The 139,622-nt window shown below is 53.8% G+C and overlaps 4 protein-coding genes and 1 long non-coding RNA gene across 7 annotated transcripts in view; 1 reads left to right on the top strand and 4 right to left on the bottom strand.

Moving 5' to 3' along the window:
* Window positions 1-13,907, top strand: part of LOC116527676 (cholesterol side-chain cleavage enzyme, mitochondrial) — a 17,915-nt gene extending 4,008 nt beyond the window's left edge. The window contains exons 2-9 of one of the 3 annotated variants that reach the window (XM_032244816.1): window positions 3,403-3,558; window positions 6,718-6,917; window positions 7,958-8,161; window positions 8,804-8,964; window positions 12,070-12,236; window positions 12,481-12,559; window positions 13,027-13,224; window positions 13,651-13,907. In XM_032244816.1, coding sequence (XP_032100707.1) covers window positions 3,403-3,558; window positions 6,718-6,917; window positions 7,958-8,161; window positions 8,804-8,964; window positions 12,070-12,236; window positions 12,481-12,559; window positions 13,027-13,224; window positions 13,651-13,782 — 1,297 coding nt within the window. In that variant the 3' untranslated portion in view covers window positions 13,783-13,907. The remainder of the gene's footprint in view (window positions 1-3,402; window positions 3,559-6,717; window positions 6,918-7,957; window positions 8,162-8,803; window positions 8,965-12,069; window positions 12,237-12,480; window positions 12,560-13,026; window positions 13,225-13,650) is intronic. The other 2 variants (XM_032244817.1, XM_032244818.1) reach the window with 2 other exon arrangements.
* A 1,635-nt stretch (window positions 13,908-15,542) lies between these two features.
* Window positions 15,543-32,658, bottom strand: LOC116527674 (coiled-coil domain-containing protein 33-like). The gene is made up of 8 exons (XM_032244815.1): window positions 32,576-32,658; window positions 21,297-21,459; window positions 20,897-20,985; window positions 20,372-20,687; window positions 18,867-19,033; window positions 18,386-18,487; window positions 17,773-17,859; window positions 15,543-16,671 (listed from the first exon to the last, which is right to left on the bottom strand). Exons 1-8 carry the CDS (start codon window positions 32,642-32,644, stop codon window positions 16,474-16,476), a joined length of 1,191 nt encoding a protein of 396 aa, XP_032100706.1. The 5' UTR covers window positions 32,645-32,658; the 3' UTR covers window positions 15,543-16,473.
* A 27,293-nt stretch (window positions 32,659-59,951) lies between these two features.
* Window positions 59,952-114,651, bottom strand: LOC116527673 (coiled-coil domain-containing protein 33-like). The gene is made up of 11 exons (XM_032244814.1): window positions 114,631-114,651; window positions 107,309-107,472; window positions 89,311-89,444; window positions 85,135-85,244; window positions 83,455-83,571; window positions 79,414-79,505; window positions 77,942-78,062; window positions 70,068-70,197; window positions 69,363-69,496; window positions 68,303-68,374; window positions 59,952-60,032 (listed from the first exon to the last, which is right to left on the bottom strand). The coding sequence occupies exons 1-11, from the start codon at window positions 114,649-114,651 to the stop codon at window positions 59,952-59,954; spliced, it is 1,176 nt and encodes a 391-aa protein (XP_032100705.1).
* Window positions 114,652-130,754: 16,103 nt separating this feature from the next.
* Window positions 130,755-133,049, bottom strand: LOC116527675. Its single transcript, XR_004258666.1, has 2 exons — window positions 132,942-133,049; window positions 130,755-131,083 (listed from the first exon to the last, which is right to left on the bottom strand). It is a non-coding gene; the product is annotated as an uncharacterized LOC116527675 (long non-coding RNA).
* Window positions 133,050-133,178: 129 nt separating this feature from the next.
* LOC116527709 (coiled-coil domain-containing protein 33-like) lies at window positions 133,179-135,042 on the bottom strand. The gene is made up of 2 exons (XM_032244847.1): window positions 134,681-135,042; window positions 133,179-133,723 (listed from the first exon to the last, which is right to left on the bottom strand). Exons 1-2 carry the CDS (start codon window positions 134,988-134,990, stop codon window positions 133,179-133,181), a joined length of 855 nt encoding a protein of 284 aa, XP_032100738.1. The 5' UTR covers window positions 134,991-135,042.
* Window positions 135,043-139,622: the final 4,580 nt, after the last annotated feature.

Genomic DNA, 139,622 nt, shown 5'->3' with positions numbered 1-139,622 from the left:
ATCGGCCTGACCAACATGGAGAAACCACATCTCTACTAAAAATACAAAATTAGCTGGGCGTGGTGGCTCATGCCTGTAATCCCAGCTACTAGGGAGGCTGAGGCAGGAGAATTGCTTGAACTCGGGTGGCTGAGGTTGCGGTGAGCTGAGATTGTGCCATGGCACTCCAGCCTGGGCAATAAGAGCGAAACTCTGTCTCAAAAAAATAAAGAAAGAAAGAAAAAGAATATGAAAATACTATATACGCTACCTGTGTTGTGTTGTCCCACAATAATATATCAAGGACTTCTTTCCTCATTTCTCTCTCTAATATAAAATTATTTTTCTTAATTTAAGAGGAAGTGCTGTTTAGTGGTCCTCAGACTTTTCTGGGGATAGATCCCATTTCATTTATTTGTATCGTCTTCCTTTTTCTTGATCTATCTTGTATTTATTTTTTTTTTTTGAAACAGGGTCTTGCTCGGTCTCCCAGGCTGGAGTACAGCTGTGCCATCATAGCTCACTGTAGCCTTGAACTCCAGGGCTCAAACGATCCTCCCCCTCTTTCCTCAGCTTCCCAAAGCACTGGGATTGCAGGTGTGAGCCACTATGCCTGGCCTGGAATATAATTATAAAAAACAGCATGGTAGTCCACAGTATAGATTTTTTTTCCCACCAGTTCTTTAAAGTGAATGTACAACCTACTTTAGACTTTTTTCTGTTAGACGTGATGCTGCAATGGACATCCTCATCCATCAGACATCGTTGTTGATGTCAGATCATTGCCTTGGGCTAGATTCCCAGAAGTGGAATTGATCATGATAACAGCAGTTCAAGGGCTTGGCTGAGCTGGGGATATGGAGCTAGTTAGTGCAAAGACACGTGGTAGCTGGAAAAACACTGAGGGGATTTTTTTTGGGAGGCCACAGAACAAGTGAAGGCCTGAGACTCATCAAAGTAGGTCCAGGCTTTCTGGCTCAGTGGTTAAGGCAGCACAATGAGAGGAGAGAGAGAGAGAACACGCGCACACACGAGTGCCCTTGGCTTGTATCTGTATGTTTTTATACTTTGCCTAAAAATATATCTTAAATTAACTTTCTTAGACAAAAGGGAGAGGCAAGCAAGAAGTTATTGGCAAGACCAGCTCCTAATACCTCAACGTGGGTTTAAGATCTCTCAAAGTCATTGAGTGGTCGGTGAAAAAGAAAGAGAGACAAGGAAAAAGTTTTCCTTAAAGCTGGGCCCAGGGAAGACACCACGTAATGCTGCTCCGTGAATGCCTGACATTCCCCTGAAAACCTCAGTTTTTTTATTGTGCTCTTTCAATGGGGGGAAGGGAGGAGCGAGGTTACGCAAAGTTTCAGTGATAATTATACAAAAAGAATACATTTGCAAAAACTGGTGCACAAAAATCACAACGTGGTATTATAAAAGCAGAACAATGTAAAGATAACTTTCTGTGTGTCAGCACAGAAATCACACACCTTAGCAAGAATAGAGGTTAAACATAAACTTATGATTATCAGCAAGAACATATTGGGCTCACAGCTGCAGAGGGAACAGGATCTGACACAGGACAACCAGCCTGACCACAAAAACTGCAAGAGGAGGGGGCTCCCTGCCGGCCTGGAGGAGCAGTGGGAGAAGAAAGACTTTTACATCCTTGTCTTCACCACAGAGACAGACGCCTCTCATGCATCGTTTATAGGCTCTCCATAAGGGTCGCATTCCCTTTCCAGGGCCATAATCAATATGCCTTTCCTGGGAAGGAATCCAGGTAATAAACCTCTCCATTACACGTCCGTTTATAGGCCCTCTGCAACGAGACCCTCATGACGTGCTGTCATCTCTCTCCGGTAGTCAAGCTACGTGGTTAGTCCTTTTCACAGAGTTCCTGTTTTTACCAGAACAGTTCAGCAGAGCCAAAGTTACAAGTCACATCTCAGCAGGGCCAAAGTTACAAGTCACATCTCAGCATTTCACATTGTCCTTCATTTTCTCAAATATAATCGATACAGCAAGTAACACAAAGCAATAACTCCTTTCGGGGAAACGAAATTCTAAGATAATTTACAGGTTAAAAATCAACAACAATTTCTTCTCATTTCAGATAGCTTGGGTTTTGCCAATTCTTCCAGAAGCTTGGGGTTGCTCAGTCACCACAGAGGGTTTCAGAGTATTCCCAACAAGAAGTGAAATTTCCTGTTGTTTTGTAGTAGCTGTATTTTTATTTCTCATTTTTTTGCTTAAATAATCGAATTGGTTTTCTGGCAGCTCTGGAAACTAGAAGTCAGAGATCAAGGTTTTGGGTGAGTTGCTTGCTCTCTTCTGAGGCCTCTCTCCTTGGAGTTAGATGCCGTCTTCTCTCCATGTGTTGACGTGGTCTTTCCTCCATGTGTATCCATGTCCTCTACTCTTCGTGGAAGAACACCAATCATGTCTAACAGTTGTATTTGGCCAGGCACGGTGGCTCACACCTGCTGTCCCAGCACTTTGGGAAGCTGAGGTGGGAGGATCTCTTGAGCCCAGGAGTTTGAGACCAGCCTGGGAAACATGGCAAAATCTCATCTATAAAAAAAATACAAAAATTAGCAAGGCATGGTGGTGGGTGCCTACAGTCCCAGTTACTTGGGGGAGCTGAGGTGAGAGGATTGCTGGAGCCTGGGAGGTCAGGGCTGCAGTGAGCCGTGATCACACCACTGCACTCCAGCCTGGGTAACAGAGACTCTGCCTCAAAACAATGACAAAAACCCAGTTGTATTTAATAGAGACTGTCTGCAAAGCGATTTGCAAACCCTTCCTCCCTGCCTGTAGGCTGGGGCCTGATGTTTTACTGAAGTTTTATTTTAATAGAGACAAAGTATGTTGTCGGGTGGCCTCTGACTCTTAGGGGCAGGGTGGCCACTCCCAGAATTTCAGTTGTAGAGTCTGGCAGGGATTTGGCCTGGAATATGGCCTACCTTGCAAGCTATAGAGTCACTCTAGCCGTGACATGAAAGTGTGCCATGGTTCTGAGCTCTGTGGACGGGTGAGAAGCAGCGGCTGCTGTGGAGTGAACACAGGAAGAGTGTGCGTGGAGCAAAGGACTTGCTGGTCCATGGAAGGCTCTGGGGTGGGCTTTGGGCTGGCCCTGGGGATGTGCTGTAGGACAGTAGCAACAGTGATCATAAAGCTGTCACTTGTAGAATGTTTAACAAAGGTCACATCCATATACTTGCTATCATCTTGTCCTTCAGCAACGCTGTGAGACAGGTGGTGTTTGTCTTTATTTTATAGAAAAGGAAACTGAGACTCAGAGGGGTTAAGGGCCTTGGCTCAGGTCCTACAGTCAGCAAGTTGTGGAACTGTGAGGCAGCTCTGCTGAGCCTGTATCCACAGCTCTGCTTGGATCCATCCATCACCCTCTCTCTCCCACCCCTCCAGGGAGAAGCTTGGCAATGTGGAGTCGGTTTATGTCATCGACCCTGAAGATGTGGCTCTTCTCTTTAAGTTCGAGGGCCCCAGCCCGGAACGATTCCTCATCCCGCCCTGGGTCGCCTATCACGAGTATTACCAGAGACCAGTAGGAGTCTTGTTGAAGTGAGTCCTGGGCCATCTCCCAGGGTCTGGAGGGAGGTGGTGGGGAGCTGTGGAGAGGACAGAGGCTAGGGGTGAGGGGCTGAGGCCAGGCTTCCCCTGTGCCTCCTAGCAGGGCCTCTAGGTGAATACCCGTCATTATCTTGCCTCCCTAAAACAAATGATAATGATGATGATGATGATGAATTGCTCCGCCAGCCTTCAGGGAAATGGTCATACTAAAGATCCTAATGAATAATTAAAGAGCTGGCAAAGTTCTCAATGATTGGCTTGCTTACTGAGTCCCACCTTTCTGAGCACACTTGATGAGTCAGGACTTGTTCCAGGAGCTGGGAATACAGTGACAAATAGAGCAGGGACCTGCCACTGTGAGTCCCATACAGGCTAAAGGGGCAGTGAGGCATTTGCCCTACATGGGCACAGATCAGTGTTTTTAAGTGTGGTGGATACCGTTTTCTACCAAATTGTTCATCAATTTTTTTTTTTTTTTTTTTTGAGACAGAGTTTCACTTTTGTTGCCCAGGCTAGAGTGCAATGATGCAATGCTGGCTCACTGCAGCCTCTGCCTCCGGGGTTCAAGTGATTCTCCTGCCTCAGCCTCCCGAGTAGCTGGGATTACAGGCATGTGCCACTACGCCCGTCTAATTTTTTGTATTTTTAATAGAGACAGGATTTCTCCATGTTGGTCAGGCTGGCCTTGAACTCCCAACCTTAGGTGATCCTCCTGCCTCTGCCTCCCTGGGAGACTAGGCGTGAGCCACTGTGCCTGACCCATCAATTTATTTTTATTTTTTTATTTTGAGATGGGGTTTACCGTGTCACCCAGGCTAGAGTACAGTGGTTCAATCATGGCTCACCGCAGCCTCTGCCTCCCCGGCTCAGGTGATCCTCCCACCTCAGCCTCCCACACCCAGCGTGTCACCACACCCAGCCAGGTTTTACATTTTTAGTACACATGGGATTTCGCCATTTGCCCAGGCTGGTCTTGAACTCCTGGGCTCAAGTGATCCTCCCGCTTTGGCCTCCCAAAGCGCTAGGATTATAGGCATGAGCCACCACACTCAGTCCATCAAAAATGTAAAATGTGGATGGGTGCACACACCCGTAAAATGTGGGGTGGGGTGCAGTAGCTCATGCCTGTAATCCCAGCACTTTGGGAGGCCAAGGAGGACAGATTGCTTGAGCTTAGGAGTTCAAGACCACCCTGGGCCACACAGTAAGAGCCCATCTCTACAAAAAATAAAAAATTAGCTGGGTGTGGTGGCATATGCCTGTGGTCCCAGCTATTTGCGAGGCTGAGGCCAGAGACTTGCTGGAGCTCAGGAAGCAGAGATTGCTGTAAGCAGAGATCACACTACTGTACTTTTGAAACAGATCCTGTCTCAAAAGAAAAAAGGTAAAATGCAACCATATCAAGTGTTAAGGCTACAGAACAGCTGGAGCTCTCATCTGTTGCTGGTGGGAGTGTAAACTGGAGCCACCACTTTGGAAAATGACTGGACATTTTGACTTCAGGGATATATTCCAAAGAATATCCCTGATTTGAGGGATGTGTAATAGAATGTTTGCAGTAGTACTGTTCATGATATTAAAAACCAGAAAGCTACTTAAATGCCCAATAGGTTTGTAAGTGAGTGAACTGTAGTACACACCAGTCAAAATGAAGGGTCTCGGTGTCCCACAGCAATATGGATGATACTTAGAACGATACAACTAAGTGGAAAAAGCAAGTCTGACAAAGCATGACAGTTTTTTATTTTATTTTATTTTATTTGAGATGGAGTCTCGCTCTGTCAAGTGTGTTGGAGTGCAATGGCATGGTCTCAGCTCACTGCAACCTCCACCTCCCTGGTTCAAGTGATTCTTCTGGCTCAGCCTCCTGAGTAGCTGGGATAACAGGCGCCCACCACCACACCCAGCTAAATTTTGTGTTTTTAATAGAGACAGCGTTTCACCAGGTTAGCCAGGCTGGTCTCAAACTCCTGACCTCAGGTGATCCACCTGCCTTGACCTCCCCAAGTGCTGGGATTGTAGGCGTGAGCCACTGTCCCTGGCCAACAGCTTTTTAAAAGAAGTTAAAAACAAGTATATATTTTATAATAGTATCTTTTAGGAATAAATGGAGATCAGATCAAATTAGACACAGACAGGAGCAAGGGATTGTGGTGGGTGGTCTCCTTAGAAGCGAACCAAGGATGTGAAAGGACCAGTGTAAGTTACTGTCAAGTTCCTAGTTTTCGTGGTGGGTGGTAAGTTTACGATAACATTCTTACCAAGTCACGAAGAGGATTTTGCATGGATTGATTTTCAAGAGTGTGCCATGGCCCGGCGCGGTGGCTCATCCTTATAATCCCAGCACTTTGGGAGGCCGAGGTGGGCAGATCACAAGGTGAGGAGATCGAGACCATCCTGGCTAACATGGCGAAACCCCGTCTCTACTAAAAATAAAAAACAAAAAATTAGCCAGGCATGTAGTCTCAGCTACTCGGGAGGCTGAGGCAGGAGAATCACTTTAACCTGAAAGGTGGAGTTTGCAGTGAGCTGAGATCACATCACTGCACTCCAGCCTGGGCGACAGAGCGAGACTCTGTCTTAAAAAAAAAAAAAAAAAAAAGGAATGTACTATGAATTGAGGTTTATTAGGACCAACCCAGTTCTGGACACCTGAGGTCCTCCAACAGAAGGGAATAATGGGATGTGTAGGGGGTGCAGAAGAGGAGAAGCTGGTCAATTTCGTTTGTGCAAGAGTCAGAAAATGTTATACGGAGGGGACCTGGAGTGTCAAAGGTGAGCGTCAGCCAGGAGAAAGTGGGGGGTGGGAGGGTGGCATGAAAGGCCTGCCTGCAGCTGAGGCAAAGAGCCTGAAAGTTACGCAAAGAGTTCTGAGAATGTCCGTTCCCCGCTCTCAGCGGAGCTGGTGGAGGGGAGTTGGGTTTTGTTCCCCTTCACTTTCTTTTTCCCTTTCTCTTCTCCCAGCCAGGCAGAGCAGGGAGGAGGTGAGAGGCAGAGAGCACTGGGAGAGATGAGGGCAGGGGCCCTGGTGGGAATGCTGGATGCTGTGAGCTGTGACTCAGCTTCCTGGGAAAACTGAGTCAGCCCCCTCTGTGTTCGCCAGGCCTGGGGTCTGTGACTATGAGGGCTTGTGGGCCCATGTTTTCTCAGGAAGTCAGCAGCCTGGAAGAGAGACCGACTGGCCCTGAACCAGGAGGTGATGGTTCCAGAGACCACCAAGAACTTTGTGCCCCTGTTGGATGCAGTGTCTCGGGACTTTGTCAGTGTCCTGCACAGGCGCATCAAGAAGGCGGGCTCTGGAAATTTCTCAGGGGATATCAGTGATGACCTGTTCCGATTTGCCTTTGAGTGTAAGGGGCTTGCACCTGGCTTGCAGTGGGCATGGGGGTGGGTGTTCACTCTCTTACCTTCAGGTTCAGCACCGACCTTGCAGAGGTACTGAGATTGGCTTCTGGGATGAGCTTCTGACCACACCCTCCATTGCCAGCTACCCAGACGCAATTTAAGACCACCCTTGGCAACAGAGTGAGACCCCTCGCTCTGGGGTTCCCTCACCTGGCATTCTCTCTCATCTGGCATTTGTGCTGTAGGAGCAATGGTCCCCAACATACAGGACACTATTGCCACCATCCTCCAAATCCAGAGCTTGGCTTGGCCCTTCATTCTGCAAGTCTCCACCTCCCGGGACATAGACCTCTGAAGTCGGATAGGGTAGAGGAGAGCTCAGTGGTTCATCTGAGGTGGGCATTGAAGAATCTGTAGGAGTTATCTAGATGGGGTAAGGAAGTCAGGCAGTAGAGGTAGAGGGAACAGCACATGTAAAGGCCCCATGGCTTGATGAAGATCGTGTGGTCATAGCAAGAAACTGAGGTACCCAGAGCTTTGTATGAAAACAGTATTCAAATTCCTCACCTGATAGGTGGGGAGAACTTGAGGCTGTTGTAACTTCTTAGGTCCAGCAAGACTAGGTCCGGGATGGTTAATTATCCAGGGCCTTATGACCCTCAGCCTCCTTTCTGATCTGTTTCAGGAAGTATTTAGCCAATTCAGCCAATTACAGATGAGGAATTTCTCCTGGTGGAAGTATGGTCAGAGCAGTTGCATCCTGGGCTAGGCCCTCTCCTAGCTGTGCCAGAGACCTTGCTTCCCACCTTTCAGGTGTTCCACATGCCCTTCTGCGGAACCTACGTGGTTTCCAGAGGCCAGCTTTCTCAGCCTTGCATCTTAGCCCTTTGGGACTCAGGCCTCAATTTCTTTACTGAAGGAGGCTGAGGGTAGGGGCAAGAGACGCTTCATGCTGAGGGAGATGAGGGTGGAGGAGTCCCTGCGGGTTGTGGCTCTCAGATGGCCCTGCTGGAAGTGGCTTCTCAGCCTCTGCCTCTCCCTGCAGCCATCACTAATGTCATTTTTGGGGAGCGCCAGGGGATGCTGGAGGAGGTAGTGGACCCCGAGGCCCAGCAGTTCATCAATGCCATCTACCAGATGTTCCACACCAGCGCCCCCATGCTCAACCTCCCCCCAGACCTGTTCCGTCTGTTTAGGACCAAGATCTGGAAGGACCATGTGGCCGCGTGGGACACGATTTTCAATAAAGGTGAGGGTTCCTCCGGCTGCACTCTCCTCCTGGGAGCCCCAGGCGTCAGCCAGCCCCTTTGTCCCAAGCTATGTCAATGAGCGCTGACTTGACATGCAGGAAACGCACATGGTGGTGGGCAGGTGTGGGTGTCAGGAAGGCCCTGGGACCCCTGGAAATGGCAGGCGGAAGGCTGGCTGGCTGTTGGGGATTATTAGATTTTTCTGGAAAAAGAGGAGCGAAGACGGCTGTGATCTTCTTCAAAGGAGCTCATGCTCCCCAGAGGGTGGAGGGCCGGTGTCTGAGCCATGGCTGTGCTGGATGACAGGGACTTGGGGAAGGGTGGGTGGAGTAGGCTGGTCAGGATATGGCAGAGTCAGATCCCACCTCTGCCCTTTATGGCTACGTGACCTTGGGCAAGTGACTATCTCTCTCTGCATCTGTTATCTGTGAAATGGGGATGATGTCATATATCCCAAGAATTCAATGACAAAACAGATATGAAGGGCTTAGTACAGAGTAAGTGCTCAGTAAAACGGCAGCATAAGAAGCACAGGGCTCCAGAATCCCCAGGCCCTTTGTGCCACCTCTCACCACAGACTGCCCTCCTTCCTGCCCACCTGCAGGGAACCTCACTCTTTTTTCTTTCCCCCTGACCCACAGCTGAGGCATACACCCAGAACTTCACCTCGGAATTGAGACAGAAAGGAAAGGTTGACCACAATTACCGTGGCATCCTCTACAGACTCCTGGGAGACAGCAGGCTGCCCTTCGAGGACATCAAGGCCAATGTCACGGAGATGCTGGCAGGAGGTGTGGACACGGTGAGGTGGCTGTAGGGGCAGCGCCTTGTTCCCCCTGTGCCCACGTGCCCCTCTTTGTCTAAAACCCTGTTGCCAAGGGGGCCCTACCCATGTAGGATATGTCTCCCTCCCCACTGCTATTTCTTAAGTGCTAATCTCTTAGGAAGGTGAGGTCAAAGTCAAGTCAACCTGGCCATGATTTCAAGCCGATCAGCCATTTTTCTTTGCCTGTGAGAGAGGAGTGGCCAGGCATGGTGGCAAGGCCCAGGCTCCAAGCGGAGTCTCTACAGGAGGAGATCCCCTCTGGATGCTCACTCCGTCAGAGCTCTGCTGACGGAGGACAACACCCCCAGCTCCTGGGGGAGAACATGCTCACTCAAATCCGGGGAAGCAGGCAGGAGCCTGGAAACACTGGGAGGCCAGGGGCATTTGCTGTGGGCTCTGCCGTCCAGGGTCTTTTTGTTGTCCTCCCTCCTCCCCCTTCCAGCCCTCAGTACCCTACACTGCCCCCAAGGCCCAGAGGCATCCCTTGTGCTCCCTCCATAGCAGCATGGCACCCCAGAAACATCTTTTTCTGGATGTTAAGAATGATTAGTCCTGTGTGATATCCCATTTTCCAATTTTAAAATTTTTTATTATACTTTAAGTTCTGGGGTACATGTGCAGAACATGCAGGATTGTTACATAGGTATACACATGCCATGGTGGTTTGCTGCATCCATCCCCCTGTCATCTACATTAGGTATTTCTCCTAATGCTATCCCTCCCCAATCCTCCCACCTCCTGCTATCCCTCCCCTAGACCCCTACCCCCATCCCCGACAGGATGATGTTCCCCTCCCTGTGTCCGTGGGTTCCCATTGTTCAACACCCACTTATGAAATTTTTAAAGCTTCCGCATGCTAATGTGGTGGTGGAGTTGTTTAGTATTTACTGACTAGTTAAGGCTTAGGCACTGGGCTGTAAAAAGGAAGAATACAATGTCCTCACATGGCTCAGAGGGGAGGGGTGTACTGGCTTGCTAGGGCCGCTGTAACCAAATCCCACAGACTGGGGGGCTTAAACGACAGACATTTATTTTCTCACAGTTCTGGAGGCTGGATGTCCAAAGTCGAGGTGTTGGCAGGGTTGGTGCATTCTAAGGCGTCTCTCCTTGGCTTGTAGATGGCCGTCTTCTCCCTCTCTCTCGCTTGAGCTTCCCTCTGTGTCTGTGTCAGAATCATCTCAGCTCATGAAGACACTAGTCAGTCAGGATTGGATTGTGATCCTCCTCGAGGACTTCATTTTACTTTAAAATCTTTAAAGGTTCTATCTCCAAAGACAGTCACATTCTGAGGTTCTGAGGTTAGGACTTCAACAGATGAATTTTGAGAGGGGCTATACCATTCAGCTTGTGACAGGGAGGCCGCGATGCCAACGGAGGGGTGGCACACTGCAATGACGGAGGCAAGCGGCCTCCACTGGACAAGCCGAGATGTGGAGACTGACTCACGTGGCCGTGAAGGACACAGAGAAGGCTCCACAGAGGGCCTAAAATTCTTGCAGGCTGCTGCCAGGAGGAGAGAGGAGAAATAGCGTTTCAGGAGCAGGGAGAAGCACATGTCAAGCCCCTTGGGTGAATCACTTTCATCCCAGGTATTAGATCTGTGTAACACTCTGATAAAGGGGTTTTGGTCCCTGGGACCAGGCTGCAGATGGAGGCTCTGAGCATACCTTAAACATAGTTCATTGTCTATTATGCAGAAGAGATCTTCAAAAATCACTCACCTGCACCAAAGAAATGATTACTGTGAGGTAACATTTATTAAGCACATGTTGTACAGCTGGCAGGGTTCTAAGCTGTTTACATATGTTACCTCATTTAATACTCACAAACAACCCTCTAAGGTATGTTACCATCATCCCCCGTTTTCAGATGAGGAAGCTGGAGCACAGAGAGGTTAAATAACTTGGTCAAGGTCACACAGCTAGTAACATAGCTTATCAAATCCCAAGTACCTCTCTATGGCAGACCTTGGCAGTACTGAGATGAAAACACACATATTGTTGGAGTCTGGCAGAGGGAGCACATCCTTCCTTCTTAGGAGGGGAAGGGAATTCCAGGAAGAGGACCTAGCATGGGGAAGACTTCAGGGCTTTGGGGGCTGTGTGCCACTCCATGTGGCTGGAACATTAGGTGCGTGTTGGAGAGAAGTGGGGAGTGGGGGATGGGGGAGCAGCAGGCAGATGTTGAGGGGCCCTGTGGCTCAGGCCTGAGACTCTGCATTTCATCTGGAGGCTCTGGGGAGCCAGGCAAGGATTTTAAGCTGAGAAGGAGCTGTGTGACAGCTTGTCATTGTTGCCCCTGCCAGGAGGAGAGAGGAGGGTGTCTAAGTCCCTTGGACAAAATATGATCCTTGGTAAGATAATGTGTCAGCAACCCATGTCCTAGTCCCCAGAAGGGAGGGCTGCTCCAGGCTAGGGTCCCAAACGGGCCTGGTTTGTCATCATTGAGGAATTTGATGAGGGTCACTCAGATTTCTGGCGAAGGGCTAGTGGTCACAACCTCTGGCTTATATTGAGATTAGCTGATTAATTTCAACACACACCACACACCAATTGCAACACTGATAGGAAACATCTGGCCGGTCCAGTTTCAGCATCTTTGAGCCTTACTTGAAGCCATGCTGTTACAGGCGAATGCTAAGGTTTTGGGAAGTTCTATTGGAGAGAGGGGTGGCTGTTTAACAAGGCATTTCAAAAGGAATAACATTCATTCTGAAGTGCAATCATGACAGAAGGATTTGGCCTCCAAGGGCCTCTGGAATTCTTTGGAAGAAGGCGTTGGCTGTGTAGCTGACACTGTACTGGCTGGGGAGATGGGTGGGTTTTTGGCAACATGAGGGATGAGGGCAGGGACAAGTGCTGCCCCAAGCATTCCTGCCTGGCCAGCAAGAAAGGCTTGTTGGACATTTCCTGTTTAAACAATGGAATGTGTTTTGCTTTTGCAGAGGATAGTCTTGGAGACTGGGATGGGGTGGGGGAAGGAGAGGTTCTTGGAAATGAAAATTTAGCATGAAGTCAAGGACCCCAAGGAGCCCTGGAGTGACAGGCCCTCCGGTCTTCTGTACGCCCTACTCCCCACCAGACATCCATGACCCTGCAGTGGCACTTGTACGAGATGGCGCGCAACCTGAAGGTGCAGGATATGCTACGGGCAGAGGTTTTGGCCGCCCGGCGCCAGGCCCAGGGAGACACGGCCACAATGCTGCAGCTGGTGCCACTCCTGAAAGCCAGCATCAAGGAGACTCTGAGGCAAGCCCACAACCACCCATACCACCCCCAACTGCAGTCCCTGGGCAAGGCCAGGGAAGTGACTGGGGCAAGGGTTAGGAGGATGGGCTGGTGGAGGAGGTTGGAAGCAGGAAGGGAAAAGTCTGGAGGAGAAAGGAAATAGAACCAGGGCCCTACTCTGGCATGAGTGCCATGCAGGGTGTGGGACTCGGGGGCTGCGACCAGCCTTCGGGGCCATCAGCTTCTGAGTGCCCTCCTCCTGCAGACTCCACCCCATCTCCGTGACCCTGCAGAGATATCTTGTAAATGATCTGGTTCTTCGAGATTACATGATTCCTGCCAAGGTAGGTGCAGCCAGCGGGCTGCAGGCTCTGCCAGTCAGAGAGGGCTGGAGCAGGCTGCAATTGCAAACAAAGGGTGGCGCTGGGGCCCTGCTGGGGCCCTTGATGGCAGCAGTCTCACTCTGAGTGAAGGGCAGAGGTGGTGGGCCTGGTGGGCGGTGACCTCTAGGATGTTATTGGAAACCAGGGTTAAGTGGAAGACTTCACGTTTTGCCTGGGTCTGAGGAAAGGGTGGAACGATCACCCTAGCCTTGTGTCTTCTGCCGTCCCCATTTGGTGGGTAAGGATCACAGAGGGATGGGGCCTTGTTCAAGGTTGCACAGTGGGCAGAATGTCCTGCCCTGGAGAGCCGGGCAGCTATTCTGGGGAGTGGGAGTGGTGGTGAGAGGGCAGGGGACTGGGGAAGGGTTGTTGTGCTCAGGGCTGTGGGGAGGCAGGGCCTACTCAGGCCTCTGATCGCCTTGCCCCAGACACTGGTGCAGGTGTCCCTCTATGCTCTGGGCCGAGAGCCCACCTTCTTCTTCGACCCGGAAAATTTTGACCCAACTCGATGGCTGAGCAAAGATAAGAACGTCACTCACTTCCGGAACTTGGGCTTTGGCTGGGGTGTGCGGCAGTGTCTGGGACGGCGGATCGCCGAGCTGGAGATGACCATCTTCCTCATCAATGTGAGTCAAGCTGGGGACATCTGGGCACCCTGGGCTGGCCCTGGCCCCAATGACGGCACCAACCTTCCTTCTCCTATCTGTCCAGAGCCCAAGGAGGTCAGGGCTGGGGCACGTCTACCTCCAGTTACTTGCTCTGACTCTCTCCCACAATTCCCGGCTGCCCCTCTTTGAGGCTCAACCACTCAGCACCCACTGTTGCCCATGGTGGTGATGGGATGGGACAGGGCTGAGGTGTGTAGAGGAGTTACGGTCTAGGCCTAAATCGAGGGAACGGAGCGCTAGGGTGCATTATCGGCACTGTGCAGGGTTACACAAGGAGCGCTCCTCACATCACACTTCATGGGCACTGCCTATGGGCGAATGGGCCTGGCCAGGGAGACAGATCCTCCTCTGCACCCCCCCAAACATACCATCGGCCTTTCTCAGATGCTGGAGAACTTCAGAGTTGAAATCCAACATCTCAGTGATGTAGGCACCACATTCAACCTCATCCTGATGCCTGAAAAGCCCATCTCCTTCACCTTCTGGCCCTTTAACCAGGAAGCAACCCAGGAGTGATCAGCAAGGATGGCCTGCAGCCGTGTGGGAGGAAACCCCGGGGGGTGGGGCCCACAGGGTCTCTGCATCTTCAGTCCTCTGTCCTCAGCCCTGCTCCTTTCTGCCCAGCCTGCTGAGCAGGTAGAGACAATAAACAGTGAACCGTGTAGTGTCTTTTGTTCTGTCAGACTCATTAGGTGCTCATCACTCCCATGGAGGTGCTCCCTGGGTTAAAGCAGGATCTGGAGCATGCTCGGGGGACCCAGGCAGCCACACTGGAAGCCACCTCTGCTGGTACCCACTCATCCATGGCAGCTCGGGAGCCAGCAGGACCAACTCCAGGCTACCCAGGGCAAGGGGTGAGGCAGAGTGAGATGGAGGAGGGGAGGGACTGCCACTGTGCCAGGAGCTACAGAAGCGTCAGGGAGAGGGACAAAGGAGAACTGGGGAGTCCTGTGGAGAGAACAGAGTGGCCCCAAGAGGCGTGGCCTAGTCCTGCCTTTCTAGGTGGACCTGCCCCGCAGGGGTAAGGCTGGCACAGGGCTCTGGTTGGGTGAATCCTGGGTGGGAGTTCCCTGTGGGGCATGAGGACTGCCTGCCAAGGCCCAGCCAGAGTCCTGGGCATGGCTAAGGCCGAGACCTGTGGGTGAGAACCCCTGCTACTGAAGGGCTGGTGTGAGGTCACTGACCGGGGACAAGAGGCCAACCTGCTTCCTCTACCCCTCCGGGGCCTCCTCTGGACTTGCTCCAGGCCTCATCTTCTTGCTCTGGGGGCTTGTACCCCTTGTCCAAGGGCAGGAGGTAGGAAGACTACTCTGCAGCAGAGCCGTTGATTGTTATTTGAACTGAATGACACTGGTCTGGATTTCCACCCCCTCATCACTCGGGGTCTCACAGCTTCTGACCTGACTCCTCTAAGCCCTCAGATATCCAGGTCCAAGTCCCACAGGCAGGTGGGGGAGCTCGTCCAGCGGAGGCCAGTGGTCCAGCTGGCCTGGCTTCTCCTGCCGGGAGCTGCAGGATCTGGGTCCACCCTTGGAGCCCTTCTGCTTTCCCCACCACGCAATCCTCTTCCCTGTTGTCTTTCTCTGTCCTTCCTGTGCCCCTTTTCTTCTACGGTTCTGAATCAGCTTTGACTCAGAAATGTTACAGCCAAAGAGGTCAAGCTCTGCCTGGAACAGATGGGGAAACTGAAGCCCAGAGAGGCTGCTTGGGTTCCTTGAGGTCACACAGTATGCTTGCTCCCAGAACCCAGGCCTCCTAATTCCCAGTGGGTACCTCCTTCCCCTGGCCCCATCTGCTCTCCTGCCCTCGCTACATTGGGACACATCATTGCCAGCTCAGCCTAGTGGCTGAATGGGGTATTTCACAATGATATGTAACTGCCACAGGAAGGCTTCAAGTCCTCAAGTCTTTCCCTTTCCAAGAGACAGACAAACCAAACTTGAAAGAAGGAATGTCAGACATGATAGATGTTTTGGAGCAGATGAAAAGGACAAGCCTCCCTCATATCTTCCAACAGAGCTGGTCTCTGGTGGCCTTGCTTCTTCTGGGGGTCTGGAAGAGGCCTGTCTCCCTGGCCCTGCTTTGGAAGGCCTCTTCTTTCCACCCTCCTGGGTCCACTGTGGCCTTTGGCTTTCCAAAGATGCTGGCTCCAGGGGCAGGCAGGAGGCTGTAAGGTTGCAGCCGAAGGCCCAGGCCCAGGCCCAGGCCCAGAGTGGGGGTCTAGAGGCAGGAAGCAGGGTGCCCAGGCTGCCCTGCTCCAGGAAAGACACAAATGCTCACAGAGCTACAGCGTTTAATCAAGTCATTTTTAGAGGGCGGGGATGAGACTCCCTAGCACACAGCGAAGGAGGGCTGCTCCGGGGCTCAGGTCTGCTGAGAGTTAGTGGTCTCCTCCTGGGGGGTCGACTGCCTGTTGAGCTTATTGTCAGAGCTGGGCAGCAGGGGCTCCAGCTTTGAGGGCTGCTTGAGGTCCTTGGAGTGGATGGGGGCATTCTGTGGTATGCAAAGTAGGCTGCATGAGTACCCCCCGTTCCCAGCGGGTGACCTGCTCAAGGGCATATTGCCTGACAAACCAGGCCTCAGATCCAGAGCCCACTGGGTCATGCCTGCAAAGACCCATTTCGCCATATTGACACCTAATTTCTCCAGCAGTCCCCAGCGCTCAGGTGAGTGTGTAAAGGTAGCCTTTGCTCTTTGCCTATTTCCTCATCCTTTCCAGGCCTTTCCCTGAGCTCTGGCCATGGGCAAAGCACAGCTGGCTGAAGAGCAGAAGTCAGGGTCTTTGCTTTGTGGGGCTGGGCAGCCCCGGGGTTGAACTTGAGGGGCCGTTGTGAGCAGTCCTGTTTGTTCTTGGGAAGTCGGCAAAGTGGAGCCTACATCGTGGCCACCTAACAAGGGTGTGCTAATTTCTGAGGCTCCGTGGAGTCAGGGAGGTAGGGCCGCAAGCTGCCTTGCCCATGCGTGCAGCCAGTTCTAAAGCACACTCAGAGCCAGGGCATCCCAGAGATGCCTGTGTGGCCCCTCATCCACCGTCATCTCCTTGAGTTTCACAGCACCCCATGGGGGAAGGGGTGGTCTTGGCAGGGGTTTTCTGTTCTACTCAGACAGTGGGGGACTTGAGACCAAGCCTTCGGTTGGAAACAGAGCAGGAATAGGAGCCTAGGACTTCTGATTCCCAATCCCGGATTTGGCCCCACAGTGGTTTTCTCAGGGCCCAGTGACTTTGGAGGTGGGGTGGCTGCCTGCTCCACCACCTGAACCCCCAGGAGCTTCTCCAGGGGGGTCACTCACAGGCTGTCCTATGATGATGGAGTTCGAGGGATGCCTGAAACCATTTTCTTGTTCCTGCAGCCGTGTGGCTAGATCCTGCTTCTCTCGTCCCCAGCGTCGAGCTGAGTCCTCTAACTGCAGGCATAGAGAGGAATAATTGGAGGATCATGGGCAGCAGGGCTAATCCCTGATGGCCAGGACAACCAGGGCCTGAGCCTGCTGTCCAGGCAGAACCCAAAGCTCTGGGTCATGTGGGCTTGACACCTTTCCAAGAGACCTTGGGGTGGCAGGAGTGAGGGTGAGGGGGCCAGATAGTCAGGCAGCCTGACCAAGACACAGATGGACATTTCAACAACATACTGAGCCTTGATCCTGAGTCCACACTGATCCCTGATTCTGGTCATAGACAGCCTGACCCTGGTCACACACTGAGCCCTGATCCTGGTCACACACTGAGCCCTGACCCTGGTCACACACTAACCCTGACCCTGGTCACACACTGAGTCCTGACCCTGGAAACACACTGAACCCTGACCCTGGTCACACAATGAACCCTGACCGTGGTCACACACTGAGTCCTGACCCTGGACACACACTGAACCCTGACCCTCGTCACACACTGAACCCTGACCCTGGTCACACACTGAGTCCTGACCCTGGACACATACTGAGCCCTGACTCTGATCACACACTAACTCTGACCCTGGACACACACTAACCCTGTCCCTGATCACACACTGAACCCTGACCTTCATCACACGCTAACCCTGACCCTGGTAACACACTGGGTCCTGACCCTGGACACACACTAACCCTGACCCTGGTCACACACTCAGCCCTGACCCTGGACACACACTGAGCCCTGACCCTGGTCACACACTAAGCCCTGACCCTGGACACATACTGAGCACTGATCCTGGTCACACACTGAGCCCTGACCCTGGTCACACACTAACCCTGACCTTGGTCACACACTAAGCCCTGACCCTGGACACACACTGAGCACTGATCCTGGTCAAACACTGAGCCCTGACCCTGGACACAGACTGAACCCTCCCTGACTCTGGTCACACACTGAACCCTGACCCTGTTGCACATTGAGCCCTGACCCTGGTCACACACTAAGCCTTGATCCTGGTCATAGACTGAGCCTAGACCCTGCTCACATACTGAGCCCTGGTCACAGGCTGTGTGGTGAGCCTGGTCCAGCCTCATCAACCCCTGCATCTCACCCACCTGGCTTTCGAGGGACAGGATCCGGCTCTGAGCTCGTTCTAGCTTGGCCAGGAGGTTGAACTTGTCTGAAGTATCAGAGAGGAGATCCTGTGGGCAAAGCAGAAACTCAAGTTTGGCCCTAGCTGAGGGCTGTGGCTGGTGTGAGGTCAGGAAACTGTAAAGTATTGGGGCAGAAACCAGTCAGTTCTGAGTTCAGACTGAGCTCCTGAGGCAGAGCCTCAGACCTGGGCCAAACCATCTTCTGGAAGTTCAGAGCAGGGTCTGGCATGTGCTTTTTTCGTGGCTGTTTCCTGCACAGATTTTGGGAATGTGAAGTTTTGACACAACAATGTTTTAATGTAAAATGCATTTGGGAGCCTCTGGGTGAGGTGAAGAAGCTATGAAGCAGCTGACCTCATCCCTCACACTTTACCTGGATGTCCATATGGCTTTCAAACAGAACTTACCTCCAGCGAGTCCTGGGATGGAGAGAAAATTCTCCTGTGTCCCCACCCTGCTCAATCTTCTGTGATTCCAAATGTTCTGCCTTTGGGTTTATGTAAAGCAGGGGGCACCTGAGGCAGCCTCAGAGGTGGAGCAGGGCCTGGGCGTTTCTGGGCCCTGGGCCACCCACCTGTGCGGGCAGCGTCTGTGTGCACTTGGAGTGGCCTGGGCCATGTATCTCTTGCAGCCTCTCTGCCAAGTCTCCTCCTGCTCCCAACTCCCCAGGGTCCACCTGGGATGGAAAAGGGCTCTCCAAGGCTGCACCAAGACCAGGGAATTTCTGCTCCAGAAGGGAGTTTTGAGAGGCCTGTGTAGGGTCCAGGTGGAGGCCAGCCAGGTGGCAAAGGGGTCAAGGTTCAGGGGCCAAGGGTCAACAATTGGCTTGCTTTATCCTGGGATGCTAGATGAGGGTAAAAGTGAAGAGTTGGGGTACACACATTTCTCAGGAGAAAAAGAGCAAGGCCGGAGAGCTGATTCCAGGAGCCTCCAGGCAGACTGGAGACCCTGGGAGGCCTAGCTCCTGGTCTTGATCTTCAACTTGGGTTGTACTGTGGGTGATTGCTGGGCACCTGGTGACCAGCACCGGCAGGCCCAGGCCAAGGGCTTCTTACCGGCAGGGCCTGCTGCTGCAAAATGATGGGGGCTGGCTGGTGGCGGTTCTTATCCAGCTCCGCCCGCAGCTTCGCATTTTCTGCCAGCAGCGCAGAGTAAAGTTCAAGCGGCAGGTTCTCTGTCGTAGAACCTAGGGGCAGGCCAGAGGCTGAGAGCCCAGGGAAGCCTAGAGATACAGCCACAGATGTTGGGGAGATGGGCTCTCCTGCCTCCCACATCCCTGTGCTGACCTGCCCCAGCATTTTACTTCAATCTGCCACCCCTCCCCTCTGCCCCCAAGCCTTCAATGGCTCCCTACTGCCAGCTGGATCAGGTGCACACAGGCTTTAGAGTCTGACCCAACCTTCTTGCTAACTCCTCGTTTGTCTTTGGTGTATTTCAGCCCCTCACTTCTCTCTCTTCCTCCTTTCTCTGTTCCTGGCATTCTCCTGACTCCCTGGGCCTTTGATCTGGCTGTTTCCCCTCCGTAGGTTGCCTCCTCAGTTTCATCCAGACTCCTGGATGACCTCAGGCTTCCTAAAAGGCCAGCCCAACTTTCATTGCTTTCTAAAGGTCCCTAGAAACACCCTCCTGCCCCTGAAACCCTCAGCAGTGAAGGCTAAGCACAGGGCTGGGCACATAGGGGCCCTGGTGAGGTTGTACAGACAGGCTCAGGGAAATCCCTTGCTTTGGGCTGGCCTGATAGGTGTCACCTGGTCCTTTCTGCTCATCAGTGCCTGACTGGCAGTTTTAGGTGGCTTTTGGTTAATATCAATGGAGAAGAAAACCCCCAAATCATTTATTTATTTATTTATTTTGAGACAGAGTCTCCCTCTGTTACGCAGGCTGGAGTGCAGTGGTGCAGTCTTGGCTCACTGCAAACTCTGCCTCCCAGGCTCAAGCGATTCTCATGCCTCAGCCTCTCAAGTAGCTGAGACTACAGGCGCATACCACGCCCAGCTAATTTTTGCATTTTTAGTAGAGATGGGGATTCACCATGTTGGTCAGGCTGGTCTTGAACTCCTGACCTCAAGTGATCCGCCCACCTCGGCCTCCCAAAATGCTGGGATTATAGGCATGAACCACCACGCCTGGCCCTCCCTGCTTGTTTGCTTTGCAGAGGCAGAATCTTTGGAGATATGGGGAGATGAAATAATTCGACAGATTCTGGGGTTAGGAGCTGGGAAGTGTTGCCCCAAATGGCCCTTCTGGGGAAGCCCCTCTCTGCTGTTCTAGTCTGCAGGGCCCTCCTCTGGAGGTCCAGCCGCCTTCTAGCCTGGCTCACACTGTATCCCACCTGTGTTCTGAGGGGCTTCTAGGGAAGGAGGGAGCTCAGGGGATCTCTGGATGAAGCTCCTGAAAGAGGAGGGGAGCAGTACAATCCTGGGTCTCCCAGGCCCGCAGATGTAACTGAGTACAGGGGCCCTCTTTGCAGGTTCCCCTGAAGCTGAGAGGCTCCAGGAAAGCAAAGCCTCCAGGGTTGGGGCGAAGCCGGGGAGCTGATCACATCAGGGTGTGGACCCACCTGTGCTGGGCTTTCCTGGCTGCCTGTTTAGAGGTGGGGGCTTGCTCCTGTCCCGCAGCCTGTCTTCCAGCACCTGCTCCATCTTCTCGATCACCTGGAGGGCAGAGCAGAGGCTGGGCTGGACCCGGGGCTCCCTACCCTGCCAACATTGGTGGGCCTCCGGGACAGCCCCTCTGGCACCTGCCTTCTCCTGGTGCCGCACGGTCTCCTCCAGCGCCTTCATCTTCTGCACCTTGGCCTGGTACTGCTTCAGCAGTGCGGCCTGTGGCTGCTGAGCCTGATACAGGAGGAGCAGCTCCTTCTCTTGATCATTCTTCTGTGAGACGGGGGGGAGGGAACGGGAGAGAATGGGTGCCTGGGAGCCCACCTTGGCCCCTCTGCTAAGTCCTCCACCGGGCTGGCCCCCCTCTCTTCTGTGCCTCCATTCCCTCTGTGCCTGTTCTCCCTTCTCCTCTCCGACTCTTCTCATCCTGATGCCCCCCACCATAGCTCCCTCCCCCTGCCCCCCCACAAGACCCGGCTCACTCGAATCAGCTCATTCTGCAAATGCTGCACCCTGTCCCTCAGTTTCTTCATATCCAGCTCACTCAGCAGCAGTTTCTGCTTCACGGACACTGTCGGGTGAGGAGGTGAGCCAGCTCAGGGAGGAAGCAGCCTCTCCCAGCTCAAATCAGCATGGACAGTAGCGGGAAGGCACATAGTCCTCGGCCCCAGGGCTCGGGACGGGACTGGATTCTGCGTTTGCCATCGCTGAGAGGACCCAGCTGGGCAGGGGCTGTGTGAGTGTCTGTGAGCGTGGGGCTCCTATTTGCCAGAGTCCAGTAGCATGCGTGTCTGGGAAAAGCTCCCCGCCTCCCTGTTGCACCACCCGGAGTCTGCACCCAGGCAGATGCCCCGGTGCCCGTGGTGGCCTGCACACCCTCACCCGTGTGCCGGGCCTCACTGGCTTTGCCCTGGCCGTCTTCCTCCTGCTGGGCCAGGTGGCTCCTCAGTATGCGGTTCTCTCTTTCCAGGATGCTGGCCTGTCTCCGCAGCGACAGGATGTCCTCTGCCATCCTCTGCATGGCCTGCCGGTAGTAGTTCATATCCTGTGGATCCCAGAGCCCAGAGCTGAGCCCACTGCCCCATAGCAACCCTGGTCCCACATCCACACCCACACTTGAAAGTCAGCAGGTCTCCACCAAGGCCAGTGAACAGCAGGAGCCCCACGCCATGGCCCTAAGTCTTAGCAACTCCCTGGAGGGGTGGTTATGACTTGATCCTCACCCATCCTGGCCATGTGAGGGCAGCCACACTGATGTTCTCTCCAGGGGGGGCCACATCAAGTCCTGTGATACCAACACAGGGAGAAAACCCGGGTGTGGACACACGGGAGGAGGCCTATGGGCAACAGAGACTTGAGAAGATCCAGGGCCAGGTTTCCGGGTCCGGCTCAATCATAGATGTTTCTTCACCTTTTCCCTCCCCCTCCCCACCTTCCTATTTATTTATTTATTTATTTATTTTTTGAGACTCTTGCTCTGTCACCCAGGCTGGAGTGCAGTGGCACGATCTTGGCTCACTGCAACCTCTGTCCCCTGTTTAAGCAATTCTCCCACCTCAGCCTCCTGAGTAGCTGGGATTACAGGCACTTGCCATCACACCCAGCTAATTTTTTGTATTTTTAGTGGAGACAGGTTGGCCAGGCTGGTCTCGAACTCCTGGCCTCGTGATCCACCCTCCTCGGCCTCCCAAAGTGCTGGGATTACAAGCGTGAGCCACCATGCCCGGCCCTCCATCCCTACCCTTCTAATGCCTCTCATTCCTCACTTCACTGAGAAGCCAGGGAAGAACCTCCCAGAAATCCCACTGATGCCACTTGGAAGGTGACTGGGCGCCAGCTCCCCAACCAGCCCAGGAGTCAGAAGACGACCCAAGGTCGCCCCAGGAGACCCAGGCTAGAACTCAGGGTGGAGGCTGGGATCCAGCTCCAGGATGTGGGGTGTCAGGTAGGGACAGGGGGACTGGAGTCAGCCGTGAGGTCAGGACCAGCAGCAGTCCTGAGGTCTGACGCTGACTGAGCGTTCGCTGCGTTCCAGGCTTTCTTTTAAGCGTTTTACGCGCCCTCCCTCAGTCAGTCCTCTTAACAGCCCTGCGAGGATAGGTACTATTATCCCCGTTCTACCAATGCGGAAACCAAGGCCCAGAGAGGCCTTGAGTCACTTGCTCGGTTACGAAACTGACGAGTGATAGACCAAGGTGTGAAATCCAGGCCTGCAGGGACTCGAGTCTGTGTTCTGAAGGGCCCTACCATCCTGCCATGAGACCTCCAGACATGGAGGCTTCACAATATGCTGAGAAGTGATCAAAGCAGGCTACAAACAGGAATTATCAGTACAATCCCCAAATGAGAGAAAAATTCATGCCTACCCATGTATAAATATATAGGAAAATTAATAGGCTATATTTATATGCATTTGTTTGATAATCAGAAATTTCCTACTGTTATTTATAAAAGTTTTGTAAAGGGAGTTTCTTTCTTTTTTCTTTCTTTCTTCTTTCTTTTTTTTTTTTTTTTTTTTTGAGACAGAGTCTTGCTCTGTCACCCAGGCTGGAGTGTAGCTGTGTGATCTCGGCTCACTGCAGCCTTCGCCACCCAAGTTCAAGCAATTCTCTGCCTCAGCCTCCTGAGTAGCTGGGATTGCAGGCACCTGACATCATGCCCGGCTAATTTTTGTATTTTTAGTAGAGACGGGGTTTCACCATGTTGGCTAGGCTGGTCTTGAACTCCTGGCCTCAGGTGATCCGCCCGCCTCGGCCTCCCAAAGTGCTGGGATTACAGGCATGAGCCACTGCGCCCAGCCAAAGGCAGTTTTCTTTAAATCTGAACCATAGAAAATAGAAAAGCAGGCCGGGCGTGGTGGCTTAAGCCTGTAATCCCAGCACTTTGGGAGGCCGAGGCTGGTGGATCACGAGGTCAAGAGATCGAGACCATCCTGGTCAACATGGTGAAACCCCGTCTCTACTAAAAATACAAAAAATTAGCTGGGCATGGTGGCGTGTGCCTGTAGTCCCAGCTGCTCAGGAGGCTGAGGCAGGAGAATTGCTTGAACCCAGGAGGCGGAGGTTGCGGTGAGCCGAGATCGCGCCATTGCACTCCAGCCTGGGTAACAAGAGCAAAACTCCGTCTCCAAAAAAAAAAAAAAAAAAATAGAAAAGCAGGTCCCAAATGTGAAGTCAGAAGGGTCTGGTTGGAGGAGCAGCAGGCCGGAGCTGGGATGGGGGAGGAAATGGGCATGGGGAAGTGAGTTTGCCGAGGAGTTTGCTAAGCCCTGGTGGCTTGTGGACTTCCCGAAGCTGTGGGAGGCTGTGTACAAACGGGTGGGTGCTCACGTCTCCAGGAAGCAGAGCTCTGCCTCCAGCTCCCACGTGGGCCTCATGCTGACTGCGGAGACCGCCCACCTTCTCCGCCACTGCCTCCCACCTGCTACATGGCAGGCCGTGGTTTCTAGAGCAGGGGCTCCCCCGGCAGCAGGGGCCCACCAGACACCACTTGTCACCTGCCCCTGTCCAGCCTCCTGGCTGGGCTCCCTCTAATTGCACCAGTGCCAGGTCCCTCTCCCCAGCACCTGCCCCTGTCAAATTCCAGGTCTTGGCTCCTCCAGATCTGCCCATCTGGTGTCCTCAGGCAGCATTGTTAACAGAGAGACTCTGTCTAGAGACCACACACACACACACACACACACACACACACACACACACACAGAGCTTTGCAGTCAGCCCCAGATCAGCAGGCCAGCTTGGCCACTCACATGCAGTGTGAGCTCAGCCAGGCCCCTTCACCTTTCTGAGCCTGAGTCCTCGTACAGAGATGCCTGGCTTTGCTGTGAGGCTGAGTTGGTGCATGAAGCCCCAGCCCAGGCAGATATAATTTGGAGGATGCTGTTCTCCTCCACACCTGTTTCTATTCTAATCACTGCTTTAATCAACAGGTCAGACCCCTTCCTGTTCCTCCTTGCTGCCCTGGGAGCTCCCAGGCGCCTCCTTTGCTGTGCTCTCAATCTTCAATTTATGGAAGCCTGTGACTGAGGGGGGACCGACCGGAGAAAGCACATGATATTTTGGCAAAGGAAATTTGGCCCCTTCTTTCTTTGCCCAGCCTGGTTCAAGCTCTTAATATGCCTGCCCTGGACAATTACAGCAGCATCCAAAAGGGCTTTCTTGGGTTCCAGGGTTATCTCCTACAGAAACACGCACACACACATCCAGGAAAACACGGGCAGGGATGCCCGCTTCAGCACAGCTTGTGGTCTTCTACAAGGGCGTGCTCAGTCTCTGGGCCACAGGCTGTGGTCACAAAGGATGACCTAGATTTAATTGTACTGACACACAGAGATGGTCATGCTCTATTGTGAAAGGAACGTGCACGTGGCAGATGAATATGATCCTGTCTGTAACTGGGCTGTGTGTGTGCTCATGGAGGGAGTCCTGGGGGAAGGGGCTGCCAGCTCCTCAGCCCACCCATGGGTCTGATCACCCCCTCTTCTCATTCAGAGGGTCATCTTTCTTTCTTTTTTTTTTTTGAGACGGAGTTTCACTCTTGTTACCCAGGCTGGAGTGCAATGGCGCGAGCTCGGCTCACCGCAACCTCCGCCTCCTGGGTTCAGGCAATTCTCCTGCCTCAGCCTCCTGAGTAGCTGGGACTACAGGCACGCGCCACCATGCCCAGCTAATTTTTTGTAGTTTTAGTAGAGACGGGGTTTCACCATGTTGACCAGGATGGTCTTGATCTCTTGACCTTGTGATCCACCCGCCTCGGCCTCCCAAAGTGCTGGGATTACAGGCTTGAGCCACCACGCCCGGCCTCAGAGGGTCATCTTTCTAAGACCTTCCTGTTCTTCAACTCAGCTGTTTTGAGGCATGAGCAGAGCTCTGTTATTTTTTCTGTTTTGTGACGGAGTCTCACTCCGTCACCCAGGCTGGAGTGCAGTGGTGTGATCTCGGCTTACTGCAACCTCTGCCTTCCTGGTTCAAGCCATTCTCTGGCCTCAGCCTCCCAAGTAGCTGGGACTACAGATGTGCACCACAGTGCCCAGCTAATTTTTGTATTTTTAGTAGTGATGGGTTTTCACCATGTTGGTCAGGCTGGTTTTGAACTCCTGACCTCAGGTGATCTGCCCGCCTCAGCCTCCTGAAGTGCTGGGATTACAGGCATGATCCACCGCTCCTGGCCCAGAGCTCTGTTATTAACAACCTGCCTTGACTGACAAAGAAAGCTGGGGCCCAGAGTGAGGAAGGAGGTGGAGGGAGAGCATAGCTTTGTCCCTGCCTCCGCCCGATGGTCCCTGTTGGACTCCAATCCTCGGACGCTAGTCCTATAGGCCTCCACAGGTGCCTATCCCCCTCCTCCATCCAGCCTAGCTGCTCTGAGAGTGAGGGCTCCCCCAGGGCATAGAGAGGGACCCCGGCCCTGGCTTACCGCTCAGTCTCTGTCCTCTCCCAGTGCTCTGCATCTGTGGGAACCTGAAGGACATGCATTCCCTCCTCGGCTTCCCCCACCCACACAGCAGCGACCTTGGGCAGCTCAGCTGGGCTGGGAGGTTACTGCCTGAAGATGGGAAGCCCTGACCCTCCCCACAGCCTGCAGCTGAGCCTCCCCAGCCCCCAGGGCCATGCTCGGCATCACAGCCCAGCCTTGAGAACACAAAGGACACCATGGCCCAGATTCCTGTTGCAGTCTTGCGGCCTCCCCTCCTCCAATGCCTTCCCTCCAGCCCCTCCCCACTTGCCAGTGTGCTGGGGGAGGGGCAGGCACCAGCCGCTTCCCTGTCTTGTCTCTGGGCTGAGCCTCCTCTAGAAGGGCCGACTCCAAAGCCATTGCGCCTGACCCTAGTGCCCACTGCATTCTCCTCACCCACTGGCACCGCCCTTTCCCCAGCCGAGACCCAGCTCTCAGAGCCTGCCCAGGTGAGAAATTCGAGGTGGCCCTGGGTCTGAATTGCCTAAGCTGGAGGGGGCTTGTGGCAAGACCCCTCTTGCTGCTCAAGATGGATGGGGAAATGAATGGAGGCCCAGAGCAGGGAGCCAGGTGAGACCCAACGGGACCCTTGCTGGACACAGACCAAGGAGGACTCAGCGTGGCAGAATGAAGTGAGCAAGGAAGAGGAGGAGAGTCGGGGATGAGGAGGGTAGCCTGCGGTCTTCGGGAAGAGGGGCATGCCTGCAGTGGGGAGGAGGAGAAGGTGGGGGAGGATTGGGAGGAGGAATGGGAGGAGCCTGGGACCTTTTGGTGGAGGTGCATGCCTGGAGTGGGAAGGAGGAATGAGGGGGGAGGGGAAGGCGGGGGAGAAGAAGAGGAGGAGAAGAGGAGCCTGGGGTCTTTGGGTAGAGGCGGTGCAGGTCTGGAGTGGGAAGGAGGGGGAGCTGGGCGTGGGGAGGATGGTGTTAGGGGTCGGGTACCTGTAGGGCCTCAGGTGAGGTGGCCAGCAGTGGCTGATGGTGATCCAGCCTGGAGTGAACCCTGGCGGGAGACAGTGGGTGGCAGGACAGGCCTGGTTCCACTGGAGCCTTGGGAAGGGAGCAGATTTTCAGAGTCTGGGCAGTGTGAGTGAGGAGGGGCTTCAAGGACAAGGGGCGGTAGGAGATGGGCTCTCCAGACTAGGGCAATTGCCAGAGAGGTAGGAGGAACGGCGGTGAGAGCAGGCTGGCAAGGCCAAGGCTGCAGAGGGCTTCAAAAGAGGGGCGACCACCTTCCGCCTGAGTCTTGTGGCTTGGGTGATGCAGGTGAACCTGCTGCTAGCGATGGTCTGAATGGGACTCAAAGCAAAAACTCACCTTCATGTAAACATTAAAGAGCTGGCAGGTGAGTGAAGAATTATGGGGCAGAGATAGGGGCAGGTGGAAACGCATACAGCTGGGTACTTCAGAGCAATGAGAAGAAACCACGATGGGGCGAGCCTCACATACCTCAAGGTGAGCAGAAGAACCACGTGCAAAGCAATGCATGTGTCGTGGTGCCCTCTCCATGAAGGTAAAAATAGAAAAATCAGGCCACAGTGATTCCAGAGGCATGCGCAGGTAGCGACAGTATAAAGAAGCGAAGCAGGCCAGACGCCGTGTCTCACACCTTTAATCCTAGCACTTTGGGAGGCCAGGGTGGGCAGCTCACTTGAGGTCGGAAGTTTGAGGCCAGCCTGGCCAACGTGGTGAAACCCTGTTTCTACACAAAACCCCAAAAATTAGCCAGGTGTGGTGGCGTGTGCCTGTAATCCCAGCTACTTGGGAGGCTGAGGCCTGAGAATCACTTGAACCTGGGAGTCAGAGGTTGCAGTGAGCAGAGATCATGCCACTGAATTCCAGTTTGGGCAACAGAGTGAGACGTTGTCTCAATATAAATAGATGCATAAATGAAAATAAAGAAGCAAAGCGAGGACAGAAAGCTGGCAGAGTGATCACATTCGGGAGTGGAGGGATGTGGCTGGGAGGGGCACAGGGGCGTGAGGAGACTGATGATACTGACGATACTGTTTCCTATCCTGGGGGGTGGTTTCATGGACATTTGCTATATAACAATTTATAACAATGACATTCTATACGTTCAATGCAATTTTTCACATGGATTATATTTCACAGTTTAAAAGATATTTGGAAAAAGGAGAGAAGGTTCAACAGCTTCCAGATCTACAGAGGGAGCCTCTAGGTGTGGCCTGGAGGAGGTGACCTTGGTCAGTGCTTTGAACGCTGGGTGCTGTGGAGGCCTGAGGGGACAGTGAGGTTGAGAAGGGTCAAAGGTACCTCGGAACACAGGATCAAGGAGAGGCACGGGTGGAGAGAGAGGATTTCCTGGAGAATTCGAAGGTAAGAGGGAGGGGTGCATAGGGGAGGCCTGGGCTGGAGCAGGGGTAGGAGTGGGGAGGGGCTTCACTCTCCCAGGGAAGGAGGCCTGAGACAGGTTGCTGGGTCTGAGGCAGTGTGGGTGGCAGTCTGACTAGTGTTGGAGTGGGTGCAGAAGATGGGTCTGTGGGACCAGGCACACACCCTCTCCTTTGTCCCCTTCCCTGGGCAACCACCCAATCTCAGGGTTCCCTGGACCCCCAGGTTCCATCTCTGGCAGGCCCAGGCCACCTGCACGTGGTTTGCCTTTGCAGCCGGCAGAGGGCAGCAGCCTCCCAGAGACGCGCAGCTTCAACCGGTGGTGGGATGAGGCCAGCCTGAGCGCCGGAGACTCAGGTCATGGGGAAGGTATGCTCGGGGCTGTCTCGCTCCCCAATTCCAGGAGCCCATGCTTTTCCTCCGGGCGGTCCGGCCAGCCTTCCAAGACCTCTAGCCCTGGAATCCCCATCTCAGAAGTTCTGATATTGGGGCCAGAGAGGTGCAGGGACTTGCCCGAAGGCACTCAGTCAATCTTGAACCTAGGCTGGGGCCTCTGTCCTGGTCCGGCTCCAGTGCTGGGGCTGAGCGGTGGCGACAGGGGCTGGGGACGAGACCCATCTTGCAGTAACCTCCATTCTTCCCTGATAACTGCTAATTTCTTGCTGCCCTGAGGCTGTGAGGAAGCCCAAACTAAGTGTATAGGAGAGATGGAGGCCCACCCAGCCCCAGCTGCTCCTGCCCTTGCCCGTAGGTCGTCCGGCTGAGGACTCGGACCTGCTGTGCTGTGGCTGAGTTCCTGACCCACAGAGCTATGAGGTGTGATAATAAAACACTGCGTTTTAAACGATAGCATTTCAGGGTCGTTTGCTGTCATGGTAGGTAACTGTAACATCCTCCCTGGCTCCAGACACCTCCAGTGGCTCCCATTGACCCTCATGATAAATTTCCAGCTTTGAATTTCCATCTCTCCCAGCACAGCTAGACCCCCTTTCAGAATTTAGCTGTGGCCACTCCACCCATGGACCCAGCCTCCTGGGCCCCTTTCTGTCTTCAAAGCCTTCCCTGCCTCTGCCCAGAAGCCGCCCCTGGCCCACAGCAACCTGGCAGCCCCCATCTGCTAAGGGCCACCCACATGCTCCTCCTTCAGCTCCTGAAGACCTTGATGGCAGGGAAGGGCCTTCCTGCCTCCCTGACTTACTTGGGCAAATCCTTTGACGAAGACCCTGCTCCTGCCAGATTTGCCATCATTTGCCAGAACAGAACTCCCACAGATCTCCTTGGAATGTCAGAGAGGCCTGTCTTGGCCAATCTAAATTTTCCAATATTTTTAAAGGGAATTAACCACATTTCTTGGCTGAGTGTGGTGGCTCATGCCTGTAATCCCAGCACTTTGGGAGCTAAGTCCAACGGATCACTTGAGGTCAGGAGTTCAAGACCAGCCTGGCTAACATGATAAAACCCTCTGTGTGCTAAAAATACAAAAATTAGGCTGGGCATGATGGCTCATGCCTGTAATCCCAGCACTTTGGGAGGCCAAGACAGGCGGATCACCTGAGGTCGGGTGTTCAAGACCAGCCTGGCCAACATGGTGAAACCCTATCTCTACTAAAAATGCAAAAATTAGCGGGGCATGGTGGTGGGTGCCTGTAGTCCCAGCTACTTGGGAGGATGAGGTGGGAGAATCGCTTGAACTGGGGAGGCAGACGGACAGAGGTTGCAGTGAGCCGAGATTGTGCCACGCACTCCAGCCTGGGCAACAGAGCAAGACTCCATCTCAAAAATAAATAAATAAATAAATAAAATAAAGGGAAATAACCACATTTCTTTAAAATACAGTGGAAAATTCAGCTTGCAAATTGGTGCTGGCCTCCTCCAGTTCCAGAGACCAGGGAGCAAGGGCCCAGTCTCTGTGGGGCTGTCTCAGGGACGAGTCGGGGAGGATGGAGCTTGTGTCTGCAAATCTGCTGAAAGAGACTAGTGTTTTCCCAGGGGTCGGGGCTCACCATGGCTAAGAAGTCCCCTTACTCCTAGAAACACACAGGCCAATGCCACTGGGTCCCTGGCCTCTCAGTTCTTTGCCACTGCCCACCCAGCCAAGCTCCCTTCCCGCCCACTGAGGGACAATAGAACCCATTGGCGGTGAGAAAAGCCTCTTTCTTTCCCTCCATTCACTTTGGAACCTCATCACCACCAGAGGGCAGGCGAGGGAGGACTGAGAGCCTCATTGGCTGGGCGGGGATATCGAGGCGGCCAGGGCATACACAGCACAGCGGGAGAGGCTGAGCTCCCGAGACACAGAGCGTAGGGTTAGGGAGGCGGGGGCAGGGTGGTCTGTGCGATGGGGCATTACCCTGTGGGTGGGAGCCTGGAGGAGGCAGTGGCACTATGGGTCCCCTTCTTCATCTGCCACCACTCTAGAGTGGCCCCAGCTTCCCAAGCCCCCTTCTGGGCTCTGTTTGGCATATATCTTCCTTCCACCTGCTCCCCAGCAGGGCCTGGCAGCTGCTGTTTGCACCCGTAAGCTCAGCTCTGTTGGGGGTGGGGAGACCCCTGCACTCAGAGAGTTCCCAGTGGGAGGGAGGCCTTGCGTGGGACACGGCTCACACCCTAGGAGTGCAAGTCAAGGCCAGGGATGGGGTTGGGGAGGGGATCCTGCAGGGGAGGGTAGAGCTGGGCCTCTGAGGTGCAGGTGACATTTGACTGGATTGGGTGGGATCTGAGAGGTGGGGACCACCGAGGGAAGGTGTGGAGGCCCATGTGGGCTGGGCTGTTTGGAGGCAGTAAAGTACCCAGGTCTGTCTGGCTAGAGAGCTAGAGCGGGCTCACCTGTTTGCATCAGCCAGGCCCGGGAGCTCTGCTTCTGGACAGAGGGCAGTGGGGAGTCACGGAAGGTTCTAGAACCAGGGCCCTGCTCACCCAGGTCTCTGCTCCTGGTTCCCCTCGAATGTCATCTGGACCTCCCAACCACAACAAATCTGTGCAAATTGCTGTTTAAAACAGATTCCCTGCTCCACAGAAGCTGCCCTCCCGGGGAGGGGAGGCAGTTGCTTCTTTGTTCAGGCCAAGGTTATGGCAAAGAAACAAAAGGAGTGAATTTTCCCTTTCTTCTGTTCTTTCTTTCACTTCCTGCTGCAGCAGAGACGGTGTGTAGAAAGCTTTTGTGCTTGGGGAAGCTTGGAGGGGTGGCAGGGCCTCTGTGGGCAGCTGACCTCAGCCCCTGTCTAATTGGCCCCTGCAGGAGCCGGGTGCTAATTGGGCTTGGCCGGGACAATGGAGCCCGGCTAGGCTGGAGTGGGGGCTGGGCTTCCTGGAAGATGCTGGCTTCCCCTCCCAGGCTTTCCTGAACCCTGCCAGACCCTTCAGGCTCCATTCTGGGCCCTCCTCCTCCAGGAAGACCCCCAGGCTATCCCAAGACAGGCCATTAATCACTACTCCTTGGGTATTGGGCCAGAGTCCAGCCTCTGCTGGTGCCAGACTGGGGCCAGCCCTTGCTCTCAGCCCAGGGAAGTACAGGGCTGGGCATTCAGGTGGTGGTGAGGGGCAGATCCCAGCCCTGGTCTCACAGGCCCTGCTTGCTCTTCCACAAAGAACCCTTCCCCACTGGTCACCTCCTGCCAGAATCCTCCCTGGTTAGAGCTTGGCTGCCTCAGAGTGGGGAGGGGGAAGGGCCCTGGCTGGAACCCAGAACCTTGGGTTCTAATCCAGCCTCCGCCCACAGCTGTTGAATGACCCGAAGCGAGGCCCTTGCCCACTCTGTGCCTGCTCATCTGTACCCGTTGGGGAATGATCCTTGCTGGGGTTGTCCTCCGGGATTCTTGCCATAGGGGAAGAAGAAATGCTTTGGCAACTGGGGCCCAAACCAGAAAGGCTAGCACTCGCCCGGACGGCCCCAGCCCCCTGGCCTGGGCCGCTGCTTCCACTGCATGCCCCATCTGCCACACCCACTCTTCCTCGCAGCTCTGCACCGCACATGCACTACCAGCAAGGCTTCCCAGGCTAGCCCAGGCTCAGTCACTTTCTAGGATCCGAGGCTGGACCTCCAAGATGCCAGAGGTAGGCCCCAGGCTAGCAGGAGACAATGGCCACTTTAAGGGATTTTCCCAAAAGCCCTTCTCTTCTCCCTCTCTGGGTGACTGTGTGGGCTCAGGTGGCCTAGGCTGGAGCTGGGGGCCCTGCAAAAGATTCCTGTGACCATGGGCATCTAAGGGCCAATGCCCTGGTCCTCTCCGCCCTGCCTCCCACGTGTAGACGCTCTGGGAACACCTCTACTGGTTGCTGGGCAACACACCCCAACACACCTGCTGCTAGGGAGCCAACCCATCCTCCAGAACCAGGGGTGTGGGGGCGACTTACAGACAGGCTGTCACCGAGGCCTGCAGCAGCCGTGGGGGCTGGAGGGGGTGGGGGCCCTGGCTCCATCATCTTTACCGCTGGCAGTCCTGTTCCCCAGGATGGGTCCCCAGGGACTGTTGCCACAACAAGTGCCTGCCGGTGACGGAGCCCAGCCCTGAGCTGGAAGCAGGCAGGCCCATGGGGCTACTTCCCTTTTGTTCCGGGGAGGAGGGGTGCCTGGTGGGGGCAGCTGAAATCACGCAAGATTCACTCCTTGGCCATAGAACTGCAGGGAGACAGCAGGGCCACTGAGGGCTGTGGGGCCCTTCAGGGTTCCGGCCTTCTGACTCCCCTGGCCCAGACTCAGTACCCTTCCTCCCTCACCTGCCCTTGGCGACATCTTGATCCCTGCCTCCCCCTTCAGCTCCCCCATCTCTTCTCTGCTTTCCCTGCCTCCTGGTTACCCCCATACCCTGTCCCTCCTTTCTCTCCCACTGAGCCCCACCCTCTGTCCCTGAGTCTCCTCCTCCCACTCCTGTTTACTCTCTCTGCTCCCCGATTCCCCCTTGTCCCCTCAGGAGCCCCCCCACACACGGCAGCAACCCACCTCCCCGAAGCTGCAGTGTGGCTTAGGGCCCCACGCCGGGCCCCTGGGGCCTTCCCCTGTCTGCTTTCCTGATGCTCTGCACACATTCCTTTCTTTTTAGTTCAGCAGAGACATGGGTGGATGTTTTTGAAAGAAACTCACTGGGAAGCAAAGAAAAAACAAACCCAAACAAGCCCGCCTGCCACCTAGAAACGGCCTTGGTCACGACGGCAGAACGTCTGATAGAAATGTCTTCAGCCTGTGTTGTAGAGACACCCGCCTCAGGCATGGAGGGGCCTGCCTGCCTTTCCCCAGCTGAACTGGGTTCAGCCTGTCTGTCCCAGACAAGCTTGGTCCCAAGGACTTTCATGACAGGGCCCTCCATCTGGACCTAGCAAGATGCTAACCAGCACTGGGACTTCATAAATATTTGTTTACTTGTTGAATGGATGAATGAATGAATGAAAGTATTCTTTGGGGCCTCAGTGGTGGCACCATAATAATCTCTGACTGGACAGGCCAAGACAGGCACCTCTACCAGCTTCAAGATCTCCACCCCTACTGCTGGGCACCTAGCTCAGCACTCTGCACGGGGTGGGGGCCTCTGGCCTCTGTCAGTGTTGCAGGCCTCAAGTTTCATTTAATCCACTTTTTCTGAATGGAGTCTCTTCCTCTGAACAATAGGGACAGGCAGGAGAGTTGTACAAGACAATCCCCATAGTCCTATTAGTTCTTATTTGAGTGGGCCTGGTGAAGTGGAAGGACAGTGGGCTCTGTTACTAAGCAGCTGTGTGACTTTGGACAGGTCACTTAACCTCTCTGAGCCTGTTTCCTCCTCTGTAAAATGGAGTGCATCACTGTGCCCACCTCATCCTTGTTGGGGATTAAATGAGGTTGTGGGCATACGGCTCCAAGCGCAGTGCCTGCCATATAAGAGTGGCTCCAGAAATATTACCCCCCTCCTCTGTGTGACTCTTACAAGGGGCTCTGAAGGGTCTAGCACCCCTCCAGGGAAATGAAAGGGAGGCTGGTGGCAGAGTCATCATGCTCCCTGGATGGCACCAGTCACCCACCGGCTGGCACCCAGATGTGGGCCTTAGATCTTCCTGCTCCTGCCCCTCTGCCTCCCTACCAGGAAAATGGGTGTGTGCCCCCCGCTATCCCAAAGATCCTGGGGCAAGAAGCCTCCCAGACCAGGCTTCACCACCACTCCCTGCGAGGGGCCCCATCCTCCCCCGCCTGCTGTGTACCAATCGATTGAGTCCGCCCCCATCCTCGGGTGTGCCATGAATTTTTCATCAAAGGCCTGTAGACTTTGGGAAACGTACAATTAGAAGCCCCATCAATAATGCACTATGCAGACGCAGGCACTGAGCTCAGCCGGGCCCTAGACATGGCTGTCTTCCAGCCCTGCTCTGGCGGGAGGCCGGAGGGGCACCCCAGCAGACCCTCAGGGACCCATCACCGGACACGGAACAAGTGTGGGCTGCTGAGAGGTAGGGGAGCCGAACCCTTGAGGGGCTTGAGCCTGCCCCTTGAAGCCAGATGGGCCCCAGGGTCTCCTGCCTGGCCTCAGGCATTTCATCTATAAAATGGGTGCTAAAGGGCCCCCACCTCCTGTCCCTTCCCCACTCCTTATCACTGGGTGAAACACACAAGACAATTACTACGTGAATTGTCTAATTACTAAGCTTCAAACTCCCCCCCACCCGAGTTTGCAGCTGGCCTAACCAGAAGGTGCAGATGCCTCCCTGGTCCCCTGCAACGGCCTCCATTGAGCCCACACCCCATCTCCTGGAGCCCCACGGCTGCTCTGCTCCCCCCACCCCTGCAGGCTCCAGGTCTGGCTCATACATTCTGAGAGCTGTCCTGAATGCCCTCACTCCCCGAGATAAGATGACTGCATCAGACACATGAGGGCGGGGATGCTGGGGCTGGGGAGGGGAGGGGAGGGTTGGGGAGGGGAGGGGAGGGTTGGGGAGGGGAGGGGAGGGGAGGGGAGGCTCCCGGGGCTGAGGTGGTTTTTGCCGTTGCTTTGGCACACTGCCAGGCTGCTCTGGGCTCTGCCTAGCTGTGGGCCTCTGCCGCCACCTAGGAGGAGGCCCATGGGCACCTGGGGCTCTGTGCCCTGTACATGGGCCGAGTGAAGCCAGAGATGCCAGCCCCCAGAGGTGGCACCTGTGCTGAAGGACACAGCCCTCCATTTCCATTTCTAAAACTCTCTCCTGGCAGGAGTGCCGCTGGACCTGACATACATGTGGAGCCTGGGAACTGTACCCTTCCCCCACCCCAAATCCCCAGCCCAGGTGCTCCACCACAGCTTAGAGTTGTCTGCAGGAAAGGACTCACCATGATGCCAGTGATGCCCACAGAGGGGCTCTGGGATGGGTCTAGACTGAGGGGCTTGGCAGTGGGAGAGTGGGCAGGGAGCTTGGTTAAAGCCCCCTCCTCTGTGCCCTCCACCCCCGCAGTGTGTGTTTGCATTTGGCCCTAACTGAATCCACTGTCTGCCTTGAGGTCGCCATGATCCTATTGGTGGGCAGCCAGGGTGGCAAGAGGAGTGTCTCCTCCCATCTTTAGGGGACATGTGAGCCCTGCCTTTCCCTGACCCAGGCCAGGGACTGAGGTCCTTCCAGTTCAGGAGACACTCTTTGGCAGGCCCACTTGGCCAGGCCCTGTGCTGGGCACGGGAGATACAGATGTGACCAAGGCTTGGGGTCTCTGTCTCCAAGGAGCCTGTATTCTGGTTGATGTGACAGCAGGCCGTGTGGCATAATAAATCAGTATGGCAAATGCAGCAGTGGGGGGCCTCAGCCAGCCCCTCCTCACGCCGGGTTGTAGGCAGGGGTGTACTGGAGGGCATGTCAGAGCTGGAGATGGGTTTTGAAGGATGAGTAGGAGTTTGTCAGGTGATACAGGCATAAGGAGGGGACACAGTCCCAGCACAGGGAACAGCAGGAGCACAGGTGTGGAGGTGCACAGCAGCCTGGCACACTGTGGGGGTGCAGACAGTCAGGACATGTGGGGAGGAGGGGCTGGTAGGAGGTGAGACTGCACAGCTCAGTCATGGGACCTGGGATGCAAGTCTAAGGCCCAGCTGTCCAGCCTGTTATAGGCAGGCAACGTGGACCGGGCTGGGCCTGGATGCTGGCACCAGACATGCTTGTGAATTTCCAAAGACCCTCCCAGAATAAGATCTGGTTGCCTTCTAAACAAATCCAATGTGCTACGCAGGACCCAGAGCCCAGAGAGGGTAAGAAGTTGTCTAGCACTTCTGCGGCAGAGCCAGCTCAGCACTCATAGCCCTCAGGGTTAGAAATCTGTGCTGGGCTGGAAGGGACTGAGAGACCTTCTGGAGGAGAGAACGACCCTGAGAAGAGTGGGCTGGGATGTTGGCTGCCCCAAACCTTGGGGCGAGGAGACAACCAAGGGAAGGTGTCCTTGAGATGCTGCCTTTTCTCAGTTACCTGGGGGGGGCACCTGCCCTGGCATCCTGGAGCCACTAGGCCATGACCCACCCCCACTCTAGGAGCTGTCCAAGCCTTGCCCCTGTACCACCCTTGACCAATGCTGCTCAAGGGACACAGAGACCTCCAAGTGCCTTCTCAGCCCCTTCCCACCCTGTGACACAAAGGTGTCACTGTTCTCAGAGCAGGAACCTGCCACAGCTCAGGCGATGGGAGCCAGAGCTGGGACCAGAACCAATGCCCTGCCTTCCAGCACCCAGAGGTAGCCAGCCTTCCAGGGTCTGGTTTGGTTTGGGGTCTGGAAGCTTCCTTTGGAGGGCTGAGTCCCTGCCTGGTGGACTCAGACTCAGAAGGGTCGGTAAGGGTCCCAGGCCAAGCTTGGCTCAGCAGGGAGAGAGGTTGTGGGTGTTGGGTGGGGGAGATGAAGAGGAACACTTGGCCTTGCCTTCAGGGGTCCTAGACTGAGGGGGGAGACAGTTCACCCTGAGGAGCCCCGTCTGAGAGGGGAGATGTGAGCCTGCCCAGGAAGCTCCTATATGTACGAGGAGGGTTGCACTGTCACATCTGAGCAGGAGGCAGGACACACTCCAGATAAGGACACATGAAAAGAACAGATGGTGCCAACAAGTGCAAATTAATTGAGCGCAGCCTGTGTACATAGACGCCGTGAACAGGCAGGCCGATGGCTGAGGAGGGGCGGGGGCTGCAGGGTAGGGAGCGGGGAGAGCTGTAACGAGCACTTATCGATGTCTCGCTGGATCTGCAGCCGGTAGCACAATTATTGACAAAGCCTGTCTATAAATCTCCCAGCCATGTCTTCAGAAACCTTAATTACGGGGCCTCATTACCCTTCACACCTCTAGGCACGACACGGGGGACCCTCCTGGGCTGGGGCGGCTGCTGACACTGCGGCTGGCCTGCCACGGGCAGGGTGAACCCCTGCAGGGAGATGTGCCCAGCTGGGGTGTCTGGGGGACACAATTCGGGACCACATGGCCCCGAGGAGCGGGCCGAGGCTCAGCCGCCAGGCAAGGGCAGCAGGGTGAAAGGGACTTTGGAGCCAGAGGGAACATCAACTGGGTTTCCATTCTAGTTTTGCCAGTCTCTCTGGACTCTGATGAGCACCTTGCCTCTCAGAACCTCAGTTTCTTCATCTGTACGGTGAGGGGAGGGCTGTAGTGAAGATTACGTAAGCAGTCTCTCCAGTGCTGCATCTGTCCCTTTCATCTCTTCTGGGTCACTGTCTGAAGCTACCAAGAAAGAGAAGCTGCCCCTGGTGGCTGGGAGCTGGCGCCACAGCCGGACCCTGGTGTCCTTCTGTTGAACGAAATTCACATCATACCAGCACACTCTCTGACCACTCCGTAACGTGTGTGAACACAGATAAAGCATGGTCATTGTCCAAACCACAGAAATGCCCACACTGCCTTTCCTGGCTAATATGAGTGACTGCTGGTGCTTTACTAGTGACCATCATTCCCGCCTTCTAGATAAGAACTCCTGTGATACCCACTCTTAGAATGCTGATTCTTTTTTTGTTTGTCTTTTGAGATGGGGTCTCGCTCTTGTCACCCAGGCTGGAGTGCAATGGTGCCATCTCGGCTCACTGCAACCTCCACCTCCCAGGTTCAAGCGATTGTCTTGCCTCAGCCTCCTGAGTAGCTGGGACTGCAGCTGCCCGCCACCACACCTGGCTAATTTTTGTATTTTTAGTAGAGATGAGGCTTCACCATGTTGGCCAGGCTGGTCTCAAGCTCCGGACCGCTGTTGATCTGCCTGCCTCAGCCTCCCAAAGTGCTGGGATTACAGGCGTGAGCCGCCGCGCACGGCCTAGAATGCTGACTCTAAGCCTGCCTCCTGACATCATCTAACCCAGAGCAAAGCCCGTTTCCTCAGTTAGGGGTACACCAGCCCGAAGCTGTTAGGTCCTTTCCAGCACACTCTTTGCGGGATGCCTCCCAACTCCCCGTGCTTGCAGCCCCCTTACTACACTGAGTCGATGAACCCACAATAACTGCAATTTTGTTAAACTACATGTGTGTTCCTGGTCGTCTTCAGCTGGCGAGCTGAGATCCTGCCATTTGGAGCATCGTTTCTTTAGAGGACTGTGCTTTCCACGTCTGAATTCCAGGCTCTCATTCTCACATTTCTCCACCTCATCATTTGTTTGTGAAGTGTGTACCCACTGTGTCCCAGTGGTTGTCCCCACCCGGGCCAGGAGAGAGCACTCTGGGGTAGGGGTGTGGAGGGAGAGATACTGGGGGCACCTGCCAGGTCTCTGCCTGGGGGAGGGAGCCCTGTCTGGGCAGCGGGGCCTCTTAGGGGATCCGAGGAGCCCTAGACCATCTTAAGCCTTGGGAGGGACGGTGGGTAGGGAAGGGATTAGGTTGAGGGGACCTCAGTGTCACAGGGGAGAAGGAGGTGGGTGGCGTGAGACCACCTGCCCTGTCTCTAGGCCTGTGCTACAGGCCCGTGCACCCTGCCCAGGCGGACCACGGCTCTGCCTCCAGCCCAGGCCACAGCCTCCTCCCCAGCCTTGTGCTGTGGAAAACCACCTCACTGCTGCCAGGTTCAGGCCATCAGGACCCCGGTGACCCCTGTGTTCGGCTTTGCCTCTTGAAGCTTGAGCCTCAAGGCAGCCAGTCCCCTCAGAGACCCCACTTCCCCCACCTGTCACCCCGGCCTTTTTTGGCTATGGTTCCTCTCACGCCTCATCCTCCTCATTCCTGAGAGTCCCCCATGGGAACCTTCTCTACAGCCTCCTCAGCCTTGCCCACTGCCCAGGTCATAGCAATCCAGGGCCCAGACCTCACAGACGCAGGTGGCAATGAAGGGAGGGGCTTCCTGGGGGCAGCACTCCCACGGCCTTTGGTTACCGTCCCACTGGGTCTCTCAGGGTGCCTCCCCCAACGTCAGGCCCCTGAGAGTCAATCTCAGAATTAAAAAAAAAATTGGTTTTTTTGAGATAGAGTCTTGCTCTGTCAATAGGCTGGAGTGCAGTGGTGTGATTTCAGCTCCACCTCCCCAGTTCAAGCAATTCTCCTGCCCCAGCCTCCTGAGTAGCTGGGATTACAGACATGCACCACCACGTCCAGCTAATTTTTGTATTTTTAGTAGAGCCGGGGTTTCACCATGTTGGCCAGGATGGTCTCGATCTGTTGACCTCATGATCTGCCCGCCTTGGACTCCCAAAGTGCTGGGATTACAGGCGGGAGCCACCGCACCTGGTCTCAGAATTCAAATTCTGATTAGCCAGGCCTTCTGCACCAAGGCTGTCTCCAGTTCTGTCTCCTAACCGTCCTCCCAGAGCTGTTTTTGTTTTTATTTTGTGTGACTCAGGGTCTCACTCTGTCACCCAGGCTGGAGTGCAGTGGCGGGAACATGACTCACTGCAGCCTCGACCTCTTAGGCTCAAGCAATTCTCCCACCTCAGCCTCACAAGCTGTTAGAATTATAGGAACGCGCCACCATGCTTGGTTAATTTAAAAAAAATCTTTGTGGAGATGACATCTGGCTATGTTACCTAGGCTGGTCTCAAGCTCCTGGCCTCAAGTGATCCTCCTGCCTCGGCCTCCCAAAGTGCTGGGATTACAGAGGTAAGTCACTGTGCTGGCTTCTCCCAGAGTTTTTAAGTTCCCCTCAGACTTAAGGTCCAGGCTGTCCTGCTGAGATGGCAGGTGGAGGACCTGGCGGGTCTGGAATGGAATGGGTGGGGCGCAGACCCATCCGCAGTGATGAATAGATTCCCTGACAGAATGGCTGATAGTGGTAAACAATGAGGATCTTGGAGGGGCCGAGAGAGATGGAATCTGGTTCCCAGACCGTCTCCACTGTCCTACACCATGCTCTTCACTCCCCACTGTGAGCAACAAGGCACCAGCAGCTTTTCATGGCTCCCAGGGCCGCTGCAGGCACTGCGGGGTTTTCACAGCCAGCCTGGGGGTAAGGGCTAGCACTGTCCCCATTTCCCAGCTAAAGATACTGAGGTTCCTGTAGGTGCTGTCTGGGAGCTGAGCACAAGGCAAACACCTCTGTGATCCAGACCACCCCTGGTCCACCAAGCTCCTCAGGAAGGGGCATTCTGTGCATTCAGTGGGCACACACTTACTGAGCACCCAGGGCGTGCCAGGCATCGGGGTGGAGTTGGGGGAGGGGTACAAGGTGGAGTGAGCCAGGAACACGGGCCTGGAGCTAGGCGTAAGCACCACCGCCACGTGGATAGGATATTCGGGGTTCAGTTAAAGGCTTGAGGCACAGGCTTCAGAGGCTCCAGGGCCCATCACGCTGAGGAGGTCCTGCTGCAGGCGAGGGAACCATGCACGGGTTCAAGGCGGGGGGGCAGCGTGTCTAGATTTGGCCTTGGGACAGGTCACCTGGCAGCTATGTCCTAGGAGGAGGGAGGCTGAGGTAGGCAGGGGGGCCCATCTGGACAGTCAGCTCCCAGAGCCTGAGCCAGCTCCCTTAGCGAGCCCTCTGGCCCTCCACAGGAGCCCCCCACCCACATACAGGAGAAGGCGGGAGGGTGGGGCCTTCATCTTGGCCTCCATGGGACCCTCTCTAGCAGCTTGAGGAGGAAGAGCGAGATGCCTCCAGCCTCCCAAACTAGTTCTCTGAGAGGGTCCAGCTGCCATTGCCCTCCCTGGCCCTTCCAAATCCCTGAGCCCCTATGCAGCACACCCCCAGGGTCCGCCCAGCGGAGGTGGATTTGCATATCTGAGAGTGAAAACAATTCTGTTGCAGAGGCTTGGCGCCACCAGAGCTGCTCAGCCCCCTTTTGTCTGTCTGAGTAAGAGCTGGCTAAAGGCTGAAGGATAATTAGTCCCCTGTGGGCAACGCTGTCCCCCCTCTTTGAAGATTTAAAGGCGCAGCCCACATGTTCAAGCCACTGGAGTCTCAGCCCCCTCCCCCATAGGCCCTCCCAGTCGCCTCTACTCCGCCCTAAGGAGAGGATGGCAGCCGCTGGCAGGAGCGGATGAATGAGCGTTTTATCTGATTAAACTGGGAGTGAACTGGCTGGTCTCCATTATCTGTGGACTTGATTGTATATTTAGCACCAAATTGTGTGTGTGTGTGTGTGTGTGTGTCTGTGTGTGTGTGTCTGTGTGTGTCTGCGCACATGGATTGGGCTTTTCTAGTCCCTGTGTCAGGAGGAAATTGGATTGTATTGAAAAACATTTAATCTGAACTCAGGGGGGCACCCTGAAGGAGTTGCCAAGCTAGGGAGGAGAGACAGTTCTGCCTGTAGCCCTGGAAAAGAGGGGTTCCAGCCCTGGGCCACGTGCTCTGGCCCTCCTCGGGGCACAATACTTCCCATGGGGTGAGGAGGTGGTGGTGCCAAGGGGACGTGCCCACCCAGAGTATGTGCCGGCTTTAGACCTCACCCTGGGTAGCTGGGATCCTGGCGCTCCCCTGCTTCCGGGGCCTGTCCTCCTGAAGGTGGCGGTATGTCCTTAAGCACACGAAGTCTCATAGGTGGGACTGAGACTGAGCTGGGCGAGAAGAAAAGGGGACGGGGGGGGGGGGGGGGGGGGGGGGGGCCTGGGAGTGGCTCTCCCCACACTGCCAGGGGCCAATGTGGAATCTGAGAATTCTCTGAGGTTGTTGATAAGGTGTATTTATTGAGGTAGAGAAATGGAACATATGTAGGAGTTTGCTAGCTTCAGCTTGATTTAGAACGTTCAATTACCTGGGGTTTGGACATAGGGTATGTGGGCCTTGCTTGTAGTCTCAAATGTTCCAGGTGGTCCTCGGGGTGGGGTGGGGGCGGGGCCCTGCAGTCACAGAGCTAGTCTTGGTGTTTACTAGGAAACTGAGGCAGCTCTTCCTCCCGGATGGGCTGGGAAGATGGCGAGTCAAGCTCACCAGGCTCCTGACTTCTGAGTCACCAGGGTTGGCCAAGGCTCAGGAGCTGGGCTGGAGACCCCAGACGTGTTTGACCAAGACTCCCCCTTGGTCTTGTCTGGTGGCCCTGGGAGGGTTATTCGGCGATCCCTAGTTTCCTCTCCTGTAAAGTGGAGATGATAATTGTATGCTCCTTTCCAGGCTGGAGCAAGGATTACATGAGATTATGACTAAAGTTCTGGCTGCAGAGTAAGAGCTCAGTGAATCCTGATGGGAACACTTAGTGTTATTAAAATGAGTGCTGAGGTTGGGGCGGGCTTGCAGTGTGCAGAAGGGACCAGCCCCACCTCCCAGGTTAGCAACTCTTTCGTTCCTGGTTCTAAGTTCACCTCACCCTCACCCATCGATGATTCAAGCCCTCAGCAATTTATGGCCTCATCGTCTTGGATTTAGTTACCGAGAGCGCTCCGCTCCTGCCTCAACCGCCCACCATTAATTAAGGATGGACAGCAAGACCCGGCAGCACGGGCCATCTCACTAAGGAGCAGTGCCTGGAGGCTGTCCTGCTTCCGCCTGCCTTGTTTGCTGGGATGGAGGAGGAAACTGTCAAGACCAGGCTCCTCACTCCACGGAAGGGGAGACCGAGCCCCAGGAGGGGAAGGGTCAGCCAGGCTGACTCCCCAAGTCAGAGCTGACTCCAGGTCTCCGGATGCTCATCCCGCCCGACACTGTTTCTGCTGTTAGTTTCCTCTCTCCCTGGGTGGCCTCTGCCCGGAGTGACCTCATCCTCATCCCTCTGAGCCTGATCTTCTGGGTACTTAGGGTCAGGCCCTGATTTGGCCAGTCCACTACTCCACCCATCCCATCCGTTCTTTCCTCCACACCACTAAGGTTTTCTCATCCCTCACTGGAGGGAGGCATTCACTCCATTATACAGATAAGGAAACTGAGGTCCAGACAGGGAAGGGACTAGCCCTGGGGCCTCACAGTGCCTTTTGGGGAGACCCCAGGCCAGACCTGTAGAGAGACAGGCACACACACACACTCACTGGTAATTTCCACTCCACAGACCAACAGATTCCTCTTGCAAGAACAAGAGGAATTTCATTTCTCTTCCACCAACAAAGCAAAGATCTGCTATGGTTTTGTACTAACCCACCGTGACGCTTGGCTGGCTTTTCTCTCTTGCTAATCAGTGACATCTGCAGACTTACCCTGGCATTCTGTAGAGTGCGCTCTGCCTGGGGTGGAGGTGGATGGGGGTAAGGATTAGGTATGCCCCACCCCCTCTGTGTCCCCACAATCCCCTGAGTAGCCTGAGCCCCAGCCTTGACAGTACCCTCCTCCACCCATTCCTGATGTGTCTCCCTGCTGAATTGGGACTTCTTGAGGACAGGGATCCTGGTAAGGAATTATCTTTATGTGACTGTCACACATCTTGTTGGTGAACTTCTGGAGAGGGGGTGAGAAGAGGCCTGGTGAGGAGAGGCCTGCCTCCCCTCACCCTCCTTAGTCTCAAGGGATCCCAGGAACACAATGACTATTAATCAGACTTCTGCAAAGTGCCAAAGTGGATGGCCCTTTGCAGTTTCCAACGCATTCACCCGCTCTCCTGTCGGTCCTCTCAAAAGCCTCAAGAGGCAGGGAGAGTATTTCCTCCACTTAACAACAAAGAGACAGGATCAGAGAGGCAGAGTGATTTATTCAAGGCCGCACAGCTCTTGGGTGGTGGAAATGGGACTCACCTGCTGGGGCTGTAAAAATGAGTGGAGGAATCTGTGCAGTGGATAACCAGACCTGGCACAGAGTAGAGGCTCAAAAAACCTGGTCGAATGAATGCATGCATGAATGAATGAATGAGTAGGTGCATATGCCAGACTACAAAGTCAGCAGGGAAGGGAGAGACAGCTGGGGGTGTGAGAAGGTGGGGGGCCACCAGACACTTTTGCTCCCCGTGATCACGTGCCCCCTTCTTGGCTCCTGAAGCACTGCTCATCCTTGGGATTTGAGTCCTGTCCCCTCAGCCCCTGGGGTGATGCTCTTTCCCTGCTGTCTCATTTCCCTTGGTTGACTGCCTCCTTGGGCTGTCACTTCCTTTGGTTTCTGCAGGCTTGTCCCCAGTTAGGCTGCGGGCTTTCTCTATGGAAGCCTACCCTCTCCAAGCCCACCCCTAAGGTCTGTAGTGCCCAGCAGAAGAGCAGAAATGGAGGCTCTTAGCATGTGCCCTCTGCAAACAGCCATCACTCCTTGGGCCTCGGGGTGCACCCCCACAAAAGTATTCAACCCTTAGAAGTGTGGACTTCAGAAAGAAGCTTGCATAGCCCTCAAAAGCAGGTTCAGGCCCGGCACGGTGGCTCACACCTATAATCCCAGCACTGTGGGAGGCTGAGGCCAGAGGAATACCTGAGGTCAGGAGTTTGAGACCAGCCTGGCCAACATAGTGAAACCCCATCTGTACTAAAAATACAAAAATTAGCCAGGCGTGGTGATGGGCGCCAGTAATCTCAGCTACTTGGGAGGCTGAGGCAAGAGAATCGCTGGAACCTGGGAGACAGAGGGTGCAGTGAGCCGAGATCACGCCACTGCACTCCAGCCTGGGTGACAGAGCAAGACTCCATCTCAAAAAAAAAAAAAAAAAAAAAAGCAGGTTCAGGCCCATTTGGGCAGGGAGGGGTCTTGGGTACTGAGAGAGTGTTCTAGAAGGGTGGCACTTGGGATCCAGGGCACATTTACCAGGTGGGAAGGGACAAGGCTGGAGGAGGGTGAGTGGACCCTCTAATCAGCTTAGGGACCTGGCCAGGTCGGTCAGGAAGACAGGCCCACTGAGTGACCTGTAGTTTTGCCTAGCAGGGCAGCACCGGGCTCCCTACCAGCTCCAGGGCCGGGGGCTGGGGGTGGGAAGCGAGGAGCCCACACGTGTGTGGGGCATGTGGAGTGGGGGAGGGGACTGGCTGGCAGGGGGCCTTGCTCAGCCACTTGCACACACCAAGAGACAATAAATCGACAAACACTTAATCTCTCTGCAAATTGAAACGGAGCCGTAAATATCTGCTGCATCCCAGCAGCTGAGTTATGAGTCTCGTTTATTAATCTCTTTAGTCTCAGGTGATGGATGGAGGAGGAGAATGGCCCGCTGAGACTGGGAGGGATGGGGGAAGGAGGGAGGAGAAGTGGGTCAGGGGCCTGGGAACAGCCCTGCCGGAGAAAGGGTCCGAGGGAGAGGCCTCGGGGATTTTTGCTTCCTCTCTTTTTGTTCATAGCCTTGATGTCAGGGACCCGTGAACACAGTGACTATTAAGTCTCCTGCAAAGTGGACGGCCCTTTACAGCTTCCAGCACACTGCCCCTCATTCTCTTGTTAATCCTCCCCATAGTCTCAAGAGGTGGACAGGGTGACAATATTCCCTCCACTTAACAAGGAGGAGACAGGATCAGAGAGGCGGAGTGATTCATCCAAGGCCACACAGCTCTGGAGTGGTGGAGACGGAACTCAAGCCTGCAAGAGCTACGCAGATGAGAGGAGGGGTCTGCAGAGGGAGCTAACAGACGGACGCATGTGGGGTGTGATCCTTATTTCTTCCTCTCCACCACTCCCCCTCCACCGTTCCCCCTCCCTCTCTTACTAAAATGCCTGGTAAGCACTGCGTGTGATTGTGTTTAGGAACTGGAAGAATCAAAGGTCAGAGTTGGGGGAGGGACAGGAAGGGGAGAAGACGTGGCGTGTTCTCAGCCCTGGCTCAGGTCTGATACCCCGTCTTTAGTATTTATTTGTCAGACCCCCTCCAGCCCCGGTCCACACGCACGCGGTGCTCCCAGCTCAGGGCCTGCAGGAGTGCAGGGGACGAGCTGAGGAGGGCGGGGCCCTGAGAAGTCTTCCTGCCTGTAGGGAGCTGGGCCTGGGCGGGAGCTTGTGGGTATGCGCTACATAGAACAGAGGTGCTTGGAGAGGTGACTGAGAGAAAGGACAAACCCAGCAGGTGGGGCAGTCACGCTGGGCAGCAGAGTCAGGAGCTACGGAGACTGAGGGGTGGCCAGCGTTTTGGGAATGTGTCTTGTGGCTGGCATGGGATGGCCTGAAAGGCGCTTAGGCAGGGGCATGGGTTTGGAGGCCGTTGGGTGGGCCCTGGCTGGCTCTGGTCTCTTTGTCTCTGTCTCTTGTAGTTCCTCTGCCTCTCTTGGTTCCAAAGGAGCTGGGGGCCCGGGTCCTTTTGGGCTCCCAGGCCGTGGGTGACCCTGCTCTCAGGCTGGGCTTGGTACATGAACTAGCGGCCCTGGGAGGCCTGCTTATTCCTGCTCCTGGGGGCCAATTCCAGGCTCCTGGGGCTTTGCGATGCCACCACCCCGGGCTGATGATCCTGCTGCTTGTTGCCACTGATGTGGGCAGTGTGCAGGGGTGCTCTGAGTCCCTTCCCTGGTGACTGCTGCTGGCAGCCTCAGAAGGCTCCTGCTCAGGGGGCATCACCTGCCAGCAGGTGGTGCTGAGGAGTGGAGGCTGGGTCTGACCGCCGTCAGCCTCACCAGGCTGCAGCCCCCATCCTGGGCGTGGGCGTGGGGGCAGGACCCACAGGGTACTCGGGAACATCTGCTCCCACCTCCTGAGCTGTCAAAGGCAGGAACTGGGGCCCAGAGAGGGGAAGGAAGTTCTAGGTCACTTCCAGGAGCAGTGGGAGCAGTGTGAGTGCAGGGACCGCATGAAGCTGGGCCAGGCTGTGCAGGTGGGGTGCACCCTGTGGGTGAGGGAGGCTGTGTGGCAACCTCCGGTGGGGCAGACCTGGGGCAGGGGAGGTTTCTGTGCCATGTAGGGTGGCGCCCATCCAGGTTTTCCTGAGACTGTCTTGGCTTAAGCACTGAACACCCATAGTCTGGAAACCCCTCAGTTCTGGGCAGCAGGGATGGGTGGTCACCCCAGGGCCATGCCAGCCGGACAGAAAGCGCTAGGCTCAGGGGTGTCTTTGGCACACGGCCGGCCTCCCTTTCTATGGGGTCTCACTCTCCCATCTGATCCTGAGGGGCAGGTAGGATAGGGTAAGCAGCTCTCCCGTGCTACAGATGGAGACACCAAGGCACATGGACACCCGGCGTCCCCAGAGCACCTCTCCGCCTGCCGTCGAGGAAAGGGGTCCCTGTGCTGGGAGGCCTGCCTTCCTGAGGACCAAGCCCCCACCTCTGCCACTGCGGAACCTGGGAGAGGCCACAGCTTCCGTGGTCCTCCTCCCTCTCTGCACTCATGATATGAGGCTGTCTCCGCTGAAGTCAACTTACACCCTCAGAGGCAGGGTAAGTGGGGTGGGGGAAGCTGGGGAAGGGATGTAGAGAAACTGAGGGATTAAGGCTGAATTGTTCTAGGGTCCAGCAGACTCAAGAAAGGAAGAGAAACAAAAGCAATATGCCCAGCGGGGGCGGGGATGTGAGGAGACCAGTGGAGGGAGGGGAAAGGCTTTCAAAGACAGAATGAAAAAAATGAGTTATTCCAGTGTGAGGAGGTTGGAAAAACTCCACTGAATCTTTTAACAACCCTTGTCAATTATTCATCGCCTGGTATGAGGGCCCTCTGGTCTGCCACAAATCTCCTCTGAGCAAGGCAGAAGGAGGGAGGGAAACAGAGGAGACAGAGAGAGAGAGAGAGAGAGAGAGAGAAGGAGAGGGAGGGAGGAGGAGGAGGAGCAGAGAGAGAGAGAGAGAGGGAGAGAGAAAGGGCAGGAGAGGCAGGGAGAGAGACAGCGAGAGGAGAGAGGCAATCCGGTGCTTGAATTTCTGCACTGGAAACAGCGCTAAATGTACACTTCCTGCATAGCAAATGACCACATCTGCCTCTCTATCCAAAGCATAGCCTGCCTCCTCCAGGAAGCCTTCCTTGTCTGCCTCTCCCCACCTCCAGCACCTCAGCAACTCTTCTCATTCACTGAGGATTTACTAGGTGTGTCCAGCAGTCCTGGGTAAGTGTGGCAGTTAAAAAGCTACATTGTCCCAATCATGCCTCTCCTTTGCCTGTTCATCCCCACCAAATATTTACTGCGTACCTACCCCACGCCACTAATCATCTCCCTGGGTATGGCTTGCTCCTGGGTGCTGGGGAATTCCCAGAGCTTAGGTCCTTGGCCTCTTTGTCCTCATGTCCCTGCCCCAGCTAGACACAGGGCTGGGCACATGGCCAGGTGGAGAGTTCTGGTTTTTTGACTGGCTGGAGGAATGGGGAACCCAGGCGCACAGCAGGCGTTTCAGAAGTCCTTTGCAGTGGAAGTCGGTCTATCTAGAGGTGACATGGAGTCCCCTCGGCTTACCTGCCCCCCTCCTGGTGTTGGGAGACATGAGGTGGGCGCAGGGTGCCTAGAGAGGGGAAGGTGGATGCCTGCAGGTTCTTGACTCTTTGGAGAGTTGCCATGCTCAGGATGAACCTGAACACCTCACTCTTCATGCTCACTTCAAAGCTCACCTCTTCCCAATGGCTTCCTGAGCTGCTCAGGATGGGCGTAAGGCTTCCTCCACCTCTGCCTCAGGCCCTACCCTCGACCCGAGGCCATTCCCATGGGACCTTGACCTCAGCGGGCCCGCCCAAGACCAGAGCTTTGTACCATGTTGTTGACAAAACGGAACCCGAAAGGCCTGTGTCAAAACCAAGTATTCCAAGGTGAGAAGTGGCTGGGCTGCAGCCGGAGAATGAGGTGGATCAAGGGCACATCCAGGGGCAGGGAGCTACCATGGACTCAGCGGGCTGTGGGGGAGGGATGGGCAAGCCCGAGGGCAGGAGGCAGCAACGCAGGGAGAGGCACAGACGTCCTCTTCTCCACCCCCATCCATTCCCAAGGTGCTTTTCTCTGCAGAAAATGTTCAATTTCTTATTAAGCTGAAGTAGGATCTGAAGGGAATCAGAAATCAAATTGTTTTTTGGCCCCTGGGGAACACACGATGAGACTGGATATAGACAAACACACTTCAGACATTAGGGGATGCCAAGAGGCTCAGCCAGAGGCAATAGCCCAGCGTGAAGGAGGCAGTTCTACATAGCCACCGCCATGTCGCGGGTGCCTGCTGCTCCAGCCCTGGGCCCTGCTGCCGGCCACCGCTCCCTGGCCACATGTCCAGGAGCCACACACACTATGACCGTGCCACTGCTTCTCAGTTGTGTCCCAGTGCTACGGAAGGATCCTCTACTGCTCTGTACCTCCGCCCACGGCTTCCACACTACGCTCGGGACTCATTCTGTGACTGCGCCCTCCTGCAGTGCGGGGCTGTGTGACATGCTACATCTTGGGTCTATTGCTATGCAACTCCACTCCACTACTCCACGGCCACATTCGATTGCTTGTCACTGTGCCTCTTGGTCGCTGAGTTCATCCATTGCTATGTAATTTTGTTTGGTTGCTATGGAACAGTGACCCACTGTCACACAGCTGCGCTACCTGGGCTTGTCACGGAGCTGTACGCTGTTGCTACCCACCACGTTCTAATGCCTGTGACTGGGATCTACCAGCCACGTGCATGTGTGTGTCAGGGTCCTGCTGTGATCCCTCTGGGCCCTGGCCAATGGGGAGGAGCTGGGGCGGGGGGCTGGGTCTCTAGGCTCCAACGAGGGCAAAATGTCAGAGGTAGAAATAGGCAGCCTGGTAAATCTGAGGAGAGTGAGAGAGGGAGTGAGACAGAGAGATGATGAGTTGGGGAACCGAACCAGGGGTGAGAGGATAAATAAGGACGTAGTTAAGAGTCAGAAACAAGGAGGGACGGGGGGCCTGGAACACAGTGGGACGGGTAAGGGAGAGGGGCATGGCCACTGCCCCTCTGTGAGTCTTTGGGGGACCTGATGGTGCCAGGTTGGCTGAGCATGCAGGCCTCTGTAGAGTCTAGTATTTCCTTGGCTGGATGCAAGGCGGCACGAGATTGCCATGTCAGGAAGCCTTGGGCAGGCCCATTCCTGCCTATCCCTGGGCCACCTCATTGCCACCCTTTGTAAAATGAGAGGATCAGTCTAGATACTTTCTAAGGTTCTTTCTGATTCTCTTGCTGCCCAGCCAGGGGTGCTATTCCATTGCCCAACAAGCATTTACCAACATCTGTCTTGGGCCAGGCCTGGGCAGGGCCCTGGAGCCCAGAGGCATGGAAGTCAGTGGGCTCTTTTATTCAAGGGCTGGATGGTGATGGCTGAGCGGCCCTAATCCAATAGCAAACCAGGCCTAGCAGCCATCCCTTAAGGCCTCACCAGGTGTCCAGCAAGACAGAGGGTAGAGGGACCAGGAGCACTTTTTCTGGGTGAATGAGCCACTGAAGGGAGTGCTGGGGGTGATGCCCAGGGTGGGCATGCTTGAGTGAGTTCTCCATCAGACCCAGCTCACAACACCTCTGCAGTATGTGGGTAAGGGGCAGCCCTGACCCTTTGTTGTCACTCAGAACCTCCCAGAATCCCCCCTAGCGTTCCCAGGCCCCTTCTTTTTCCTCCCCTTCTCTGCCACTCACAATGGTTACTGTTGCTCAAAAACACTACCTCCTGGCAGGGCGCGGTGGCTCATGCCTGTAATCCCAGAACTTTGAGAGGCCAAGGCGGGCAATCACCCGCCTTGGAGTTTGAGTTTGAGACCATACTGACCAACATGGAGAAACCCCGTCTCTACTAAAAATACAAAATTAACTGGCCGTGGTGGTGGGCACCTGTAATCCCAGCTACTAGGGGACTGAGGCAGGAGAATCGCTTGTACCTGGGAGGCGGAGGTTGTGGTGAGCTGAGATTGTGCCATTGCACTCCAGCCTGGGCAACAAGAGCCAAACTCCATCTTAAACAAAACAAACAAACAATAACAACAACAACAAAAAAAACAAAAAACACTTCTTCCTTATTGTTAACCTTGACTTCTCAAGCTGCAGTCTGGTCCCATCTCTTCTGGTTTAATCCTTAAGAGAAAATCAAGACTGGCCACTACCCACGTTATTCTAGTATTCTTTCAGATGTTGAAACACTGTTTATATTGCCCCCTCTCAGATCCATTCTGTATTTAAAGGCCATTTCTTCCTAAACTCTGTTTTTTCCTCTCTGCTCCTCCTTCTCCATCATCACCATCATCATCATCACCATCATCACCATCACCATCATCATCATCACCATCACCATCATCATCACCATCATTATCACCATCATCACCATCATCATCATCATCATCACCATCACCATCACCATCATCACCATCATCATCATCACCATCATCACCATCATCATCATCACCATCACCATCATCATCACCATCATCATCACCATCATCATCATCATCATCACCATCATCATCACCATCATCGCCATCATCATCATCACCATCATGATCACCATCATCATCATCACCATCATCGTCGCATTTTGTAAGCACAGTGCAGACTCCAACCCAACCCACTCCCGCCATTTGTGTCTCACTTCCCACAAACAAATCCGTGGTATTAAGACATCTGTATCTGGTTTCTCTCAAATAATCCAGACTCTCCAACCTGTTGACCTCAGTTCAGACCTTGGATGCTTTACCCAGCAGACTCTGAATGAAGGAGTCCCTGCCATGCCCAGTACTTCATGTGGGGCTGGGTACTTCCCCCTCCTTGGTTGTGCTGTGTCAGTGCCCAGCTGGCTGATGTGAGAGGCTTGCCCAGCCAGGAGGTGTTTGAAGCTCCTGCTCCCAGAGGCAGTGTGATTCAGGGGCTGAGGTCTGCATCCTTGGGAGAAGGTGTGGGCTTAACTTGGGGAGGGTGGAGGCTTGGCTGGTTGGCCCCTCCTGGGCAGCCGAGCAGGAGAGGTTGCTCTGAGCCCTCCGCAGAGCTGAGATCAGGGAGGGACGCCTTCATTTTTGTCCTCCCCTCCAATGTTCCTTTCCCTGTGGTGGCACCTTCCGTTTTCTTTCTTTCCTGGCCTGTTTTTTCTTTTGTTTTGTTTTTCTCCTGAGACAGGGTCTTGTTCTGTCGCTCAAACTGGAGTACAGTGGCGCAATCATAGCTCACTGCAACCTCAACCTCCCAAGTTCAAGTGATTCTCCTGCCTCAGGCTCCTGAGTAGCTGAGACTATAGACATGCACCACCATGTCTGGCTAAGTTTTTGAATTTTTTATAGAGACAGGATCTCTGTGTTGCCAGGGCTGGTCTTGAACTTCTGGGTTCAAGCGATCCTCCCACCTCAGCCTGCCCAAGTGGTGGGATTACAGATGTGGGCATGTGCCCGGCCTCTCTTTCCTTTACTACCTCTGCTTAGAGGCACAAGAAGGGGGAACCACATGGCCAGGATGTGGGGAGGGCAAGAGGAAGTGGGTTATTCATGCTGCCCCAAATTTCTAAAGACATGGTTTCTTTATTTTCAATGCAGTTTATGGCTGAGCTGGATGTTGATCCCAAGGGCTGTTTCCCCAAGGGCCAGAGGTGAGAGGAGGAAATATAAAGATGGCCCGTGAGTGCTGTGGCACCTGACAGGGACAACCCTGCTCCAGGGTGGGCAGGGGTGCTCATGTGGGAGCACCTGGCCATGCCCAGCAACCAGCCAGCCTTCCTATTCATCCAATGGGACATGTTCTAGAAAGGTGCAGAAGTGCCAGGGGAAGATGAGGAGGCTGTCAGTGGAGGAGGTCAGGTCCTGGAAGGAGGGTGCCTTGGGCTTCCCTATGGACTGGTGGCCTTCTCTGGGGCCTTTTCTCAAGATCTCCCGGAGCAGCGTTCCCCATGGGACCCGCTGTGGAAGAAGGGAGGAAGCCAGACAAGAATTCAGCCACGGTTACTGGCAGCACCTCCCTGGACTATCTCTTTGGCGGCCCATTCTTTAGCGCTCTGCATCAAGGACTGAGACCCAGCACTGACCCCTCAGCAAACTAGGACGTCACTTTGGCCATTTCCACCAGCCCTTTCTGAGCATCTGCTCAACCGGCAACAGGAAGACACAGCAGCTCCCATGAAGGAGGACACAGACTCTGTCACCAAAATTGGTGTCCTCTTTTTGAGCTCCAATTTCTCCTCTTATAAGTTAAAACGAATCTCTTAAGGGTGCTTCCCACTACCCAGTAGCCATGTACCTCAGGAAGTTCTGAGTTGATGCCTACACACGTAAATGGAACCCTGGCTTACAAGTGTCGCATGGGTTTGCTTTGAATGAAATAACACGGGAGTCTTCCATTCAAAAGGTGAAGGGACTCTGCAGATGAAGCCACAGCTCTCAGCAGTTTGACTTTGGGGTAACTCACATGCAGAGTGTGCCTAACGGGAGGTCTACTGGCCACTTGAGGCATGAACCAATCCTGCAGATGGCAGCCAAGTCCCCTTCCCATGGCCTCGTCCCTGCCCTGGCCCTTCCCACCTAGGGAGAGACACTCACTGTGTCGCGGGACATCTCAGGCACCAGAGGCTCCTCCTCTACTTCCTGTGGAGTGGACGTGCTCAAGTCCATTGTGGAGCTCACTGTGGCTTTGGACCAGGACTCTCGGATGGTTCCCAGCTTCTCATCTAGGATCTTGGGGTCCAAGGTAGGAAGAGCCTTGCTGTTGTTTGGTGTCAAGAAGTTTTCTGGTCTCTGAGAAGAGAAGGTACAGAGAAACTTCGGGACAGGCCCCTTCTCTGTGGCCATCTACCATAAGCACACCTTCTATACCCCAAGCCTCTTTTCCTCATGGCTCAGGGGGCCCTGTATGCCTGGCCCATGTACACCTCCTACCATCTGCCCCTTTGCTCACCGGGCCCCAACAACGAGTCTCTTGCTGTTCCTCCACAAGCCAAGCTCTCTCCTGCCTCAGGGCCTTTGCATTCGCTGTTCTCTTCCCGGAGGTCCTCGGGATCTTTACGCGGCTGTCTCCTTCTTATCATTCAGGTCTCAGCCCAGAAGTGATCTTCTCAGAGGGTCCCTGCCTTTTTCGATAGAGGCCCACTCTATCTAAAGTAATCCCACTTCCAATATATTGTCTATTCACTTATTCCATTTTGCTGTGTTCATAGCACTTACTCTACCAAAAAAATTGAAAATTCATTTTTTTCTTCACTGCCTCCCTCCTGCAATGCCCATGCTAGGATGAGAGTCCCACTAAGCAAGAAACCTTGTCTGTCCCTAGTGTCTGGCTCATTGTAGGTGCTCAATACATGTTTGGTGGAAGAATAAATGAACTGTGCCATCTCTGACACCCACATCTGGTACAGTAACAACAGCTTCTAAAATCCTAGACTTTTTTTTACACACTTTGCTATGTAGACCCATCTTCCATTTCATCTCCTCTATCATCCTTCAATAGTACCACCCATTAAGCACAGAGTCTCTCCTCTCTGTGTACTCTGATGAGCCTTTTGCTCCTTCCATGTTCCTTTTCCTGTTCTCCTCCTTCTTTCTTGGCATGACCATCGCTCTCATGTGTCTAAAATCTGATGCCACTCAAATACCAGCCCCCTTGCCCAAGGACGCCTTGATGCCTCAGCTCACACTGGCTTGTAGGTGTTCTGGGTTCTTCTGGTCAGCAGCTGGCTGTCTGTGTTTTCATTGCTCTCTAATTCCAGACTTGCCTGCTATTTTTCTTTTTCTAATAAAACTTTAGGTTCCTTGGGCTTAGGGACATGTCTCTGCTCCCTTTGGGGAGGGGTTACTTTAAAGCTCTGTTGGAAATCCATGGTTATCTCTAAAACATACTCATTGCTCAAAGAATCACGCGGTCCTAGGGTTTGCAGGGACCTCAAAGGTGAGCCAGCTTCGCCCTGCACCAGCTGTTGGAATCCTCTCTTGGCTGCATAGCAGACAAATTATTCCACTGTCTGGAGTCTTGTGCTAGAAATACATAGAGCAGTGGGCACACTGCCAACCAGTACAGATGTGCCCAGAGTTAGAGGTGCCTGGGTGTTTGACCCTGAACAACCAGAGAGAGAATGAGTGCAGGTGGGCCTCTCTTTAAGTGGCTCCTCTATAGGAAAGTCCATGCGTACTAACTCAATGAATCGGGACAAGGACCCTTCACTTTACCACTGAAATTCTTTAAGTAATTATGCCTTTATGTCCCTTTCAAATAAAATTTGCTGTGCAGAAATTCATTAATGCAGAGCCTTTTCAGGCTGTGTTTATAGAGTAAGGGTCAGTCACACAAGTACACAGGGGCATCTGGTTAAGTCTGGGCTCTATATCCCCAACTTTCCATCAAATGGGTGCAAAATAGACAATTCCAAAGAGAAAGCAGCTGTAACAAGACTCTTGGAATGGGAAGAGTGGGACACTGGGGGACCCCGAGGCTGACTTTGGCAGTCTGCCTACTGTACTTCATGACCAAGACTCCTGTGCCTGTTTTGTCTGTGGGCATCAGGCCTGGCTGTCTCTCCCACCTGGTCCTCCCGGTAGCTGTCACTCATGGAAGTCAGGATTCACTTGGAGGCTCCCCACTGATATGAAGGCACCCAGGGTAGCATCTGAGTCGGATGGTTTAGGGTTTTCTGGCCATGTGTTTTAGATGGGAAAAAGAACCACATCTGTCTCCTTCTCAGAACAGCCGAACACTAGACTGGCAGCAGAGGGAGGGCTACAAAATGCATATTGGATGGATGGATGAATGGGTGCGTGGATGAATGGATGGATGGGTGGATGCAGGAGAGAATGAAGGAAAGCATAACTACAGGGCAAAGACCACCTTCCCATTGACCAGGTGGCCCCTAGGGCTGGGATGAGATGCTAATTCAGGAACCTATAATGACATTTCTCCTCATTTCCAGGCAGAAAGCCAATCTCCATGCCCTGGATTTCATAGACTGCCATCTAATCCAGTTAGGGGAGGAAGTAGAAGTAATGAAATCAAGGGAGAGGTCTCCAGAGGTGCCCCCATCAGTACTGAAAGCAGGGACAATTGCAAGGGAGTTCCCTCCCCCACAGCCTGTCTCCCTGACATCTACTTGGTGTGGCCCTAACACCAGATGGGTCAATGCAATAACCGAGAGCTCACATTTACTGAGCCCTTCGTCAGAGCTGGGCACTCACCAGGTACTTTTATGTGGATTCTGAAATTTACTAGGTGTAGTTCATTTGATTTCATCACAAGGCTAAAATAAAGGTGAGACCAGCCCCTCAGTCCAGACCAGTGCCTTTGCCCATCATTCTCTTATGGGGTGAGATGGGAGTGGGGGTGGGCTCTGAGAAGGAAGGCAGGCAAGGCAGAGTACTTATGGACTTTAAATGCACCCTGCCCATCTCTGCTATAGCCACCTTTCCTGTAGTGCCTGCCAGATTCAGTGGTTCTGTCCTGTCCTATCCTGGGGCTGGCCAGATCTGCTCCCATGGCTGCTCCATTCCTGTACCTCCCCACCCTGCAGGTTTCTGCCCACCTTCCCATTCTTCTGTCCCATTCAACTTTGCCAGGATCCATCCTGGCCTGGGTTTTGGAGGCAAAATGGAGAGGTGACTTTTATGGTGAAATCTTTAGACCTCTAAATGGCACAGGTCTTGCAGAGCATATCCAAGGCAGTTGTTTTTGTCATGTGAAGTGAGGGGCACCAAGGGGCCCACTGTGTCTAAATTCTCCCCAGTAGTTCTCCTTCTTTAGGGTCAGCTTTGTCTCTCCAGAGCTTCAATCAGCTCACATTTGGGGGAGGAAATTATGCCCTTGGCCCTTTGCTTCTTAAGGAAGGGAGCTTGTCTGAGACCACAGAAAGGGCCAGGCTGCCTGAGACCATAGAAAAAGCTAACCCATTGGAGGTGGTGAGTCAGGGTGGAGGATGGGGAGAGCCTTGGAGACTAACTCCTCCCTATTCAAGCCTGGCCTTGTCTCACTCTTCTCCTTTCCTCCAGGTAGAGTGGGGGCTGCTGGCCCACCCCACGATCCTGCTTATTTGCCTCTGTATTTGACAAGCCTTGCCCCACCTGCTGGAGGAGCTTGGGGCTGATAAGTGGCCCCTGGCCCTGTGGCTTCGTGGCTGCAGCACATCCTGCTTCATTAAGGCTGTAATTGGAGATTGACTTTGAAAGCTCAAAGAGATGCATGGCCACGCACTAGCTCAGACCCAGGATTCAGCCCACTTCTCTCTGTGTTGTTGCAGCGGCCCACATCACATGTGAGTGCCATGGTGGGGGAGAAGACACCCCTTCCCCACTCCTCCCAGCACTCACTGTTGCTAGCAGAGTGAGGTCTGTTGAGACAGACCAGACCAATGGCATCACAGGTTTGAGGCTTCTTAGGTCACCTGTCTCCCCTCTCCCCACAACATCCTCTGCCTTCCTCCTACCCACTCCATCCCCTAGATCCCCAATCATGCAAAATGCAACAGTTCCAACCTGCCCGGCAATTACGTACTAGCCAGGCTGCAGCTGCTGTCCTTGGTGCTGAAAGCGCCCGCCTTCCGGCCTGCCTGCCTCTCGCCCCGCCCTGAGCCTTCTCGTTGGAGCGCACATGCTCTTAATTCAATTAGCTGGCCCTGAACACTCCCCAGGGAGCCTGGAGCGGAAACTGACAAATTCTGTTTAACAAAGACATTTGTCCCTCGCCCCGCTGGCTTTGGGCTCTGCCCGCCTGTATCCCGCTCATTAGGTATCTAACAAAGTGAGTCCCAAGAAATCTGCTTCCAATCGCTAGTAATTCAGGAGGCCTGATGCAATTTTCTCCCTGATAAGGGTGTCTCGCCCACTGGCAAGCGCCATAATGAGCCCTGTGCAGCAGCTCCCCGATCAGTCACTGCTTTGTCATTTCCTGTGGCAGTAGTTGTAGATTCTTATCTCTTCAGCTGTAGGCGAGGTTCAGACAACAGGCCCCTCCAAGAGGGCTTGCAGCCTCCCCTGCATACAGCCAACCTCATTTATGGCATCCTACGTGCTCCTGCAGCTGCAGTGGGGTTTGAAGCTCTGTGTCTGTCTCCCAGCCAAGAAGGATCCCAGTGTTAATCCTTGGTGGGGCCATGATTTATTTGCCAGAAAATGGTGTCAGAGGGTTAATCCCAAAGCAACTTGTGAGGTCAAGGAAGGCAAACCACTGATAACAATTTTTTAAAAATCTGTTGGGGATTTTAGTATGAAAGTCTTGCCTGTGGCTCAGTGGTTTGACTGCAGGCTCACTCTTGTTTGCCTGAAACCTGCTCTTACTGCATTTAATTTTTTCCCTCGAGTTTCCCCTGTTCTTATGCAGAGAGACCTTTCTAACACAGATGAGATCACACCCTACTGCTGCTCCAAGACCCTTCTTAGTTTCCTACCACTTTATGACAAAGCTCTCACCCTGCATCCCAGCACCCAGGTCCTCCACAGTCTAGACTCCATCTTGCTTTATAATCTCACCACCCATTACAGTTCCCAGATGTCATGTGCCCCAGACACTGTCATGCCTCCATGCCTTTGCATATGGGGGTCCCTTTGCCTGAAGCATCCTTGCTTTGCCAATTTCTAACCCACTATTTGGAACAGGGCTCAAACCATGCCTTTCTGTGATGCTTCCCCTGACCTCTGTATGCTGAATGAACCAATCTCAACCAGGCCCCTTAGTAAGATGGTTGGTGGTGATTTGTTGGGGTGCTTTACTGCTTGGCACAAGTTAGAAATCTAATAAGTGGTTAATGAATGAATGACCTTGGCTGGGCCAGAGGTACATCTGGTTTGGCTGAAGGGACTGCCGGAAGGTTTATGATAAGGTGTTTGGGCTTTACAAAGGGGGGAATCCCAAGACCAACTCCCATTTTCTAAGAAGTTTTGTCTAGAAGCTTCTGCCATGTCTCCCTCTATTTCTTCCCTCCACCTTTAATCTACCAATTATGCACTGGGCTCACAGGGAGAGCGGAGCAAGGGAAGGGAGTGGCCAATGTCTAGTTTCGTCAGTCATCTCTGCATCCTGACTTAGTACACTCCGTCTGCAGCTGGGAGTTGCAGGCTCACATTCTCAAGGCAACACAGGGTTCTGTGCTTGGTGAGGCATTTTAAAAAATAAATAAATTGAGTCAGAGTCTTACTCTGTTGCCCAGGCTGGAGTGTAGTGGCACCATCTCAGTTCATTGCAGCCTCAACCTCCCAAGTTTAAGCAATCCTCCTGCCTCAGCCCCCCAAGTAGCTATGACTACAGGTGTGCACCACCATACCTGGCTAATTTTTGTATTTTTAGTGGAGATGGGGTTTTGCCATGTTGCCCAGGCTGGTTTCGAACTCCTGAGCTTAAGTGATCTGCCCGTCTTGGCCTCCAAAAGTGTTGAGTGGATTAGAGGCATGAGCCGCTACACCCAGCCTGGTGAGGCATTTGAGATGAGCTAAAGCAGGTCTTCTGAATTACTAGCAATTGGAAGCAGTATGTCTCTCGGTCCAGCCCTTCCCACTCTGGCCTGGGAGCTCCTAGGCCCCACAGCCCCCAACTCAAGACAGGGTACATTGAGGACTTCAGCAAATCTGGCCTCTGGAGAGATGATTGTCTGTCTGTTCCCTCGTTTCTTTATTCTTGGAAAATTGCAGCGAGACCAAATGTGGTGCTGGCGATGTTTATCTTCAGCACTTGACAAGGCCTCCTGATGTCCTTATGGATGCAAAGCTGGTGGAGCAGCTGTCATGAGGGGCGGGTGCGGAGTGATGGGTTTGCAGGCTCTACCATCTCCCCTCCCCCAGGAGACCTGTCCTCATCCCTGATGAGTTCAGCATGTTTGTCAGCAACTTGGGTGAATGACACTAAGAGATCCCTTTACCAAGGATCTGCAGGACACTGTGCTAGGTACCAGCACATGCTTCCTCATTCAATCTTCACTATGTTCCTGGCTGGTAGGGATTACAATTCACCCCCTCCCCTTTTTTTTAGATGGAGTTTCACTCTTGTTGCCCAGGCTGGAGTGCAATGGTACGAACTCAGCTCACTACAACCTCCATCTCCCGGGTTCAAGTGATTCTCCTGCCTCAGCCTCCCGAGTAGCTTGGGATTACGGGCATTTGCCACCACGCCTGGCTGATTTTGTATTTTTAATAGAGACAGGGTTTCTCAGGTTGATCAGTCTGGTCTTGAACTCCTGACCTCAGGTGATCCACCCACCTCAGCCTCCCAAAGTGCTGGGATTACAGGCGTGAGCCACTGGGACTGGTACAATCCCCTTTTAGGGATGAGAAGTGAAACTCAGGATGTCTAAGATCAAATGGAAGATCCAGATTCAAACCCAGGTCTATGGGCTTACAAGGTGGACACTGCAGCACTTAAAGTGTCCTGGCCACCTCCACAGGTGACCTGGAGCTTGGGGTTGTGGGTACAGGTGGGACTGTGAGTGTGTTGCATGATAAAATCAGGGCCCAGAGTGATCTCAAGCTTAGAAGATGGGCTGAGATGAAAAAGGTGAAATACCACAGGGGAGAGAAATCCTATCTAAGTTCAGAATAGAACAGCAGGGAGGCAAAATGTAGACATGCTGCCTTGCTGATGTACCAGAGTTGGACTCTGGCTCTAAACTGACCCTCACTGCTTTGATAAGTACTAAAACAGAACCAGAGCTAGGCTTCAGCTGCACCAAAGGGGAGAACGTATTCAGAGAGAAGGAGTGAGGGGCCTACTCTACCTCTAATGCTGCTTGTCTCCCCACAGTTTTGGAGGACACTTTAGGAGGAGTGTTTTCAAGAGGAGACAACCAGTAGGACGAGAATCAGAAACCAAGTGCTACAAAGAGGAAGAGAAAGGAGACTGGCTTCAGGCTGGAGATGCCATAAGTAGTTTGCAAATATCAGCAGGGCTGACATGGTCCCGGGCCCTGACTTCTCTGGACCTGGCCTCTGGGAGGAAAAGGGACCAGGGGGAGGAAACTGAAGAGAAACAGAAGGACTTTTACAAGGGAGCCAGTAGAGAGGATACAGAGGGCTTCTTGGGTGGTAATAAGCTCTCTGTCATGGGAAGTGACCAAGTAGAGTCTGTCAAACCCTCTGTGTGTGTTCTGGAGGGACTGTTCAGCTCCTTCTCTCTAAAGTGGGGAGCATGGGAGTTGCATGATCACCAAGGGAAACCAATATTGTCCCCAAGGCATGGGGCACTTTGGGGCCATTCGGGCATTGTGGAAAGCAAGTAGCCTTTTAAGGTGGGATGGCCAGCTCTGCACCCACATTGAGAGTCTGTGACCTGCGGGCCAGGTTGGTCTCGTGGAAGCCCAGACTCTCAACTCTCTTCCGCCCCATCCTAAGCTTCCTTTGCTTTTTTTTTTTTTTTGAGACAGAGTCTCCCTCTGTCGCCCAGGCTGGAGTGCAGTGGCGCGATCTTGGCTCACTGCAACCTCCGCCTCCTAGTAGCTGGGATTACAGGCTCCAGCGACCATGCCCAGCTAATTTTTGTATTTTTTTTTTGTAGAGACAGAGTTTTCTCCACGTTGGTCAGGCTAGTCTCAAACTCCTACCCTTAGGTGATTCGCCCACCTTGGCCTCCCAAACTGCTGGGATTATAGATGTGAGCGACCGCACCCAGCTCTAAGCTTCCTTTGGATGGGTTGAGAAGAGCTGTATAGTAGACTTAGAATCTGAGCAGGTGAGGGAAGGCGCACCTGTGGGAAAGGGTGGGTCTGTCTCCTCTACCTCCTGCAGCAGTGAGAGAACAAGAGGGCAGAGGCTTTGGGTCTGGGAGGGAGTGCAGTCAGGGATGGTGTGAGATGGTGGCAGGGAAAGGGTCTCTCTCTCTGGACCCATCCTTATGATAGTGTTTTCAGAGATGGAGTCTTGGTGGTGGAAACAGAGCCTTACAGAGGGCAGAACCAGTGGAGGAGACTGCTGTGCTGTCCTGGGCACTGGCCCATCCAGGCCACTGTGCTTGGGGAGGAAATGGAGGCAGGTTTGTGCTGGGGTTTCTCTAAGGACCAGCCCAGGGGTGTCATGTGTGGCTTATAAAAAAATCTATAAAAATTATTCAAAAACCAGCATGATGTTGCCTGTCCCCCTGCCCACTCTTCTATATTTGCCAAGTGGCCACTTGTCCCCGCTCTGGGCTGGTCTCCAGAGAGATCTTTGTAACTAGTTTGAAAAGAAACCACCAAAGTAAGTAGCATCAAAGACTTGCCCCACCCCCTCCCTGTGAGGGGAAGAGGGAAGGGGAAGGTCAGATGGGACCATGGCAGCTGCCCCTGCTCTCAGTGGTGGCAGCAGGTGCCACTGCCACCTCTCCTCAAATGCACCCTCTCTATAGTCCCAGGAATCTAGTGGGTTTCAGGACCTCCCAGCATCTGTGGGGGCTGTGGGCTGAGGAGGACGTGGCCACCCATCTGGGAGGCCCTACTTCTGCCTGGTGCCCCATCTGGGCAAGGTGACGGATCCCAAATCTTAAACTCAAGAGGGGAAATTTTGCTGTGCACCCAGATGACGGTATGAACTTGTCCCACCTCGTGGGGAGGTGCATTTGCAGGCAGAGGTAGGAACTGATGCAATGAGCGCCTACTGTGTGCATGCGAAGCTCCAATCCACACGATCAGCCTAGAAAATCTGCTAAGTGTGGGCTTCACTTAAAAGAGGCTGGCTGCAAACTGGAGAGCACCCAGGATGTGGTGGGATCTCGAAACCAGTTCATTAAGAGAGCCAAGCTGCTTTGCCTGGGGAAGTGTAGACTCCCCGGGGACCACATTGCACTCTTCAAAGAGAAGAGGCTGAGATCAGAGGGGGAATGGAGGAGACCAAAGGTTTATGTGTGTGTGTATGTAGAGTAGCCATAGGCTTATGCATTTTGTTTGTTTGTTTTGAGATAGAGTCTTGCTCTGTTGTCCAGGCTGGAGTGTAGTGGCTTACTGCAACCTCCACCTCCTGGGTTCAAGTGATTCTCCTGCCTCAACCTCCCAAGTAGGTGGGATTATGGGTGCCCTCCACCACGCCCAGCTAATTTTTGTATTTTTTATGAGAGACGGGTTTTCACCATGTTGACCAGGCTGGTCTCAAACTCCTGAGCTTGTGATCCGCCTGCCTCGGCCTCCTAAAGTGTTGGGATTACAGGCTGGAGCCGCCGTGCCCAGCCAGGCTTATGAATTTTTAGATCCTAACGGACCTCAAAGGCTAACCCCCACTGAATGTGCAATAAAGGGAAGTTTTCTGTGTAGATGGTTTTGTATATGAGTGTACATGTTTTTTTAGTTTTTATGTAATCTGTGTGTGTTCATATATGTACTCACCTACATACACAAACCATCTTAAGGCAGGCCACTCTGAGCAGCAAATGACTGTAGAGAAGTCCCACCAGAGGGTAAAAAATGAACCCATCTGGCTGGGTGTGGTGGTGCACACCTGTAATCCCAGCACTTTGGGAGGCTGAGGTGGGCAGATCACCTAAGGTTGGGAGTTCAAGACCAGCCTGACTAACATAGAGAAACCCCGTCTCTACTAAAAATACAAAATTAGCCAGCTGTGGTGGCTCGTGCCTGTAATCCCAGCTATTTGGGAGACTGAGGCAGGAGAATCGCTTGAACCTGGGAGGCAGAGGTTGCGATGAGCCGAGATCGTGCCATTGCATTCCAGCCTGGGCAACAAAAGCGAAACTCTGCCTCATAAAAAGAAAAAAAAAGTACCCATTACCAACAAACCATCTTCAAGTGCAATATCCCAAACCAGAGACCACCATCTCTTGCCATTCACTGAGACTGCAGGCTTTGTTATCTAGTCTGCCCACAAAAGTGCTGGTTGACTAACGTGATCTATGTAGGAGGCTTGCTAGGTCTGCCCTGCAGCCTCAGGGGCAGAGCCAGACGCCTGGGGCAGAAGCAGGGCCCAAGGAGGCAGGCTGAGCTCAATGTAGGGTGGGCATTTCTATCACTCAGCCACAGGAGGCCTGCTTCTGGAGCTAGCCAGCTCTCCATCATGGCTGCGCAGGAGGAGAGGCTGGGATGACCACGTGCTGCCAAGGAGACTGCCGTCCAGGGTGGGCTGTTGAGAGAGACCTCTGCTGTCTCTGCCTGTTTGCAAATTTCTCCATCCTGATTCTGAGAGCTCTGAGAATGGGTGATGTGGAAGTGGTGGGTGCGGGGAGGCTGTGCTCACCAAAATGTCCAATTATCCAGGACAGCCTGTGCCCGACACTCCTGGACATGGAGGCTCACGGCAAAGCGCCTGTGTCCGCAGGCTGGGGCTGTGCTCAAATAGGGCATGCACATTCATTTCTCCTGAGGCATTTCCACTCTGTGAGAGCACTGACCACGTCTGACTATGTGCAAAGAGCTGCCCCAGGGATGGAGTTGTTGACCACGTGGATGAGGGGCCTGAGAGCCCCTATCACAAGCCTCTGCAGCTGGAGTGTCCACAGGACTCTAAGACCTCCAGGTGTCAGGTGGTGGCTTCTGGACCCATTATGCAATATTTGATTTAAGCAGTGGAGGAGTTGATGGCCCCAGCTCTGCTGCTGCCTTCCCAGAGGCTAGTATGCAAAAATGAATACCAGCTGCCTTCCACGATGAAGTCGCAGGCAACACCTTAGACGCAACAACAAGGTGGCAGGAATCTGATCTCTGTTACAGCAGCTTAGCCCATAACAGTATTCAGCTACCAGGCAGAGTCCACAGCCCCTCCAAGGACTCCCTATCATGTCACCTTGTTCAAGCGTCCTCAGGCCTCTTATCATTAGCTGATGTCTGCTTATGAATTGCTTGTTTACTGTCTGTTCCCATACTCCCTGCTAAGAGTGCAAGCTTTATGAAGACAGGGCCTTCATAAAGGTTTTTTTTTTCTTCTTCTTCAATGTAATATTCCTAAAATCCAGAACAGCAACTGCTTCATAGGGGGTGCTTCATAAATGTGTGCAGTTGCAGAGAACAATGGTGGCATTGCAGTGAAGGTGGTGATGAGGGACGGAGAAGGGGACGGGCCTCTTTAGACTTAGCTGCAACGCCCTCTGACCTGTTCACGAATTGTCAACACTATCCTGCCATCCCTTAGGGAGAAGGATGCCGAAAGGGCTCAGACACCAGAGAGCCATGTCCAAGCCCAATGAAGGTGCGAGCGCAAAGCAGAATGAGGTCCATGGCTGCCCACCCCTCCTTCTCCGCATTTTAATCCACAGTGACTGCCAAAATTCTGCCTCTTGCCTTGCATAGTACCTGACCTGCGGTGACTCCGCATCAAATATACACGGAATAAAAGAATAACTGCGTGCGTGCTGTGGCTGCAAGCACTTCATGGTGATTCAACCACATTAGCACTTTACACTCAGGCTCCTAAATTGGTCTTCAAAATTCTAGAAACAAAGGGAGTCAGTTATTGGCCAATTCTCTGATATTTCCCCAAGAAATAGTTCCACTGCAAGGAGACTGAGCTTCTGTGCATGCCACTGCGGGTGTGAACATGTCTGTGTCAGTCTGCATCGTATGTGTGAGTGTGTACATATGCATTAAGTGTGTGAGTCCTTCTTGCCAAGGTATGAGCATACACATCTGTGTGACTGTGGCTGTGTGTGTGTAGATATTCACATGGGATTGGTGAGAGCGTATATGGAGAGAGAGAGTGTGTCTGTGTGTGTGTGCGTGTGTGTGTGTGTGTGTGTGTGTGAGAGAGAGAGAGAGAGAAAGAGAATTCTTGGCTGCAGAATCTGAATTTCTGCTAGCACTATTTTCCTGGTACACACCCAATCTGGATCCCCTTTCTTTTCCTTTCTTCTCAGAAATCCATTACTGAAAGGTTTTTTACCCGCCTCCAGGGGGAGGGGGTTGGGGGAAGGAGACGCTAAAGTCACAAGGCCCAGATCAAAACACTCAGCAGCTAAATGAATTCGGCAGCATTTTCCCGCATGACTTGGAGGGATAATTTAGTGAGGCCGCCAGCTGGAGGGAAAGGGATTAATTCTGCACTTAGCACAGCTCCGGTGAATAATTCATTACTGGAGACCTTTGTGCCCAGCCCCTGGGCAATTGGGGAACTGTCCTGCCCACCTGCCTGTTGCCTGCCTGGGCCCACTAGGCCATCAGTCACCTGACCAGGGGCACCTGACGCTCCTTTTAGTCCCGGGATGTACATGGTGGCATTGCAGCGAAGGTGGTGATGAGGGACGGAGAAGGGGACGGGCCTCTTTAGACTTAGGGGCAACGCCCTCTGACCTGCTCATGAATTCTCAACACTATCCTGCCATCCCTTAGGGAGAAGGATGCCGAAAGGGCTCAGACACTAGAGAGCCATGTCCAAGCCCAATGAAGGTGTGAGGTCCATGGCTGCCCACCCCTCCTTCTCCTCAGTGGAAGCGGCAGGAAGTGGAGGGAGGTGGGGAGCGGCTGGCAGTGGCCACAGGCAGACGCTAGACCCTGGGAAGAGGCCCTGGAGGGTTTGGGCTTCAAAATGGGAAGTTTGGACCCTTTTCTCCAAAATTCTGCTCCCTCTTTCTTGGAGTTTTTGGCTTCTACCCTTGGGAGGGCAGTTCTGAACACCTACAGCAGGGAGTGCCAATGGGGGTCTCAGCCCCTTTCCAGAGGACTTGTAAGGACACTTTCAGCATGGTACTAGCCCAGATAGACTCCTTATACCCCACAGCGTAGGACTCCCTGTGTTCTTCATGAGTGAGGTCACAGAGCCAAGTCCTACCCCAGAGCCGGTGGATGTTTTTCCTGCGTGGGAAGAAGGCAGGAGTGGGCTGGCGTGGACATTAGTCCCTGCAAGCATTTTCTGGATTCATAGTCCTAAACCACCCATGTGTCAGCACCCCTGAGAGGAAAGGGGGAAAGTCCAGCGGGTGTCTGGCAGGTGCACTGCAGCCAGTTGAGCAGGGTCTAAGCTGGACTCAGAGACCAGGTGTAGCCAGCTAGAGGGATCAAGGCCCATCCAGCAGGCAGGGCTCAGCCCTGGGTGTCTTCCCATTTGGACCAAGCCAGATGTGGTAGACAGAATTCCAAAAATGGGCCTCCAAGATTTTACAACCTCAGTCTTGGAACCCGTGAATATGATAATCGATCACTCCTGGGATTATGTTTGTTATATGGCATGGTTGACTTTAAGATAGGGAGATGATTGGAGTGGGCAGACCTCATCACCCCAGCCCCTCTAAAAGTTCCTCTAAAAGCACCTCTAAACATTTTCTCTGGCTGCTGACAGGAGAGGAAGTCAGAGTTTTGAAGTGTGGGTTGGGCGTGGTAAATCCTAGCACTTTGGGAGGCTGAGGCAAGTGGATCACCTGAGGTCAGGAGTTTGAGATCAGCCTGACCAACACGGTGAAACCCCATCTCTACTAAAAATACACAAAATTAGCCGGGTGTGGTGGCAGGCGCCTGTAATCCCAGCTACTCAGGAGGCTGAGGCAGGAGAATCATTTGAACCCAGGAGGCGGAGGTTGTGGTGAGCTGAGATTGCACTGCTGCACTCCAGCCTGGTGAAAAGAGCAAAACTCTGCTTCAAAAAAAAAAAAAATGGAGTTTTGAAGCATGAAGGGGACTGGACGTGCCTGCTGGCCTAAGATGAACAGGGCCATTGTGAAGGGGCATGTGGGCGTCCTCCAGGAGCCGAGAGCTGCCCAGCTGACAGCCTGCAAGGAGACCAGGATGGGAGTCCGGCACTGCAGGGAGCTGGACTATGGCAGCAGCCTGAATGAACTTGGACGCAGATTCCTCCCCAGAAAGGAAGGCGACCCTGCCAACATCGTGATTCCAGCCACCTTGTGTCACGGGACCTACCTATAGAAGTGTCAGCTAATAAATGGACATTGCTTTAAGCTTCTTAGCTGGTTCTAAAGCAATAGGAAACTCATATCCTAGTTCAGAACGCTTGCAGAATCTTGATCCCAGTGAGCCAGACTTCATTTGGACTGGGTCAGAGGCTGACTCCCGGGTCTGGGTGGCCCTCTGCTTACAACTGTCTTCTTCCTAATCTCAGCTCTGTGTTTTTCTGGAGTCTCAAATCACCCTTAGACGTTTCCATCCAAAGCAGTAGTCCCAAACTCCCTGAAGTCCCTGAACAAAGCCAGCAATTGTGAAGGAAGTTGGGCCTCACTGACATGTGTCTGCTGGCCCTGACCCTCCCCTGGCCCACAGCCTTACCTCGGAGGAAAACAGCTGGAAGGAAAGATCCACTGTGGGGGCCTCACCACTGATAGTTTTCAGGCTGGTGTCCTGGGGAGGAGAAGGGAGCACTCAGACCATGCTGGCTAGGACAGCTTCCGCCTCTGCACCACCTACTGTTCCAGATTTCCCTGGAAGGTGTCACCTGGGGGCTCACCCAGGAGGGTGAGAGGGAGGTGGGAGCTGGCCTCCTGCTTCTGCCCCCGCAAACCGCCTCCACATCTTCCCTTCTAAACCCCCCTAGAGACCTGTTAGGCACCAGCAGGCACATCTGACAGATTCTCATTTGTTGAGGTCTATTATGTCAGGATGGCCAGAGTATTTTAGGGGAAAAGGTGGCATAGGAGTAGACAGTGATGGAAACAATATTATTAACTCTTATTGAAAACTTATTCTAAGTGCTTCCCATCGGTTTTCTCACAAAATCTCACAGCAACCCTATGAGAAAAGTGCTATTACCATGTACCCATTTTATAGGCAAGGAAACTGAGGCATTGAAACTTTAAGTAGTTTTCCCATGGCCATGTTAGCTAGTATGTGGTGGAACCAGAATTTGGACCCAGACAGTCTGGTTCTAGAGCCTGAGCTCTGAACTCTCTTGTTATACACAGAGATTGTGGACTTGGCATGCTGTTCCGGCTTTAGAGACGAAGACTCTAAGGTTCAGAGTGGTTAAGTTACGTGCCTGAATTTCCACAGTGAGGATGGGACCAAGACAGGATTTGAACCCGAGTCTAGCTGGCTGGAAACCTGAACTCTTGCACTGTCCCAAGGGGTCTCCCTGGACTTCTCTCTCAAGTTGCTCAGAGACAATCTCTCTGGCTTGGTTCATCATAGCCCCAGAGGCAAGACAAGACCGGCTTCTGGGGTTACAGGGAGCTCCTCACTCCTAGACTGGGTGACTTCCCTGGTGGGTGCCTTGACAGAAGCTTTTGGAGAAGCCAAATTCTCCTGTGGAGGTGTGGTGAGGTGGAGCAGGGTGAGGCGGGGTGGGGGCAGGTGGGCGTGCCAGGGGCCCAGTCCAGGGCAGGGGGCTCACCACGATGGGGAGCCGCTCCACGCGAAGCCCATCCATGCCTTTCCCTGTCAGCATCTTCCGGTACAGACAGCTCCTTAGCGGCAACACGGAGATACCCAGGGGCTGGGCCAGGGTCCACGGCTGGCTGCCTTTCACTGCGGGGGAGGGATCAGCTGGGGCTCCTGCCAAAGCCCCCACCTGGGCGCCATCCTTTAATACCTGACATCCAGTCCTCCTGCCTCCCGCCGCCACTGCCACCTGCTTTCCTGCCTCCTGGCCTTTCTCTGCACATACATCCTCTTCTTGTCTTCAGGGCTTTGTGAACTCAAAGCCAACTCTAAACATATTCTGTGTGTCTGGGAAGTTATATGCAACACCCTTGTCTCTGGCCTTTGGGGGCCTTAATCCCACAGTGCAGAAGACTGTGGATCAGCGCGTCTCTGAATCCCATCTCCCTCACCCTTCTGTGAGTTCTGACGGCTCCACTGTCCCCATCAGTGATGGGTGCAATAAAACAAAGCATGGGGCTAAGACCTAGTATGGGACAGGCCCACGTGTCCTGGCCTGTGGACAAGGAATGCAGCCAAGCTCTGCTCTGCCTGCACTAAGAAGTAGCCTCGGCACCTGGGAACCATCCATCCCTGCGGGAGGATGGTCTGAACACCCTTTCATAATACAAGTCTCCTGAGGCATGGCTGCCCTGGCAAGGCAGCAGGGGTCACGTACTTGAAGCTGAGGGGTAGTACTCCAGCACCAGGGCTGTGTCTTCTGAGAAGCTGGTAGCTCCATCTCGGCCTTGGAAGAGGAAGGACTGATTCCACAGGGGCTGCTCCGGGGGTCCCCCAGGCCTGGACAGCTGGAGGGAGAGGGTAGGAGCAGGTGGTGGGGCCACCGCTTCTCCCAAATCAAGACATGCTCAGATACTTGGTTGTGTGTATCTACATTTGTCACAAATGTTTCTCCCAGTTACAAAAGCAAGTTGTCTGGGCATGGTGGCTCACGCCTGTAATCCCAGCACTTTGGGAGGCCAAGGCAAGCGGATCAGTTGAGGTCAGGAGTTCAAGACCAGCTGGGCCAACATGGTGAAACACCATCTCTACTGAAAATACAAAAATTAGCCAGGCATGGTGGCACACCCCTCTAGTTCCAGCTACTCGGGAGGTTGAGGAACAAGAATCACTTGAACCCAGGAGGCGGAGGCTGCAATGAGACAAGATCATGCCACTGCACTCCAGCCTGGGCGACAGAATGAGATCTGTCTAAATAAATAGACCGGGCGCAGTGGCTCACTCCTGTAATCCTAGCACTTTGGGAGGTCAAGGTGGGTGGATCACCTGGGGTCAGGAGTTCGAGACCAGCCTGGCCAACATGGTGAAATTCCATCTCTACTAAAAATGTATATAAATTAGCCAGGCGTGGTGGTGGGCTCCTGTAATTCCATCTACTCAGGAGGTTGAGGCAGGAGAATTGCTTGAACACGGGGGGTGGAGTTTGCAGTGGGCCAAGATACTGCCACTACACTCCAGCCTGCCTCTGTCTCTAAATAAATAAATAAATGCAACACACACATAATAAATACATTTTGGAAAATACAGAAAAGTAGAAAGAAGAAAAACAACCCTTGTGTTCCCATGATAAACATGACAATTGATAGAACTGTGTTTCTTCCTAGATGTTTTTGTGTATATTTTGTATGTAATTGCCTCTCTTCATTTACTATCGGTAAACTGTTTTGACTCTGCCCCCCTCCCCCCGTAGCTCATCATCTTCCAAGAGGATAGGGGACAGACAGGCACACACATACACACACACACACACACATACATGCACACACACAAACATGCGCGCACACGCGCGCGCACACACACACACACACACACACGCAATACATGTAAAGTTGAGTCTAGCATCCCGCCTTTTTCATTCACCAGTAAAACCTAAGCATATCCAAAGTCACAAAAAACTCTCTTTACCCATGACTTTAGTAACTTCAGAATATTCTGTCATGTCCAAGTGCCCTGATTTCTCCCTTCCCATTTTCCCCTATAATAACACTGCATTGAATGTTTTCTACCACGTATCTTCACATCGCAAGTTACTTTCTTTCCACAACTACCTACGATGGAATCGCTGAGTTCAAAGACGTGTATTTTAGGACACCTCATTCATTATTGGTGAACTGTTTTCCTAAAGTGTTGCGCCAATGTTCACACCCATGCCTGGTGGTGTCACAGATGCCAAATTGGACATGACCTCTGTCTGTGTCACGAGCCCCTCTCTGCCCCACACAGCTTCCCCAGCCCCTTGCAGAGGTCAAGACAGCTCTGCAGACTACAGAGCCTCCGTGTGCCCGCAGTGTGGGCCAGAGGGCACATGGGAGAGAGACATGATGGCACCCCAGGCCAGCAGTTGGGGCACACACCTGGGTATGATTTAAACAATGAAATGAGCAGTATGAACTATAGCACTGCCCAATAAGACAGCTATAGGAAATATTCCCGTGGGTGGTCAGAAAAGCCTCCTTGAAGGAAGCAGAGCCAGAGAAAGTTCCTGAAGGAAGGTCTGGCTGGGGGAAGAGAGGGATAAAAGTCTTCAGCATGGGAACACAGCACAAGGAGAAATGTGGAGTGGCACTGAGCACAGCCTGTGCAGAGGATACCTGGAATGAGAGACGCCAGGGGGAGGCCCAGCATCTGCCAAGGCCAGAAGGTGGGAGATGGGAGATGGCCATCAGCCTGTACCTCCCAGAGGGTAGCCCTGCAGGGTCCCAGCACAGGGTGGGGCTGTGGGTCATTGGCACAGATGCACCAAGTGGCTGCCTTGCCTCTCTTCCCCAGCCAGAGGCTGTCAGCAACAGTAGCAGCCGCTCCCATTTCCTGCTCCCCCGCAGGAATCAGTCATTGCAAAAGGTCAGCACAAATGCACCGCCGCTCTAGGAGTTATTGATGCGGGATCATGAAACATCAGCGTAGGTCCACTCCCCCCACAGTGGCAGGGGCCTGATGACGGTCACACTAATGGGCCTGGTTTGCCCAGGCCCAGCCCAAGGCTCAGCTGTGTCTGCCCCTGCCCGTGGAGAGACAGGCTGCAATCACTGCAGGGCTAGCGTGTCCTGGACACCTGAACAGACTGCAGAGATGGGAGTGTCCCACTCCTGGTGGGAGCTTGGCCACCAGGTCCGGCGAGAGAAGTTGGCTCTGAATTCTGTGGGACTTGGGAGTGATCTTTTAAGATTGATCCCCAAACCACATCCCTCCCAGAGCCACCCCATTCTCCTGGATACAGGAGGGTCCCCATGGCTGCCACTGTCTGCCAGGCATTGGGGCACCTGCTGCCCATGCCTTGCTCCTATCCTGGAAGAGTGTTATTTAGTAGATGTAGCCGCCCTCTCTGGGATCTATTCATGTGTCTAAACAGAGCCTACAAACCCAGAGGTGGTGCCCAATAAGGAACAGCCCTTTCCCTGAGCAGTTTCCCAGGGCAAGGCACCTAGGAAAGATCCCTTCAGACCTAGGACTGGGGAGGGAGGGTGTCAGTTTCTCTTGTGTATGTGCAGGCAGGAGTGGCGGGGACTGGAAGTTAGACCTGCAGAGTCTGACGCCAGAGCCCTGGTGAGGGTGCTGTGGCTGATGTGTGTGCAGGGTGGGGGCGGGGAGAGGCAGGCACTGCCTGCAGATGCTAATGGGAAGGGCCACAGCCGCAGTGGAATTACGGAATGTCATTAACCCTCAGCTGTGATCTTCAGAAAAGCCATTAACCCCCAGCCATGGAGGCAGACCTGCTTCCCCTGGGGACACAGCCTTCATTCCATGGCCCCCCTCATTTCCCCTGGGCCCACCCACACCCACCTCTGCCCGCTCTGCCCAGGCGTAGTGGCCGCCATCTGGAGAAGTTGCTGCCGGCAGCAGATGCTGGGCTGGGGTCTCCAGGGAGCTAGGACCCTTTGGCTCTGGGCCTGGGTCTGCCTTGACCTTGCCGTGTGACCTTCAACAAGTCCCTTCTCCTCTTTGGGACCTAGTTTTCCCATCATCCAAGGGGAATAGGCCTCAAACTCATTTTGAAAGCTTGTTGTGAGGTTAAAGGAGACAATGGATGCTTTGCTATTAAGATGAAAGTTCTACTCCACTAAGCAAATGTTGACCCTCCACGCCAGAGGCCCTCGGGGTGCCGCTAGAGCCAGGCTCTGTCCACGACCCTGTAGCTCACCATCTTGCAAGAGGATAGGGGGCACACACACACACACACACACACACAATACATGTAGAGTCCTAAGCAGGCTGTGGTTGTGGGAGCTGGGGTGTGCGAGGAGAAAGCCATGATTTCTTACCCGATTCCTCAGGGAGGGCCCGAAGGAGAAGGGCAGCAGGTAAGGAGGAGGAAGGCCACTCCAGGCTGAGTGCAGCAGAGACAGAGGCTGCAGCTGGGAGGGGGCAAGCCATCCAGGGGGGCTGCAGAATGCCTATATGAGCTGGAGCCATAAGCCAGGAGGCTGGAGGTCATGGGGCCTTGTGAACCTGGCTGAGAGGGGGGCTTTGCCTTGTGATAGGGATGAGGAGCCCAGGGGAAGGGCTAGGCAGGGGTGCCCTAGCTGCTCCTCAGAGAATGAGTGGCAGGGGCCTGAGGAGAGACCAGCACTAGGGCAGGGTCTGTGAGGATGGAAGGGGCCACAGGAGAGCTTGGGGACAGACCAGCTGTAGGGCTGAGAGGAGGAGATGGTGGTGGGCACACATGGCTTCCCGGAGCTCCGCCCCAGCCCTGCAGGAGACAGGAACAGGGGCAGCTTGGTGGGCAATGGGCCCCTTTCAAGGTGCTGGTGTAGGAGTAACTTACACGGCCCACCCTATGTTGGTTCCAGCAGGCTGGACCAGATGAAGTCTGACTGGCCACCTATCCCTTAACTCACCAGTTCAGGCTTTGCCGTCATCACCAGGCTCCACTGAGGGCCGCCTAGCCCACCACCATTCCCCTGCCTGCCTCATCACCAGCAGATGGCCTTTGGGTTCGGGTGACCCATAACCTTCCACAGTAATACCAGCAAGGCAGAACCACACCCCTCCTCAGTGATTGGCTCAGGGAAGTGCATGTAACCCAAACCTGGCCAATGAGACAGGAAAGAGGTCTGCTGAGGGATGGCTGGGTGAGGTTGATTTTCAGTTGCTCCTTTTTTTTTTTTTTGGAGACAGAGTTTCCCTCTCATCGCCCAGGATGGAGTGCAGAGGCACGATCTCAGCTCACTGCAACCTCTGCCTACCAGGTTCAAGGGATTCTCCTGCTTCATCCTCCTGAGTACCTGGGATTACAGACACCCACGACCACACCTGGCTAATGTTTGCACTTTTAGTAGAGACAGGGTTTCATCATGTTGACCAGGCTGGTCTCGAACTCCTGACCTCAGGTGATCCACCCACCTCGGCCTTCCAAAGTGCTGGGATTACAGGTGTGAGCCACTGCACCCGACCTCCAGTTGCTCCTTAAAACCACCTGCAAAAAGAGAGGCTGCTGCCGGGCACGGTGGCTCATGCCTGTAATCCCAGCACTTTGGTCTGTAATCCCAGCTCTTTGAGGCCAAGGCAGGTGGATCACCTGAGGTCGGGAGTTCAAGACCAGCTGGCTAACATGGTGAAACCCCGTCTCTACTAAATGTACAAAATTGGCTGGGTGTGGTGGTGCATACCTGCAATCCTAGCTACTTGGGAAGCTGAGGCAGGAGAATCCCTTGAACCCAGGAGAGGTGGGTTGCAGTGAGCCAGGGTGGCGCCACTGCACTCCAGCCTGGGTAACAGAGTGAGGCTCGGTCTCCACAAGAAAAAAAAAAAGAAGAGAGGCTGCCTCTTTTCTGCTGGTCTTTCATTCTATTTGGGTGGGTTGCCTCCATGAGCCATTAGCCAGCTGGAGATGGTAATTCATGGGTGTTGGAAAGATCCTGAGACCTCAAGGACACTTTTGAGCCTGAGCATCCACCAATTCTGGCAGCATCCTATGTCGTGATTTGATGTGGTGTGTGACAATAAATATCCTTAGTGTTTAAGCCGATCCAAGTTGGGGTTTCTGTTAATTGGAGCCAGATGAGAAAGGGCAGTGATGAGGCTAGCCTCAAAGGGGGCACCGGCACTAGGGGAGGTACAGCTCTGAAAAGAGTGGAACCCATTTATCATGGACCCTGGGCCTGGGCGCTTTGCAAAGATTATCCTTTGCATTCCCCTGACAGCCCGAGGAGATTGGAATCAACGGGTCCAGAGAAAGGAGCAGCTTACCAAAGGTCATGCAGTCAGTAAGTCACAGAGCTGGGGTCAAATCCAGGTCAAACAGTGCTTTTGCATGGTGACAATTGGTGAAAAATCACAGCCACCCCCAAGATGTCAGAGAGGGCAGGCCCTAGAAATTACCAAGTTCAATCTCACCCGCTCAGCTGTAGAGATAAGGGGACTGAAGGTCAAAGGGGACAGGGTGGGGTTCTGTGTGAGGTCTGAGTGCAGGCTGCTGACTGGTGCCCCTCCAGGTAGGGCTCTGCCCTGGCAATCCCCACACCTCCTTCCCACAGCAGCCTGCCCCTGTTCTCTCACTGCTGCACCTGGGCACCTCTGTGCCAGCTGCCAGCAAATTCCCAACCTGGCCCAGCGGCCATGGGGTTGGGTGACGTTCAACAAGTGTCCTGCCATTGCTGGACCTCTGGCTCCAGGTCCTACACATGCAAAAGGCATTAGGGCAAGTCTCTGTAGTGAGGGGCGCCTCCCCCACCCAGACTAGTTAGGCAGCAAAGGCAGCCAGAGAGAGCCTGGGGGTGGGAGGGGGCGCACTCATTAAAGCAGGCAGCGCCTCCTACCCCTTGGGACAGCCTGCTGATTGGTTCTTAATTTTCTAGGCAAATGCAGGGCCATGTGTGAAGTAACTCTGGGGAAATCAGGCAAAGGATTGGTTTGGGTTTGAAGCCTTTGTCCCCAGGGTCCCCCTTTGTCCCGCTCCTCCCCAACACCGTCACTCTACCCCATGTCTGAGCCTTCTTCAAATGTCTTTGCCTTTAAATGAAGGCTGGGCTCCAAAGGGGTGTCTTATTCTATTTTTGCCATACCAGACATAAGTATTGGTGGGCAGACGACAGCAGGAGGACCTCCAAAAATCCACCTGTCCTTCAAGGTCCCTAGGAATGTTGGGACCATTGTGTGGGGCAACCTGGCAGTGAAGCGCAGACCATAAGAGACCATCTGGCTGTTCCCCCGGACCCAGACATGGTCTGACCATACCCCAGCCCCCAACCACATACTCAAACACACGGCCCTCCTGTCTGCCCTGACAAGTGTCCCCACCTCACACTTGTGCTCTTGCTGTGTCCAACTGCCCTGCCCTGTACCAACACTTCCTCTGTTAAAAATTCAAGACCAGGTGCCGTGGTTCATGCCTGTAATCCTAGCATTTTTGGAGGCCAAGACGGGTAGATCACGAGGTCAGGAGTTCAAGACCAGCCTGGCCAAGATGGTGAAAGCCCGTCTCTGCTAAAACTACAAAAATTAGCCGGGTGGGGTGACACCTGTAATCTCAGCTACTCAGGAGGCTGAGGCAGGAGAATCACTTGAACCTGGGCGAGGGCGGCAGAGGTTGCAGTAAGCTAAGATCGCGCCATTGTACTCCAGCCTGGGTGACTGAGTGAGACTTTGTCTCAAAAAAAAAAAAAAAAAAAAAAAAAAGACTACCTTCCCTAATCCAGGCTTTACATCCCTTTGCTCTGATCAAAAAAAATTTTTTTTTCCCAGGCGCAGTGACTCATGCCTGTAATCCCAGCATTTTAGGAGGCCGAGGCAGGTGGATCACCTGAGATCAGGAATCCAAGAACAACCTGGCCAACCTGGTAAAACCCCATCGCTACTAAAAAGACAAAGATCAGCCAGGTGTGGTGTCATGTCCCTATAATCCCAGCTACATGAGAGGCTGAGGCAGGAGAATCACTTCAACCAGGGAGTCTGAGGTTGCAGTGAGCTGAGATCACGCCACTGCAATCTAGCCTAGGAGACAAGAGCGAAACTCTGTCTCAAAAAATATATAAATAAATAAAATGTCCATAACACAACGTTCACCACTGTAGCCATTTTTAAGTGTATGGTTCAGTGATGTTAAGTGCATTCGTATTGTTGTGTAACCATCCCCACTGTCTGTTTCCAGGACTTTTCATCACTTGAAACGGAAACTGCATACCCGTGACCCGTAACTCCCCGTTCTCCTCTTTCCCCAGTCCCTGTAGCCATTGTTCTACATTCTGACTCTGAATTTTCCTATTCTAGGTATCTCATCTAAGTGGAATCATATATTTGTCCTTTTATGTCTTCTCTCCTCTGATGTTATAGCCCTGACAGGCCCTCCTGGTTTGTTATTAGATTACCCATTATCTTGTCTTGATGTTCAAATTTTCACCCATGTGACTACCATCTTCACCAGACCAAGAGCTCCTGGAGGGCATTTTCTCTGTGAGTGCAGCCCTGGGTATGCCTTGGGATGCAGTCAACCCTTACTCAATAGTCCAGGGAACTGCTGACTAACCCACTGAGTGGGTGAACAGTGAATGTGTGGGGGAGTTACTGGAAGCTGGAACCAGAGCGGAGGGGACATACCTGAGGGCATCCGTTCTGGCTGACCCGAGGCACGTCAAAGTTCATCACAGACGGGATAGGGAAGGAGAGTGGGGTGATGGGAAGCCCCACGGAGGTCAGGTCCCTGTTGGCCTGGCTGACCCTGGGGAGGCAGGGAGACAGGATCAGTGCTCTGGGATCTGCACCTGAGCCTGGCAGCCTGGGGTCCCCACTCTGACTCTGGGTTGATATGGGAGAAGGGAGTGCAGGGACCCTGCCAAGTTTGGACCTGGGCCTCATGACAAGTGGGTACCACTGGGCTGGGTGTGCATCAGTCATCTTCCTTCCTCCAATAAGCAAGGGGGCTTCGTAGGTCATACAAACTCAACAGGAGGTACAGATAAGTCAGGGCATCAGGGCAAATTGGAAGTGACCGAGACAGACCCTGTCTCCCACGAGATGGTGCTGTCGCAGAGAGTGCACGCTTATTGGGAAACTTTCCCACTGTGGCCAAGTATGAATCTCCGGAGGACTGACTCCAACAGACTCAAAAGGAGGTCTCGGGGGGAGGGGACATGTTAAGGCCTCCAGGATGAGGAGGGAGGGGACACTGGCAGGGCTAAAGACTGTGAAGTTCTGCCTGGGCGCAGTGGCTCATGGCTGTAATTTCAGCACTTTGAGAGGCCAAAGTGGGCGGATCACGAGGTCAGGAGTTCAAGACCAGCCTGGCCAACATGGTGAAACTCCATCTCTACTAAAAATACAAAAATTGGCTGGGCATGGTGGCTCACGCCTGTAATCTCAGCACTTAGGGAGGCCGAGGAGGGCGGATCACCTGAGGTCGAGAATTAGAGACCAGCCTGACCAACATGGAGAAACACTGTCTCTACTAAAAATACAAAATTAGCCAGGCGTGGTGGCACATGCCTATAATCCCAGCTACTCAGGAGGCTGAGGCTGAAGAATTGCTTGAACCCAGGAGGCAGAGGTTGCGGTGAGCTGAGATCGTGCCATTGCACTCCAGCCTGGGCAACAAGAGCGAAACTCCTCAAAAACAAAAAAAAGACTGTGAAGTTCCAAGATGGCCTTTAGGGCCAACCACCGGCTGGAGCCTGTGGCCCTGAGATGGAGTGGGAAGGGGAGTGTGGAGGTGGTGGGTGTGAGGCAGGGAGGCAGGCTGGAGGGGCTCAGGCCCCCTGGGCAGGGAATGAGGACCCTTCTTGTTCCCCTTCACACACTCTGTAGCTGTCAGGCCTGGTATTGGCACTCATCCCCACCACCTCTCCTCCAGCCTTTCAGGGGGCCGGGGCTCTCCCTGGGGAAAGAAAGACATGGTCTGGTCTGCTGCAGGAAGCTTACTAGGACCTCCGACCCAGTAAGGAGGCTTGAAGGGCCTTAGGGGAAAAGGGGCTTCCAGAGGACCTGGAATCAGCCCTTAGCAGCAATGATAGCCTTGCCCCCTCCTCTGGTCTCTGCCCTCCCCTCCCTGCCCGTGCCCACCTGGCCCCACTCACTTGAATTCCTTGTAGTTGGGAACAACCCGGGCAATCACCACAATGGGGTTGGGGTTGTTGGCCAGGGGCTCGTTGAATCCCCGGAGAAAGATCTGGAGAGGAGAGGAGGCAGGTGAACCTCCATGTGCCCTTGGGACCTTCCAGAGACAGCCAGCCAGCCTGCCTGCCATCTTTCTTCCCAGCCGTGGGCTCGTGCCTGCCTCCACACTTGACAGCCGCTCTTCCCTGTTCTTTGCCTTCCTCGGTTCCCGCCTGGCACCAGGGTGCCCTCCCTCGGGAAGCCTCCTCTGCCTAGCTGAGGCAATGGCCCCTGCTCTCTGTCCTGGGATTTGCCAAAGGATCTCTTACACCAGCCCCTTTGGGGAGAAAGGGTGCGATGAGAGTTGGGGCCTGGGAAGGGAGGTTGTGTTCTAACCTCGGCCCCTCCACTGGCTCCTGGGGAGGGGAGGGCTAGGGTTAGGGTTAGGTGCTCCAGCTCCTTGGTTTCTGTCAGTCAAATGAGGCTCCTCCCAGGACTGTGAAGGGTCTCTGATTAGATGGTTTGTGAGAGAGCACTTTGTAAACTGAGGACAGGAAGCCCAGGCCTGGCTTCTCTGAACATGCTGAACTTCCTGAGGTCAGCAGTCACAGCCAGCCTCCTCTGGCCTCCCTGGCACCCATCACCCTGGTGCCTGCTCCCCACAAGCTTTCCCCAGCAAGTCCAGGTTTGGAACAGGATCATGGCATCTGCATCTCTGGGCTCCTCTTTCTTTATCAGATGCCGTTGCCACTCCCGTGACTGCCCTGTTACCTCCTCAGTCCTCTGCCACCTCCTAAGGGCTTGCCTGCCTCCCAGCCCTGACTGCCCTCTCCCCCACTCCGGGCTTCCGCTGGTGCAGCTTTCAGAGAGCAGAGTGGGGCCCCAGCAGGAGGCTACAAAGCAGGACTGGGCAGCGTCCCTTGCTCCAACACTCACTGACCCCCTGCAGTCTGGGCCTGGGGAACACTGGAAGGCAGCCAGGGGAGACAGGGAGCCTGCCCCATGCGCCCCCACCGCCAGCCCAAGAGCCCCTGATCTCCCAGCCCCACTCTCACCCCATATCCACCAATGGCCCTCCATCTCCCTCAGCCCCCCACCACCTCCCACTCACTGTCATTCCTCTTGCTCCTCCCATTCCTCTGTCTCCTCACTGGCCTCTTCACTTCTGTTCCTTTCCCTAATCCATCCACTTTCCCAGGTAATTTGACACATGATGGCAAAAGTACTCTTGTTAAAAATGAACTGGGTCATGTCACTCCCTGCCTGACACCCCGCGTGTCCCTCTGCCTCGTCTCCCGACGTGGAGGGGGCAGACCTTGTCTTCTTGCTCCAGACTCCTTTTCTCTTACTCCTGCCACACGGCCCTCTTGTTTCTGCCACAGGATCTTTGCACATGCTAATCCCTCAGCCCAGACTCCCCCTACCCCCTAGCAGCCCATCATGGCTGGCTCCTCCTCATCCTGCAGCTTCAACATCGCCGCGTTTGAGAAACCTCCCATGGTATTCTTAATAAAGTAGCCCACCCTATTCTCCAGATCTCAGTTGCTGGATTCCTTTTGCCATAGTACTAATCAGAGCTTATGTTCATTCTAATTTATCTCGTTTATTTTCTGTCTATTTGGCTATATCCCAAGCTCCACAAGAGCAGGGACCATGTCTGTCTCATTTATGGTTGTCATTCTCAGTTTTAACAAAAGTGCCTGGCATAGAAAAGAACTCAGGATCTGTTTGTGGATAAATGAGAATCATATGAATGAAGAAGCAAAGGGAGGAATGGTGGAGGGAAAGTTTACCCTTCCTGTGTTTATGAGCATGAAAGAAGGAGAGAGAGAGAAACAGAAAGACCCAAGAGAAAGAAGGGGAGAAGGCAGGCAGTGGTCTGGGCGAGGGTCTGCCTGGGTCTTGGGAGACGTGTGGGATCCTAGTTTCATGGTGCTGATGGGAAGAGAAGCAGGAAGAGGAAGGGACTCTGGACACGGCTGAAGGACTCTGCCCCAGGCACAGCTTGGGATGAGAAGAGGTCCTCATTCGTCTATTCCAGCTCAGCCACTCACTCCAGCTGGGTCACGTTGGCCAGTTTCTGCTCCACTCTGGACCTCAGTTTCCCAACTTGTGCACAGAAGGGTTGAACCATAATCTCCTCTAAGTTTCTAGCTCTGACCTTCAATGGGAGGAGAGGGCCCAGGAGTGGGGCTTGTTCTGGATCCTCCCCCTTTTTCTCCCTCTGCACCCACCTCTCAGGCCCCTCTGCCAGGACCATGTCAGCTGGTTGCCCCAACCCTAACCCCACACAGGTGTGAGCTGATCGGTACGTACAGTAGTCCTCAGGGCTTTGCAGCTCTCACTGAGGGCTCTGGAGACTGAATCCCTTCACCACACTCAAAGGATTGACTCTCTGACGGTACATCTCACACTTTGGGTGGGTCTGGCGTCTGGGCCTGATGGATTTCACTGGAGGCTGTCAGGCCCTATTACTCACAGGCTCCCCAGCAGGTGTAAGGCTGAAAAGGGGGTGGTGGCAGCTAATTTGCACCTGTTCTGTGTGGACTCTGATCAGGTGTGAATGAGACAGCTGCCCAAGTACACCTGCTCACGACAGCCCAGGAAGTGGCAGAAGTTTCTGCCCCTGCCGTGCGCTCACCATCAGGAGCAGGCAGCTACTCTGCAGACCTACCTGTCGCACAGACAAAGAGGGCATCTGTGCTGGGAGAGGAGAGTGGGCAGGCTGCTGCAGGCCAGGGAAGACCCCCACTCTATCGCTCTACCAGGCAAGTCAGAGGGCTGAGTGGGGTTGGGCAACTCCACAGCAGCCCCAGAGTTCTGCCTGGGTCTTGGGGATGTGGCCCCCTCCCTGTGGGGTGTGGCCTGGGGACAGCAAGTGCAGGCTGTTGTCCCTCTTCCTTGTTCTGTGTCTGTTTGAGCTGTTGGCTGTCCTCGGGAAAAAGGGCGTGATAGAAGGTGGGGGAGCAGAGGCCCCCTGTAGGTCTGACATGCTGGCATTGGAGGGGTAGCTGTGGGGGAGCAGCAGTGTGGGTTAGGAGTTCTGGCTCCCATACCATACTCCCCTTGGGTCTCAGTGTCCCCGGCTGTGAAATAGGGCAAAAGAATGCTTCCTCCCCTGTCAGGCTCACGGTGCTGGTGGGAGGTAGGAGGGTGGGAAGGGAAGAAACAGACTAGCCATGTTTGGGTAGGTGGAAGCTCACAGTTTGGGTCCTATGGCTCTCACCCTGATCATACTCAGGCCATAGCTGAATTTGAATCTGTCACCTAGGGGCAGTTTGAAAGCTGGGGGAAATGGGAAAGGGGCCAGGTCCCTGGATCTTGCCTGCTTTGAGCATCAAGAGTCCCTCCCAAAGCTGCTAATTGGCCTAGAGGGTGGATGGTGATGGGTCAAGGGGAGGTGGCCGGGCCCAAGGTGGGCCCAGCCCTGTCCTAGCTAATGGAAGAGGCTCTGTAAATAGCTGCTGAATGAATAAATAAATGAATGAACTGAATACTTAATCAGCAGACCAGTTAAACCTCTTTAGCCACAGTACTGGAGGAAAAAGCTCAAGGAGGCCCTACACTTCAGCTTGTGGGCCCAGGCACTATCCCAGGAGGGGAAGAATAGAATAGGAAACAGCTGGGCTACGGGCTAAGCGGGAGCACGGGCATCTCCCCTGCCCCTAACATAAGATTCGGGGAGACACAAGGCTCCGGGAGGTTCCGGTCCCCACTGCAGCACAGAGACGGTACACGAGGAGCAGCGCTTTGGCTGAGCCCCTGCCCCCACCTCCAGGGCAGAGACGGAAGGAGCAGAGGCTGGACCATCTTCATCCTCATCATTGCTGCCAAAGGGCTTGTCTTCACAAACTCCTTTTGCTATTTTGGAAAGGCCTGGCTGCTTTTTTCATTGTTGACGCCTCCGCTCCACACCCTCAGGCCAGCCAGAAGGGGCCAAGGGCAAGGTGTGGGGCCTGCTCAAAGCTTGGCCCCTTCCCACCCCATCCCACCCCCACCCCTGAGGGCCCCAGCCCTGGTACCTCCAGAGCTGCGTGGTTGCAGCCGACATAGCGGGGGATGAAGCTGTTCTTCCGAACGACTGTTGCGTACAACTGAGTCTTGGCAGTGGCTTCATCGGCTTTCCCAGACTGAGTGGGCTGGAGACAGTGTGGGGGCAGAAGACACAGAGGAAGGAGAGCGTCTAAGGGGCAGATCATGGCCATAAATCCAGCCCACTGCAGACAATCACTGGGCATTGCTCCACTGGGGCTCCGAGCTGATAATTAAAGCTCATGGTCCCTGCGAGCCCTTCCAAGGAGATCAATATAATAAATCTTCCCTTTTCCATTTGAATATTTCATCACCCTCACAAGGACCACTGCCTGTCTGCTCACCAGTAAGGACGTGATAACAAGGCCTGGGCTGTAAGTAAACAGGCAGCCAGGGGGCCTGGGTGATGCCCCCAGAATTACGGCTCAAGTGCCTAGTCTCTCAGGGTGAGTAACTATCTCTCTTTTACTTCCCTGAAGCCTTGGGATTGGGGTTCTCTGTGGGGCCTGAGGGAAGGTAAAACCCTAAGGGAAGGTAAAAGGAAGGTAAAAGCCCGCAGTTGAAGAGTGGCTTAGAAGAAAGTTCAGTGCCAACCCAGAGGAGGGAGGGAGGGAGAAGGGGAGCTGACCAAACTGAGCACCTATTGTGTGCCAAGAACCTTGCCTATCATTGCATGGGACCCTCAAAATGACTGTGCCAGCTTTGCCAATGAGGATGGAGGCCTGGGGGTTAAGTGGCTTGCTTCCCATGGGTATCCAGCTAGGAGGCAGCAAGCCTGGGATAGAACCCTGACAATCTGGCTTTGCATTGTCCATTACTGTCTGCCACTATTGGGGTCTGGAGTGCATAGTGGGGAGAGGAATATGATGCATCTGCCTATCTCCTGGCACATAGTGGGTGCTTCATAAGTCTTTGAGCAATAAGAGAGTGAATTCTACCCCTTACCCCTCAGCACTAGGAGGGAGGACAGGCAGGGGTCTGGCCTGGGAGGTCCAACCTTGGAGTGAGGAGCCTCAGGCCCCTCAGTTCATGGCTTGAACCCAGTTGCTCACTACAGGGGTTCATTCCAGGAAATGCTTTATCCCGTGTACCCCCCAACTCCGCTGGGCCTTCTGACCAAGGCAGCATGTGGAGGCAGCTCAGAAGGAACTGGCCTGGAACACGGCATGACCTGGGCTCACCCTCAACTCTGCCACTCACTTGCTCACTTGCTCTGTGACCCAGAAGGAGGAGATTTTTCTCCTCAGGTCCCAGTCCCGCGTCTGCAAAATGTCATTTAGCTTGAGAATTACAGGGGGGTGTGACGTGTCTAGCACAGGGCCTGGAAGCAGCAGGTACTCTGTAACTATTGTGTTTCTTCGATTTTTAGATCCTCTCTTCTTTTAACATTTGCGAAATCAGAATATATCTTTAACTGGTGTATTCATTTAATGTGGCAGCTGTCCTGTAATCATCAGCTGTTTCACAGAGATGAATTTGGAGAATTCTAAATTCTTGTAGACATCACTCTTGTGTATGTGGCAGGAGCTGTGTCTCTTGAGCCCCACCTCGTCCTAGACTTGTCACGCTGTGGGTGGGTGTGATGCCCAGGGCTGCTCTGAGGCAAAATCTGGGGGCATTGAGGTGGTTCCCACTTGCTCTCCCTGCACTTCCTCGGGCCTCTGACTCACCTTCACCAGCTCAAAGTGGTAGGGGTGGAAGACACGCAGGTACTTGACGGGTATTTTGTAGGACAACAACTCCTCTTTCTGTTTGTTGTCTACCACCTGGAGAATCACATCTGGAAATAAAAGAAATGAGCACAGATTCTGTTTTAAATGGACCCCTTTCCCTCCCAGTAAGGGGAGACAGTGAGAGGTGAGAGACATCACCAAGGGTAGAGAGCAGGGGCCACACAGTAAATCAACATGCACGCACATGTGTGGGTCACCCCTGTGCACACAAACCCACAAGCGCAGTCTAAGCCCCTACACAGGGCGAGGCTCCGTGCCAGCTGCTGTTAGGACCCCAACATGCAATTTTCTCCAGTGGTCTAGAAACTCCCAGCCCAGAGACAGACACACACAGAACTGAGTTCAGACCCCTGTGACAACAGACGCACATGTGCACACACTGAGTACACAGGCAAACAGGCATAGCACCTCTTTCCAGGAATAAGACTCCTTCTCTTGGTCACAAACGCTTGTGCCAGCTCTTGATGGCACAAGGATGGGGAGAGATTATCTCACACATGTTGCAGGTGGAGAGACTGAATTTCAGTTGGAAAAAGTGATTTGCTCAAGAAATCCTTTAATGCAGCTATCAATAAAAGTCTACTACAAGTCAGGGAAACCTGGTCTAAATACTAAGAATAATGGACCACTTGGTAAACACCTCCCAAAGAGACTATATTGTCTCATAAAATGGCATGAACATTGGTATAAACTTTTTTTTTTTGAGACAGTGTCTCACTTGGTCACCCAGGCTGGAGTGTGGTGGCATGATCTCAGCTCACTGCCACCTCCGCCTCCTTGGGTCAAGTGATTCTTCTGCCTCAGCCTCCTAAGTAGCTGGGATTACAGGCACTCACCACCATGCTTAGCTAATTTTTGTATTTTCAGTAGAGACAAGGTTTTGCCATGTTGGCCAGGCTGGTCCCGAACTCCTGACTTCAGGGGATCTGTCCACCTCGGCTTCCCAAAGTGCTGGGATTACAGGCATGAGCCACCATGCCCAGCCAGTATAAATTTTAAGGAGAATACCAATGTCCTATAAATAATCATGACAGTGCTGTTTAGTAGGCAGGACTGCTATGATTATTTAGTGAGCATCTACTATGTGGCAGGCATGGGGATGGGCACATCTCAGCCATGATTCCAACAAATTCTCACCACAACCCCTCAGGTGGGTATCATCATCTCTCTTCTTAAAATATGAGCAGTGGGGCTTAGAGGGTTATATAACTTGATCAACATCACACATCTAGAAAGTAGATGATGGGAAGGGTTGGATTTGGTGACACCCAAGGCATCTTTCTATTCTAGAAACCTATGATTTGAGGAGGAAGAAGAGATGGGGAGAAAAGAAGGAGAAGGATAGAGGAGGAATGGAGCAGGAATGAGAAAGATGGGGTAAGAAATGATACAAAACAGAGAAGAATAGGAAATGGAGGATGGGGCGGAGACGCGTGCCTGAGGGAAACGGGGCCCCTTGCCCTCTGCTTCTCTTGAGACAAGAAATTTCAGCACCAGGGACAGCAGCTGGCCCTTGAGGGCTCTGCAGGTTCAGTGGGCTCAGCAACTGGGTCATTTGGAGCTGGATGGGTCATTTTGAGAAGAAAGCTGAGGGCTTTGCTAAGTATTCTTCCTTTCTCTGTCTTCCCCACAGCTACCCTGAACACTTGCCAAGGTGTCTCAAGAACTGGCCACATGGGATCCGTGCTCAAAGGAAAGAAGGAGGAAAGGGCACCAAAGGTGTTGAGATTGGCTTGAAGAAAGGAGACTGAGGCAAAGATTTGAAGTCAGCAGACCTGAGTTCTAGTATCAAGACACTCACTTGCTCTGTGACTGTTAGCAAATCTTTTAGCCCCTCTGAGCTTTATGTTCCTGCTCTTCGGCAGGTTAAGACTTGAATAAAGAAACCGTGTCTCTCCCGTTGGATTGTGGTAGGGAGAAGACTGTTTTCTCCCAAGCTATAACATTCTGTGCAAGCACTCCTCGTGGCTGCAGCTCTCCATACACAAACCCTGCTGTGGGCAGACCTGAGGAAACTCAGCTGGGGGATTCCAATGCTCCCAGCCAAAGCACTACCAGGAGCTGGGCAGACTGAAGCCCCTTATGCCCACTCACCATGGACCAGGAGTCCCCAGATCCAGTTGGGATTTGCCAGGGTTGAAGGAGAGGTGAGTGCCGTGCATTTTCCGCACCCTCTATTTTTGGAGCTCTGTGTGGGCAGTCATCAGATGAGCTGGAATTGGGGGTAATGGACAGCCACTCCTCCCTGCTCCTGTCTGCATGCTACAAACACGCTTCATCAGCTTCCTCTCTGGGCATTGTGCCCTTCCGGCCTCCCACCGCTCCCTTTGTGTGGCCAACAAGCTATTTCTGCCACCCGCCTGCTTTGGCCCTGACACAGGGTCTGAAACTCCCCTTTGCTTTTCATTAACACGTCCTTGAGCTACCTCCCATCCTTCCCCCGCCTCTTGGCCTGGCCCCTATCTCCCCCACCCCCACCGCAGACATCACCACAGCAACCGGTTCCAACAACCATCCAGCTACTTCAATCTGCAATGAGGCGCCTGCCAATATTCCCCGCCTGCCCAGACGGCCTCCCCACTCTCTTGTCCCTCCTGCAGTTAGTCCTGCCCCTCTCTCTGCTGCACAATGGGCCCTGGGGTCACTGACCTCATTATATTTTTCCCTCTGTTACCCCAAGTGTGTAGAGCCCAGGGCAGGATCCCAGCTCAGGTCCACTCGCCACAACCTCTAACTTCCCACCAGCCACATAAATACATGCATGCATGCATACACACACTAAGCATGCACACAAACTGCACATACTCATGCACTGCAAGGCACACACCACCATCCAGATCCATCCAGACACACACACACCACACTGTTGCAGCCAGACACACCCACGCACACACACATACACACACACAAGACACACAGACACGCATGCCTACAAGTAGACACAGCACGCATCACATTCACACATGCGCATGAACCAGCATGCAGGCATTCACAAAGACATGCACACACAGGCACGCATGTGCCTCTGCATGAAATCTTAGGTCAATTTTTCCTCCTTTTTTGCATCTTGTTAAAGCATCCCAGGAGCTCCACCTATCCCTTTACAGACAGAAAAGAAAAATTCTCTGGCTTGACCTAGAACTAGTTCCTTCCCCTTTTATGGAGGCTCCTGCTCTGTTTCTTTTCTCCCCTTCCACAGTCTTCAGCTGGCTTTCTGCTCTTTGTGAGGAGAACAAGGAGTTCTGTCTAGGTCCCTGGCAAGATTTCAAGGGAGAGAGGCAAAGCCTGTCCTCTCAGGGAGAGACCACCTGCAAGAAGCAAGTCTGAGGTTCCGACTAGATAAGATCAGAGACATCATCAGGCACCTCTGGTCTGTGCTGACAGTGCCCGATGCGATGCCGCACAGTCTGGGCATCAACCAGTCAGCATTTCCATGCGCCCCGCTGAGCTCCCCCAGGAGCTCAGCCCACAGTCCAACAGACCCCCAGTGTGAAAGTAGATACAAGTGTGCACATGCATGCGTGTACGTGGCACCTGCTGGCTCAGGCTGAGACCTGGGGAGGACTAGGAAGGAATAGGGATCCATTCTAGGGACCTTCCAAATATTTTTTTAAAAATCAAATGGAAGCAGCAAGAACCCTGGAGCTGCAGTGAGAGCATGCCATGTGGAGTCCTTGGTCCTCGGTCTTCAGCTTAAGCCAGTTAAATTCCCTGAACCTCAATGTTCTCTTAAGCAATGGAAGCAGCATTGCTCCTCCTGGGAGGTGGTGACTCCAGTGAGCGATGTGTAGGGACGTGCTGGGATGCTGTAATGTCCTGTTTCAGTGGGAGACGGCAGTAATAACAGCCATGAAAATAATAACAACAGTCATAAAAAAAGATAAGCTTGCATTGTCTGGAAAATTCATTTATGTGGAACAACTCATTTTTCGAGCAGGATGGGGAGATGAGGCGTGACAGTATTATGATTTGTTCTAAGTGCTTTTAACTGAGCCCAGAGAAGTGTTCAGGTGGCTACCAGCTGTGCTGAAAGGGAGCCTGCTTCTGCCCTAGGTCCTTGGCCGTGTTCCCCCGCTGCCTGCACATGCAGGTCCCGCCCAGCCCCCACCTCACCTTCTCGCCCTGCATCCTCAGCTGGGATCTCCACGTTCACCGTGTCCCCCCAGATAGGGGCTCTGGTGGGCTCTGAGGTCACAGATGTGACTGCCTTGGAGCTCTGGTTGTTCTTTTCCTCAGATGTGGTTTTCCTGGGGAGAACAGGGGCAGAGTAAGTCAGAGGGAGGGGTCCTGTCTGTTGCTTATCCCCCTTCCAGGCTCCACTGTCCATAAATCTGAGTGAAAGGTGGACAGAACATGGAGAGCTCCTTCCCACACACATGACTCTCATGACATCCCAGGCCCAGGGGACTCCAGGCCTCTCCCCCAGCTCCCCTGCCAGCCCAAGTGACCACACTGTCTTGCTGGCCACTGCTGAGGCCTTCACTCAGACACAGGCCTCTCACTTAGGCTCAGGGCAGGGGTGGGGGTGGGGGTAGATGTCCTCGTGCGGGAGGGCTCTCCAGTTGGTGCCCGCGTGCTCGGCCTTCCTCTTCTCTAGGTTCTGTTTGGTGGGAGGAAGCCTCTAGGCAGGGTGGCTGGGCGGTGCCCCGCCTGGCTGTCCTCTATTCTTCACCTTATTTCCCTAAACTTCTGGCCCAGATTCTAGGCTCCGCCCAGCAATCCCAGTTCTAAATGCTTGTAATGAAGCACGCATATGGTGCCTTCTGTGATGCCTGCTGGTGCAGAGCCGTGGGCTGGGCCCCTGGAGGTGGGCCCCTGGAGCTGGGTCCGGGCCTGGGGGGAGGGGGTGTTGGCAAGGGCTTCCCAGCCCTGCAGCACTCAGATTGTTTAGGATTGGCCTATCCAAGGTGGCGTGTGAGCTTGGGCCCTCTGCATCCCATTGCACCTCACAGGTATCTGAGATGCAGAGCCGTCAAACGGCTCAGGAGAGAGTGAATTCTTCTCCTGTAGAAGAGGTTAGTAGGCCAGGGCCATCTGCAGTGCTGCTCCATTAACTGCAGCAGTCACAGGCTAAGGAGTCATCCCAGAGGTCCTGTAGCAGGGGGAGCCACACCGTACCCCTTGTAGGGGGGAGGCAAGGTGCACAAACGGCACCCCAGGATGGAAGCAAAGATGTCATCCCCACCAGCCCTTGTTCCACCCTCAAGGCCCCCAAAGGGAGAGTGGGGCAGGCCAGTTAGCTGAGATCCCATCTGCTCTGTGCATTTGCAACATCAATGTTGTTCTCCCCAGCCCAGCTTGTTCCTCTCCTCCTGGAAGCCCTCTGGAGCCCCCTGGTCCTCACGCTCCCTCTGTCCTTTAGATTTAAGTGATGCTGTAACCTGGCTCCTTGCCTCCACTCCTCAGAGTCCTGCTCCTGTGGGTAACCATGCTTCGGTGGGTTCCATCCCCCAGCTCCAGGGGTCAACTGAGGACTCCCGCTCTGCTTCGATTGAGAGGCAGTGTGACACAGTGATTGTAACAGGGACCCTGCAGCCAGGCATTTTGAGTTCCAAATCCCAGCTCTACCTACTACCAGCTGTGTGACATTGGGCAAGGTACAGAATCTGTGGTGCCTTACTTTCTTCATCTATAAAACAAGATGGTACCGGTGCCTGCAGGGCTGCAGTGGGAATGAAAGGAATGAATGTGTGTAGTGCTTGGCACGTTGCTAAGTGCCAAGGTACATAATTTAAGGTACATAATTCTTAGTACCTTAAACTATTAAAATATAAATATAATTCCTTGTTATTATCCCATAGCACTGGAGAGCTTAGCCTCATTGACCCTTCTGCGACCTTTGCCCTGGTGTGATTACTCCCCATCATGTCCCCAACTTTGGGACTACAATTGTGGATGTCTGGCTGGCTGCTCTGGCCAAGGTGTGGAATCCTGGAAAGAGCACAAGCTTGGGAGTGACTCAGAGCTGGATTTGGAGTCCACGTTTATCCTGGTGGAATCACCCCTCCTGCATCTAAGTTCCTCCTTTTTCAATAGTACCCCCCTCAGAGAGCGGTTATAAGGACCAGAAAGAAAGCATGTTCAGCTCCCAGCACCCAGGAAGCCCCAGTTCATGTGATGCCCTTGTTTGTGATACAAAACGGCCTGGGCACTTTCTTTCTTTCCTTCCTTCCTTCCTTCCTTCCTTCCTTCCTTCCTTCCTTCCTTCCTTCCTTCCTTCTTTCTTTCTTTCTTTCTTTTTCTTTCTTTTTGAGATGGAGTTTCGCTCTTATTACCCAGGCTGGAGTGCAATGGCGCAATCTCGGCTCATCGCAACCTCCGCCTCCTGGGTTCAAGCAATTCTCCTGCCTCAGCCTCCCGAGTAGCTGTGATTACAGGCTGCACCACCAGGCAGTCTGGGCCTTTTCTTAAGAGGACCTGCCTGATGGCAGCACGAAGGGGAAGGAGGGAGGCGCTGAGTACGAGCTGGAGTGAAAAGGGGCATCTCTCAGACAGCCAGAGTCCTTCTCAGATGAGCGTCCATCCATACACATCACCTCCGCAGGCCCTGCAGAACGTGCTCCTCACGCCTGCAAAGGAGCGTGTGGGAGGCTGCCAGGCTGGAGATGGAGGGCAGAAGCCTGGCAGGGATGATCAGCTTGCTCCCTCTACCCTTAGGTCCCTTTTTCCCTCTGGTTCTGTGACCAGGCTTGACCGAGGGGTGCAATCTAAGCACCTCATACGACACTCTGCATCCGGCTCCCGCTCCTGACAGCTGCCCCAGCAAAGTCAGAGACCTCAGGCTCTGAGCAGCCTCCCTGTGCTACCCAGCCACCCGATCTACTACTTACGGATATATAGTTAGTGCACAATGAGGCCTCACAGCCTCCCTCCTCAGGAACCTGCACAGAAACAGCAGGATGGAAGTGCCAAGGGTGTGTCAGGAGGAAGTCAGTCCTTCTGCACCCAAATGTCAACCCCAGAGCTGGGCACAAAACCTGCACCTGCACGGGCACATTCCTGGGGGATTCCCAGGGATCTTCATGTGGCTCTGTGTGCACAGAGAAGACACAACTGAAGATGTGAAGTCACAGGCAGCAGAGTGACAGGATTCAGGTTGTACCCCATGCCCCATACTTGCCAGCCTGTCTTCTATCCTTGTATCCCCCCAACCCCTGCAAGCTCCTGGGAGGCTGGCAGGAGGAATTAATTCCCAGGTGCAAGGAGGTGGGAAAGGGCCATGGGGCAAGGCAAGGGAGCAGGTGCTGACTTCTCTCCGGCATAGAAACAGTTAAGCAACTATTTTCCTCACCTCCCCACCCCATCTAATACAAGGAAGGTCATCAGGGCTAGGTGAGCACAGATAAAGCAACTGGGTGGGAGGGGGAGGCCCCAGGGGAATGGGGAGGCTTTTATCAGGTGGAGGGGGGCTGTCAGGGTAATGGCTTTTCCTGGCACAGCTGACTCTTCCCAGCCCTGATGCTATTCTAGAATCTGGAGAGCAAGAAGGGCTTCTGATTCTTCACAGAATAAGAGCAGGGGACCAGCTCTCTCCCTGCTCCCAGCCCCCATTCTGCACCCTGCAGATGGGCATGTGGCTGAGTTCTAGGTCCCCAGGTTCCCTTGGGGCTCCCAATGCAGTCTTAGAGCCCAGGAGAGCTCTCCAAGATCCACCCCCATAGGCCTCTTCTCAGGCTGTCTGCAAGGAGAGACCTCCCTCCCGTCCCCCCAAAGACCTGCCCTGTTGGTTTGGACCTGCTAGCTCCAGACATTCAGGGCCAGGAGGAGCTAATGGGTGATGTCTGCTGTCTCAGGGCCAGATTTAATCCAGCCACAGCCTGGGCAGCCATGCCAGGATAGGACTGGAATTGGGTTTAGAGGTGCAGTGCAGCAGCCCTGAGACCAACCTGCAGGAAAATGTAAACCACCTTCAACCTGGCGGACCCGCCAGGTACCGTATTTTCTTCATCTATAACAGGAGATGGTAACAGGCTACTGGAAGTGTGTGTGTCTTTGACAAACTCCAGTCCCTAGCCAGGCATTTCTGGGGCTCCCACCCTAGCAGGGAGTGAGGGGGCCAGGCCCAAGCACATCTGTGAGTGGGAGGGAACAAGGACTTTGCTTTCCTTCTGCAAGGTCACGACTAAGGGAAAATGTGTCATCTGGTTCCTGGGGGCTGCAGCGGTGAGGAAAAAGTGAGCAGGGGAAAAGCACGGGACTTGGTGGAGAGAAAGCAAGAGTGCTCATGAGCCACTTTCTCCCTCACCCCAGGGGATACACACACATCCACACATGCACACGCACACACACGCACACAAGTGCATGCACACACACATCTGTACATGCACAAAAGCTTCCCAGAGAGGTGTGAGTACCATACTCTACCCACCCTCTAACCTGCCAGCCCTCAAGCTGCCTCCGGGGTCTTCTCTTCACACCTGAGCCCACCTGCCCCACCTGCCCTGCCTGTCCTCTTGGCCTTTGACTCCCCTCAAAGCCTCAAAGCAGGAACACTAGTCAAGGCCTGACCTCCTCCTGGGCAGAGCTTCAGAAGGCAGGGCACAGGTGGTCTGGCTTGTTTTGAGTGCCAATCCCAGGACTGCCACCAGGAGAGCAAAGGAAAGAGGAGGGCACCGACTCAGGTCTGCTGTGGCTGCCGGGGTCCTGGCTGGGCAGGCTTATAAATCCTAAAAGGCTAGAGGGATGTTCCCAGAAGCACCTTGGGAGGGAAGCTGTCAGGCAGGCACTGAGAAGGATGGATAAAGAGCAGATCTTGACCGGGCGTGGTGGCTCATGCCTCTAATTCCAGCACTTTGGGAGGCGGAGGCGGGTGGATCAACTGAGGTCAGGAGTTCAAGACTTGCCTGGTTAACACAGTAAAATCCCGTTTCTACCAAAAATACAAAACATTAGCCAGGCGTGGTGGCATGCGCTTGTAATCCCAGTTACTCAGGAGGCTGAAGCAGGAGAATCGCTTGAACACGGGAGGCAGAGTTTGCAGCGAGCCAAGTTGATGGACTAGGAGGTCTTAAGCCCCTTTGACCTGGTCTATCATAGCCCATTGCTGGCTCTCCTGGGAAACCCAGAGGGAGGTAAGGGAATTGGCAGTCCTCCAGGCCAGCTGTCGGATGTCATGGTGGGGCCTCCGTCTTTCCTGAGAAGGTAGGGCAATTCCCCTCTACCTGCTTCCTCCATGCCAGCTTCTGAGCCAGGGAGGCCTGCCTCCTTCCTCCATAAGTCCAAGAGGCAGCCAGACTCCCAGGCCATAGGCTAGGCCTGCCTCAATCCCTGGAAGGTGGAGGAGGTGAGGAGTTGGCTTCTGCAGAGACAGCCGTCTGAATGGGGTGGCCAAAGGCTGGGTTCCTGTGTTTCTGACCCTAAACCTGGAGGAGGCAGGGCTTGAACAGAGAGATGGAGGATCTTCCCACTTGGAGGAGAGAATGTGAGGCTCGAGAGGCGCTGTGTGGCTGATCTAAGTGCTGGCTTGGGAGCATGGGCTGGGGGAGTCAGGAGAGGGAGGCTGTGGTTCTCCCCTGACTATGTCCCTCTCAAGGCCCCTTTTGGCCATGGCCACAAGCAGTGTCCTCTGAGGCCAGGCGGGCAGGAGGCGAGAGCCCTGGTTCTTACACCTCTGGCCTTGGTCAACCTCCCCTGGGATTGCTGGGCAGGAAGTTGTGCCCAGGGACTTCTCAAAGGAGGAGCTGAGATCTGAGCCAGGGAGTCAGTGCTGAAGCTCCCTTCTCTCCTCACCCCTGCTTCACCAGACAACAGCCTGTCAATAAAACCCCCAGTCCATGCTGCTGCCTCCTCCAGTCCCATGCTGAAGGCAGGGCATCAGGTCCTTGAGGATTTTGAGCCCCAGGAGGCTGCCACTTACTGCATGAGCAGGGCTGTTATTCTCAGCAACTCGAGGGCCTCTCACCCTGGGTTTCATTTATTAATTGGACTCTAATGAAGCATCACTAATTGCTGATGGTGCTACAACACTGCAGGTGGGCCTCAGTTTACAGAATAACTGACTCTGGAGCAAGGAGGGCGTCAACTGGAGGCCAGGAGATCCCGGTTCCATGAGAGGCCGGCTCCTTCCCTGCGCTTGCCTGCAGGGCGTGGGGGCTGCTCTGGGAAAAAGAAAGGGCACCTCCCCAGAAACTCAGAGGAGCGCTCTAGCAAAGGCAAAGATCTTCCTTCAAACAAGGATGCTGCTGTCCCACCCCACCCCTACTCACACTTCATCCGAAAGTGTGGGTATCAGGCCTCCATGTCCAAGCCTGGCCATTACAGACTTGGTGACCCGCACATACACCTCTGGACGGTCCCCAGGAGCCAGAAAGTCTGAAGTCACCACAAGTAACCAGGTGGCCACAGAAATAAGTGAAACAACTTGTTCCTGCCTCAACTACTTGCTGTCCCCCTGCAACCTGCAGCCATTGTTCCTGCTCAGCCTTGCAAAGCTTCCCCACTGGACATTGGGTTTCTCAAGACCCCCCTCTACCCCACCTTCCCCTCTGCTTGCAACTGATAACCCCCACCCTTATGACCATGTCTGTTTGTAATAAATAACCCCTACCCTTGTGACCATGCATCCAGTGATGCCCTTCCCCCCCCTAAAATAGATGACCACCTTTAACTGACCACTTGCCCCAACCTATAACACCAACTCCTGCCAGGGGTGGTGGCTCATGCCTGTAATCCCAGCACTTTGGGAGGCTGAGGTGGGCGGATCATCTGAGGTCAGCCTGACCAACATGGTGAAAACCGGTCTCTACTAAAAATACATCATTAGTCAGGCGCGGTGGCGCATGCCTGTAATCCCAGCTACTCAGGAGGCTGAGGCAGGAGAATCCCTTGAACTCGGGAGGCGGAGGCTGCAGTGAGCTGAGATCGCACCACTGCACTCCAGCCTGGGCAACAAGAGCAAAACTCTGTCTCAAAAAAAACACCAACTCCTATCCCATCGCCCTCCACTGACTCTTTTCAGACTCAGCCTGCTGGCACCCGGGTGAATAAACAGCCACGTTGCTCACACAAAGCCTGCCTGGTGGTCTGTTTACAAGAGTGACGCGTCTAACAGTGGGCAAGCCTCATTTCCACCCACGGCAGACAAGGAAAACTCCACAGCCCACAGAGCTTTGTGACAGCGCAAAGTCAGGCTCAAGTCCCGGTGTGCTGGCATTGTTGCACCTTCTACCCTCTTCTGGGAAGGGGATTTCCTCATTTTTCAGAAATACATTTTTGCTCTTTCTGAGTCTGGAGGTGATGCAGGGCCAGGAAGGGCCACTGTCTGCACTGTCTGTCAGCCTTTGGAGTGGCTGTCCTGTGGCCTTCCCTGTGGCATAGTGTGTGAGGGGCCCTGGGAGCCATCTTCTTAGGCCATGGGAGGAGGGTGGACCTGCCAGTCAACATCACAGTCCTATGGGGATGCAATGACAGTCCCCTTGGAAGGTGTGGGCCTGGATGAGACAATCTGGCAGGACTTGCCAGGATACAAGATCCTCTCAGTGGCTCAGAACAGCCACTCTTCTGAGTAGCCCCTTTCTCACGTATGCAGCCTTAGGGCAGGAGGAATGAGGGCCAGACATCAAGTCAAACTTCCTGACCCCACAGAACTCACTGGACTTGGCCAGGCGTGGTGGCTCACGCCTGTAATCCCAGTACTTTGGGAGGCCGAGGCGGGCGGATCACGAGGTTAGGTGATCGAGACCAGCCTGGCCAATATGGTGAAACCCTGTCTCTACTAAAAATAAAAAAAACCCTAGCTGGGTGTGGTTGTGGGCACCTGCCCACAACCCAGCTGCTTCAGAGGCTGAGGCAGGAGAATTGCTCAAACCCAGGAGGCAGAGGTTGCAGTGAGCCGAGATTGCGCCACTGCACTCCAGCCTGGGCAATAGAGGAAGACTCCATCTCAAAACACACACACACACACACACACACACACACACACACACACACGCACACGAAATCACCGGACTCTTCTGATTCCCAAGACATTCTGATTCTCATTCCCCTCCTAACTTGTGTGGTGTTCAGTCCAAGTTCTGAGGTCTGGGGCGGCTCCCTGTAATCTCAGCACTTTGTGAGGCCAAGGTCAGAGGATCACTTGAGGCCGGGAGTTTGAACCAGCCTGGGCAACATAGTGAGACCCCATCTCTACACATAAAAAATACTAATAATTAAAAATAAATAAAAATAGAGAGGATTGACAACCCATGCCCTCGTTCTTCCATGTAGAGATCAGTGGGAGGGACTGGGGCTGCTCCTCTGTATGAGCCAGGTGAGCTCCAGTTTGCCATAGTCGCTTCTGCTCTCTGTGGCTTCACACACCATGAACTTCAGATTTGCGTAACTGGCTTGGCCCTGAAGACACTGACTTTGAGTCCTGGCTCCTGGCTCCACCGCTGCTGACTGTGTGGCATATCCCTTAAGCACCTCTGAGCTCAGCTCCTCCCTGACAACAGTGCTTGGTATCTCACAGATTTCTGGATGGACAGTGGAGCCTCAGAGAAGGAGCAAGGATGAGGACATCAATGGGATTCCAGGGCAGCTCCTTCTGCTGGAAACTTAGTGTGTATAGGGAGGGTTGACAGAATCAGGGAGCACACAGGGAGGGGGAGCTAAGTTGGTGCCCAGAGCCCCAGCCCCTGCTCAATGGCCTCCCTCACTCCACTAGAAGCTAGACCATGTGGCATGTGACCCTGGGACCCACAGGGGCCAGGCTAGGGCAGAGGGAACCTGGACACAGCATGGAGGGAGCACCAAGCCTCCTGGCTGCTCATGATGGCCAGGGAGTGAGGAGGAGTCCTGTCAGCAGCTCTACCTGTGCTCAGGAGTAAGCAGAGGAGACAGCATTGCAGGGCACAATGAGGACCCCGGGAACGCCCCCTCTGGCCTGCTTCATGGCCCCAAATCTCCCCACGAATGGTTGCTTTTAAGCAAGCATTGCCCTCTGAGGCTGTTCTGTGGGCGTCAAAGAAGCTTGTCAGGGAGAACTCATGCTTCTTGAGTCTGACTGAGGGCTTCAGGCATGAGAACACCTCAGGGGTCCCAGGTGGCAGAGATGGGGGAACATCTGGAGAGAATCCTGTGGCTTCAGTCTGGCTGGGGGTGGGTCTCAGGCCAACCATCCTTCAACCACTGACACCAGCTGTGTTTATAACTCTAGGACATAGAGAAGTTCTCACTGAACAAAAATTCCGAGGCTCTGAGTCTCCGGGAACTGATGTCATGGGTGGGAGGTGTGGGTGGAAAATCAAACCATGGTGTAGGGGTCCTGCAGGGAAGATGTAGACCCTGGCTCCCAGGCCTGCTTCACTCCAGGCCTGCTCCCCACCCTCATCCCTTTTCCCATAAGCATCTGGTGGGAGAGAAGGAGCCTTGGCCTCCGCAGGAGCCAGCAGCCAGATGGGAATCGTCATCTTCTTCTGCTCCACTCCCACTGGCCAGCCACATGACCTCAGACACATCCATGTTCTCCCCTAGGCCTTGTCCTCCTTCACTGTCACATGGGAATAATGCAGCCTGTTTCCAGGGCTGCACTGTTAGAACCAGAGGGTGTAAACAGCCGAGCTCCCAGTGAGCTTCGAGTGGGCATAATCAGCAAGTGGGGGCTGCTTTATTCCTGGGACTGTCCTATGATCACTGTCACCGTGTTATTGTTATTTTTGCTGAGCCCAGCCCTCTGGCTGTTGAGATGAACCATGGGTCACCTGTGAGTCATTTTGGGCCTCCGCCCAGGTCCCTGCCTTCAGGGGTCCTTGGCCAAAGGCCAGTAGCCAGACAGGGAGGAAGGAGAGCTCCAGGTCCCAGGAGGGGCCTCCTCACTAGTTACTACATCTTCTCTGGAAGTCTGGGTTAGCGTCCTGTGCCAACAGCCCCTCTTCCAAGAGGGGCAACCAGTGCATGAGAGATCGAGGCAGAGAAAGAGGTGGAGGGAGCTTTTGGATTTTGAAATCCTGGATCCTGCATCCTCCCTTGGGTACTAACTGCTTCTATGACCTTGGGCAAGTCGTGCAAATGCTCTGAGCCTCAGGAACCTCATCTGTAAAATGAGGTATAATGATAATATTATACCTCGCTCATAGGACTGGGCGGCAATTAAACTATGAAACACACAACACACTCCTAGCTTATTTGCCAGGGACATGGTGGGTATTTGATAACTGCAGCCTTCTCTAACCCCACCTCTTACCAGGATTTCAAACAACTGTCCCACTTTCAACACCTTCTTCAGTGAGTCACCAGAGTCAGGGCTCAGTCTGTGACCAGGGTCAGGGCTGGGCTCAGTCCATGATCAAGGTCAAGCTCAATCCAGGGCCAGGGTCAGGGCTCTCAGGCTCATCTAAGAAAACGAAGGATGCTCTGAGTATAGCTCTAGCTGGCCCTGATCTGTGCCTCCTCCGCCGTGCCGCCCCAAGCCTGCCCCACATGCACAGAGGAAGCAGCACCTTCGCCTTCGAGTCCTGGCTCTGTCCCCACTCATTAGCTCTGGGCAGCAGGCAGCCAAAGAAGCAGCTGCCAACATTGGCAACCCTGCCATGCAGACTTTGGCCAGGGGTCAGAACCCCACAGGCCGTCTCCTGGCTGGCCCTTTTCCCACATCTCATCCTGCCCACTGGGGCACCCCCTGCCAGTCAGTGCCACTGCCTTCCTGGTCCCTGCTGTGCTCTGACTGGCAGGTCTCTCTGTGCCAGGCTGGGTGACAGGTGCTGGGCACCGTGCAAGCCCCAGGGCACTGAGCCTGGGACACCCTGGGCCTGGGGACTGGCCCAGTAGACGAGGGCATGGAATCTATCTCGGGCGGCAGAGCTGGGACTCTTGTTGCCTCTGAAGAACTGAGATTGTTTCCCAGGTCAGAACACAAGCCAGCCAGGCAGGCCTGCAGCAGCAGGGAGGCCAAAGCTTACATCCTGGTCATAGGAAAACTGAGGCTCAGAGAAGGCAAGGGCTGGCCTGAGGTCACACAGGGAGTCAGGGGCAGTGGGCCCGACGCTAGGTCTTCCTGAACCCAGCCTGGCTTCTTTCCACTGTCCTGTGGCTTTCTTCTGATAGATCTCAAGTGCTACTGTAAGCCTGCTCGGGACTCCCCTTCCCCTTGCAGAGTTTTAGACCTGCCGCATCTCACACTGGCACCACCATCTCTCTAGCCCTTTGAGACAGGTTCCCAGGTGAGGTTTTCAGGCAATGAAAGTAACAGGGCCAGGCATTCATACAAAGTATGAATGTTGTATGAATGTTTGCAGGTATTCATACAAAGTAACCGGGCCAGGTGCGGCAGCTCACGCCTATAATCCCAGCACTTTGGGAGGCTGAGGTGGGTGGATCACCTGAGGTCGGGAGTTTGAGACCAGCCTGAGCAACATGGAGAAACCCTGTCTCTACTAAAAATACAAAAAATTAGTCAGGTGTGATGGCGCATGCCTGTAATCCCAGCTACTCGGGAGGCTGAAGCAGGAGAATCACTTGAACCCGGGAGGCGGAGGTTGCAGTGAGACGAGATTGTGCCATTGCATTCCAGCCTGGGCAACAAGAGTGAAACTGAAACCTCCGTCTCAAAAAAAAAAAAAAAAAAAAAAAAAAGACAAAGTAACTTTCCCAGTCATACAGCAAGCTAGAAACAGGGCCAGATTCCTCAGATGATTATTTATTGACTGATTCCTATGTTCCAGATACTGTGTTTCATGAGAGAAATATAATGGTGAGCAAAGCAGACCTGGTGGTTGTCCATGGAACCAGTGGGGCACCATGGAAGCGGGAGTTGCGGGCATGACAGAGTAAGCGCATAATCACACAAAGTGCATAAGCGCATCTGCTGCTACAGAGTCGCATGGAAACATGCAGTGAGGGAGGATTTGGCTTCATCTGGGAGATCAGTGAGACTTCCCTGAGGAGGTGATGACCGAGCTGAGATTGGAAGAGGGGAAGGGAGAATGCTTTTGGGGAGGGAGTGTGCAATTCACCCTAGGGTGGGAGGCAACAGATTTGCTCAGAGAACTAAGAGGTGTCCAGGGTGGCTGGAGCAGAGAGGGAGGTGGAAGTCCTGCTGCCGGGGAGCTGGAAGGGATCCGCAAAGACTCAGCTGTGCTGGTCCTGGAATCCTCTTAACTCTGGGAACAGTAGGAAGCTATTGGGTTCCTTTGGTTCGATGGCACCACAGTACCAAATGGATAACCTGCCTTTGGAGGGGTCTTCAGGGAGCGAGAGCGGAGGAACCAAGAGCAGCTGGAGAAATAGCGCGGTAGGCCTAAGTCGGTGGTGGAGGTGGCTGAGAGAAGCCGCTGAAGGGGACAGATGGGTAGACACGGACGTGACTTGGTTATGGATCCGATCGGAGGAGAACGTGGCACCAGGATAGGGTGGGATCACACGAAGAGAGTACTGGCTAGAGAAAGAAGAGCCTCATGGGGCAGAAACCTGAGGCAGGCCAACATTTAAGGCCAGGCAGAAGAGATAAAGAGGTATGGCCACAGGGGAGAGTCGGGTAATGTGGAAGGGGAGAAAGGGCTTCAACCAGAGTGAGTGGTCACGAGGGGCTGATGGCCCTGCGTGAGAAACTAACTCACCTGTCCAAACCCAAGGAATGGACCCAGAGAACAGCAAAAGTGAGAGTTTTTTTTTTTTTTTGAACAGAGTCTCACTCCATCACAAAAGTGAGACTTTTAATGACAACCTTGCAAGATCGTGTGTCTGATAGGCAGGCACGCCCAGCACAGTTTCAATAAGCAATTTCCCCTAGTGCACAGGTCTCCCCTGGGCTCCTCATAGGCTGAGTACTGTGAGGTCACAATTTTCCTGGATCGTTAGGTAGGGCTTTAAGGTTTTGTTTTTTTTTTTTGTCTTGCTGCATTTTGTTGTAGCCCACAATGCATTGCAATCCTATCTAGCTCAGGGGCTCTTCAAGTTTTTGACTTAGGACCTAAGTAGCTGGGCAGGCTGATGAGTATTTTGCAGGCTAGTAAACTTTCGTTTTAGACTAAACTTTGCTTTGGGTTAGGGCAACTAAGGGGATGGGTGGGGCTGACAAGCAGGCCTCGGCTATCCGAGCAGGGGCTAGCATATCCTGTTTCTTCCGTAGTTTGCTGACCCAAGCCGATTTAAGGCACTTTGTCTTGGAAATGGACGACTGTATACATTATTTCCTTCACCTGAGAGACCACAAAAGATGAGATGCCGTTGGATGCAGGGTCAGACATGGTGGTCACTGGTGAATAGAGAAGCTATTTCGGTGAAGTGGGGTCAGACTGGAAGCAGAACAGCAGCTTAGCTGAAGAGAGGCTGACCCACGAGATGAGCCAAGTGGTCCTGCGGGTCTGGCATAGTTTTGGCTGGAGGATGTGCCTATTACTAGATGCGCCCAAGCCTGGTGCCTACATATGGGGTAAAGTGGCCATGCCCCAAACATGAGAAGCACCATCTTTGGGCCTGAACACTCTTCAGCTCCCTACTAAGGGGATGAATGAGTGAACAGCTCTGGGGCACTCTCAGGTGTGTGCTTCACTGTGTCCCCCCTGCCCCCCCCGCCCCACCCCGAAACTGTGGTCCTTCCTGCGGGGGATGTAACAAACCCAGAGAGAAGGTCAGGACCCGGGCTGAGACAGAGATTCTCAGGATCCCCACTGCCAACCTCAGGTGAGAGGAGATGGGGTGGGAGAGGGCAGGAAAGCAAGCCAGGAGACTAAGCTCAGGGTACCAGAAAACTGGCAGCAAAAAGATGGGAAAAAATGCTTGGAAAGAATGTAAAATTATATATACGGACTTCCTGCAGTGCTTGGCATGACCAGGTGAATTACCACCTCCATCAGTTCACATAGTTACCTTTTGTGTATGTGGTGAAAACACTTAAAATCTACTCTTAGCACATTGTAAATATACAATATAGTTTTTTTGTTTTTTTTTTCAGACGGAGTCTCACTCTGTTGCCCAGGCTAGAGTACAGTGGCGCAATCTCGGCTCACTGCAAACTCCAACTCCCAGGTTCAAGTGATTCTCCTGCCTCAGCCTCCCAATTAGCTGGGATTACAGGCACCCGCCACCACGCCAGGCTAATTTCTGCATTTTTGGTAGAGATGGGGTTTCACCATGGTGGCCAGGCTGCTCTCAAACTCCTGACCTCAGATGATCTGCCCACCTTGGCCTCCCAAAGTGTTGGGATTACGGGCGTGAGCCACTGTGCCCAGCCACAATATAGTATCATTAACTAACGTCACCTGCTGCATATTAGATCCCAGAATTACTCATCCCAAAACTGAGAGTTTGTACCCTTGGAGCAATATTTCCTAAATTCTCTCATCCCCAGCCCCCGATAGCCACCATGCTACACTCTGCATCCATGAGTTCAGCTTAGATTCCATTAGGTGAGATTATGCAGTATTTATCTTTCTGTCTGGTTTATTTCACTTAGCATAATGTCCTCCAGGCTTATCTGCATTGTCACAAATGGCAGGGTATCCTCCCTTTTATGGCCGAATAATACTCCACTGTGTGTGTGTTGTATATATCTGGATATATATGTATACAATACATAATTGTGTGTGTGCATATATGACATAAGTATATACAAATACATGTATAGGATGTGTGTGTGTGTGTGTGTGTGTATGACATTTTCTTTATCCATTCATTCATCAACAGACACTTAGGTTGATCCTATATCTTGGCTATTGTGAATAATTCTGCAATGAATATAGGGATACTCTTGACCTCAAGTGATCCACCTGCTTCAGCCTCCCAAAGTGCTGAGATTACAGGCATAAGCCACTGCACCTGACCCAGGTATCCTTTCTTTTCCTTCCTTCCTTCCTTCCTTCCTTCCTTCCTTCCTTCCTCTTTCTTTCTTTCTTTCTTTTTTTTTTTTTTTTTTTGTACAGAGTCTCCCTCTGTTGCCCAGGCTGGAGTGCACTTGTGCGATCTCGGCTCACTGCAACCTCTGCCTCCCAGGTTCAAGTAATTCTCCTGCTTCAGCCTCCCGGGTAGCTGGGACTACAGGTGCCTGCTACCATGCCCAGCTAATTTTTGTATTTTTAGTACAGACAGGGTTTCACCATACTGGCCAGGCTGGTCTCAAACTCCTGACCTTGTGATTCTCCTGCTTCAGTCTCCCAAAGTGCTGGGATTACAGGCATGAGCCACTGCGCCTGGCCAGATATCTTTTCAAGATACTGATTTTGTTTCCTTTAGATATATAACCAGTAGTGAGACTGCTGGATCATACGGTAGTTTTATTTTCAATTTTTTGAAGAACCTCCATACTGTTTTCCATAATGGCTGCACCATTTTACTGCACAGTCCCACCAACGGTGTACAAGGGCGCTCTTTTCTCCACACCTTCACCAACACTTATCTCTTGTGTTTTGAGAACCGCCATCCTAACAGGTGTGAGGTGGTATCTCATTGTGGCTTTGATTTGCATTTCCCTGATGGTTAGTGATGCGCACCTTTTCACATGCCTATTGGCCATTTGTATTTCTTTGCTGGAAAAATGTCTATTCAGGTCTTTCTCTCTCTCTCTCTTTTTTTTTTTTTTTTTTTTTTTTTTTGAGGCGTTTGCTCTTGTTGTGCAGGCTGGATTGCAGTGGTGTGATCTTGGCTCACCGCAACCTCCGACTCCCAAGTTCAAGTGATTCTCCTGCCTCAGTTTCCCAGGTAGCTGGGATTACAAGCATGCGCCACCACTCCCGGCTAATTTTGTATTTTCAGTAGAGATGAGGTTTCTCCATGTTGGTCAGGCTGGTCTCCAACTCCCGACCTCAGGTGATCCACCCAACTTGGCCTCCCAAAGTGTTGGGATTGAGCCACTGTGCCTGGCCTTTTCCTCATTTTTAAATTGGGTGATTTGTTTTTTTTGCTATTGAGTTGTATGAATTCCTCACATATTAACTCCTATCAGATATATGGTTTGCAAATATTTTCTCCCATACCATAGGTTGCCTTTCATCTTGAGGATTATTCCCTTTACAAACTTTCTAGTTTGATGCAGTCTCACTATTTTTGCTTTTGCTGCCTGTACTTCCAGTGTCGTAGCCAAAGATTAATTGCCAAGATCAATGTAAAGGAGCCTTTCCCCTGTGTTTCCTTGTAGGGGTTTCGCAATTGCAGGTCTTACATTTAAGTCTTTACAAATAAATATATATATATTTAAAAGCTTTGAAATATTCATCACGAACAAAACAAAAACTTCAGTGAACTTTCTTATGCTTATTTTATGCTTTGTTACTTGTGTATTTGGAATTAGATGCGCAGGGATAGAAAACCCTTTCCAGGATCTATGGTCTCTGAGGGTCTGGATCCTCCCTCTGGGGTTCCTGCTTGGGGCTGGGGGCGACCACTGAAAGCCCCTTTCAGGTCCCGACAGCTGGGCTTTCATTCCCAGAAGCCTTTCCTTCTCCTTTCATTTGCATCTCATTAGCACCACCTCGAGCTGGTGGCAGCTCCGCCTGTCTGGAGCCCTAGGAGGCGGGCTGCAGCCCCGCCCCGGAGCTGCTCCCAGCTGGAGAGGGTGTGGCGACCTGCTCTCCCCTCCCCCTTCCCCGCCTTCTCCGTCCCTACCCTCTCTCTCGCCCCACGTGCCGCAGCCACTGGGAGGGAGCAGGCAGACTCAGGGTGTGCCCCGCTCTCTGCACCCCCACCCAGGCTCAGGTCGCCTAGGCGCCAGCCGCGCGTTCCTATGGCAACCGGGTGATGGCCAGGTCGCGGTGCCTGCCTAAGAGCCACGCGGCCACCCAGCTCCCCGCCCCGCCGCCCAGGCTGGATTGGTGACAGGCAGGGCCTCAATCTCCCGAGATGATCGGCGATAATTGGTTTATGGAAATAGCTGAGCGGAGAAGGCTGGCTCCCCCGCTAGAAACCAGCCTCCTTGCCAAGCCTGCTCCCTCCACCTGCCCTTCCCTCACCAAGGAAATGGAGTTGGGGGAGGGAGGGCCGAGGAGCTGGGCTGGCACAAATGGGGCTTTTGAGGCAAGTGTTTCACCTGTTGGTCTCACCGTGGGGGACTGGAGGGACGAGACTTGTCATAGTAACCAGGTGTTGGCCTCAGTCACTCCTAAGTTTGGGCTCAGGCCTATGTTGGGTGCATTGTTGGGGGAAATGGAGGAGGAGATCTGTCCTCAGGGAGCTCCAGAGGAGCGCATAAACCATACTGATATAAAGCTTACTTCAAACCAGGGTCACCTCTACTTGGAGCACCAGAGGAGGGAGAGCTGAACTCTGGTGGCTGCCTGGAGGAGGAGGCTTTCAAGGGAGGATTTCGGCAGGCATTGGTAAGAGGGCTGGGGCAGTCAGGCGCTTCCCTAAAAGAAATGTGGGCAACAGACTCTTGGCAGGAACTGAATGGTGCTGGCATTGGTGGGGTTGGGGAAGTATAGGGTGGCTTGGTGGGACACCACCACGGCTCCCACCATCTGTCTGTAGAGATCTAGGGGCCACATGCTCCTTGGAGGGTGCTGTATAGTAAAGATTGAGCAGACGTCCAGTGATCCCAGTGAAGGTTGGCTGAATGGAGACTGTGTTGCCCTTGGTGCCTTTCTGGGAGAAGTGAGACCCGTGAGGTGGGCATAGACGTGGCGTATCAGGCCTTGGCACCAGGCTGGAGAAGTGTGTACCCTGACAGCAGCTGGCTGGAGGATGCGTGTGCGGTGCATTAAAGGCCCAGAGCTAAGGGAGTCCCCCTGACAGAAGTGGCTGGAGAAGGAGGGGAGGGGAGGGTGGCTATGAGGACCCTACCCCAGGGCTGGGCATGATGGGGTGGGGCACCCAGAAGTCAAAAGAGGCAGGCCCCAAATCTTCCCCTTCCCCAATCTGACCATCACCCCCATGAGCCCAGCCCAGGCCTCTGCATGAGAGGGCCCTGCCCCACTGCAGCTGAGCTGTGGCCAATCCCTGCCCGGCTGCTGTGGGGTGGGGGGTGACGCTCTGATTCCTTGGCACCCGGCCTTGCCCAGCCCCGGTGAGCAGCTTCCCATGCAGCGGCAGATATGCCAGGCAGTGCTCACAGCGCCTCTGTGAGTCATACTCGGCTTTTCCTCTCTGGGTATGACAGTCCCCGTCCTGGGCCTTTGGGTGGTCATAACCCAAATAGCTGTCCCCCTGTTTCTGCTCACAGCCCCAACCCATCCCCTGCCCCCACTCTCACCCAGCTACTTACAACACCACATAGGGCCACGGCTCAGAGCCATCCTTGCAGGCAGGCAGGTTGGTAGCCCCATGGAGGGTGACCATGATGGTCTCCTTGTTAGAGGAAGACAGGTGACCGATTTCCGGTTCCATGCTCTGGGAGGCGACCAGGGGCTCCTCTGGGCCTTCAGTGTTCTGTGGGGAGAGCCAAGGATGAGTGACCTCTTTTTTTACTTTTTCTTTTTTTTTTTTTAAACAGAGTCTGACTCTATCACCCAGGCTGGAGTGCAGTGGTGCCATCTCAGCTCACTGCAGCCTCTGTCTCCCGAGTCCAAGAGATTGTCCTGCCTCAGCCTCCGCAGTAACTGGGATTACAGCCATGTGCCACCACGTCCTGCTAATATTTGTATTTTTAGTAGAGACAGGGTTTCACCATGTTGACCAGGCTGGTCTCGAACTCCTGACCTCGGGTGATCCACCCGCCTTGGCCTCCCGAATTGCTGGGATCACAGGTGTGAGTCTCTGCGCCTGGCCCTGAGTGGCCTCTTCTGCTGCAGCACCTCCCTTCACTGCCACCCTCTAACATCTAGCCCCCCTCACAGCTCCCATCAAGTGCCTGCCTCCCTCTGTCACCCCTCCACCCACTCTGCAGGGCAGTCGCTTGGCCCCATTTTCTCCCTACTTCTGTCCCCATCCCACATCCCTCAGTGCCTCTCAGCCTCTCCCCTAGGCCTGGATCCAGGATAAGACAGGCCGCCTCACCTTTCAAGTCCGGTCCTACTTCTAAGCCTTGGCTTTAGCAAGTACCCTCACCTGTAATTCCTAAATCCCACCTGCATTTTCAGTTCCAGCAATGGGCCACCTTCTTCAGTCTGTCCCGTAACCTCGCCTCAGCCCACCCGTCACCTCAGGTCCTTCCTGTGCACCGCGCTTTATAGCTTACAAAGCTTCTCCACGCCTCGGGGGCGCTCCGCGCATTACATGGAGGTGAATACATGTGTCCGTCCCAGATGCCCCACCTGTCTTCTACCTAGGGAAATTTGCGGACTGGGGAGGAGGAGGTGCCTGCCCATGCCAGGGCCTCCTGCGCCAGTTGCCCCATGCGGGGACACAGCTGCTCGGTAACTCATGGCTCCACGGCCCAAAGGACCATTGTGATGAATTGCTGAGAAGAGACAGAGCCCTGGCCGGCTGAGCCAGTCAGGGAAGGCAGCAGAGAGGAGGCCGGCTGGCTGACTGTCCACTCCCAGTTAATCTGACCCAGATTAATCCTTGGTAGGCCTCCTTTGGCAGGAGGCCTCCCTACCCTTTGTCCCTCCAGCTGATGTGAGGGGCCATAGAGGGGCATTCCTGGTCCTGGGAGATGAGCAGTGGACCTCCTCAGGGTGGTGGTGGAGTCCTGAGGGGCCACTGGGAGGCTGTCCCACGTCTCTGGCAAGCTCAGCCTGTCAGACCCTGCATTCCAGGGCAGGCCTTGGTGGATGGGGTTAACAATGTCCTATTACACAGAGGGGAGATTGAGGCCCAGACAGAAGCAAGGATCTGGGCCCTGGACGGACTTTGGCTTTGATGGCAGCCCCGGCAGGCTGAGTCCCTGGCTCAGAATGGGCTAGCTCCTGAAGAGCCCTGATGGTCAGGAGAGCAGGTTTAAACCAGCTTTGCCTCTCGCCACACCGGCTACCAAAGCCAGCCATGCTCTGAGAGTCAGTTTCACCAGTGGGGAGATGAGGGCTTGGACTGGCCTACCTGGAACCTGCTCTGCTCCTACCTTGAGCCTGGGGGTCCTGGGCACCGCACCACCCCTGCTGGCTCCTGGAAACCTCAGGCAGAGGGTAAGAAAAGGGGACAGTGCCTGAGTCTCTGCCCTGCCCTGAGGAGTTTTAGGGACATTATTTCATCCATTTCTCATGACAGTGTGGGGTGCCCACAAATCGGAGCCACACACCCCCTCAACAGCTCCTCTAGGGGTCTACTGGCCTCTCACAGCTAACAAGCTCTTGCCTCCTCTTCGAACCCTTCCTCCTGCTGTCTGCCCCAACTCCTTAATGAGTTAATGGCGATCTGTTCTAGTTTTTCAAGCCCCACATCTTGGAGTCCTTCCTGATTCTTCGCTCTCTCCCTCTTCCATCCCTTATGCAGTTCCTCAGCAGATCCTGTCAGCTCCGCCTTCAAACCATTTCTGGACTCTGACCCCTTCTCGGCATCCTCGGGTCAGCACTCAGGTCCCTCCCAGACACCCGCACTTCCCGACTCGCCTCTGACGGCTTTCTCATTTCCTATCCAGCTCTCCCTCCACCCCATCCGATCTCACACAGCAGCAAGAGTGAGCCTTTACAGATTGGTCTGGACCCTCTCTCTCCTCTGCTCAGAACCCTGGAGTAGCCTGCTGCTTCTCTCAGAGCCTAGCAATGGCCCATGGGACCCTCCAGGAGCTGGCCCAGAAAACTGACCTCCTCTTGTCCCATAGAGCCCTGTGGGTCACTCTGCTGCAGCCACACTGGCCTCCCGGCTGTTTCTCATACCCACGAGCTTCCTCTTCCCTCCCGGCCTCTCCCCAGCTGTTCTCTCAGCCTGGACAGCTCCTCCCTGGGTGTCACCCCAGAGCTGTCATCCCTCAGCCTGCCTGGTGCAGGCTGTGGTCCTTGCCTAGCAAGATGACTAATTAGGAGGTGAGAATACATGCCCCCCAGGTCAGAAGTGCCAGTCCTGCAGAGAGACCCCCCTCCTTCCTCTGACTGAGGAGGCCACCCCTACCCTCCTCCAGGACCCAGCAGAGCCTGTCACCATCTGCAGAGGTGTTGATGAAGGTTGCCCCTCCTCCTTCCCTTCCTTCAGGAGGGGAAGATGCCCCTGCCTGGAGGTAAGGGATGGGGCACAGCCAGAGTGCTGCTCCTTGCCCTCCTGGGTAGGCAGCTTCCTCCCATATCCACCCTCATTGCCCACCACCATGACCCCCCACTCCCCCGAAGCCTTGCTCTCCTGATTTAGTGGCACAGGAGCAAGGCTGGCAGCCCCAGGGCAAAAGACCTAGGTTTCAGCGCAGCTGGGTGTGGTGGCTCATGCCTGTAATCCCAGCACTTTGGGAGGCCGAGGCAGGTGGATCACTTGAGGCTGGGAGTTTGAGACCAGCCTGGTCAAGATGGTGAAACCCCGTCTCTACTAAGAAAACAAAAGTAAACCGGGTGTGGTGGCACGAGCTTGTAGTCCCAGCCACTCGGGAGGCTGAGGCAGAAGAATCACTTGAACTGGGGAGGCAGAAGAATCACTTGAACCGGGGAGGCAGAAGTTGCAGTGAGCTGAGATTGCACTCCAGCCTGAGTGATAGACTGAGACTCCATCCAAAAAAAAGAAGGAAGGAAGGAAAGAAGGAAGAATGAGGGAAGGAAGGAAGGAAGGAAGAATGAGGGAAGGAAGGAAGGAAGGAAGGAAGGAAGGAAGGAAGGAAGGAAGGAAGGAAGGAAGGAAGGAAGGAAGGAAGAAAAGACCTAGGTTTCAGCTCAGCTCTGGCCCTACCTCTCTGCCCCACCTCTCTGAGCCTTGAGTTTCCCACCTGGCCAATGGGAATGCCTGGAATGGTTTGTGATTCAGCCTTTCCGTGGTTACTGTGCCTGAAGTTCCTGCAGTGAGCTGGGGGGGGTGATTAATGTTCCTTCATGGATTCCCCTTTTTGCTATGAGGGTACAGGCCCTGTCACAGGGCCTAGGAGTCACGAGCTCCCTAGGGTCACACAAGTGAGGGCCCAGGAGCACCACCATTGTCCAAGGTTCTCACTGACTCCCTGGCAGCCCCAGAGCCCAATTAGGCACCTGCAGACCCAGCCAGGAGTCGCACTGGCTCCTCCTCTACCTCCTCTGTGCCTCCCCCTTGGGGACAGCCTTCCCTTCTGGGAAAAATGCTTGCAGGAAGTTTGGCAAGAACTGCTCGTTCTTCAGCTCTGGGCATGAGGCCAGCTGCCAGGCTGGCGCCTCCTGGTGAGGCCTGCAGGCATGTGCCCGCTGGGTAGGCTGGGCCCAGGGCCAGGGAGGCTTGGGGCCAAGGGTGATGCCAGGATGGGGATGGGGGGCCAGGGCAGCCAACCCTCCCACGTCTGGATGGGAATCTGCCCACTTCCCTCACAGGCGTCTTGCATCAGAACCAACGTCCTCAACCCATCACTTACCCTGGCCTGCACTGGAGGGTTTATGAGACAACAGAAAATGCACATACCGAGTTACACAAGGGGGAGTGAACTGGGGGTGATGGGGAAATCCCCCTGTAAGTCTCAGGCAGCACAAACCCATCTGTAGGGGCATGGTGAGCTCTGGGGAGGAAACTCATGTCTCCTCTTGGCAGGGAGCAGAGCTGGGTGCTCACCGTCAGCCTCTCAGGCTCACTCTCAGTTAACCGACCCAACACTGCTAGGGTGCAGAGATCGGCAGGCAGCTTCTCCAGGCAGGGGTTTGGCCAGTTTAGCTGCCCAAGGCCACACAGCCAGTGGACGAGAGGCTGGGCTGTGGGCACCGAAGTCGGCCTGATTCCAAAGCTCAGCACTCTCAGCTACTCCACTGGGCCTGGTAATGTTCCCGTGGGGCCCTCCAGGAGCTGACCCAGAAAGCTGACCTCATCTTGTCCCATGGGGCCCTATGGGTCACTCCGCTCCAGCCACACTGGCCTCCTGGCTGATTCTCGCACCCGCCAAGCTCCCTCCTCCTTCCGTGCCTCTGCCCCAGCTCTTCTCTTTGCTGGACCGCTAATCCCTGGGTCTCACTCCAGAACTGTCATCCCTGTGCCTTGCTCCCTCCCTTCCCTCGGCTTGCCTGGTGCAGGCTGTGGTCCTCGCCTAGCAAGATGACTAATTAGGAGGTGAGAATACACATCCCCCAGATCCAGAAGCTGCTACCTCCAGTGCCCTTACCCAACCAGACAGGTGGCCTTGCCCTCAGTAGGCCAGGATTAGCCAGCAGGTGTTGGGGGAGCTAGGACTGCCCACCACTTAGGGCATTTTTGAATCTGAGTGCTGGGGGGAGGGGCAGCGGTGGGAGGAAGAGGCAGAAACCATAGGAAGGAGTTAATGGCCCTTGAATTCAGCTCCCGAAGGTGGGGTGGGGGCTTAACTTGGTTCTGGCAGCGATAGAGATGGAAGGAGACCAACTCTTCCACCACGCCTCCCTTGCCACCCCTCTCCTCCAGCAGTCTGGGAGGCCTGGGGAGCGAAGCCCAGTTCCGCCCTCTAGAAGGGCCCTGTGTCTGAAAACCCACACCAGCTGGAGAGGGGCTGGGCTGGGAGGCAGGGTGCCTGGCTGCCCAGATCTGTCATGTGGGCAACTTATTTGACTGCAGTGGGGCTATTTCCCAGCAGTTTCCCAGGACTTTCAGTTAAAAATGGTCCCCCAGGTTCCTTTCAGTTTCAGCATCTAAACCTTCCTGGGAGTTCCTGTGACCAGGGGAAAGCTGTTTTACAGGTGAGGAAGCACACTCAGAGAAAGCAAACCCTCTGCGTGAAAGCACACAGCTTAGCTACTGGGGCCAGGGCTGGAACTGGAAGCAGGGTCGGTGTGACCCACACTCCCGCTGTCTCTGCGGTGCTCTAACCATGCCTCCTCGGATGTGGCTCCCTTCTCTGCTCCACAGTGGATACCCCCTGGAACTCATAACCTGAGCATCCATTGGTGGCAGCAAGAGGAATTGCGGTATTTGGAGCAGAGAAGCTTTCCCGAAGATGACACAAAAGTCAGAAATCATTAAAAAAGGGTGGGCTTGATTACATTTTAAAAAATCTATACCAGCTTCTATAATGGTAAAAAACGCCCTGCAAAACAAAGAAAAGAAAAAAAGGAGAAAATGTTTGCTCTCTATATATACATAAAAGGATTAATATCGCCAATATACAAAGAGCACTGAAACCTACAAACATCACCTCAATTAAGAAAACACGAACTGGGGATTCACAAAAGAAGAAACATGAATATATATTATATATACATGATGAGCTTTTTTTTTTTTTTTGAGACAGAGTCTCACTCTGTTGCCCAGGCTGGAGTGCAGTGGCGTGATCTCAACTCACTTCAACCTCTGCCTCCCAGGTTCAAGCAATTCCTCTGCCTCAGCCTCCTGAAAAACCGGGATTGCAGCTGTGTGCCACCACACCCTGCTAATTTTTGTATTTGTAGTAGAGACAGGGTTTCTCTATGTTGGCCAGGCTGGTCTCAAACTCCTGCCTCAGAATCCCCACAGCGCTGGGATTACATGCGTGAGCCACCGCGCCCGGACATGATGGGCAACCTGACAGGCGATTCCACCCAGCTATCAAAAGTGCTTCTCAAAGCTACCAATCAAAGCAACCTTGGCTCCTCCTGAGGACTCCCACGCAACTCCCTGGATCCCAAATCCAGCTCCATAGGTCACGTGGGGACCAGATGGCACTTAGGGTGCCAGGTCAACCTGGTGCCTGGTCCTGAGTGTGTGGCATTACAGAAAGAAGCTTAATAGGGAGGGTGGAGTCTGAGAGGGGCCAGCTGTGGGCAGAGAATGTCAGGAGCCAGAGACATCAAACTCCAGAGCAATAAAGTGGAAATCACACTAGGGCCTGGGCACCCCCACCTATGTGGCTTATTCAACCTGAGTGTAACCACAAAGAGGGTTTCCCAGTTTGCAAGTACCTGTGTGCCTTTGGTCTCAGCTCCTTCTGCCATCCCTGTGGGTGAATGACACCATCTAGGGCAGGGGCTCAGCCTTGCCAGTGAGGAAGGTAAGGGCTCTCTTGCGTTGAACTGTTTGCATCTCATTGCACTGAGATGCTAGTCCTTTCCTGGCAGAGTCCTGCTGCTGGGCCACAGCTTTTTATTAAGCACCTACTATGTGCCAGGCACTGTGCTGAGTGCTGGGGATACAGCAATGAACAAAACACAAAAGTCCCTTCTCTCCAGAGACCCAAGCATCTGTGTTCCAGGGCAGGGGCCTAGGCCCCGGAAAATCAAGGCCAGGGCTAGGAAGCCTGGGGGCAGTAGGGGCATCAGGGCTGCCAAGACAGCAGCCTGGAAATCTCCTGGAAGCGATTGGACGGGTGTAATGAACCATCTCAGTGGGCTCTCGGAGACTATGTGATCCCAGCAACAGGATGGCAGGAACCACCAGGTACGGGTGGTCAGCATGGACAACATCTGCAAGCACACACTGCATTCCAGCTCCCCCGTGGCGCAAGAGTATAGGGCAGCTAACCTGGGACAGCCACAGGGACCATTTCACAGCTGTGAAAACTGAGACCCAGAGAAGGGAAGCTTTTGTCATAATTAAGGCGCACACATAACTTTTAAGGAGGGCCTTGGGAGGAGGGACGGATTCATGCAGGTGCATGACCCATGTCCTTGGCCTCACCTTTCTGTTTTTCCATCCCATCCTCTTGAGGGCAGGGATGTCTGGCCTTGCTTAACAATCTTGGGACCATACCTGGTATCAGTGGGTGATCAGGCATCAGTCCTGCCCGGACAGCTGGCCTGGGCGTCTTGGAGTCTTACGGGTAGCAGACAGTATGGAGGTCACTGTGGTCTCAGGGGTGCCACACATCAGCCCTGGGGTCTGAATGGTGGGGAGGGGGAGGGTGGGCAGGTGGGACAGGTCCTCGATCTCTCAGCAGCAAGATGGTCTGTGGGTGGAGGGGCCTTGGGGGTTGCCAGCCATGGCCAGCTGGGCAGGGTCAGCAACGAGGCAATTGGCTCTTGGCACCCCCAGGATGGTGGAGAGATGGGGGGCCCTCTCTCTGCCCAGGCCTGGAAAAGCAGTGAGCTTTTCCACTTAGCTGGGTCACCTGGGCAACATTGTGTGATGTCACAGGGCAGGGTTGAAGTCACACGGTCACCTGCCAGGTGCAGTGAGCTAGAACCAGAAAGCCCCTTTCCCTATTCTGGATCCGTGTTGTGCCTCCTGACATGCACTCAGGCCTCACCTTTCCTGCTCTTGGTGCCCCAAGTAGCTTCCACCGACCATGTGGTGTGGCCAGCCCCATGCCGCTCACACTGCAGCAAAAAAGGAAGCCAGACGCTGCTCTCAAGAGAGTTGCAGCTTGACTGGAGAAACAGCTACTTCTGCTGAAGAATCTACCAGCCTTCTTGCCTCTCTGGGTACCTATAGTCTTGCATTTATTTGATAATAAACACACACTTCAAGAGGATGGTTTCTTCTTGGAGGGCAGATGGGAGGATGAGGGAGAGAAAAGGGTAAGATAATACATTCTAAACCTTTGGGTTTTTGGATTGGGTGATCAGTTAATGGGTGTTCATTATTATTATTACTGTTATTTTTTGAGATGGAGTCTTGCGCTCTTGCCCAGGCTGGAGTGCGGTGGCGCGATCTCAGCTCACTGCAACCTCTGCCTCCCAGGTTCAAGTGGTTCTCCTGCCTCAGTCTTGAGTAGCTGGGACTACAGGCATATGCCACCGTGCCCAGCTAATTTTTGTATTTTTAGTAGAGACAGGGTTTCACCATGTTGGCCAGGATGGTCTCGATCTCTTGATTTCGTGATCCGCCGGCCTCAGCCTCCCAAAGTGCTGGGATTACAGGCGTGAGCCACCTGCCCGGTGGGAGTTCATTATATTATTGAAAATAAATTATAATTAAACAATTGAAGAAAGCCATCATGGGCCAGTGATAGTACTGGAGTTTGAACCAAAGATTATGGTTAATTTAGTTCTGAGCACTGCAAGAAATTATTACAAAGACATAAAATGTCTTTCAATTGAGCATTTGCTGCATGCCAGGCATGGTCCTAAATGCTTTCGGTGAGGTGAGATGGAAGAATGAGGAGAGATTAATCCTTGGCCTGGGGTGGGGGGATGCTCTAGAGAGAGGTGAGGTCTGAACTGGGCTTTGAAGGATGATCAGAAATCCTGGGCTAGTGTCTGGGCGCGGTGCCTCACACCTGTAATCCCAGCACTTTGGGAGGCCGAGGCAGGCGGATTGCCTGAGCTCAGGAGTTCAAGACCAGCCTGGGCAACACAGTGAAACCTCATCTCTACTAAAATACAAAAAGTTAGCTGGGCATGGTGGTGGGCACCAGTAGTCCCAGCTACTCAGGAGGCTGAGGCAGGAGAATCACTTGAACCTGGGAGGCAGAGGTTGCAGTGAGCTGAGATCGTGCCACTGCACTCCAGTCTGGGTGACACAGCGAGACTCTGTCTCAAAAAAAAAAAAAAAAAAAAGCAAAGCAAAGAAAAGAAATCCTGGGCTAGAAGAGGAGGGATCTGGGGTGCTGGGCAGCTTTCAGAGGTGTTTGGGAGGCCCCTGTGACCTGCCTCATTTCTGTCTATTTTGGGACCCATGTTGGAGGTTCTTTTAATCTGGTCCAAAAGCAGGAGCAGCCTGGCAGCCAGGAGGCAGGAGACTCCCACTTTGCAGAGGCCTCCCAGCCTTCCTCTCTACCCCCATTCCAGAGAGAGCAGCAGCGAGGATATGGTTCTCCCCAGTTTAGAGACAGAAAAACAGAGGCTTTGCCTTTGATTAGAACTGGAAGGACTAGCCAAGGTCACCCAGACACTGGTAGGGGATGGAAGTCAGGAACCCCACTCCTAATTTCCTCCCTGTCTACGCCTGCCAAGAGTGATACCCCTGGGGCTCCAGGGCAGGGGGCCTGACCAGGAATGGCCTGGCTGTGAGCAGTATGCTTTATCTCCCTCATGGGCCAACATGTCCCAACACAGTGTGTATGCGTGGAAAGGTCTCAGTGGCTCTCCCTGGAGCACCTCTCCCTGAACCTCTTAGGACTGCTTAGTCTAGGAGGCTGGGGCAGCAGGTTCCAGGCATGGGGAGCCATTGCTGCTTCTCCAGCAGCAGGACTGAAGACGCAAGCCAGGTGCCTAGGAAGCAAACGTTTAGGAAACCGTCACTCTCAGGGCTGCATGGACGCTGCGCTCCTGACACAGCACCTGCTGACATTCTGTGCCCTGTCCACCTTGCCTGCCTCACTGTGGTCCCTGCCCTGCCCTGCAGCTCTGCCTCCATCCCCGGGGCTTGGGGCTCTCACCCAGCTGCCCACGCTGGCATCCGAGCTCTCTGCCACTGCAGCCACACCCCTGCCATCTTCATGCCTGGGAAGAAGCTAATGCTATTGGGCACTGGTTCCAGGCCGGCTGGCTCCAGAGTGCAAGCAGGCTCTGCACACTAAGCAGCCACCAAGAGGATCTTCCTACCCCCCTACTTGCCAGTTGTCCACCTCCCCAGACCAAGGACCCCTGGGACACCAGCATTTGTGCATGCCCTAACCTCCCCCCTCCACCCCCGGCCCCAGAGCTGCTTCCTCCTCACCTGTGAGAAAGCCTTAACAGCAGCAGGAGCCTAGCTGCTCTGCCTTCTCCTCCCCTTCCTCCAGCAAGGCGAGCTCTACCTCCGCAGCCCAGAGAAGTGGGCTTGCTCCTCACACGTCCACGGGCCAGCCACAAGCTTTGATGATTCAGGGGGATTCCAGGGTGAGGGAGAGCAGGGACAGATTAATTTCACAGCTAATAGATAACTGTGCCAATCCCTACCTCCAAGACGGAGCATTTGGAGCTGCATCAGTAGGAGGGGCCAGGGGTTAAATGTGGCCACTAGGGAGCCCATAGTTCTGGGAGGGGCAAGCCCCTGAGGCTGGATCTGGGGCTGGCTCTTGGGGAAGGAGGGATCTTGCTGGCTGGACAGCAAGAAGAATCTGGGCAGACAGACGTGGCTCATAGGCAGCCCTGCTTCCTCATGCCATGTCTGGGACCTGGAGTCTGGGGAGGCAGCCCATGAGGACAAACTGCCCATGCAGTGAGTCTCAGAGAGTGTGTCTGTGTCCCGGAGCTCCCCACTCCCCCACTTGGCCTTTCCTTCCCTCTGAGTCCTGTCCCACCCCCACATTTGGGCAGCTGAGTTGGATGAGGTGGGAAATGTGGGCAGTGTGATTTTGTGGCAAATGGCAGCTCAAAGCTGTGTGATCTTGGGCAAAATGTTAACCCTTTTTGAGCTTTGGCTTCCGTCCTTATCCGGTGTGGGGATCAGGGCTGCTCTGTGGGCTGAATGAGACCAGGCAGGTAAAGCTCTTAACACCGACAGTTACGAGCCCCAGGCTTGCTCGCTTCTCCCTGCTTACCAGCCTTGGGCCTGGCAAGTCCTCTCTAGAACAGCTCTGGCTGTAGTGACGTCAGTTTAAACTCAGCCCAGCACCTTAAGGGGTAGGGTATGAACCGGCCTCAAGAGGCCCAGTTGGAGCCACCGTGGAAGCACAAGGCAAAGCCCGCCCTCCAAATCTCTCTGCAAAACTCCTGAGGCTGAGCCTCATAACTGAGCTGAGGTCAGAGCGACTCCTGAAGGTCCTGGCCAGCAGGCAGTGGATTTGGAATGGGTCACCCTCTCAGAGTCTTCCGTCCTTCAGCCAACAAGGGAGGGCCTGCTGCCTACGCCACGGCGGCTGAGGGTGTGGGACAGGCGGAGCACAGAGACCCTCCAAGGAAAATGCTTTAGTTGACAACAGTCAAAATAAAAACCAAGGGAGAGGCAGGGACTCACCCTGGTCCCACGCCCCTGCCTTATGTTTCTTAATTCCAGAAGCAGCACAAACACAGGAGGCGTTGCCGAGGACCACGAGGACCGCACATGCCCAGAGCAGGAGAGGAAGGGGTCGTGGAAGGCCTCCGGGATGAAAGGCCTTGAGCAGGACCCAGAGAGCACATTGCATTTAAGTAGGAAAGAAGGGGACATTTCTGGTGAAAGTCTACCTGAGAAAGGTGCCGCCGTGGGGGTGGGCCTGGACGCCCGGAACAGAGCAGGGCTGGCGAAGAGGGGAAGCAGGCCTGGGGTGAGGTCTGGGTGGGTATGAAGGCTCCAGCTCTGGTGGAGACACGGAGATTCACCCCACGGCCATTTCTCACTTCTCTGGCCCATTTCAGCGGGGGAGAACTCACCAAGACCAAGGTTGGTTAGCAGGGAAAAGGGCAAGCACATCTGGGGGACTTCACCGTCCGTGGTAGACCCTTACCTGCATGGTCTCATTCAGCCCTCAGAGCGGTCCTGATTCTCCCACTGGATAAGAACAGGAAGCAAAGCTCAGAGAGGGTTAACATTTTGCCCAAGATCACACAGCTTTGAGCTGCCATTTGCTATAAAATCACACTGCCTACGTTTCCCACCTCATCCAACACAGCTGCCCAAAAGCAATGGAGAAAGAGTGATGGGGGAATACGGGGGAAGGGGTAAGAGTCAAGAAGAGAGAAGGCCAAGCGTGGGGAATCCGGGAGAGAGGCTCGCTTTCCGGGACGGCCACTCTGCTAGCAGTGAACTCTCTCTGTACGCGTGCCTCTCCAGGTTATGGTCATTGTCCTCTCTTGTCTCTTCAAAGCTAGGAGCAGGAAAGGCTTCTCGCAGGCTCCAGCCCCGAGGACACTGAGGTCTCCCTCTTGTTTCCCTAAATCCCACCCTCAGTATTGTAAATAGTCCCTTTATTAAACTCCCCTCAAGCTCCTGAATTTGAATGCCTTCTTTTTCCCAGCAGGATCCTGGTTGATATATCTGCTGTGTGAACCCCTCTCCATGGCCCCATCTCTCACCTGATGTCCTGGTGTCACTGCTGTCATCGTCACCATCGGCCCCTTCACACCCCCATTTTTTTTTTTTTTTTGAGACAGAGTTTTACTTTTGTTGCTCAGAGTGGAGTGCAATGGTATGATCTTGGCTCACTGCAACCTCCGCATCCCAGGTTCAAGCGATGCAATTCTCCGGCTTCAGTCTCCTAAGTAGCTGGGATTACAGGCACCTGCCACCACACCCTGCTAATTTTGTATTTTTAGTAGAGACGAGATTTCTCCATATTGGTTAGGCTGGTATCAAACTCCCGACCTCAGGTGATCCGCCAAAGTGCTGGGATTACAGGCATGAGCCACGGTGCCCAGCCATTGTGAGTCCATTTTTAAGGTGAGGACACAAATGCTCTGAGGGAATGGACTTGCCTAAGGTCACACAGCTTTGAGGCAGCAGAGCTGCGATTTGACTACAGGCCTGCTGGCTCCAAAGTCCGTGGTCATAAGCACCAAACCACGCTGCCTTTTCCTTTCATTCTGGGGAAAGAAGTCATAGCTCTTTTTCCCTCTTTCCTGAAACTGGGGCAACATGAAAAATTCAAGACCGGAGTTGAAAACACCTGGCCTTTTGAATGAGGCCAGACAGACGGCTCTGTGGCAGTGCAGCCCAGACGCTGGTGTCAAAGGAGATTGAGGTGGTGTGTCCCAGAGGCTCAGCCGGGCATGGCTGGCCAGGCCCCCGTAAGAGACGGCAGAGGCAGGCGCCTGGAGGACACCACTTCTATCCAGCACGGAGGAGCTGCAAGGCTCTTTGATCATGAGGGCTGGTGGGTCATAACACCCCAGGCTGTGACTCTATCCTTAATGGTAACTCGCTCTCATTTCCAGCTAAACCTTTAGATGCAGGCTGCTGTCTTCAGGGTCCGCTGGCTGAGTGGGCCAGGGTGGGATCCTGGAGGCTCTGCGGCCCTGTCCTTCTGATCTTCCCCTGGTTCCTTACTGTGTAGAAGTGAATTTTATCAGCTCAGTAAATGGCCACTGGACTAAACCCATGCGTATCCGTGTTTTGTCACAGAGCAGACTCTGTAATAGTTCTGACCCTGTCTTGCTGCACCTAGTTCTTGTGATCTCTGGACACCACCAGAAAGATTTGGCAGGAAACAAGAAAGCATGATGACTTGGGATCTGTCAGGCCTGGCTTTAACCCTGGTTCTGCCAGGCACCGCAGCACGCATTTGGGCAAGCCTCCTGACCCCCAGAGCCTCCCGTTCCTCGTCTGCAGAGCGGATCTGCCAGCAGGCTCCATGCAGGGCCGTGGCGAGGATTAGACACGGTAGGCAGCCCCGCGAGTGGCTTTCTCTCACGCTTACACCAATTTAGGCCAAGATGGAGTGCCTATGGCCCCTGCTTTGGCAACGGGAGACTTGGGGATGACGGGCGGAGTGTGGTGCTCTCATCGTTGGATAACATGGCTTCCATTTGCTCAGCAGGCACGTGTACGGATGGCCACGTTGAAGGATTCCTCTCAGCGTCTGACAACCAGAGCTCCCATTTGGGGCAGCCCAGCTCCCTCCATCATGTCATAAATCACTTTGCTAAAGATGCAACATGGCTTTTGGGCATTTTTCTTTTGAAAAATCAATAACTCGTTTAACAAGGGACTGCATAAAGGAGTGAGCAGTGAAGCCGCCTGCCATTTCCTTCCATCAGCGGGGGCAGAAGCAGTGCCCTGCCAAGGTTGGGTGGTGGGTCTACTCAGAGGGCAGAGAGGCCTTGGGGGTGGGGATGGTAGGCTCAACCCGTTTCCAGCAAACCTGTCTCCTCACCCCAATTCTTCCAACCTCCAAACCTGACCAACGCCCTCCTCTGCTTCAAAAAAGCACCTTAGTAGGACCCCATCGCTGCAGGGGACACTGCCAGCCTCCTCCTTGTCTGCTCACCCCATGCCCTGTACCTAGTCACAGCCTCACAGCCACACTCCAGCCTCATGACATGCCTGTGGTCCCCGTGAACGAGCAGTGGTCTCCCCAACCTTCGAGCCTCGCCTGCCCTGTTCCATATGCCTGGTCCATCGCTCTTCCCCAGCCAGCCTGAATAATTCAAGACACAATGGAATTGTACACAACCCGCATGAAGATCTGCTGCACCCTCCCCGCCCCCCGCCCCAGGGACCTCAGATCCACAGCTCACAGGCCTCCCCTGCCCTGGCTCATGACGTCTCTGGGACAGGATGTCTCTTCCCCAAGGGCAGGGACCATGCCCCCAAGGTCCAGCATGTTGCCCGACACAGAATTGGCACCAGGTGGGTGCTTGACGCATGAGTGAGGAATGATGTTTGGATAAGGTGTCTTCCTCCTTCCTGCTACTTCAGTCTGGGACCGTGATGCCTGCTCCCCGAAACCCTCCGTCTCCACAGTCCAACCCCCCAGCGCCTTCTCCCTTGCAAAGGCATGCATGAGTGTGTATACAAACCTCGTGATAATGGCGAATAGTGAGCCCTCAGTCCTCACAACGTCATATGAGGTAGGTTCTACTGCTGTCCCCATTTTATTTTATTTTTATTTCTACTTTTTGAGACAAAGTCTCGATTGTCACTCAGGCTGGAGTGCAGTGGCAGGATCTCGGCTCACGCCAACCTCTGCTTCCCAAGTTCAAGCGATTCTCCTGCCTTAGCCTCCCAAGTAGCTGGGATTACAGGAGCCTGCCACTACCCCAGGCTAATTTTTGTATTTTTAGTACAGATGGGATTTCACCACATTGGCCAGGCTGGTCTGGAACTCCTGACTTCAAGTGATCTGCCTGCCTCGGCCTCCCAAGCCCTCCTGGGATTACAGGCATGAGCTGCCACACCTGGCATGTTGTCCCCATTTTAAAGATAAGAAAATGGAGGCAGGCTTTAGACTTAGGCCTCCTAGCTGCAGAGACTGTGGTCTTAATCACAGCACTCTCCTTAGTGAGGTACTTGTGGGCAGCCTGGGCATGGGGGTGACAGCCCCAGGCACCTCACCCACTGGGCAGGGCTTCAGGGTTGGGTCTGCAGCCGGGATGCGCCAGCACGTCTGAGGGGCTCCAGTTACAGGAAACTGCTCACTCAGGCCAAGTCCGCCCGGCTCCCTCCCTCTTAGATTCCCTGCCCAGCACCCGACACCCTTCGCTCACACTGCCTGCCTTCTCTACCAGAGAGCAGAGCCTCTGGCCCTAATCTCATTTGAGGCCATGAAATCGCATTTGCAGCGTATTAATGCAGCGCGGAGCTGGCCCGGCCCCTGCCTGTCTCCTGGAAGAGAGGAGCCTGGGAAGCAATCCCACGGGGAGGCATCTCCAGGAACACCCGCCGACAAAAAGCAATTATCTTTAAGAGGAAGATTAAAATAATGTCGACATCCTCCCCGCTCCCATGCCCATGCGTGAGCTCCACTGGCCCAACCAACACAGACTCAAGAACAGGCTTCCAGCCCCTCACCCGCCTCCACAATCACTGCCTCCCCAGAGAGCTTCCAAGTTCCCTAAAGAAGCCACAAAAAATTAGCTGGGCGTGGTGGCGCACGCCTGTAATCCCAGCTACTCGGGAGGCTGAGGCAGGAGAATTGCCTGAACCCAGGAGGCGGAGGTTGTGGTGAGCTGAGATCGCGCCATTGCACTCCAGCCTGGGTAAGAAGAGTGAAACTCCGTCTCAAAAAAAAAAAAAAGAAGCCACACTCTCTCCGGCCCCTGGCTCTTAAGCTTCTCCGTCCAACCCTTGCCTACCTGGCAAGCGGCCATTCGCCCGGCATCACGAGAATGGCCAGTGTTTTGTGAGCGTTGGCTATATTCTTTAAATTTACTACACACTGAATTCAGCAGTCCTGCTGGCCAGTGTCGTTATGATCCTCATTTTACAGACGAGGAAAGGAGGTGCGGGGAGGTGAAGTCCCACAGCTGGAATGGGCAGAGCAGGATTGAAACTAGACCTCATCACTCCTCTCCTCTCCTCACTGCCTTTCTACCTTGATGAAATGCTTCCCATCCCTTCACTGTGCCTTCAGCCTCCACAAGGTGGGTCCAGCTGCTTCCCCTCCTATACCTAGTGACTTCAATGATCTCCCCGTGGTGCTCCTGTCTTTCCAAGAGCTCTGAGGGGCCACTCCTGGCATAGAATCAGGGTTCAACACATGCTTCCTGCTCGGAAGAATTAGTAACACCTCTCTGCAGAGGTAGTGGGGTGGAGACATGTGGCTCATCCACCCAACCACCCTCCCCCCCACCTCCAAGGCTGTGAATCAGAGTGGCTTCCAGGCTGTCCGTGTTCTGGCAGTCTTTGGAACCCCCTACTCTGAGAGGCCCTCCTGGACTGCAGTGAGGCTAGACTATTATTCGATTGCCACAATCACATTTCCAAGTAGGCATCATTATCCACCTTTTACAGAGGAGAAAACAGAGAAGTAAAATGACTTGCTCAGGAATACCTACTGCAAGGCAAACCAGGAACCTGAACTCAAGCCTGAGCCCTAAGTTTTTCTACTGAAGCTTCTTGGCTGTGACTCACTGTCACTTCTCAGATAGGGTGGGAAGGGCTTACTTATGCAACCCCCCCTCCCTCCCTCCTTCCCTCCCTCCCTCCTTCCCTCCCTCCTTCGTCCCTTCCTCCCTCCTCCTTTCCTTCCTCCCTCTTTCCTTCCTTCCTTCCCTCCTTCCTTCCTTCCTCCCTCCCTTCCTTCCTTCCCTCCCTCCCTCTCTCCTCTCCCTCCCTCTTGATTGCTCGCTTTCCCTTGCTCTTGCCCAGGCTGGAGTGCAGTGGTGCGGTCTCAGCTCACTGCAACCTCCACCTCCCAGGTTCAAGCAATTCTCCTGCCTCAGCCTCCTGAGTAGCTGGGATTACAGATGCATGCCACCACGTCTGGCTAATTTTTGTGTTTTTAGTATAGATGGGGTTTCACCATGTTGGTCAGGCTGGTTTCGAACTCCTGACCTTGTGATCCATCTGCCTCAGCCTCTCAAAGTGCTGGGATTACAGGCGTGAGCCACTGTGCCTGGCCTGGAACAAGTTTTTCTAAGTGTCATCAGCCAACGGCAGTGGTTCAGGGAGTTTGCTCTGGGGCTCTGAGCCATTGACAGCCCCAACTCCATCTCCAGCCTTGCTCCCAAACCACCCAGTGCAATAAATGAGCATCACTGTTGGCTACCAAGTAACCTGTCTTGGCAGGACTCGGTGTGATATGGGGCCACCAGGAAGAAATCTCCTCCCTCAAACTGCTTCCCTGTCATCCCGTCACGTGCCCAGAAAGCCCAGCATTAGTGTGGCTTGGGCTAGGAACAGCTTGCAAATGGGCTAAGGAACAGCTTGCAAAGTGTAAGTCTCCCTGGGAAAGGATGCTGTTAGTCATTCCCACCTGTGTGGTGATTACTGGCTCGGAAAGACCAAAATACATGGTGGAGATCTAGATTCCAGCTTGATCTTGCTATTGACTGCCTTGGGCAAGCTGTTCATCTCCCCTAGGAGCTCAGTTTCTTGCTCCAGAAAATGGGCTCTATCAAGGTTGCCCTACTCACCTCCCAAGACCAATGCGATGCTCCCATGGGCTCTGCAGGCTGCCAAACGTGACAGAACTTCCACCTCTACCAGCCTGGCCCAGAGCAGCCTCCACTACAGAGGGAATGGCGGAGAGCTGGAAGCACTCAGAGACGGCGCCTCCGGTGCATTCCCTCTGCATCCCTACAACTCCCCACCCCCCCATCCCACAAACTGGCTCTCTCCACCTCCTGCTTCCCCTCTACTTGCTTGTCCCTTGAGTACCTCCACGCCTTTGCTCACACTGTCCTCCACCCTTGAAAACCATTCTCCCCACCCTCTGCTGGAATCCCACCCCACCACGGAGACAGGGTTCAACTGCCCCCTGACATTTGTGGGGTGGGTTCAAGCACCATGCAATTTCCTAACCTCTTCCTCACTTGAGCCTCATGACTTCCTAGTTAGTAGGTAGACTCTGTCCAACGTACAGATGAGGAATCTGAGGCCCAGGGAGGTAAGGGACTTGCTCCAAGCCATAGCTGTTCATACGCAACTGGGAAACGAGGTTCCAGACAAAACCTTCTGACTGCCAGCAGAACTGTCTTCCTCAACAGACTGAGTCCTTGACGACCACCCAGCTCGTGCCCACCACTTCCTCCACAATCTGCTTGGAAAGTGATGATTCCCCAACTCCTCCTATTTCCTCTCCCTGCCCAGCCTGGCAGCTCCCTGAGGGCTGGACATACAGCAACCCAGTTTACTGCTTGGGAAAGTGAATGAATGAATGAATGAATGAGTCATGCCAACCTCAAAGGAGGTTGGACCTTTGGAGCCCAGGGCAGGCTGTCAGGTCCAGATGGAGGAAGGACATCCCACTTGCCTCCTCCATCTACCCCGGGAAGGGGGCTGGTACCTGCTGGCCTCAGATGTTCCTGACTCCAGGACTCTGCAGAACCAGCCCAGGACCCAGGATGGGGCTGGCTGGGCTGGCCCAACAGCCCCACCCCTCACCAGGGCCAGGGTGGGTGCACTGGGTGCTGCCAGCCTTCCTGCCCTGCTGCCCCCACCCTAATCGGCTGTTAGAGGTATATTAAAGATGGGTTTCACACAGGGTTTTAATCTCACCTCATATATCACATATGCCATGTCCTCAAGCCTCTTTCTCATCTGGTGCTGCACTTGGGGGTGTTGTGCAGAGATGGACCAGGGGAGAGGCAGGAGATCCAGGGAGGGGCGGGGAGGGGTGGGGCTGTGATGTGGACTTCCCAGACATGCCTGTTGGTGACTGTGTGAATCTGTCATTGTGATGGGGGCGGGGTGGGAGTCTCTGCATGTCGAGGATGCTGGAGGTCTGTGTACAATCATGTATGTGTGCATGTATGTGTGTACCTGTGTGTCTTGGCGTGCATGAGTGTGGATGGAGTTGGGGGTGGTGGAGGGCGGTCAGGAGTTGGGGGCATGTCCACTTTCCATGGGTGTAATCGTCCCTGGGCCTTCCTGCACATTCCTGCTTCCTTCACTGTGAAGATACTTTCTGGAGATGACAAGGCCATCGCATTCCCTGCTCTCCTGGAGCCCATCAGGGGCTCACTGGGGCTGGGGCTGGTCTGGCTGGGAAGACATCAGAGGCAGGCACCCCCTTCCTCTCCATCTCCCCCCACATCTCTCTCTCTGTCTCTAACACACACACACACACACACACACACACACACACACACACACACGCCTCCAGGAGGTGTGAGTCAGCGGCAGCCCCTGGCTGGGGTGGGGAAAGGCAGAGATGAGGGAGGACAGCAGGGCCATCTGTTGTGTTCGGTTACAACAATCTGCGAATGCAGCCTCTTCCCAGACTAGCACCCAGGCTGGGCTGGCCTTCTCCGCCCTGCAACCTGGTATCTGGGCCCAGACATAGCGAGACTTACAAGTTCCTAACACCCTTCTCTTGGGATACTGTCTGGGCAAGAAGGAGCGACCCTGTTTTCTAGGTGCAGAAACCGAGACCCAGACCCATCCTCTGCCCAATACAGCATCCCAACTCACGACTAGAACAGCAGGACTTTATTTAATCACTTACTGCAGGGCAAGGCTAATTGTACACTAGCTCATTTCGTCTTGCCAGCAGTAAAGGGCACAGGAATTGCTCTCTCCCATTTTACAGATGTGGAAGTGGAGGCTGGGGGAAGTTATATAACCTGCACCAGGAGGTCAAAGGCCACTTAATGAATGCCAGAGCCCAGTCAGCATCCAGGTCCTCCTGACTTCCATACATCTGCCTCTCACCCTAAGCTGGCTGAATCCCAGACCTCTCCCATCCCCCACCCTGCTGAGTTCCGGCATGGACCCTGTTAGTACCCCAGAAGCATATATGAATGATGTGGAAATCTGGAAGCTTGGGCAAGGACACAAATATAGGACTCCCCCAAACTGCTTTTTTGAGCCTCATCCATGCTGCCCAGGACCTCTGGGCTCTCTTTCAGGGACCCCATCAACGGAGAGTGTTTCAGTGCACTGGGAGGAGGAAAGGGAGCCGGCAGGCTGCCTGCAGGGTGATTGTGATGTATTTAGCCCCTGGCCTCTCTCCCTGACAGGGACAGTGTCGGGGTGCAGGGGTGAGGTGGGACAGGAAGTGCCCCCCACCCCGCCCTCCCTGGGGCCAGCACCTGCCTGCTCCACCTCTCCTTCCACCACGTGCCGGTCTGCACGCCTCCCTGCGTGGGTGACAGCACTCTCTGAGAATGCCGTGACAGTGCCTTTGTTCCCTTGAAATAAAAGAAAATCGAGCTACAAAGGGAAACCTCAGGTAGCTTTTAACCGGGCTCAGCTGCCTGGGGCAGAGTGTGTTTAAGCTGGAGGCAGTTGTCAAAGGAGCAGAAGAGGGAGCTGCCTGCAGTCCCCTCCCGCTCCCTACTCAAGGGGGAGCCCCCATGATCACGTTTACTCACGGAAAAGGCTCTTTCAAATAGTGGCAGCGGAGGAAATCAATGGAAATTGACGGAGAAATGTAAAGCAGCTGTCTGCTGTGTGTGTGTGTGTGTGTGTGCATGTGTGTGCATGTGTATGTGTTTGTGTGTGTATGTATGTATGTGTATGTGTATGTGTGTATTCCTGTGTGTTCCTGTGTGTGTGTATGTACGTGTATGTGTGTATTCCTGTGTGTTCCTGTGCGTGTGTGTGTGCGTGTGTGTGTGTGTTTGTGTGTGTGTATGTATGTGTATGTTTATGTGTGTATTCCTGTGTGTTCCTGTGTGTGTATGTATGTGTGTGTATGTATGTGTATGTGTATGTGTGTATTCCTGTATGTGTTCCTGTGTGTGTGTGTGTTTGTGTGTGTGTGTGTGTGTGTGTGTGTGTGCTGGCAGTGGGCACAGCCTCGGCAGAAACACACTGCCTGGACAGGGCTGACCTGCTGGGGGGCGCTGAGGGCCAGACGGTGGGGGCTGGGAGTCAATCTCTGGCACGTGCCTATGTAGGGGCGCTGGTGGCTGGGGGAGGGGCGGCAGCAGAGTCTCTAACTCGAGTTAGAGAGAGATTAATATATTCAATCCGCTCCAGGGTAATTGAGGGAACAATTGGAGTGTTTTTCTAAAGCCCATAAAACTGCCTCATTTGCAAGAAGGAGCTGACCGGCCTCCAGTCCTCTACCTTTGGTGAAGCGCAGCAAAGGAGGAAGGGGAAGCTGGGGTCCCAGTGCCCAAGGAGGGTGACATCAGCCTGGGAGAGGGCTGGCAGTCCTGATCTAACCTGTTCTCACCTTCCCCGCCTCCCACCACTTTGTTGCTAGCAGCCCAAGCTTCGCCTTTTAGAGCCTCTCTTTGCCCACCTGTGAGATGGGCCAGTGACAATTCCTCTCCCCAGGAGGGCAGAGGGAGAGGCAGAAGTGGGAGGCTTCACAAGACGAGGGAAGTCAGCTAACCCCAGGGTCCAGCACTGAGTGGATGGCACTGAAGAGGTGCCCAGTTCCCTAGCCAGGCCAGCCCCCACTCACACCCCTGCGCCGCACCCCTGGGATTGAACGGGCAGTAAAGAGTAAAGTTAATGAAATCCACATCGTGCGTCTCTCCCTGCTTGAACCATTCCAGTCTCCAGGGCAATAGAAATAGTGTACGCAATCGCGAGCAATAAAAGGCATAATGAATTTAAAAGCAGGGCACCGGGCGGGGAGTGTGGGGGGAAGCGAGGACGAGGACGGAGTGCTTGGGCCTTAAAGGCAAGAGGATGCCTGGGGCTGGGAGAGCATCGGTCTGGAGCTCCAACTGGAATTGGGACCAGAGACACACAGGCGGAGGGGGACAGGGTGGGATGGGGGCGGGGAGGCAGAGGGGACGCTGGGCAAGCGGTTCACAACAGCTCCGCGGCTGCTCTCCTTTCCCCTCTTCTCCTTAATGAAAGCCCCCCCCAGCCAGTGGTGCCAAATTCACAGTCAGAATCCACAGGCGTAGAGCCAGGTGCTCGGCATTTGGTGATTGCTTTATTAGCTTTTCTTCTCCTTTTCTCCCCTCCAGGGGGAAAAAAAAGGTGTTTTAAACGGAAGAAATTAAAAAAAAAAAAAAAAAAAGCCTTGAAAGCGTCATTTAAAAGGCTCCTGGGAAACGAAATTGTTTCTATGAAACAAAACTGCCATTGTTGGGAAGAGGTGAATGCGGGGGAGGGAGCCCACCGCACCCCTCCTCCTCCTCCCAGAGCTCAGAGCTGGGTAGGAGAGAGCTGCAGGCGTCTAGTGAGGAGGCTCCCAGGATGGCTCCCAGAGCTACAAGCAAGGGACCTTAAAATTCACGTTTCCAGAAATTTCACCCCTGGGAATTTCCAAAGTTTCCCTCTTGAACTGCTCTGCCTGTGGGAAGTTGTCAGTCGACTTTCAGGGATCTCTTGGAGCGGGTAGTGAGGTACCAGGAGGGTGGTGGCTCCTGAGAGCCCTGCTCCAGGCCCACAGCTGTGTGGTCACCCTGTCCTCCTTAGTCCCGCCAAGATGCATCGCTTTCCCCTAAAAATGTCCAGCCGAGTCACACCTGATGGCCTTTCCGCCAGCTTTGGGCAAGACCTTCCTGCTTTCCTCACCCCAGGGTGCTCTGCCCAGCAGCGAACAGGCCACCCTCATTCTGGTCTGATAAACTCCTCCTTACCCAGGGGAAGGAGAGGCTCAGGGAGCTCAAAGCTGCCAAGAAGTGACAGGAGGCAGCATGGGGAGGGGGGTGATAAGTCTAGTGGATCTTTACCCAGAAAGGAAGCACCCTGCGTGTCCGTCTCCAGAGGGCTGCTGCTGTGGCTGTCAGGAACCTGGAGCTAGTTACCCCTCCAGGTGGGTAAACTGCCTCTGCAGCCCCTGCCTGCAAGCTCCCAGCTCCCCCGTTCTTGGATCAAGGGCTCAGGGAGTGACCTCTATCTTGGAGCCTGTGACTGTGCTGCTGGAAATATTCATGAAGTACATACTCCCTCCTGCCAGCCCCTCCCCACCCACACGGAGGAGGAAGCTTGGGGACTGCAGAAGGAAACATGTTCACCGTCCGTAATTTTATTGCTCAGGGGAATTGATTGTTTTAGTGTCCGAGTCTGCAGGACTAGGGAATGCTGTGACCAGCATCGGCATGGCCATTGAGGGCTGTGTGACCCATGGGCCATGGCTGAGAAGCAAAGTGATTCTGATACAAAGCCAGTCGTGGAAGTCTGCACGGAGCCCTGACCCTGGTCTCACTCCGAGCCTTGCCTTCTGCTCCCTCCTCATTCCAGATCATCTTGATCATTGCATTCCTATGCTCCCTGCTCTCCAGGCCCTGCTCCACTGCCCCGCTGTGACCATCATCAGTGACCATCAGAAGTTCTGGTGGAAAAAACAGTGCCACACACTACACAAACTGCAGAACAGCTCGTGAGCCGACAACCTAATTCTGAATGAAATAGATTCAATTGTTAAAATGTCTGATAAAAGTCAGGACTGAGAATAACTTGGGAGGAATGAAAATCCAAGCTGGGAAGGCTTCCTGGAAGAGGTAACCTTGAGCCTAGACATTTGCAGCTGGAGCCAGAAATCCATCCCTAGCTTTTATGTGAATATTGCTCGCTGACAGCCTGGTCTTGCTGCTGTCCTTCCAGCTGTGCCTTTGAGCCTCCAAGTAGCACCACCAGAAAGGTGCCTGACTTCCTTAGCCTGAACCGCTAGAGAGAGTCCCCCAGAGCTGAAATAGCCCCCATATTCTCTGAAGGACCCGTCTCCATTGTCTGCTTCCTGGTGCTTCCTGGCCCTGTCGCCAGGGTTATGATTGCCGACTCTCTCCCCCCTCCCCCAGGGAAGTGATTTTCCTCTCCCTTAAAAGCCATTTTCTTGTCTTGGTAGAAGCAGACATCTGACACTTTAAGAGGGAGCATGGTGGGGAGATGATGGCTTTAAATAACAGAAATTAGAGCTGCTGAGTTCGACTCAGCCATCTCACCAGTCTCCTTTCCCCTCCCTCACACGCATTCAGAACTGCAGCCTGAAGAGCACCATCCACGTGGCATGTGGCTCGGGTGGCCAGGGCATTCTGGGACCTGGAGAGCAGGAGACAGCTTCTCCTGAGTTCACAGCTCCTGCCTAGTCCTGTGTTAAACCGTAGGATACCAGGCCCTGAAGTCAGGGAGCTTGCAGTCTAAGGGAACAGAATGTCACCTAGGAATGCAGGTGACATGCATCTCATTTTACAAGCTCAGCATCCAGCACAGAGCTGGGCATGCAGGAAGTGGTCAAAAGTATGTGTTGATTGACTGACGGATGAATTAATGGACTGAGGCCACAGTGGGCCGCGTCAACAGGCTGAGTGACTAGGCAAGAGAAGCTGATCCCTGGTCATCCCTGCCATTATCCTGGTACACGCTGCCCTGTCGCTTGGCCTAAACCACAGCTCAGATCTGGCCTTTCTTCCGCACAAACCCCTCTGGTGTTCCCCACTACTTCCTGAAATGAACACCCACCTCTGCTCTTCTGCTCTGGTGCCCTCGACCCCTTCCACTTTCTCCCATCCCCAGGGAGAGAGGCTCCACAGGTGGGCCAGGCGCCTCTGCTTGTCAGCTGCAGGCTCCAACCTCAGCTCATCCTCTGCTGCCAGCTGAACCTCCCCCTTTTCTTTACCCAGTGCATTGTGGTCCCTCCTCCTGGAACACCCTCCCCAGAGCCCAGGATTGCTGTCCCTAAATCTTACCCCCGTAGCATGCAGTCGGCAGAGTTGGCATTTAACAAATGTTTGATGGATGAATGAATGGATTAAAGAATGAATGAATGAATGAATGAATGGGAAATTCACCTCAAATGACCCCTCTTCCAAGAAACCATTCATAGGCATCAAAATCCAACATGCACACTCCCTCACCAGAACTCTCCTGCCAGCCATGCCCTACAGGACCACAGATGATGCCCTCACTATGCCCACTGTCCTCAAGCCAGGTGACCCCCTGAGCTTAGGGGGCTGATCAGTTTTGGATCCTGTGCACTATTATGCACTGAGGTCTCCAGGAAATGCTGTTGACATTAAATGGAGTCAAGCAAACCTTGGGCCTGTTTCTCCACCTGTCAAATGGGCAACTACTCGCTCTACCAGCTGCTGTCTGCGCTGGCCGTGAGGCCTACTAGACACGCTCTCTGGTCACAGAGCATGGCCACAGGGGAGAAGCCTCCTATATTTCGGATGAGGACTAGACCCTCTCACCTGGGTCCTGGGTTGGGGCCGAGCCCCTCCTGGGCAGGGTGGATGCTGCATGGGCTTGAGGATGGGCACACAGAGGAGATTTGTGTTCCCTGGTCACTTGGGGCCTTCCGCAAAATCTGGTGAGAACAAGGTTGGGAACTGAAGGGCCTCAGGGGTCACTAACCCACAGGGCAAAAGAAACCCCACTTAGCTGGCTACCTGATTTGTGTGGCCTTTGCCCATTTTCTGTCTGCCCCTTCAAACTGAGACTCTCGTGTCCATTTGCAGACTGCATGTTTCCCAGACTGAATGTGGCAGCCTTGGGAGCTCCTCTGCTGCTCTGCTCAGCTCGGGACAGGGGCCAGCCTGGCTTATGACAGAGGCTGGGTCTTGTGCCCAGTGAGCCCAAATCTGAACTAGGACACGGGAAGCACCCACCTGCAGCCTGGGGAGCTGGGGCTCTGGGCATGGTGACATCAGTTCTGGCTGGCCAGCCCCCGGAGTGCTGTCTGAGGTTGGGGGCTGAGGGTCCCGGTGCACGTGGAAGGCCACACTGTAGGCCAGGCCTCCACAGTGGCGGGCTGTGGGGTCCGCACTGGCCCGGAGCAGGGCCAGGTTGCCACAGTAGCGGTACAGGTCCTCGTGGTCCCGAGCCTCCGGGTTCATGCGGGGTTGGTCTGGCCTCGGGTAGATGGGGAAGATGGCCTCACCCACCCGCTGGGTCGTCCGTCCTGAGGGTTCGTCCAGCCTCAGTGCCTCCACGCGCAGCTGAGCGTCATGCTGCCCATCATTCTTGCAGAAACCTGGATGAGGGAACACAGGGCTCAGAGATGATCTCAGGTTTCTCTGCATCTGCTGGGGGACTAGGAGGACAGGGAGGGCCCTGGGGAAACCTGGGCTGCCCAGCCTTTGAGTGAAAGCCAAGCAGTCTTGGCTAAGATTTCCCTGGTGGGCGACTCCCTCCTAGGCCCCCAGCAGATGCAGAGAAACCCTCCCTGGGCTCCCTTCCTTTGCTGATACCCAATCCAAGCCCACCTGGCAGGGGTGAGGAAGGGAGGGCTTAGCCTGTGGGATGATCCCAGGTCCTCCCACCACCCTAGACTCCTAGACTGGGGAAGAGTTCAGCCTGCCCCTGATTCATGGCCACTTAAAGTCTGCAACCTGGCTTCCCCATTCCCCCACATCCCTCCTCCTCCAGGCAGCCTGCTGGGGTGGCCTCACAGTCTAGGTATAGATCTTCTCATTCCAGCTCACTTTACTTCTCTCTGCTTGGAGTTCCTGCCCCTTCACCTGCTCTGGAAGTTCCAGAAGGCAGGGCCCAGGCTTCCTGGGCCCTGGGTCCCCCCTTATTTCTGTCCACCCTCCCCATACCCACAGTCAAGTGGGGCTCAGGACCAGACACTCAGTTGGCTGAGTCTAACGTTACTCAGTGTGATGTCCACAGCCGAGGACTGGCCCCCAAACCCACTGTGTGATCAGCACTCTTACGTTTACAAAGCCATTTCTCATCTGCGCTTCTATTTCCTTCTCACCTGACCTTGTGTGATGGGCATCAGCGTCCCCATGCCACACTGAAGGAGGCTCAGGTCACAGAGGCCCAGAATTTGCCCAAGGTCACACCGACAGAGCTTTGGGATGCAGTCTGGAGCCCCACCCCTCCCAGTTCTACTGAGGCTCTCTGGGGTCCCAGAGTGGGGAGTGGGGCTGAGGCAGGGGTTCCAGGGTCTTTCTCTCCCCTAAGCCCCACCCCCACTTCATACCTTTGGGCAGAGTAAAGATAAACTTGTTCCTGGTGAGGGTGAGGCTCTGGCCAGGCTCCTGCTGCTCAATGACATCAGTGACAACAGAGCAGGCATGGAGGGGATCACCATCATTCACTTGCAACTGCACCCCAGCCCCAGAGCCTGCCTGCAAGGGGTTCTCAGCTGACAGTCTCAGGACATATCTACCCCCCTCATTAAACCCCACGCTCAAAACTTCGAACTCTAGATCCAGGGTCTTCTCCTCCGCCTTCAGTCTCCGGCTCAGCAGGGATGCCAAGACCCAGGGTTCAGGCCCCCTGAATGCCATGCCACGGGGAGATCAACTGCCAGGCTGAGCACTGCGCCCTTACACCCACAGCCCAGCCTGGGCCCAGTCTGAAAGCCTGCAGGCTGGGTGCTCAGGGCCACTCCCCACTCACCTCTGTTTGTTTGAGGAGAAACCAGGTAACAAGGCAGGAAGCTGGGCCTGACCCAGGAAACTTTTCCTCCATCAATCCCTTCCCTTTAGCATTTGTTCCTTGAACAAATATTTCTTGAGCACCTACTGCGTGCCAGACACTATTTTAGGCGTTTGGAATCCAGCAGCGAACCAAACAGTAACTCCAGCCCTCTGAAGTTTATCTTCTAGTGGGAGAGGTGGGTAGAGACAGACAAAAATTAACACTAAACATAGAACATAAGTAAATTATAATGTATGCTAGAAGATGCTAATTTTTTTATTTTTTTTTTTGAGGTGGAGTTTTGCTTTTGTCTTGCAGGCAGGCTGGAGTGCAATGGCAGCAATCTCGGCTCAGTGCAACCTCCACCTTCTGGTTCAAGCGATTCTCCTGCCTCAGCCTCCTGAGTAGCTGGGATTACAAGCGTTTGCCACCATACCTGGTTAATTTTTTTTGTATTTTTAGTAGAGACAGGGTTTTGCCATGTTGGCCAGGCTAGTCTCGAATGCCTGACCTCAGGGGAGCTGCCCACCTCAGCCTTGCAAAGTGCTGGGATTACAGGTGCTGGCCACTATGCCTGGCCCAAAGATGCTAAATTCTATGGAAAAATTGAAAGCAGGTCGAGGATGAAGATTCTGGTATGGGGAGCATGTGGATATGTGATATCCAGAACTTCCCATTCGGGGAGAGCCTGTCTCTATGTGCCTATTCATTCCCATTGACTTGGGGTGCAGGGAGTCTCAAGGGAAGGGAGACCGTGTCTATTTTCAGGGAGCAAGCCCTTAGTTTACTTTCTTCTTCTTCTTCTTCTTCTTTTTTTTTTTTTTTTTTTTTTTTGAGGCAGAGTCTCGCTCTGTCTCCCAGGCTGGAGTGCAGGGACAGGATCTCAGCTTACTGCAACCTTCGCCTCCTAGGTTCAAGCCATTCTGCATCAGCCTCTCAAGTAGCTGTTACTACAGGCGTGTGCCACCACAACTAGCTAATTTTTGTATTTTTAGTAGAGACAGGATTTCACCATGTTGGCCAGGATGGTCTCAAACTCCTGACTTCAAGTGATCCATCCACCTTGGTCTCCCAAAGTGCTGGGATTACAGGCGTGAGCCTCCACACCCGGCCTTATTTACCTTCTTAATTAAGACTTACAATGGGAGGCACAGCTTCACTTTGCAGACAGCCCAGACCCTCATACCAAAGAGTTGTCAAGCCGGAATCTATTCTTCCTGACCCTGGGTCTTGGTGTTATCCAATGGGAGATGAGAGATTCAGGACTCCCCTCAGTAAGAACTATCTTACCATTACCACCATCGCCACTACCACTATTGCCACCACAACCACCACAGTCACCACCACCATCACCGTCATCACCATCACCACAGTCACCACCACCATCACCATCATCACAACCACCACAGTCACCACCACCATCACCGTCATCACCGCCACCACAGTCACCACCACCATCACCGTCATCACCGCCACCACAGCCACCACCACTATCAACATCATCACAACCACCACAGTCACCACCACCACCACCAGTCACCACCAGCATCCCCGTCATCACCATCACCACCATCACCATCATCACCACAGTCACCACCATCACTGTCTTCACCACCACCACAGTCACCACTACCATCACTGTCTTCACCACCACCACAGTTACCACCACCACCACCACCATCATCACTGTCACCACAGTCACCACCACCATCACCGTCATCACCACCACCACAGTCACCACCACAGTCACCACCACTGTCACCACCAGCACCACAGTCACCACCAGCACCACAGTCACCACCATCATCATCATCACCACCATCACCACAGTCACCACCACCACCATCACTGTCACCACAGTCACCACCACCATCACTGTCATCACCACAGTCACCACCACATCACATCATCACCATCACCACAGTCACCACCACCATCACCATCACCGTCATTGCCACCATCACCACCATCATCATCATCACCACCACCACAGTCACCACCACCACCATCACTGTCACCACAGTCACCACCACCATCACTGTCATCACCATCACCACAGTCACCACCACAGTCACTACCACTGTCACCACCAGCACCACAGTCACCACCACCATCACAGTCATCACCACCATCATCACCACCACCATCATCACAGTCGCCATCACCACCATGACCATCACCACTACCACCACCACCAGCAGCAGCAGCATCACCAACATCACCGTCACTACCTCTATCACCATCATCATTATCCAGTGTCATCATCATCAGCCTCATTATTAATGGCACTCTTTGTTGAGCAGCCACTGGATATCAGGCACTCTACATGGCTCTGTGAGTAGATATAATTATTACAGATGAAGAATCCAAGACTGAGAGAACGTCAGGAAAGTCACCCAAGATCACGTGGTTAGTGAGTAAGTGTTGAGAGCTGAGCCTCAGAATTCTATCCACACTTTCCCCTAGTAAACATGTCCTGGGACTGGCTCAAAGATTAAATGCATTATATTAGGGAACTAGAGAATTCTGTACCCTAAAACTGTAGTACAGTTCTGAGTCTACAGAGAGCATTTATAGGCAGCATAGGTTTCATTCAAAAAAGCTCACTTGAAGTTACATCGAATGGAATGCATCATTTTCGTAAAGTAAAAGATACCAGGTCTAAAAGTGGTATTAGCCAGCCCAGCTCCAGCAGGCTTCCTCTGCAATGATTAAAATTCAGTTTCTTCAGCTCCCCCAAGGAGACGCAAAGAGTTCTAGCCGCCTGCCTTGTAAGTGAACTCAGCAGATCCCTTCGGTTTGGGTGTCAGTGTGCCCGTCTGTGTGATTAGGATAGTGGGGTGGGTAAGTCACCTCCCAGCTTTCATAGTCTGCAACACTGTAATTCATGTTAGGAAAGACCACAGTATGGCCATTTTGAGGAGAGGGTAGGTGGCAGAGGCTACCTGGAAACCTTTGCCTCAGCAGCTGGTTATGGCCAACCGGTGTGGGTCTGGAGGCGGTGGTTTGCTTCTGCCAGGTCTGAGGTCTTGGAGCTTAGTGACTCAGTAAAAGCAGCTCTCTTCCCTGACATATTTGAAGCAACCCACAGAGATGATACAAGATAGGAGTTCAGTTGCTTCTGCCCTAGGGCCAGCCTTGATGCACGCATCCCAGCCCCATCCCCCACAAGCAGGGTCTATGCTCAGAATCACATCTTCCTGGTCTGTGTATCCCGAGTGCCTTCAATACTTCAGTCACACCCCTCTTCCTCCCCACTTTCCCTTCCTCCGACTTTCTACGAAGAATCCGAGGTGGCTCTGTTGGCCTTCGCAAGGTTTTAGGATCCTCCACCACCTAATGTCCCCACCCACTCCTATTTCTTGCCTCCCCTCCCCCATTCTCTCCGGGGAAGGCTTACTTTTTTTTGGTGTGTGTGCATGGTTACTTTTTAAAAAAAATTGTAGTCAAATACACATAACATAAAATTTACCATCCAAACCACTCTGAAATGTGCAGCTCCGTGGTGTTAAATACATTTACATTGTTGTGCAAACAATCTCCAGAATGCTTTTCATCTTGCAAAACTGAAACTCTACACCAATTAAACAACAACTTCCTCTTCCACCTTCTCCCAGCTCTTGGCAACCACCATTCTACTTTCCAGTCTCTGTGAATTTGACTACTCTCAGTGCTTCACAGAATTGGAATCCTATAGTATTTATCTTTTCACAAGTGGCTTAGTTCACTTAACATAATGTCCTGGGGAAGGTTCCCTTTTGTCCCGGGCCAGGTCTGCCCTTTCTCACCTCCGTACCCTTGCTGGTTTGATTTCCTCCGCCCAGACTGCCCAGCTCCTCCCCACGCAGCCCTGCTCATCCTGCCGACTGGCTAAAAGCCTCTTCCCCCGCAACCCGGGCTGGAGACTCCCTCCTCCAGCCCATTTTATACTTTCATCTCCCGTCTCAAATGATGACTTGCCCAAACAGGTCATCCTTCGTTGCCCTTAATGTTGTTTCAGGAATCATGTTTGTGTGCCCAGGCTGGGCAAGGGGTAGGTGCCTGGGAAATGGTTAAAGCATGGTGGGTGGGCGGATGGATGGATGGATGGATGGATGGATAGAGAAATCTAACCCAGCTTCTACTTATGCAGAAAGGAGGAAGAAAGAGTTCTTTTGGCTATTTCATCTGGATTCCGTCCATGATAAGCAAAGACCATTTTGGGCTTTTGAGTCAAACTTGGACTCGGAGATGCATCCTGGTGCCTCAGCGGGCAAGCAGGTGGCGAGGAGGAAGGGCAGCAGTGTTGGAGGGCAGGAGGCAGGAACCCCTGATGCTCAGGTGTCTCTGGGTCTGGCCTCAGTTCTATGTAGAAATCTGGAAACTTCAATGAATTTCTGCCAGTCAGGGCTAGATGGCATGCCCATTTTATACACAGAGAAACCGAGCCTTCCTCTCCTCCCAAGGTTCCCCCTACTCCTGGCTGCCTCCCTGATTCAGCCTCCCACGGTTTTCAAAAA

Source organism: Sapajus apella, unplaced genomic scaffold (genome assembly GCF_009761245.1).
Source record: "Sapajus apella isolate SASKATOON/1434 unplaced genomic scaffold, GSC_monkey_1.0 scaffold55, whole genome shotgun sequence".
NCBI classification, from domain to species: domain Eukaryota; kingdom Metazoa; phylum Chordata; class Mammalia; order Primates; family Cebidae; genus Sapajus; species Sapajus apella.
The sequence above is the reverse complement of the archived record's forward strand: the minus strand, read 5'-3'. Positions and strand labels throughout refer to the sequence as shown.

Excerpts from the sequence above, each read along its gene's own strand:
- LOC116527674 (XM_032244815.1), bottom strand. The coding sequence starts at position 32,644 with ATGATGGAGCCAGGGCCCCCACCCCCTCCAGCCCCCACGGCTGCTGCA. Across the intron at positions 19,034-20,371 it reads GCCAGGAAAGCCCAGCACAG|GCTTCCCTGGGCTCTCAGCC; the intron begins GTGGGTCCACAC and ends CTGTATCTCTAG. Across the intron at positions 18,488-18,866 it reads TGCAGCAGCAGGCCCTGCCG|GTGGACCCTGGGGAGTTGGG; the intron begins GTAAGAAGCCCT and ends TTTCCATCCCAG.
- LOC116527673 (XM_032244814.1), bottom strand. The coding sequence starts at position 114,651 with ATGGGATGGAAAAACAGAAAG. Across the intron at positions 107,473-114,630 it reads TGGGATGGAAAAACAGAAAG|AACACTGAAGGCCCAGAGGA; the intron begins GTGAGGCCAAGG and ends CTCTCCCCACAG. Across the intron at positions 70,198-77,941 it reads GCCAGAACGGATGCCCTCAG|CTGTCCAGGCCTGGGGGACC; the intron begins GTATGTCCCCTC and ends CTCTCCCTCCAG.
- LOC116527709 (XM_032244847.1), bottom strand. The coding sequence starts at position 134,990 with ATGGCATTCAGGGGGCCTGAACCCTGGGTCTTGGCATCCCTGCTGAGC. Across the intron at positions 133,724-134,680 it reads TATCTTTACTCTGCCCAAAG|GTTTCTGCAAGAATGATGGG; the intron begins GTATGAAGTGGG and ends TCCCTCATCCAG.